General features: G+C 52.8%; 2 protein-coding genes and 1 long non-coding RNA gene across 6 annotated transcripts; 2 read left to right on the top strand and 1 right to left on the bottom strand.

Annotated features, from left to right (window-relative positions):
• Positions 1-49,194: 49,194 nt before the first annotated feature.
• On the top strand, positions 49,195-50,427 carry LOC144134670 (uncharacterized). The gene has a single exon (XM_077667526.1). The coding sequence runs from the start codon at positions 49,195-49,197 to the stop codon at positions 50,425-50,427; it is 1,233 nt and encodes a 410-aa protein (XP_077523652.1).
• Positions 50,428-71,373: 20,946 nt separating this feature from the next.
• On the top strand, positions 71,374-118,242 carry LOC144134672 (kunitz-type serine protease inhibitor 6-like). 3 transcript variants are annotated; one of them, XM_077667527.1, is made up of 5 exons: positions 71,374-71,493; positions 108,268-108,456; positions 109,099-109,149; positions 109,389-109,426; positions 117,872-118,242. In XM_077667527.1, the coding sequence occupies exons 1-5, from the start codon at positions 71,451-71,453 to the stop codon at positions 118,133-118,135; spliced, it is 585 nt and encodes a 194-aa protein (XP_077523653.1). In that variant the 5' UTR covers positions 71,374-71,450; the 3' UTR covers positions 118,136-118,242. The 3 variants fall into 3 exon arrangements, with proteins under 3 accessions (XP_077523653.1, XP_077523655.1, XP_077523654.1); XM_077667529.1 differs by having other exon boundaries at positions 109,389-109,452; positions 117,872-118,147; XM_077667528.1 differs by lacking the exon at positions 109,389-109,426 and having other exon boundaries at positions 117,872-118,217.
• On the bottom strand, positions 76,885-87,696 carry LOC144134671 (uncharacterized). Of its 2 annotated transcripts, XR_013315208.1 has the most exons (4): positions 87,414-87,696; positions 82,915-83,027; positions 80,906-81,018; positions 76,897-76,990 (listed from the first exon to the last, which is right to left on the bottom strand). It is a non-coding gene; the product is annotated as an uncharacterized LOC144134671 (long non-coding RNA). The 2 variants fall into 2 exon arrangements; XR_013315209.1 differs by lacking the exon at positions 80,906-81,018 and having other exon boundaries at positions 76,885-76,990.
• Positions 118,243-122,577: the final 4,335 nt, after the last annotated feature.

Consider the following 122,577-nt stretch of genomic DNA (forward strand, 5'->3'; position numbering starts at 1 on the left):
GCCAGCCAGCCTGCCAGCCAGCCTGCAGCCTGCCAGCCAGCCTGCCAGCCTGCCAGCCTGTCAGCCTGCCAGCCAGCCTGCCAGCCAGCCTGCCAGCCAGCCTGCCAGCCTGCCAGCCTGTCAGCCAGCCTGCCAGCCTGCCAGCCTGCCAACCTGCCTGCCTGCCTGCCAGCTTGCCTGCCAGCCTGCCTGCCAGCCTGCCTGCTATCCTGCCTGCCTGCCAGCCTGCCTGCCAGCCTGCCTGCCAGCCTGCCTGCCAGCATGCCTGCCAGCTTGCCAGCCTGCCTGCCTGCCTGCCAGCCTGCCTGCCAGCCTGCCTGCCAGCCTGCCTGCCAGCCTGCCTGCCAGCCTGCCTGCCAGCCAGCCAGCCAGCCAGCCAGCCAGCCTGCCAGCCAGCCAGCCAGCCAGCCAGCCTGCCAGCCAGCCTGCCAGCCAGCCTGCAGCCTGCCAGCCAGCCTGCCAGCCTGCCAGCCTGTCAGCCTGCCAGCCAGCCTGCCTGCCTGCCAGCCTGCCAGCCTGCCAGCCTGCCAGCCAGCCTGCCAGCCAGCCAGCCTGCCAGCCAGCCAGCCAGCCAGCCTGCCAGCCAGCCAGCCTGCCAGCCAGCCTGCCAGCCAGCCTGCCAGCCAGCCTGCCAGCCTGCCAGCCTGACAGCCAGCCTGCCAGCCAGCCAGCCAGCCTGCCAGCCAGCCTGCCTGCCTGCCTGCCAGCCTGCCAGCCTGCCTGCCAGCCTGCCTGCCAGCCTGCCTGCCTGCCTACCAGCCTGCCTGCCTGCCTGCCTGCCTGCCTGCCTGCCAGCCAGCCAGCCAGCCTGCCAGCCTGCCAGCCAGCCAGCCTGCCTGCCAGCCTGCCTGCCTGCCAGCCTGCCTGCCAGCCTGCCTGCCAGCCTGCCTGCCAGCCTGCCAGCCTTCCTGCCTGCCTGCCAGCCTGCCTGCCAGCCTGTCTGCCAGCCTGCCTGCCAGCCAGCCAGCCAGCAAGCCTGCCAGCCTGCCAGCCAGCCAGCCTGCCAGCCAGCCAGCCTGCCAGCCAGCCAGCCAGCCAGCCAGCCAGCCAGCCAGCCTGCCAGCCAGCCAGCCAGCCAGCCAGCCTGCCAGCCAGCCTGCCAGCCAGCCTGCCAGCCTGCCAGCCTGCCAACCTGCCTGCCTGCCTGCCAGCTTGCCTGCCAGCCTGCCTGCCAGCCTGCCTGCTATCCTGCCTGCCTGCCAGCCTGCCTGCCAGCCTGCCTGCCAGCCTGCCTGCCAGCATGCCTGCCAGCTTGCCAGCCTGCCTGCCTGCCTGCCAGCCTGCCTGCCAGCCTGCCTGCCAGCCTGCCTGCCAGCCTGCCTGCCAGCCAGCCAGCCTGCCAGCCAGCCTGCCAGCCAGCCAGCCAGCCAGCCAGCCTGCCAGCCAGCCAGCCAGCCAGCCTGCAAGCCAGCCTGCCAGCCAGCCTGCCAGCCTGCCAGCCTGTCAGCCAGCCTGCCAGCCTGCCAGCCTGCCAACCTGCCTGCCTGCCTGCCAGCTTGCCTGCCAGCCTGCCTGCCTGCTATCCTGCCTGCCTGCCAGCCTGCCTGCCAGCCTGCCTGCCAGCCTGCCTGCCAGCATGCCTGCCAGCTTGCCAGCCTGCCTGCCTGCCTGCGAGCCTGCCTGCCAGCCTGCCTGCCAGCCTGCCTGCCAGCCAGCCAGCCAGCCAGCCAGCCTGCCAGCCAGCCAGCCAGCCAGCCAGCCAGCCTGCCAGCCAGCCAGCCAGCCAGCCAGCCAGCCAGCCAGCCAGCCTGCCAGCCAGCCAGCCAGCCAGCCAGCCTGCCAGCCAGCCTGCCAGCCAGCCTGCCAGCCTGCCAGCCTGTCAGCCAGCCTGCCAGCCTGCCAGCCTGCCAACCTGCCTGCCTGCCTGCCAGCTTGCCTGCCAGCCTGCCTGCCAGCCTGCCTGCTATCCTGCCTGCCTGCCAGCCTGCCTGCCAGCCTGCCTGCCAGCCTGCCTGCCAGCATGCCTGCCAGCTTGCCAGCCTGCCTGCCTGCCTGCCAGCCTGCCTGCCAGCCTGCCTGCCAGCCTGCCTGCCAGCCTGCCAGCCTGCCTGCCAGCCAGCCAGCCAGCCAGCCAGCCAGCCTGCCAGCCAGCCAGCCAGCCAGCCAGCCTGCCAGCCAGCCAGCCAGCCAGCCAGCCTGCCAGCCAGCCTGCCAGCCAGCCTGCAGCCTGCCAGCCAGCCTGCCAGCCTGCCAGCCTGTCAGCCTGCCAGCCAGCCTGCCTGCCTGCCAGCCTGCCAGCCTGCCAGCCTGCCAGCCAGCCTGCCAGCCAGCCAGCCTGCCAGCCAGCCAGCCAGCCAGCCAGCCAGCCAGCCTGCCAGCCAGCCTGCCAGCCAGCCTGCCAGCCAGCCTGCCAGCCTGCCAGCCTGACAGCCAGCCTGCCAGCCAGCCAGCCAGCCTGCCAGCCAGCCTGCCTGCCTGCCTGCCAGCCTGCCAGCCTGCCTGCCAGCCTGCCTGCCAGCCTGCCTGCCAGCCTGCCTGCCTGCCTGCCTGCCTGCCTGCCTGCCTGCCAGCCAGCCAGCCAGCCTGCCAGCCTGCCAGCCTGCCTGCCTGCCAGCCTGCCTGCCAGCCTGCCTGCCAGCCTGCCTGCCAGCCTGCCAGCCTTCCTGCCTGCCTGCCAGCCTGCCTGCCAGCCAGCCAGCCAGCAAGCCTGCCAGCCTGCCTGCCAGCTTGCCTGCCAGCCAGCCTGTCAGCCTGCCAGCCAGCCTGCCTGCCTGCCAGCCTGCCAGCCTGCCAGCCTGCCAGCCAGCCTGCCAGCCTGCCAGCCAGCCTGCCAGCCAGCCTGCCAGCCTGCCAGCCTGCCAGCCAGCCAGCCTGCCAGCCAGCCAGCCTGCCAGCCAGCCTGCCAGCCAGCCAGCCAGCCAGCCTGCCAGCCAGCCAGCCTGCCAGCCAGCCTGCCAGCCAGCCTGCCAGCCTGCCAGCCTGACAGCCAGCCTGCCAGCCAGCCAGCCAGCCTGCCAGCCAGCCTGCCTGCCTGCCTGCCAGCCTGCCAGCCTGCCTGCCAGCCTGCCTGCCAGCCTGCCTGCCTGCCTACCAGCCTGCCTGCCTGCCTGCCTGCCTGCCAGCCAGCCAGCCAGCCTGCCAGCCTGCCAGCCAGCCAGCCTGCCTGCCAGCCTGCCTGCCTGCCAGCCTGCCTGCCAGCCTGCCTGCCAGCCTGCCTGCCAGCCTGCCAGCCTTCCTGCCTGCCTGCCAGCCTGCCTGCCAGCCTGCCTGCCAGCCAGCCAGCCAGCAAGCCTGCCAGCCTGCCAGCCAGCCTGCCATCCAGCCTGCCAGCCTTCCAGCCAGCCTGCCAGCCAGCCTGCCAGCCTGCCAGCCAGCCTGCCAGCCAGCCAGCCAGCCTGCCAGCCAGCCAGCCTGCCAGCCAGCCAGCCAGCCAGCCAGCCAGCCAGCCTGCCAGCCAGCCTGCCAGCCAGCCAGCCAGCCAGCCTGCCAGCCAGCCTGCCAGCCTGCCAGCCTGCCAGCCAGCCAGCCTGCCAGCCTGCCAGCCTGCCAGCCTGCCAGCCTGCCAGCCTGTCTGCCAGCCTGCCAGCCAGCCTGCCAGCCAGCCAGCCAGCCAGCCAGCCTGCCAGCCAGCCAGCGAGCTAGCGAGCCAGCCAGCGAGCCAGCCAGCGACCCAGCCAGCGAGCCAGCCTGCCTGCCTGCCTGCCAGCCTGCCTGCCAGCCTGCCTGCGAGCCTGCCTGCCAGCCTGCCTGCCAGCTTGCCAGCCTGCCTGCCAGCCTGCCAGGCTGCCTGCCTGCCAGCCAGCCTGCCTGCCAGCCAGCCAGCCAGCCAGCCTGCCAGCCTGCCAGCCAGCCTGCCAGCCAGCCTGCCAGCCTGCCAGCCAGCCTGCCAGCCAGCCTGCCAGCCAGCCAGCCTGCCAGCCAGCCAGCCTGCCAGCCAGCCTGCCAGCCAGCCAGCCTGCCAGCCAGCCTGCCAGCCAGCCTGCCAGCCAGCCCGCCAGCCTGCCAGCCAGCCTGCCAGCCTGCCAGGCAGCCAGGCAGCCTGCCAGCCAGCCTGCCTGCCTGCCAGCCTGCCTGCCAGCCTGCCAGCCAGCCTGCCAGCCTGCCAGCCTGCCAGCCTGCCAGCCTGCCAGCCAGCCTGCCAGCCAGCCAGCCTGCCAGCCAGCCTGCCAGCCAGCCAGCCTGCCAGCCAGCCTGCCAGCCAGCCTGCCTGCCAGCCAGCCTGCCAGCCAGCCAGCCAGCCAGCCTGCCAGCCTGCCAGCCTGCCAGCCTGCCAGCCTGCCAGCCTGCCAGCCTGCCTGCCAGCCTGCCTGCCAGCCAGCCAGCCAGCCAGCCTGCCAGCCAGCCAGCCAGCCAGCCAGCCTGCCAGCCTGCCAGCCAGCCTGCCAGCCAGCCTGCCAGCCTGCCAGCCAGCCTGCCAGCCTGCCAGCCTGTCAGCCTGCCAGCCAGCCAGCCAGCCTGCAGCCAGCCTGCCTGCCTGCCAGCCTGCCTGCCTGCCAGCCTGCCTGCCAGCCTGCCTGCCTGCCAGCCTGCCTGCCAGCCTGCCTGCCAGCCTGCCTGCCTGCCTGCCTGCCTGCCAGCCTGCCTGCCTGCCAGCCTGCCTGCCAGCCTGCCTGCTAGCCTGCCTGCCTGCCAGCCTGCCTGCCAGCTTGCCAGCCTGCCTGTCAGCTTGCCAGCCTGCCTGCCAGCCTGCGAGCCTGCCTGCCTGCCAGCCTGCCTGCCAGGCTGCCTGCCAGCCTGCCTGCCAGCCAGCCAGCCAGCCTGCCAGCCGGCCAGCCTGCCAGCCGACCAGCCTGCCAGCCTGCCTGCCTGCCAGCCTGCCTGCCTGCCTGTCTGCCAGCCTGCCTGCCAGCCAGCCAGCCTGCCAGCCAGCCTGCCATCCAGCCTGCCAGCCGGCCAGCCTGCCAGCCTGCCAGCCTGCCAGCCAGCCAGCCTGCCTGCCTGCCAGCCTGCCTGCCTACCAGCCTGCCTGTCAGCCTGTCTGCCAGTCTGCCTGCCAGCCTGCCTGCCAGCCTGCCAGCCTGCCTGCCAGCCTGCCAGCCTGCCAGCCTGCCTGCCTGTCAGCCTGCCAGCCTGCCTGCAGCCTGCCAGCCTGCCTGCCTGCCAGCCTGCCTGCCTGCCTGCCAGCCTGCCTGTCAGCCTGTCTGCCAGACTGCCTGCCAGCCTGCCTGCCTGCCTGCCAGCCTGCCTACCAGCCTCTCTGCCAGCCTGCCAGCCTGCCAGCCAGCCTGCCAGCCTGCCAGCCAGCCTGCCAGCCAGCCTGCCAGCCTGCCAGCCTGCCAGCCAGCCAGCCTGCCAGCCAGCCAGCCTGCCAGCCAGCCAGCCAGCCAGCCAGCCAGCCAGCCTGCCAGCCAGCCAGCCAGCCAGCCAGCCTGCCAGCCAGCCTGCCAGCCAGCCTGCCAGCCTGCCAGCCTGCCAGCCTGTCAGCCAGCCTGCCAGCCTGCCAGCCTGCCAACCTGCCTGCCTGCCTGCCAGCTTGCCTGCCAGCCTGCCTGCCAGCCTGCCTGCTATCCTGCCTGCCTGCCAGCCTGCCTGCCAGCCTGCCTGCCAGCCTGCCTGCCAGCATGCCTGCCAGCTTGCCAGCCTGCCTGCCTGCCTGCCAGCCTGCCTGCCAGCCTGCCTGCCAGCCAGCCAGCCTGCCAGCCAGCCTGCCAGCCAGCCAGCCTGCCAGCCAGCCTGCCAGCCAGCCTGCCTGCCAGCCAGCCTGCCAGCCAGCCAGCCAGCCAGCCTGCCAGCCTGCCAGCCTGCCAGCCTGCCAGCCTGCCAGCCTGCCAGCCTGCCTGCCAGCCTGCCTGCCAGCCAGCCAGCCAGCCAGCCTGCCAGCCAGCCAGCCAGCCAGCCAGCCTGCCAGCCTGCCAGCCAGCCTGCCAGCCTTCCTGCCTGCCTGCCAGCCTGCCTGCCAGCCAACCAGCCAGCAAGCCTGCCAGCCTGCCTGCCAGCTTGCCTGCCAGCCAGCCTGTCAGCCTGCCAGCCAGCCTGCCTGCCTGCCAGCCTGCCAGCCTGCCAGCCTGCCAGCCAGCCTGCCAGCCTGCCAGCCAGCCTGCCAGCCAGCCTGCCAGCCTGCCAGCCTGCCAGCCAGCCTGCCAGCCAGCCAGCCTGCCAGCCAGCCTGCCAGCCAGCCAGCCAGCCAGCCAGCCTGCCAGCCAGCCAGCCTGCCAGCCAGCCTGCCAGCCAGCCTGCCAGCCAGCCTGCCAGCCTGCCAGCCTGACAGCCAGCCTGCCAGCCAGCCAGCCAGCCTGCCAGCCAGCCTGCCTGCCTGCCTGCCAGCCTGCCAGCCTGCCTGCCAGCCTGCCTGCCAGCCTGCCTGCCTGCCTACCAGCCTGCCTGCCTGCCTGCCTGCCTGCCAGCCAGCCAGCCAGCCTGCCAGCCTGCCAGCCAGCCAGCCTGCCTGCCAGCCTGCCTGCCTGCCAGCCTGCCTGCCAGCCTGCCTGCCAGCCTGCCTGCCAGCCTGCCAGCCTTCCTGCCTGCCTGCCAGCCTGCCTGCCAGCCTGCCTGCCAGCCAGCCAGCCAGCAAGCCTGCCAGCCTGCCAGCCAGCCTGCCATCCAGCCTGCCAGCCTTCCAGCCAGCCTGCCAGCCAGCCTGCCAGCCTGCCAGCCAGCCTGCCAGCCAGCCAGCCAGCCTGCCAGCCAGCCAGCCTGCCAGCCAGCCAGCCAGCCAGCCAGCCAGCCAGCATGCCAGCCAGCCTGCCAGCCAGCCAGCCAGCCAGCCTGCCAGCCAGCCTGCCAGCCTGCCAGCCTGCCAGCCAGCCAGCCTGCCAGCCTGCCAGCCTGCCAGCCTGCCAGCCTGCCAGCCTGCCAGCCTGTCTGCCAGCCTGCCAGCCAGCCTGCCAGCCAGCCAGCCAGCCAGCCAGCCTGCCAGCCAGCCAGCGAGCTAGCGAGCCAGCCAGCGAGCCAGCCAGCGACCCAGCCAGCGAGCCAGCCTGCCTGCCTGCCTGCCAGCCTGCCTGCCAGCCTGCCTGCCAGCCTGCCTGCCAGCCTGCCTGCCAGCTTGCCAGCCTGCCTGCCAGCCTGCCAGGCTGCCTGCCTGCCAGCCAGCCTGCCTGCCAGCCAGCCAGCCAGCCAGCCTGCCAGCCTGCCAGCCAGCCTGCCAGCCAGCCTGCCAGCCTGCCAGCCAGCCTGCCAGCCAGCCTGCCAGCCAGCCAGCCTGCCAGCCAGCCAGCCTGCCAGCCAGCCTGCCAGCCAGCCAGCCTGCCAGCCAGCCTGCCAGCCAGCCTGCCAGCCAGCCCGCCAGCCTGCCAGCCAGCCTGCCAGCCTGCCAGGCAGCCAGGCAGCCTGCCAGCCAGCCTGCCTGCCTGCCAGCCTGCCTGCCAGCCTGCCAGCCAGCCTGCCAGCCTGCCAGCCTGCCAGCCTGCCAGCCTGCCAGCCAGCCTGCCAGCCAGCCAGCCTGCCAGCCAGCCTGCCAGCCAGCCAGCCTGCCAGCCAGCCTGCCAGCCAGCCTGCCTGCCAGCCAGCCTGCCAGCCAGCCAGCCAGCCAGCCTGCCAGCCTGCCAGCCTGCCAGCCTGCCAGCCTGCCAGCCTGCCAGCCTGCCTGCCAGCCTGCCTGCCAGCCAGCCAGCCAGCCAGCCTGCCAGCCAGCCAGCCAGCCAGCCAGCCTGCCAGCCTGCCAGCCAGCCTGCCAGCCAGCCTGCCAGCCTGCCAGCCAGCCTGCCAGCCTGCCAGCCTGTCAGCCTGCCAGCCAGCCAGCCAGCCTGCAGCCAGCCTGCCTGCCTGCCAGCCTGCCTGCCTGCCAGCCTGCCTGCCAGCCTGCCTGCCTGCCAGCCTGCCTGCCAGCCTGCCTGCCAGCCTGCCTGCCTGCCTGCCTGCCAGCCTGCCTGCCTGCCAGCCTGCCTGCCAGCCTGCCTGCTAGCCTGCCTGCCTGCCAGCCTGCCTGCCAGCTTGCCAGCCTGCCTGTCAGCTTGCCAGCCTGCCTGCCAGCCTGCGAGCCTGCCTGCCTGCCAGCCTGCCTGCCAGGCTGCCTGCCAGCCTGCCTGCCAGCCAGCCAGCCAGCCAGCCTGCCAGCCGGCCAGCCTGCCAGCCGACCAGCCTGCCAGCCTGCCTGCCTGCCAGCCTGCCTGCCTGCCTGTCTGCCAGCCTGCCTGCCAGCCAGCCAGCCTGCCAGCCAGCCTGCCATCCAGCCTGCCAGCCAGCCAGCCTGCCAGCCTGCCAGCCTGCCAGCCAGCCAGCCTGCCTGCCTGCCAGCCTGCCTGCCTACCAGCCTGCCTGTCAGCCTGTCTGCCAGTCTGCCTGCCAGCCTGCCTGCCAGTCTGCCAGCCTGCCTGCCAGCCTGCCAGCCTGCCAGCCTGCCTGCCTGTCAGCCTGCCAGCCTGCCTGCAGCCTGCCAGCCTGCCTGCCTGCCAGCCTGCCTGCCTGCCTGCCAGCCTGCCTGTCAGCCTGTCTGCCAGACTGCCTGCCAGCCTGCCTGCCTGCCTGCCAGCCTGCCTACCAGCCTCTCTGCCAGCCTGCCAGCCTGCCAGCCAGCCTGCCAGCCTGCCAGCCAGCCTGCCAGCCAGCCTGCCAGCCTGCCAGCCTGCCAGCCAGCCAGCCTGCCAGCCAGCCAGCCTGCCAGCCAGCCAGCCAGCCAGCCAGCCAGCCTGCCAGCCAGCCAGCCAGCCAGCCTGCCAGCCAGCCTGCCAGCCAGCCTGCCAGCCTGCCAGCCTGCCAGCCTGTCAGCCAGCCTGCCAGCCTGCCAGCCTGCCAACCTGCCTGCCTGCCTGCCAGCTTGCCTGCCAGCCTGCCTGCCAGCCTGCCTGCTATCCTGCCTGCCTGCCAGCCTGCCTGCCAGCCTGCCTGCCAGCCTGCCTGCCAGCATGCCTGCCAGCTTGCCAGCCTGCCTGCCTGCCTGCCAGCCTGCCTGCCAGCCTGCCTGCCAGCCTGCCTGCCAGCCTGCCTGCCAGCCAGCCAGCCAGCCAGCCAGCCTGCCAGCCAGCCAGCCAGCCAGCCAGCCTGCCAGCCAGCCAGCCAGCCAGCCAGCCTGCCAGCCAGCCTGCCAGCCAGCCTGCAGCCTGCCAGCCAGCCTGCCAGCCTGCCAGCCTGTCAGCCTGCCAGCCAGCCTGCCTGCCTGCCAGCCTGCCAGCCTGCCAGCCTGCCAGCCAGCCTGCCAGCCTGCCAGCCAGCCTGCCAGCCAGCCAGCCAGCCAGCCTGCCAGCCAGCCTGCCAGCCTGCCAGCCTGCCAGCCAGCCAGCCTGCCAGCCTGCCAGCCTTCCAGCCTGCCAGCCTGCCAGCCTGTCTGCCAGCCTGCCAGCCAGCCTGCCAGCCAGCCAGCCAGCCAGCCAGCCTGCCAGCCAGCCAGCGAGCTAGCGAGCCAGCCAGCGAGCCAGCCAGCGACCCAGCCAGCGAGCCAGCCTGCCTGCCTGCCTGCCAGCCTGCCTGCCAGCCTGCCTGCCAGCCTGCCTGCCAGCCTGCCTGCCAGCTTGCCAGCCTGCCTGCCAGCCAGCCTGCCTGCCAGCCAGCCAGCCAGCCAGCCTGCCAGCCTGCCAGCCTGCCAGGCTGCCTGCCTGCCAGCCAGCCTGCCAGCCGGCCAGCCTGCCAGCCTGCCAGCCAGCCAGCCAGCCAGCCAGCCTGCCAGCCAACCTGCCAGCCAGCCGGCCAGCCAGCCAGCCTGCCAGCCAGCCTGCCAGCCAGCCTGCCAGCCAGCCTGCCAGCCAGCCTGCCAGCCTGCCTGCCAGCCATCCCGCCAGCCAGCCAGCCAGCCAGCCAGCCAGCCTGCCAGCCAGCCAGCGAGCCAGCGAGCCAGCCAGCGAGCCAGCCAGCGAGCCAGCCTGCCTGCCTGCCTGCCTGCCAGCCAGCCTGCCAGCAAGCCTGCCAGCCAGCCTGCCTGCCAGCCAGCCAGCCTGTCAGACTGCCTGCCAGCCTGCCAGCCTGCCTGCCTGTCTGCCAGCCTGCCTGCCTGCCTGCCAGCCTGCCTACCAGCCTCCCTGCCAGCCTGTCAGCCAGCCTGTCAGCCAGCCTGCCAGCCAGCCAGCCTGCCAGCCAGCCTGCCAGCCTGCCAGCCTACCAGCCAGCCAGCCTGCCAGCCAGCCAGCCTGCCAGCCTGCCTGCCTGCCTGCCAGTTTGTCTGTCAGCCTGCCTGCCTGCCTGCCTGCCAGCCTGCCTGTCAGCCTGTCTGCCAGTCTGCCTGCCAGCCTGCCTGCCTGTCTGCCAGCCTGCCTGCCTGCCTGGCTGCAAGCCTGCCTGCCAGCCTACCTGCCAGCCTCCCTGCCAGCCTGCTAGCCAACCTGCCAGCCAGCCAGCCTGCCAGCCAGCCTGCCAGCCAGCCAGCCTGCCAGCCTGCCAGCCAGCCTGCCAGCCAGCCTGCCAGCCAGCCAGCCTGCCAGCCTGCCTGCCTGCCTGCCAGCCTGCCTGCCTGCCAGCCTGCCAGCCTGCCACCCAGCCAGCCAGCCAGCCTGCCTGCCTGCCAGCCTATCTGCCTGCCAGCCTGCCAGTCTGCCTGCCAGCCTGCCTGCCTGCCTGGAAGGAAGGAAGGAAGGCCTCAGACGTTGCTGGCACATACCCACTACGGGGAAGTGGCCAAGACACAGGCGGTTAATTACTGGATACAGGAACTTTTTTACGGGAAAAGCAGTGGAAATAGTATGTAGTCTGATAGATTGGAAGAGGGAAGGAAAGGGGTTCAGTTAACTTGGAGATCGAAGACGGGACAATTGCTTAATGTGCAGAATAGTACACAATGCCTGTAATGTTGCAATGTCTTACTGACAGAGATCAGGAAAAAGAAATTAGAATGGGAGTCGCTGCGTTTCTTGAAGAAAATTTTGCACAGCAGAGCGCACACTCCTGTCGCTTCGTCCAAGCAAAGAAGCGCCAATGGAAAGAACAACCGCGGAAGACACAGGCAAGCCCAGTTGATGAAATGAAATTTGCAAAAGACGCTTCCTCAAATGAGAAAAGCGGCGGCAGAACAGCAGGAAGTGATCTATTGTCTCAGGTTCGGCACAAAAAGGGCACAGTGGGGAAGCTGCCAGGCCAGATCTGTGAAGGTAGAAATTTAGAAGGGGAACCCGGCAACGCAAGCGCGTGAAAGAGACCTCTAGTCTGCGGGAGCGCCAGTCTTTGCTACTCCAAGGATGCAGAAGATGCTGATATTCGGGAGACGATGTAAGAGCCGAGGCAGCAAATTCCTGAAATATTGTGTAGCTGCGAAACCTCACCGCAGCTGTATATGCACACGATGGTAGGACAGCAACAATTGGGCCGCTGAGAGAGTCTCTTGCTAAGGAATCTGCAACCTCATTTAAGTGAAAGCCCATGTGACCTGGTACCCAAAGCAACCTTACCGAATTTAGATGCAGCGGAATCAGGAACTTAAAAAGGCGTAATGGCCGAGAGTCAGTGGGCGAGGATAAGGAAGAGCAAATGGACAGAGAGTCTGTCATAACCACGACCTGGGAAACGGTAGATTCTAATTTCCTGCCAGTCTGTCTGCCAGCCTGCCTGCCTGCCTGCCAGCCTGCCTGCCTGCCTGCCAGCCTGCCTGCCTGCCAGCCTGCCTGCCTGCCTGCCAGCCTGCCAGCCAGCCTGCCAGCCTGCCTGCCAGCCTGCCAGCCAGCCAGCCTGCCAGCCTGCCAGCCAGCCAGCCAGCCAGCCTGCCAGCCAGCCTGCCAGCCAACCTGCCAGCCAGCCAGCCAGCCAGCCTGCCAGCCAGCCTGCCAGCCTGCCAGCCAGCCTGCCAGCCAGCCAGCCAGCCAGCCAGCCTGCCAGCCAGCCAGCGAGCCAGCGAGCCAGCCAGCGAACAAGCCAGCGGGCCAGCCTGCCTGCCTGCCAGCCAGCCTGCCTGCAAGCCTGCCAGCAAGCCTGCCAGCAAGCCTGCCAGCCAGCCTGCCTGCTAGCCAGCCAGCCTATAAGACTGCCTGCCAGCCTGCCTGCCTGCCAGCCTGCCAGCCTGCCAGCCTGCCAGCCTGCCTGCCAGCCTGCCAGCCTGCCTGCCAGCCTGCCAGCCTGCCTGCAGCCTGCCAGCCTGCCTGCCAGCCTGCCTGCCTGCCTGCCAGCCTGCCTGTCAGCCTGTCTGCCAGTCTGCCTGCCAGCCTGCCTGCCTGCCTGCCTGCCAGCCTGCCTACCAGCCTCTCTGCCAGCCTGCCAGCCAGCCTGCCAGCCTGCCAGCCAGCCTGCCAGCCAGCCTGCCAGCCTGCCAGCCAGCCAGCCTGCCAGCCAGCCAGCCTGCCAGCCAGCCAGCCAGCCAGCCAGCCAGCCAGCCAGCCAGCCAGCCTGCCAGCCAGCCAGCCAGCCAGCCAGCCAGCCAGCCAGCCTGCCAGCCAGCCTGCCAGCCTGCCAGCCAGCCTGCCAGCCTGCCAGCCTGTCAGCCAGCCTGCCTGCCTGCCAGCCTGCCAACCTGCCTGCCAGCCTGCCTGCCTGCCAGCCTGCCTGCCAGCGTGCCTGCCAGCCTGCCTGCCAGCCTGCCTGCTAGCCTGCCTGCCTGCCTGCCAGCCTGCCTGCCAGCCTGCCTGCCAGCCTGCCTCCCAGCCTGCCTGCCAGCTTGCCAGCCTGCCTGCCAGCCTGCCAGCCAGCCTGCCTGCCAGCCTGCCTGCCTGCCAGCCAGCCAGCCAGACAGCCTGCCAGCCAGCCAGCCAGCCAGCCTGCCAGCCAGCCAGCCTGCCAGCCAGCCTGCAGCCTGCCAGCCAGCCTGCCTGCCAGCTTGCCAGCCTGCCTGTCAGCTTGCCAGCCTGCCTGCCAGCCTGCGAGCCTGCCTGCCTGCCAGCCTGCCAGGCTGCCAGGCTGCCTGCCAGCCTGCCTGCCAGCCAGCCAGCCAGCCAGCCTGCCAGCCGGCCAGCCTGCCAGCCGACCAGCCTGCCAGCCTGCCTGCCTGCCAGCCTGCCTGCCTGCCTGTCTGCCAGCCTGCCTGCCAGCCAGCCAGCCTGCCAGCCAGCCTGCCATCCAGCCTGCCAGCCAGCCAGCCTGCCAGCCTGCCAGCCTGCCAGCCAGCCAGCCTGCCTGCCTGCCAGCCTGCCTGCCTACCAGCCTGCCTGTCAGCCTGTCTGCCAGTCTGCCTGCCAGCCTGCCTGCCAGCCTGCCAGCCTGCCTGCCAGCCTGCCAGCCTGCCAGCCTGCCAGCCTGCCTGCCAGCCTGCCTGCCTGCCTGCCAGCCTGCCTGTCAGCCTGTCTGCCAGACTGCCTGCCAGCCTGCCTGCCTGCCTGCCTGCCAGCCTGCCTACCAGCCTCTCTGCCAGCCTGCCAGCCTGCCAGCCTGCCTGCCAGCCTGCCTGCTAGCCTGCCTGCCTGCCAGCCTGCCTGCCAGCTTGCCAGCCTGCCTGTCAGCTTGCCAGCCTGCCTGCCAGCCTGCGAGCCTGCCTGCCTGCCAGCCTGCCTGCCAGGCTGCCTGCCAGCCTGCCTGCCAGCCAGCCAGCCAGCCAGCCTGCCAGCCGGCCAGCCTGCCAGCCGACCAGCCTGCCAGCCTGCCAGCCTGCCAGCCAGCCAGCCTGCCTGCCTGCCAGCCTGCCTGCCTACCAGCCTGCCTGTCAGCCTGTCTGCCAGTCTGCCTGCCAGCCTGCCTGCCAGCCTGCCAGCCTGCCTGCCAGCCTGCCAGCCTGCCAGCCTGCCAGCCTGCCTGCCAGCCTGCCTGCCTGCCTGCCAGCCTGCCTGTCAGCCTGTCTGCCAGACTGCCTGCCAGCCTGCCTGCCTGCCTGCCTGCCAGCCTGCCTACCAGCCTCTCTGCCAGCCTGCCAGCCTGCCAGCCAGCCTGCCAGCCTGCCAGCCAGCCTGCCAGCCAGCCAGCCAGCCAGCCAGCCAGCCTGCCAGCCAGCCAGCCAGCCAGCCAGCCAGCCTGCCAGCCAGCCTGCCAGCCAGCCTGCCAGCCTGCCAGCCTGCCAGCCTGTCAGCCAGCCTGCCAGCCTGCCAGCCTGCCAACCTGCCTGCCTGCCTGCCAGCTTGCCTGCCAGCCTGCCTGCCAGCCTGCCTGCTATCCTGCCTGCCTGCCAGCCTGCCTGCCAGCCTGCCTGCCAGCCTGCCTGCCAGCATGCCTGCCAGCTTGCCAGCCTGCCTGCCTGCCTGCCAGCCTGCCTGCCAGCCTGCCTGCCAGCCTGCCTGCCAGCCTGCCTGCCAGCCAGCCAGCCAGCCAGCCAGCCAGCCTGCCAGCCAGCCAGCCAGCCAGCCAGCCTGCCAGCCAGCCAGCCAGCCAGCCAGCCTGCCAGCCAGCCTGCCAGCCAGCCTGCAGCCTGCCAGCCAGCCTGCCAGCCTGCCAGCCTGTCAGCCTGCCAGCCAGCCTGCCTGCCTGCCAGCCTGCCAGCCTGCCAGCCAGCCTGCCAGCCAGCCAGCCAGCCAGCCTGCCAGCCAGCCTGCCAGCCTGCCAGCCTGCCAGCCAGCCAGCCTGCCAGCCTGCCAGCCTTCCAGCCTGCCAGCCTGCCAGCCTGTCTGCCAGCCTGCCAGCCAGCCTGCCAGCCAGCCAGCCAGCCAGCCAGCCTGCCAGCCAGCCAGCGAGCTAGCGAGCCAGCCAGCGAGCCAGCCAGCGACCCAGCCAGCGAGCCAGCCTGCCTGCCTGCCTGCCAGCCTGCCTGCCAGCCTGCCTGCCAGCCTGCCTGCCAGCCTGCCTGCCAGCCTGCCTGCCAGCTTGCCAGCCTGCCTACCAGCCAGCCTGCCTGCCAGCCAGCCAGCCAGCCAGCCTGCCAGCCTGCCAGCCTGCCAGGCTGCCTGCCTGCCAGCCAGCCTGCCAGCCGGCCAGCCTGCCAGCCAACCTGCCAGCCAGCCGGCCAGCCAGCCAGCCTGCCAGCCAGCCTGCCAGCCAGCCTGCCAGCCAGCCTGCCAGCCAGCCTGCCAGCCTGCCTGCCAGCCATCCCGCCAGCCAGCCAGCCAGCCAGCCAGCCAGCCAGCCTGCCAGCCAGCCAGCGAGCCAGCGAGCCAGCCAGCGAGCCAGCCAGCGAGCCAGCCTGCCTGCCTGCCTGCCTGCCAGCCAGCCTGCCAGCAAGCCTGCCAGCCAGCCTGCCTGCCAGCCAGCCAGCCTGTCAGACTGCCTGCCAGCCTGCCAGCCTGCCTGCCTGTCTGCCAGCCTGCCTGCCTGCCTGCCAGCCTGCCTACCAGCCTCCCTGCCAGCCTGTCAGCCAGCCTGTCAGCCAGCCTGCCAGCCAGCCAGCCTGCCAGCCAGCCTGCCAGCCTGCCAGCCTGCCAGCCAGCCAGCCTGCCAGCCAGCCAGCCTGCCAGCCTGCCTGCCTGCCTGCCAGTTTGTCTGTCAGCCTGCCTGCCTGCCTGCCTGCCAGCCTGCCTGTCAGCCTGTCTGCCAGTCTGCCTGCCAGCCTGCCTGCCTGTCTGCCAGCCTGCCTGCCTGCCTGGCTGCAAGCCTGCCTGCCAGCCTACCTGCCAGCCTCCCTGCCAGCCTGCTAGCCAACCTGCCAGCCAGCCAGCCTGCCAGCCAGCCTGCCAGCCAGCCAGCCTGCCAGCCTGCCAGCCAGCCTGCCAGCCAGCCTGCCAGCCAGCCAGCCTGCCAGCCTGCCTGCCTGCCTGCCAGCCTGCCTGCCTGCCAGCCTGCCAGCCTGCCACCCAGCCAGCCAGCCAGCCTGCCTGCCTGCCAGCCTATCTGCCTGCCAGCCTGCCAGTCTGCCTGCCAGCCTGCCTGCCTGCCTGGAAGGAAGGAAGGAAGGCCTCAGACGTTGCTGGCACATACCCACTACGGGGAAGTGGCCAAGACACAGGCGGTTAATTACTGGATACAGGAACTTTTTTACGGGAAAAGCAGTGGAAATAGTATGTAGTCTGATAGATTGGAAGAGGGAAGGAAAGGGGTTCAGTTAACTTGGAGATCGAAGACGGGACAATTGCTTAATGTGCAGAATAGTACACAATGCCTGTAATGTTGCAATGTCTTACTGACAGAGATCAGGAAAAAGAAATTAGAATGGGAGTCGCTGCGTTTCTTGAAGAAAATTTTGCACAGCAGAGCGCACACTCCTGTCGCTTCGTCCAAGCAAAGAAGCGCCAATGGAAAGAACAACCGCGGAAGACACAGGCAAGCCCAGTTGATGAAATGGAATTTGCAAAAGACGCTTCCTCAAATGAGAAAAGCGGCGGCAGAACAGCAGGAAGTGATCTATTGTCTCAGGTTCGGCACAAAAAGGGCACAGTGGGGAAGCTGCCAGGCCAGATCTGTGAAGGTAGAAATTTAGAAGGGGAACCCGGCAACGCAAGCGCGTGAAAGAGACCTCTAGTCTGCGGGAGCGCCAGTCTGCTACTCCAAGGATGCAGAAGATGCTGATATTCGGGAGACGATGTAAGAGCCGAGGCAGCAAATTCCTGAAATATTGTGTAGCTGCGAAACCTCACCGCAGCTGTATATGCACACGATGGTAGGACAGCAACAATTGGGCCGCTGAGAGAGTCTCTTGCTAAGGAATCTGCAACCTCATTTAAGTGAAAGCCCATGTGACCTGGTACCCAAAGCAACCTTACCGAATTTAGATGCAGCGGAATCAGGAACTTAAAAAGGCGTAATGGCCGAGAGTCAGTGGGCGAGGATAAGGAAGAGCAAATGGACAGAGAGTCTGTCATAACCACGACCTGGGAAACGGTAGATTCTAATTTCCTGCCAGTCTGTCTGCCAGCCTGCCTGCCTGCCTGCCAGCCTGCCTGCCTGCCTGCCAGCCTGCCTGCCTGCCAGCCTGCCTGCCTGCCTGCCAGCCTGCCAGCCAGCCTCTCAGCCTGCCTGCCAGCCTGCCAGCCAGCCAGCCTGCCAGCCTGCCAGCCTGCCAGCCAGCCAGCCAGCCTGCCAGCCAGCCTGCCAGCCAACCTGCCAGCCAGCCAGCCAGCCAGCCTGCCAGCCAGCCTGCCAGCCTGCCAGCCAGCCTGCCAGCCAGCCAGCCAGCCAGCCAGCCTGCCAGCCAGCCAGCGAGCCAGCGAGCCAGCCAGCGAACAAGCCAGCGGGCCAGCCTGCCTGCCTGCCAGCCAGCCTGCCTGCAAGCCTGCCAGCAAGCCTGCCAGCCAGCCTGCCTGCTAGCCAGCCAGCCTATAAGACTGCCTGCCAGCCTGCCTGCCTGCCAGCCTGCCAGCCTGCCAGCCTGCCAGCCTGCCTGCCAGCCTGCCAGCCTGCCTGCAGCCTGCCAGCCTGCCTGCCAGCCTGCCTGCCTGCCTGCCAGCCTGCCTGTCAGCCTGTCTGCCAGTCTGCCTGCCAGCCTGCCTGCCTGCCTCTCTGCCAGCCTGCCAGCCTGCCAGCCAGCCTGCCAGCCTGCCAGCCAGCCTGCCAGCCAGCCTGCCAGCCTGCCAGCCTGCCAGCCTGCCAGCCAGCCAGCCTGCCAGCCAGCCAGCCTGCCAGCCAGCCAGCCAGCCAGCCAGCCAGCCTGCCAGCCAGCCAGCCAGCCAGCCAGCCAGCCTGCCAGCCAGCCTGCCAGCCAGCCTGCCAGCCTGCCAGCCTGCCAGCCAGCCTGCCAGCCTGCCAGCCTGTCAGCCAGCCTGCCTGCCTGCCAGCCTGCCAACCTGCCTGCCAGCCTGCCTGCCTGCCAGCCTGCCTGCCAGCGTGCCTGCCAGCCTGCCTGCCAGCCTCCCTGCTAGCCTGCCTGCCTGCCTGCCAGCCTGCCTGCCAGCCTGCCTGCCAGCCTGCCTCCCAGCCTGCCTGCCAGCTTGCCAGCCTGCCTGCCAGCCTGCCAGCCTGCCTGCCAGCCTGCCTGCCAGCCAGCCTGCCTGCCAGCCTGCCTGCCTGCCAGCCAGCCAGCCAGACAGCCTGCCAGCCAGCCAGCCAGCCAGCCTGCCAGCCAGCCAGCCTGCCAGCCAGCCTGCAGCCTGCCAGCCAGCCTGCCAGCCTGCCAGCCTGTCAGCCTGCCAGCCAGCCAGCCTTCCAGCCAGCCTGCCTGCCTGCCAGCCTGCCAGCCTGCCAGCCTGCCAGCCTGCCAGCCAGCCTGCCAGCCAGCCTGCCAGCCTGCCAGCCTGCCAGCCTGCCAGCCTGCCAGCCAGCCTGCCAGCCAGCCAGCCAGCCTGCCAGCCAGCCAGCCAGCCAGCCAGCCTGCCAGCCTGCCAGCCTGCCAGCCTGACAGCCAGCCTGCCAGCCAGCCAGCCAGCCTGCCAGCCAGCCTGCCTGCCTGCCTGCCAGCCTGCCAGCCTGCCAGCCTGCCTGCCAGCCTGCCAGCCTGCCTGCCTGCCTGCCAGCCTGCCTGCCAGCCTGCCTGCCAGCCTGCCTGCCAGCCAGCCAGCCTGCCAGCCAGCCAGCAAGCCAGCCTGCCAGCCAGCCAGCCAGCCAGCCAGCCAGCCTGCCAGCCAGCCAGCGAGCCTGCGAGCCAGCCGGCGAACAATCCAGCGAGCCAGCCTGCCTGCCTGCCTGCCTGCCAGCCAGCCTGCCAGCAAGCCTGCCAGCAAGCCTGCCAGCAAGACTGCCAGCCAGCCTGCCTGCTAGCCAGCCAGCCTATAAGACTGCCTGCCAGCCTGCCAGCCAGTCTGCCAGCCTGCCAGCCTGCCTACCTGTCAGCCTGCCAGCCTGCCAGCCTGCCTGCAGCCTGCCAGCCTGCCTGCCTGCATGTCTGCCAGCATGCCTGTCAGCCTGTCTGCCAGTCTGCCTGCCAGCCTGCCTGCCAGCCTTCCTTCCAGCCTGCCTTCCAGCCTCTCTGCCAGCCTGCCAGCCAGCCTGCCAGCCAGCCTGCCAGCCTGCCAGCCTGCCAGCCTGCCAGCCAGCCTGCCAGCCTGCCAGCCAGCCTGCCAGCCAGCCAGCCTGCCAGCCAGCCTGCCTGCCAGCCAGCCAGCCTGCCAGCCAGCCTGCCAGCCAGCCTGCCAGCCAGCCCGCCAGCCTGCCAGCCAGCCTGCCAGCCTGCCAGCCTGCCAGGCAGCCAGGCAGCCTGCCAGCCAGCCTGCCTGCCTCCCAGCCTGCCAGCCAGCCTGCCAGCCTGCCAGTCTGCCAGCCTGCCAGCCTGCCAGCCTGCCAGCCAGCCTGCCAGCCAGCCAGCCTGCCAGCCAGCCTGCCAGCCAGCCAGCCTGCCAGCCAGCCTGCCAGCTAGCCTGCCTGCCAGCCAGCCTGCCAGCCAGCCAGCCAGCCAGCCTGCCAGCCTGCCAGCCTGCCAGCCTGCCAGCCTGCCAGCCTGCCAGCCTGCCTGCCAGCCTGCCTGCCAGCCTGCCTGCCAGCCAGCCAGCCAGCCAGCCAGCCAGCCTGCCAGCCAGCCAGCCAGCCAGCCTGCCAGCCTGCCAGCCGGCCTGCCAGCCAGCCTGCCAGCCTGCCAGTCAGCCTGCCAGCCTGCCAGCCTGTCAGCCTGCCAGCCAGCCAGCCAGCCTGCAGCCAGCCTGCCTGCCTGCCAGCCTGCCAGCCTGCCTGCCAGCCTGCCTGCCTGCCAGCCTGCCTGCCTGCCTGCCTGCCAGCCTGCCTGCCAGCCTGCCAGCCTGCCTGCCAGCCTGCCAGCTAGCCTGCCTGCCTGCCAGCCTGCCTGCCAGCTTGCCAGCCTGCCTGCCAGCTTGCCAGCCTGCCTGCCAGCCTGCCTGCCTGCCAGCCTGCCTGCCAGCCTGCCTGCCAGGCTGCCTGCCAGCCAGCCAGCCAGCCAGCCTGCCAGCCGGCCAGCCTGCCAGCCGACCAGCCTGCCAGCCTGCCTGCCTGCCAGCCAGCCTGCCAGCCAGCCTGCCATCCAGCCTGCCAGCCAGCCAGCCTGCCAGCCTGCCAGCCTGCCAGCCAGCCAGCCTGCCAGCCTGCCAGCCTGCCTGCCAGCCTGCCTGTCAGCCTGTCTGCCAGTCTGCCTGCCAGCCTGCCTGCCAGCCTGCCAGCCTGCCTGCCAGCCTGCCAGCCTGCCAGCCTGCCTGCCTGTCAGCCTGCCAGCCTGCCTGCAGCCTGCCAGCCTGCCTGCCAGCCTGCCTGCCTGCCTGCCAGCCTGCCTGTCAGCCTGTCTGCCAGACTGCCTGCCAGCCTGCCAGCCAGCCAGCCTGCCAGCCAGCCAGCCTGCCAGCCAGCCTGCCAGCCAGCCAGCCAGCCTGCCAGCCAGCCTGCCAGCCAGCCAGCCAGCCAGCCTGCCAGCCAGCCTGCCAGCCAGCCTGCCAGCCTGCCAGCCTGTCAGCCAGCCTGCCAGCCTGCCAGCCTGCCAACCTGCCTGCCTGCCTGCCAGCTTGCCTGCCAGCCTGCCTGCCAGCCTGCCTGCTATCCTGCCTGCCTGCCAGCCTGCCTGCCAGCCTGCCTGCCAGCTTGCCAGCCTGCCTGCCAGCCTGCCTGCCAGCCTGCCAGCCTGCCTGCCAGCCTGCCTGCCAGCCTGCCTGCCAGCCAGCCAGCCAGCCAGCCTGCCAGCCAGCCAGCCAGCCAGCCAGCCTGCCAGCCAGCCAGCCAGCCAGCCAGCCAGCCTGCCAGCCAGCCTGCCAGCCAGCCTGCAGCCTGCCAGCCAGCCTGCCAGCCTGCCATCCTGTCAGCCTGCCAGCCAGCCAGCCTGCCAGCCAGCCTGCCTGCCTGCCAGCCTGCCAGCCTGCCAGCCAGCCTGCCAGCCAGCCTGCCAGCTTGCCAGCCAGCCTGCCAGCCTGCCAGCCAGCCAGCCTGCCAGCCAGCCAGCCAGCCAGCCTGCCAGCCAGCCAGCCTGCCAGCCAGCCTGCCAGCCAGCCTGCCAGCCTGCCAGCCTGACAGCCAGCCTGCCAGCCAGCCAGCCAGCCTGCCTGCCTGCCTGCCAGCCTGCCTGCCTGCCAGCCTGCCTGCCTGCTAGCCTGCCTGCCTGCCAGCCTGCCTGCCAGCCTGCCTGCCAGCCTGCCTGCCAGCTTGCCAGCCTGCCTGCCAGCCTGCCAGCCTGCCTGCCTGCCTGCCTGCCAGCCTGCCTGCCAGCCAGCCAGCCTGCCAGCCAGCCAGCCAGCCAGCCAGCCAGCCTGCCAGCCAGCCAGCCAGCCAGCCTGCCAGCCAGCCAGCGAGCCAGCGAGCCAGCCGGCGAACAAGCAAGCGAGCCAGCCTGCCTGCCTGCCTGCCTGCCAGCCAGCCTGCCAGCAAGCCTGCCAGCAAGCCTGCCAACAAGCCTGCCAGCCAGCCTGCCTGCTAGCCAGCCAGCCTATAAGACTGCCTGCCAGCCTGCCAGCCAGTCTGCCAGCCTGCCAGCCTGCCTGCCTGTCAGCCTGCCAGCCTGCCTGCAGCCTGCCAGCCTGCCTGCCTGCCTGCCTGCCAGCATGCCTGTCAGCCTGTCTGCCAGTCTGCCTGCCAGCCTGCCTGCCTGCCTGCCTGCCAGCCTGCCTTCCAGCCTCTCTGCCAGCCTGCCAGCCAGCCTGCCAGACAGCCTGCCAGCCTGCCAGCCTGCCTGCCAGCCTGCCAGCCAGCCTGCCAGCCAGCCTGCCAGCCAGCCAGCCAACCAGCCAACCTGCCAGCCAGCCAGCCAGCCAGCCTGCCAGCCAGCCTGCCAGCCAGCCTGCCAGCCAGCCTGCCAGCCAGCCTGCCAGCCTGCCAGCCAGCCAGCCAGCCAGCCAGCCTGCCAGCCAGCCAGCGAGCCAGCGAGCCAGCCAGCGAACAAGCCAGCGGGCCAGCCTGCCTGCCTGCCAGCCAGCCTGCCAGCAAGCCTGCCAGCAAGCCTGCCAGCCAGCCTGCCTGCTAGCCAGCCAGCCTATAAGACTGCCTGCCAGCCTGCCAGCCTGCCTGCCAGCCTGCCAGCCTGCCTGCCTGTCAGCCTGCCAGCCTGCCTGCAGCCTGCCAGCCTGCCTGCCAGCCTGCCTGCCTGCCTGCCAGCCGGCCTGCCTGCCTGCCAGCCTGCCTGTCAGCCTGTCTGCCAGTCTGCCTGCCAGCCTGCCTGCCTGCCTGCCTGCCAGCCTGCCTACCAGCCTCTCTGCCAGCCTGCCAGCCTGTTGTTGTTGTTGTTAGCCTATCAAAAGATGGCACATACCCACACTGGGGGATCGGCCAAGAATCGGGTGGCTATTCAACTGAACTCAGTTAACAAAAAGGAAAAGCACGTGGGAGCATAACACCGGTGAATTTTTCGTCATGAACAGAAAAGGGATGAGTGTTTTGATTTTAAAATTTTAAGAATAATAATAAAGAGAGTGATTAAATATTAATGATTTAGTCAAAATGTAATAATTGATAGAAAAGAAAAGGTTGAAACACTTAGCAAGGCAGTCGGTGAGATTCTATCAGGAAATTTTGAACAGCGGTGCAAACAGATCTGTGGCTGAACCCAAATGTGGTGGCGCCAAATGATAGCAAGAGCGGGCTGCTCAAACTAAGGCCAAGATGCTGCAAGGGCTCCTCCAGCAACCTTTTTCTCAGTGAGTTGAATCGGCGACAATACAGCCAAAAATGTTCAATGGATTCTGGCTCACGGCATAATGCACAAAGGGGAGAGAGCGCCAAACCCGACTTGTGTAAATAGAAATTTAGAGGGGGGATGCGGCAGCGTAGCCTCGTCAGTGATACTTCAAGCTGCCGAGAGCAACAAATTTTCCTGTTCCAATAATATTTAAGGTGCTCATAATCCGCCGATGTTAGAAGTGATGTGTTCTGCGTGCTTAAAAACGCACGTCGCCGAAATCTAGATGCTGCCTGCCAGCCAGCCTGCCAGCCTGCCAGCCAGCCTGCCAGCCTGCCAGCCAGCCTGCCAGCCAGCCTGCCAGCCTGCCAGCCAGCCTGCCAGCCTGCCAGCCTGTCAGCCAGCCTGCCTGCCTGCCAGCCTGCCAACCTGCCTGCCTGCCAGCCTGCCTGCCTGCCTGCCAGCGTGCCTGCCAGCCTGCCTGCCAGCCTGCCTGCTAGCCTGCCTGCCTGCCAGCCTGCCTGCCAGCCTGCCTGCCAGCCTGCCTCCCAGCCTGCCTGCCAGCTTGCCAGCCTGCCTGCCAGCCTGCCAGCCTGCCTGCCAGCCTGCCTGCCAGCCTGCCAGCCAGCCTGCCTGCCAGCCTGCCTGCCTGCCAGCCAGCCAGCCAGACAGCCTGCCAGCCAGCCAGCCAGCCAGCCTGCCAGCCAGCCAGCCTGCCAGCCAGCCTGCAGCCTGCCAGCCAGCCTGCCAGCCTGTCAGCCTGCCAGCCAGCCAGCCTTCCAGCCAGCCTGCCTGCCTGCCAGCCTGCCAGCCTGCCAGCCTGCCAGCCTGCCAGCCAGCCTGCCAGCCAGCCTGCCAGCCTGCCAGCCTGCCAGCCTGCCAGCCAGCCTGCCAGCCAGCCAGCCAGCCTGCCAGCCAGCCAGCCAGCCAGCCAGCCAGCCTGCCAGCCTGCCAGCCTGCCAGCCTGCCTGCCTGCCTGCCAGCCTGCCTGCCAGCCTGCCTGCCAGCCTGCCTGCCAGCCAGCCAGCCTGCCAGCCAGCCAGCAAGCCAGCCTGCCAGCCAGCCAGCCAGCCAGCCAGCCAGCCTGCCAGCCAGCCAGCGAGCCTGCGAGCCAGCCGGCGAACAATCCAGCGAGCCAGCCTGCCTGCCTGCCTGCCTCCCAGCCAGCCTGCCAGCAAGCCTGCCAGCAAGCCTGCCAGCAAGACTGCCAGCCAGCCTGCCTGCTAGCCAGCCAGCCTATAAGACTGCCTGCCAGCCTGCCAGCCAGTCTGCCAGCCTGCCAGCCTGCCTACCTGTCAGCCTGCCAGCCTGCCAGCCTGCCTGCAGCCTGCCAGCCTGCCTGCCTGCATGTCTGCCAGCATGCCTGTCAGCCTGTCTGCCAGTCTGCCTGCCAGCCTGCCTGCCAGCCTGCCTTCCAGCCTGCCTTCCAGCCTCTCTGCCAGCCTGCCAGCCAGCCTGCCAGCCAGCCTGCCAGCCAGCCTGCCAGCCAGCCTGCCAGCCTGCCAGCCTGCCAGCCTGCCAGCCAGCCTGCCAGCCTGCCAGCCAGCCTGCCAGCCAGCCAGCCTGCCAGCCAGCCTGCCTGCCAGCCAGCCAGCCTGCCAGCCAGCCTGCCAGCCAGCCTGCCAGCCAGCCCGCCAGCCTGCCAGCCAGCCTGCCAGCCTGCCAGCCTGCCAGGCAGCCAGGCAGCCTGCCAGCCAGCCTGCCTGCCTGCCAGCCTGCCAGCCAGCCTGCCAGCCTGCCAGCCTGCCAGCCTGCCAGCCTGCCAGCCTGCCAGCCAGCCTGCCAGCCAGCCAGCCTGCCAGCCAGCCTGCCAGCCAGCCAGCCTGCCAGCCAGCCTGCCAGCTAGCCTGCCTGCCAGCCAGCCTGCCAGCCAGCCAGCCAGCCAGCCTGCCAGCCTGCCAGCCTGCCAGCCTGCCAGCCTGCCTGCCAGCCTGCCTGCCAGCCTGCCTGCCAGCCAGCCAGCCAGCCAGCCAGCCTGCCAGCCAGCCAGCCAGCCAGCCTGCCAGCCTGCCAGCCGGCCTGCCAGCCAGCCTGCCAGCCTGCCAGTCAGCCTGCCAGCCTGCCAGCCTGTCAGCCTGCCAGCCAGCCAGCCAGCCTGCAGCCAGCCTGCCTGCCTGCCAGCCTGCCAGCCTGCCTGCCAGCCTGCCTGCCTGCCAGCCTGCCTGCCTGCCTGCCTGCCAGCCTGCCTGCCAGCCTGCCAGCCTGCCAGCCTGCCTGCCAGCCTGCCTGCCAGCTTGCCAGCCTGCCTGCCAGCTTGCCAGCCTGCCTGCCAGCCTGCCTGCCAGCTTGCCAGCCTGCCTGCCAGCTTGCCAGCCTGCCTGCCAGCCAGCCAGCCAGCCAGCCAGCCAGCCTGCCAGCCGGCCAGCCTGCCAGCCGACCAGCCTGCCAGCCTGCCTGCCTGCCAGCCAGCCTGCCAGCCAGCCTGCCATCCAGCCTGCCAGCCAGCCAGCCTGCCAGCCTGCCAGCCTGCCAGCCAGCCAGCCTGCCAGCCTGCCAGCCTGCCTGCCAGCCTGCCTGTCAGCCTGTCTGCCAGTCTGCCTGCCAGCCTGCCTGCCAGCCTGCCTGTCAGCCTGTCTGCCAGTCTGCCTGCCAGCCTGCCAGCCTGCCTGCCTGTCAGCCTGCCAGCCTGCCTGCAGCCTGCCAGCCTGCCTGCCAGCCTGCCAGCCTGCCTGCCAGCCTGTCTGTCAGCCTGTCTGCCAGACTGCCTGCCAGCCTGCCTGCCAGCCTGCCTGCCAGCCTGCCTACCAGCCTGCCTACCAGCCTCTCTGCCAGCCTGCCAGCCTGCCAGCCAGCCTGCCAGCCTGCCAGCCAGCCTGCCAGCCAGCCTGCCAGCCAGCCTGCCAGCCTGCCAGCCTGCCAGCCAGCCAGCCTGCCAGCCAGCCAGCCTGCCAGCCAGCCTGCCAGCCAGCCAGCCAGCCAGCCTGCCAGCCAGCCTGCCAGCCAGCCAGCCAGCCAGCCTGCCAGCCAGCCTGCCAGCCAGCCTGCCAGCCTGCCAGCCTGTCAGCCAGCCTGCCAGCCTGCCAGCCTGCCAACCTGCCTGCCTGCCTGCCAGCTTGCCTGCCAGCCTGCCTGCCAGCCTGCCTGCTATCCTGCCTGCCTGCCAGCCTGCCTGCCAGCCTGCCTGCCAGCCTGCCTGCCAGCCTGCCTGCCAGCTTGCCAGCCTGCCTGCCAGCCTGCCTGCCAGTCTGCCAGCCTGCCTGCCAGCCTGCCTGCCAGCCTGCCTGCCAGCCAGCCAGCCAGCCAGCCTGCCAGCCAGCCAGCCAGCCAGCCAGCCTGCCAGCCAGCCAGCCAGCCAGCCAGCCTGCCAGCCAGCCTGCCAGCCAGCCTGCAGCCTGCCAGCCAGCCTGCCAGCCTGCCAGCCTGCCAGCCAGCCAGCCTGCCAGCCAGCCTGCCTGCCTGCCAGCCTGCCAGCCAGCCTGCCAGCCAGCCTGCCAGCCTGCCAGCCTGCCAGCCAGCCTGCCAGCCTGCCAGCCAGCCTGCCAGCCAGCCAGCCAGCCAGCCAGCCTGCCAGCCAGCCTGCCAGCCTGCCAGCCAGCCAGCCAGCCTGCCAGCCAGCCTGCCTGCCTGCCTGCCAGCCTGCCAGCCTGCCTGCCAGCCTGCCTGCCTGCCAGCCTGCCTGCCAGCCTGCCTGCCAGCCTGCCTGCCTGCCTGCCAGCCTGCCTGCCTGCCAGCCTGCCTGCCAGCAAGCCAGCCTGCCAGCCAGCCAGCCAGCCAGCCAGCCAGCCTGCCAGCCAGCCAGCGAGCCTGCGAGCCAGCCGGCGAACAATCCAGCGAGCCAGCCTGCCTGCCTGCCTGCCTCCCAGCCAGCCTGCCAGCAAGCCTGCCAGCAAGCCTGCCAGCAAGACTGCCAGCCAGCCTGCCTGCTAGCCAGCCAGCCTATAAGACTGCCTGCCAGCCTGCCAGCCAGTCTGCCAGCCTGCCAGCCTGCCTACCTGTCAGCCTGCCAGCCTGCCAGCCTGCCTGCAGCCTGCCAGCCTGCCTGCCTGCATGTCTGCCAGCATGCCTGTCAGCCTGTCTGCCAGTCTGCCTGCCAGCCTGCCTGCCAGCCTGCCTTCCAGCCTGCCTTCCAGCCTCTCTGCCAGCCTGCCAGCCAGCCTGCCAGCCAGCCTGCCAGCCAGCCTGCCAGCCAGCCTGCCAGCCTGCCAGCCTGCCAGCCAGCCTGCCAGCCTGCCAGCCAGCCTGCCAGCCAGCCAGCCTGCCAGCCAGCCTGCCTGCCAGCCAGCCAGCCTGCCAGCCAGCCTGCCAGCCAGCCTGCCAGCCAGCCCGCCAGCCTGCCAGCCAGCCTGCCAGCCTGCCAGCCTGCCAGGCAGCCAGGCAGCCTGCCAGCCAGCCTGCCTGCCTGCCAGCCTGCCAGCCAGCCTGCCAGCCTGCCAGCCTGCCAGCCTGCCAGCCTGCCAGCCTGCCAGCCAGCCTGCCAGCCAGCCAGCCTGCCAGCCAGCCTGCCAGCCAGCCAGCCTGCCAGCCAGCCTGCCAGCTAGCCTGCCTGCCAGCCAGCCTGCCAGCCAGCCAGCCAGCCAGCCTGCCAGCCTGCCAGCCTGCCAGCCTGCCAGCCTGCCTGCCAGCCTGCCTGCCAGCCTGCCTGCCAGCCAGCCAGCCAGCCAGCCAGCCTGCCAGCCAGCCAGCCAGCCAGCCTGCCAGCCTGCCAGCCGGCCTGCCAGCCAGCCTGCCAGCCTGCCAGTCAGCCTGCCAGCCTGCCAGCCTGTCAGCCTGCCAGCCAGCCAGCCAGCCTGCAGCCAGCCTGCCTGCCTGCCAGCCTGCCAGCCTGCCTGCCAGCCTGCCTGCCTGCCAGCCTGCCTGCCTGCCTGCCTGCCAGCCTGCCTGCCAGCCTGCCAGCCTGCCAGCCTGCCTGCCAGCCTGCCTGCCAGCTTGCCAGCCTGCCTGCCAGCTTGCCAGCCTGTCTGCCAGCCTGCCTGCCAGCTTGCCAGCCTGCCTGCCAGCTTGCCAGCCTGCCTGCCAGCCAGCCAGCCAGCCAGCCAGCCAGCCTGCCAGCCGGCCAGCCTGCCAGCCGACCAGCCTGCCAGCCTGCCTGCCTGCCAGCCAGCCTGCCAGCCAGCCTGCCATCCAGCCTGCCAGCCAGCCAGCCTGCCAGCCTGCCAGCCTGCCAGCCAGCCAGCCTGCCAGCCTGCCAGCCTGCCTGCCAGCCTGCCTGTCAGCCTGTCTGCCAGTCTGCCTGCCAGCCTGCCTGCCAGCCTGCCTGTCAGCCTGTCTGCCAGTCTGCCTGCCAGCCTGCCAGCCTGCCTGCCTGTCAGCCTGCCAGCCTGCCTGCAGCCTGCCAGCCTGCCTGCCAGCCTGCCAGCCTGCCTGCCAGCCTGTCTGTCAGCCTGTCTGCCAGACTGCCTGCCAGCCTGCCTGCCAGCCTGCCTGCCAGCCTGCCTACCAGCCTGCCTACCAGCCTCTCTGCCAGCCTGCCAGCCTGCCAGCCAGCCTGCCAGCCTGCCAGCCAGCCTGCCAGCCAGCCTGCCAGCCAGCCTGCCAGCCTGCCAGCCTGCCAGCCAGCCAGCCTGCCAGCCAGCCAGCCTGCCAGCCAGCCTGCCAGCCAGCCAGCCAGCCAGCCAGCCTGCCAGCCAGCCTGCCAGCCAGCCAGCCAGCCAGCCTGCCAGCCAGCCTGCCAGCCAGCCTGCCAGCCTGCCAGCCTGTCAGCCAGCCTGCCAGCCTGCCAGCCTGCCAACCTGCCTGCCTGCCTGCCAGCTTGCCTGCCAGCCTGCCTGCCAGCCTGCCTGCTATCCTGCCTGCCTGCCAGCCTGCCTGCCAGCCTGCCTGCCAGCCTGCCTGCCAGCCTGCCTGCCAGCTTGCCAGCCTGCCTGCCAGCCTGCCTGCCAGTCTGCCAGCCTGCCTGCCAGCCTGCCTGCCAGCCTGCCTGCCAGCCAGCCAGCCAGCCAGCCTGCCAGCCAGCCAGCCAGCCAGCCAGCCTGCCAGCCAGCCAGCCAGCCAGCCAGCCTGCCAGCCAGCCTGCCAGCCAGCCTGCAGCCTGCCAGCCAGCCTGCCAGCCTGCCAGCCTGCCAGCCAGCCAGCCTGCCAGCCAGCCTGCCTGCCTGCCAGCCTGCCAGCCAGCCTGCCAGCCAGCCTGCCAGCCTGCCAGCCTGCCAGCCAGCCTGCCAGCCTGCCAGCCAGCCTGCCAGCCAGCCAGCCAGCCAGCCAGCCTGCCAGCCAGCCTGCCAGCCTGCCAGCCAGCCAGCCAGCCTGCCAGCCAGCCTGCCTGCCTGCCTGCCAGCCTGCCAGCCTGCCTGCCAGCCTGCCTGCCTGCCAGCCTGCCTGCCAGCCTGCCTGCCAGCCTGCCTGCCTGCCTGCCAGCCTGCCTGCCTGCCAGCCTGCCTGCCTGCTAGCCTGCCTGCCTGCCAGCCTGCCTGCCAGCCTGCCTGCCAGCTTGCCAGCCTGCCTGCCAGCCTGCCAGCCTGCCTGCCTGCCTGCCTGCCAGCCTGCCTGCCAGCCAGCCAGCCTGCCAGCCAGCCAGCCAGCCAGCCAGCCTGCCAGCCAGCCAGCCAGCCTGCCAGCCAGCCAGCGAGCCAGCGAGCCAGCCGGCGAACAAGCAAGCGAGCCAGCCTGCCTGCCTGCCTGCCTGCCAGCCAGCCTGCCAGCAAGCCTGCCAGCAAGCCTGCCAGCAAGCCTGCCAGCCAGCCTGCCTGCTAGCCAGCCAGCCTATAAGACTGCCTGCCAGCCTGCCAGCCAGTCTGCCAGCCTGCCAGCCTGCCTGCCTGTCAGCCTGCCAGCCTGCCTGCAGCCTGCCAGCCTGCCTGCCTGCCTGCCTGCCAGCATGCCTGTCAGCCTGTCTGCCAGTCTGCCTGCCAGCCTGCCTGCCTGCCTGCCTGCCAGCCTGCCTTCCAGCCTCTCTGCCAGCCTGCCAGCCAGCCTGCCAGACAGCCTGCCAGCCTGCCAGCCTGCCAGCCTGCCAGCCAGCCTGCCAGCCAGCCTGCCAGCCAGCCAGCCAACCAGCCAACCTGCCAGCCAGCCAGCCAGCCAGCCAGCCAGCCTGCCAGCCAGCCTGCCAGCCAGCCTGCCAGCCAGCCTGCCAACCAGCCTGCCAGCCTGCCAGCCAGCCTGCCAGCCTGCCAGCCAGCCTGCCAGCCAGCCAGCGAGCCAGCGAGCCAGCCAGCGAACAAGCCAGCGGGCCAGCCTGCCTGCCTGCCAGCCAGCCTGCCAGCAAGCCTGCCAGCAAGCCTGCCAGCAAGCCTGCCAGCCAGCCTGCCTGCTAGCCAGCCAGCCTATAAGACTGCCTGCCAGCCTGCCAGCCTGCCTGCCAGCCTGCCAGCCTGCCTGCCTGTCAGCCTGCCAGCCTGCCTGCAGCCTGCCAGCCTGCCTGCCAGCCTGCCTGCCTGCCTGCCAGCCGGCCTGCCTGCCTGCCAGCCTGCCTGTCAGCCTGTCTGCCAGTCTGCCTGCCAGCCTGCCTGCCTGCCTGCCTGCCAGCCTGCCTACCAGCCTCTCTGCCAGCCTGCCAGCCTGTTGTTGTTGTTGTTAGCCTATCAAAAGATGGCACATACCCACACTGGGGGATCGGCCAAGAATCGGGTGGCTATTCAACTGAACTCAGTTAACAAAAAGGAAAAGCACGTGGGAGCATAACACCGGTGAATTTTTCGTCATGAACAGAAAAGGGATGAGTGTTTTGATTTTAAAATTTTAAGAATAATAATAAAGAGAGTGATTAAATATTAATGATTTAGTCAAAATGTAATAATTGATAGAAAAGAAAAGGTTGAAACACTTAGCAAGGCAGTCGGTGAGATTCTATCAGGAAATTTTGAACAGCGGTGCAAACAGATCTGTGGCTGAACCCAAATGTGGTGGCGCCAAATGATAGCAAGAGCGGGCTGCTCAAACTAAGGCCAAGATGCTGCAAGGGCTCCTCCAGCAACCTTTTTCTCAGTGAGTTGAATCGGCGACAATACAGCCAAAAATGTTCAATGGATTCTGGCTCACGGCAAAATGCACAAAGGGGAGAGAGCGCCAAACCCGACTTGTGTAAATAGAAATTTAGAGGGGGGATGCGGCAGCGTAGCCTCGTCAGTGATACTTCAAGCTGCCGAGAGCAACAAATTTTCCTGTTCCAATAATATTTAGGGTGCTCATAATCCGCCGATGTTAGAAGTGATGTGTTCTGCGTGCTTAAAAACGCACGTCGCCGAAATCTAGATGCTGCCTGCCAGCCAGCCTGCCAGCCTGCCAGCCAGCCTGCCAGCCAGCCTGCCAGCCTGCCAGCCTGCCAGCCAGCCAGCCTGCCAGACAGCCAGCCTGCCAGCCAGCCTGCCTGCCTGTCAGCCTGCCAGCCTGCCAGCCAGCCAGCCAGCCTGCCAGCCAGCCTGCCAGCCAGCCTGCCAGCCTGCCAGCCAGCCTGCCAGCCTGCCAGCCTGTCAGCCAGCCTGCCTGCCTGCCAGCCTGCCAACCTGCCTGCCAGCCTGCCTGCCTGCCAGCCTCCCTGCCAGCCTACCTGCCTGCCGACTGCCTGCCAGCCTGCCTGCCTGCCGACTGCCTGCCAGCCTGCCTGCCTGCCAGGCTGCCTGCCTGCCAGCCTGCCTGTCAGCCTGTCTGCCAGTCTGCCTGCCAGCCTGCCTGCCTGTCTGCCAGCCTGCCTGCCTGCCAGCCTGCCTGCCAGCCTCCCTGCCAGCCTGCCTGCATGCCAGCCTGCCAGCCTGCCTGCCTGCCTGCCTGCCAGCCTGCCTGCCTGCCTACCTGCCAGCCTGCCTGTCAGCCTTTCTGCCAGTCTGCCTGCCAGCCTGCCTGCCTGCCTGTCTGCCAGCCTGCCAGCCTGCCTGCCTGCCAGCCTGCCAGCCAGCCTGCCAGCCAGCCAGCCTGCCAGCCAGCCAGCCAGCCTGCCAGCCTGCCAGCCAGCCTGCCAGCCAGCCAGCCTGCCTGCCTGCCTGCCAGCCAGCCTGCCAGCCTGCCTTCCTGCCTGCCAGCCTGCCTGCCTGCCAGCCTGCCAGCCTGCCTTCCTGCCTGCCAGCCTGCCTGCCTGCCAGCCTGCCAGTCTGTCTGCCAGCCTGCCTGCCAGCCAGCCTGCCTGCCAGTCTGTCTGCCAGCCTGCCTGCCTGCCTGCCTGCCTCCCTGCCAGCCTACCTGCCTACCTGCCTGCCAGCCTGCCTGCCTGCCGACTGCCTGCCTGCCAGCCTGCCTGTCAGCCTGTCTTACAGCCTGCCTGCCAGCCTGCCTGCCTGTCTGCCAGCCTTCCTGCCTGCCTGCCTGCCTGCCAGCCTGCCTGCCAGCCTCCCTGCCAGCCTGCCTGCATGCCAGCCTGCCTGCCTACCTGCCAGCCTGCCTGCCGCCTGCCTGCCAGCCTGCCTGCCTGCCTGCCAGCCTGCCTGCCTGCCAGCCTGCCTGCCAGCCAGCCTGCCAGCCTGCCAGCCAGCCAGCCTGCCAGCCTGCCTGCCAGCCAGCCTGCCAGCCAGCCTGCCAGCCAGCCTGCCAGCCAGCCAGCCTGCCAGCCAGCCAGCCAGCCAGCCTGCCAGCCAGCCAGCGAGCCAGCCAGCGTGTCAGCCAGCCTGCCTGCCTGCCTGCCAGACAGCCTGCCAGCAAGCCTGCCAGCCCGCCTGTCTGCCGGCCAGCCAGCCTGTCAGACTGCCTGCCAGCCTACCAGCTTGCCTGCCAGCCTGCCAGCCTGCCTGCCAGCCTGCCTGCCAGCAGCCTGCCAGCCTGCCTGCCTGCCTTCCTGCCTGCCTGCCAGCCTGCCTGCCTGCCTGCCTGCCAGCCTGCCTGTCAGCCTGTCAGCCTGTCTGCCAGTCTGCCTGCCAGCCTGCCTGCCTGTCTGTTGTTGTTGTTGACCTCACACAATGGCACATACCCACAAGGGGGATTGGCCATAACCAGGCGGTGACTATTTAAATGACCAGTTGCACGTGGCAAGCATGGGATGACCTACCAAAATTTGGATCGCACAGTTTTCGTAGCCGAGGAGGTTGCAGGAGGTTAGGGGGGCATACAAACTAAAATTTAGGTAAAGAAGGGCCAGCCTGCCTGCCGGCCTGCCTGCCAGCCTGCCTGCCAGCCTCCCTGCCAGCCTGCCAGCCAGCCTGCCAGCCAGCCAGCCTGCCAGCCTGCCAGCCTGCCAGCCAGCCAGGCTTCCAGCCAGCCAGCCAGCCAGCCTGCCAGCCTGCCTTCCTGCCAGCCTGCCAGTCTGTCTGCCAGCCTGCCTGCCTGCCAGTCTGTCTGCCAGCCTGCTTGCCTGCCTGCCTGTCTGCCAGCCTGCCAGCCTGCCTGCCTGCCAGCCTGCCTGGCAGCCTCCCTGCCAGCCTGCCAGCCAGCCTGCCAGCCAGCCAGCCAGCCTGCCAGCCTGCCTGCCTGCTTGCCTGCCAGCCTGCCTGCCTGCCTGCCTGCCTGCCTGCCTCCCTGCCAGCCTACCTGCCTGCCTGCCTGCCAGCTTGCCTGCCTGCCGACTGCCTGCCAGCCTGCCTGCCTGCCAGCCTGCCTGTCAGCCTGTCTGCCAGTCTGCCTGCCAGCCTGCCTGCCTGTCTGCCAGCCTTCCTGCCTGCCTGCCTGCCTGCCAGCCTGCCTGCCAGCCTCCCTGCCAGCCTGCCTGCATGCCAGCCTGCCTGCCTACCTGCCAGCCTGCCTGCCGCCTGCCTGCCAGCCTGCCAGCCTGCCAGCCAGCCAGCCAGCCTGCCAGCCTGCCAGCCTGCCAGCCAGCCTGCCAGCCTGCCTGCCAGCCAGCCTGCCAGCCAGCCTGCCAGCCAGCCAGCCTGCCAGCCAGCCAGCCAGCCTGCCAGCCAGCCAGCGAGCCAGCCAGCGTGCCAGCCAGCCTGCCTGCCTGCCTGCCTGCCAGACAGCCTGACAGCAAGCCTGCCAGCAAGCCTACCAGCCAGCCTGCCTGCCAGCCAGCCAGCCTGTCAGACTGCCTGCCAGCCTGCCAGCTTGCCTGCCAGCCTGCCAGCCTGCCTGCCAGCCTGCCTGCAGCCTGCCAGCCTGCCTGCCTGCCTGCCAGCCTGTCTGCCTGCCTGCCAGCCTGCCTGTCAGCCTGTCTGCCTGCCTGTCTGCCAGCCAGCCTGCCAGCCAGCCAGCCTGCCAGCCTGCCAGCCTGCCAGCCAGCCAGGCTGCCAGCCAGCCAGCCTGCCAGCCTGCCTGCCTGCCAGCCTGCCAGCCTGCCAGCCAGCCAGCCAGCCTGCCAGCCTGCCTGCCTGCCTGCCAGCCTGCCTGCCTGCCTGCCAGCCAGCCAGCCAGCCTGCCAGCCAGCCTGCCTGCCTGCCAGCCTGCCAGTCTGTTTGCCAGCCTGCCTGCCTGCCTGCCAGTCTGTCTGCCAGCCTGCGTGCCTGCCTGCCAGCCTCCCTGCCAGCCTGCCTGCCTGCCTGCCTGCCAGCCTGCCTGCCTGCCGACTGCCTGCCAGCCTGCCTGCCTGCCAGCCTGCCTGTCAGCCTGTCTGCCAGTCTGCCTGCCAGCCTGCCTGCCTGCCTGCCTGTCTGCCAGCCTGCCTGCCTGCCTGCCTGCCAGCCTGCCTGCCAGCCTCCCTGCCAGCCTGCCTGCATGCCAGCCTGCCTGCCTGCCTGCCTGCCAGCCTGCCTGCCTGCCTGCCTGCCAGCCTGCCTGTCAGCCTGTCTGCCAGTCTGCCTGCCAGCCTGCCTGCCTGCCTGTCTGCCAGCCTGCCTGTCTGCCTGCCTGCCAGCCTGCCTGCCAGCCTCCCTGCCAGCCTGCCAGCCAGCCAGCCAGCCTGCCAGCCAGCCAGCCTGCCAGCCAGCCAGCCTGCCAGCCTGCCTGCCTGCCAGCCTGCCTGCCTGCCAGCCTTCCAGCCAGCCTGCCTGCCTGCCAGCCTGCCTGCCTGCCAGCCTGCCAGTCTGTCTGCCAGCCTGCGTGCCTGCCTGCCTGCCAGTCTGTCTGCCAGCCTGCCTGCCTGCCTGCCTGCCTGCCAGCCTGCCTTCCTGTCAGCCTCCCTGCCAGCCTACCTGCCTGCCTGCCTGCCAGCCTGCCTGCCTGCCGACTGCCTGCCAGCCTGCGTGCCTGCCAGCCTGCCTGCCTGCCAGCCTCCCTGCCAGCCTGCCTGCATGCCAGCCTCTCTGCCTACCTGCCTGCCTGTCTGCCTGCCGCCTGCCTGCCAGCCTGCCTGCCTGCCTGCCAGCCTGCCTGCCTGCCAGCCTGCCTGCCAGCCAGCCTGCCTGCCTGCCAGCCAGCCAGCCTGCCAGCCTGCCAGCCTGCCAGCCTGCCTGCCTGCCAGCCTGCCAGCCTGCCTGCCAGCCTGCCAGTCTGCCAGCCTGCCAGCCTGCCAGTCTGCCTGCCTGCCAGCCTGCCTGCCTGCCTTCCAGCCTGCCTGCCAGCCTGCCTTCCAGCTTGCCTGCCAGCCTGCCTGCCAGCCTGCCTGTCAGCCTGCCAGCCTGCCAGCCTGCCTGCCTGCCTGCCAGCCTGCCTGCCAGCCTGCTTGCCTGCCAGCCTGCCTGCCTGCCTGCCTGCCAGCCTGCCTGCCAGCCTGCCTTCCTGCCTGCCTGCCTGCCAGCCTGCCTGCCTGCCTGCCTGCCTGCCAGCCTGCCTGCCTGCCTGCCTGCCTGCCAGCCTGCCAGCCTGCCTGCCTGCCTGCCTGCCTACCAGCCTGCTAGCCTGCCAGCCTGCCTGCCGGCGAGCCTGGGTTGAAATGAGTGGTTGTAAACTACCGGTGGGATTAGCCTTGCAGTTGCTGCCGGCAATTACTCCACCGTAGTGACACTTAAATAGAAATCACAGAAACACTGTCCGCAAAAACCCAAATAGACACTCCTGAGGTCACCATGTGGAGGCCAAATCTGTGTCCTGCAGGTAAAGTAGAAGAAGGCGAGAAGCATCCCTTCTAGTCGACTGGCTCCCGCGCGGGAAAACAATGTCCTGAAGAGAACTGTGAGCCTGCCAGCCTGCCTGCCTGCCTGCCTGCGTGCTTTAGGCGTCCAGTGATATCTATTTCCTGACAACAAAACTGCAGTACCCTTTCGCTTCTGATCATGGCGTGATGAGATCTTTTTACCTTGCACAGTTGGCCTAAAGAGATACTTCATACATTCACAGGATATAGGAAGTGAAATTTTCACAGCTGATTCTAGCTTTTCTTTTTGAGCTAAAAATAAAGGATTGCATTACATGCGACAACCAGCCCAATTGGTGCCGCGTTTAGTCACGAAATCTGAAATTCTTAATAGTATATGCGCCGCAGGGCCGACCCGGAATCGACTGCCGAAAGAACTGAGTAGGGCAGAATATTAAAAAAAAGAAAAGTAGAAGAGATGACCTACTCTTCCGGGTCCGCCATCTAAAGAACATAAGCATTTGTGATCCTTGCGAAGGTACTCCATGCACCATTCACTCACTGCACATTCCCCTCCACCTCAGGTAACAAACGCATTGCGCTTATGTACACTGGACTACACTTTCCGGTAAGCTCGTCATACTGAAGGGGCTCCTCCTTTAATGCGATTGCGGTAAGTAGCTCGTGTTGCAGAAAATCCAGCCTCGCAGTAGGCGCCATAGACTGTAAGAGAAGAATCCACAAAAAAATTTCTACAAAAGCAGTCTAGGATGCAGGTGGGTCACCTACGTCACCTTAAGTTTCGACGTCATCACACCTGCTACCAGGTTCTGAGCAAACTGAGAACCGCGGAAAGTGGCAGATAAATTAGTGGTTGGCTGCGAGAGGTTCCTCTGGAAGAGCAATCTGAGTCGCGCAAGCCCCTCTTTTGGCAGCACATGCCATCGCAGCGCAGCGGCGCATCACTTAACCGCTGCGCCACAGCACCAGGAGTGGTACGAGGACTCCCAGGAATGTATGAAGTATCATTCGCGAACAGTTAATCTGAACATCGTAACCGAAGAGAAAAACTAAGTGTAACGCAAGTAACTCACATTTCGCGTAAATAAACAAATGGATCATCAGTTTGCTTTAGCTTCGCTTTCTTCAAATCATGATTGCGCTTAAAAGATTTGACAGACGCTTCTTCCATCCTGATTTGCTTTTTTCATTTCCTATACAACTCTAAAGTCTGCTTTCTTTTTTTCGATTGAAATGACCGTTTTGTTGCCATCTTAATTTTTATCCTCATTTAATGCTCTTGATTTTCCAGTCATGGTTTCCTGCATTTTTACTAGTTAATTTTTTATGCCTCCCTGTCTCCTTGGACAAAAAGTGCCATCGCTCGAAATACCTTAGTCACACATGGCGAGGTAAAACACCCATTTCTAACCATTTCTTCCCTCATAAGCCGCGCACTAGGCCAGAGGCAAGCTTTTTTTACCCATTATATCACAAGTGGGCTTTGTGGCCTTGTTCTGTAAAAGAGGCATTATTCGATATAGCACCTCACTTAATTCATTGGTTTAGTATGTTGACAAGGGTTCAATGTCACAAAACGACTCAGGCTATGAGGGCCGCCGTACTGAAAGACTCCGGGTAAAACGAGCACCTGAGGTTCTTTAAAGTGCACTTACATCACCCAGTACACGGGTCTCTAGCATGTAGCCTCCATATAAATCCGACCACCGCAGCCGGGATCGAACCCGCGTCTTTGTGGTGCGCAGCCAAAAAGCATAACCCTTTAGCCGCCGCAGCAGCTCACTTTATTTCTTTAGCACGGTGCTCTCTGTAGACCGTTTTTCCGTATACTGAAGATACGAAACCCGCTAACGCACTATTTTTATTTGTTCATTTATTTATTTACCACCAAAATTTACGTCTGACAGGGTGCCCATAGTAAAAGCGGGCCTCTTGGCCCGCTTGACTTGGCCATGAACACCCTACTGCGAATTTTGGCAACAATACAGTGGCACACTTTCAAAATACAATGTAAAACAATTATAATACAATGTTGAAAATCATCGCGACAAATACTTCTCGTAAAGAAAACAAAATGGCAAAGCTATGAGTACAATACAGCCAATTTGTTTCAGAAATTCAATGCAGTGTCTGTAAATAAAAAAATATTCTGGAAGCTTTTTGTGTGAGGTGGTTTTTAGGTGAATGTTACTGAGATAAAAGTCATTTATTAGACGCAATAATATGTTTTCAAGTGTTTGGTAGCCATATGTTGTTCTGCATGTTTTAATACGCTATAGCTTGTGTCAAAGTGAGCCTAGGATGTACGCATGAAAACTTCATAGCTCTTTATTCTATCAGTATGCACATGTGGTTTTCTGTGCACTAATAGATAAGCGACTACTGTAATCATATGTAAGTTTCAAGAGCAAGTTAAAACTACAAGAAAATATCTGCCTGTGCAGCTGGTTCTCCAACTTGCATCTGAGCTTGTTGAGTACCCACACATGTCATTTTATCTTTAGTTATCACTTCGGAGGACTTCGCGTTATTGTTCCCTTGGCAGTCGTACTCACCTTCGTTATCGCTCACATCATCTTACCACTCAACCTGGCTCCTAGCTCAGATGTTGCTCTTTCCGACCTATACAAGCTAGATACCTGCAGCGAAACTATTTGTACGCTCAGATATCTGCTTTAAATTCACTAGGTCTTATGTAGCTGAATATCTTCATCATCAGCCTGACTAAGCCCACTGCAGAGCAAAGGCCTCCCCATGTCTCTCCAATTAACCACCTCGTTTGCCTGCTGCGTATCGTATCCTCGCAGACTTCTTAATCTCATACGCCCACCTAACTTTCTGCCGCCCCCTGCTATGTTTGCCTTTCCTTGCAATCCACTCCGTTACCCTTAAGGACAAGCGGTTATCTAGACTTCGCATTAAATGCCCTGCCCAAGCCTATTTCTTACTCTTTATTTCGACTAGGTTGTTCCGTCACCCACTCTGTCGGTTTTCTATCTCTTAACGTTACACCTATCATTTTTCTTTTCATAGCCCGCTGTCTTCTCCTAACTTAAGCTGAACCCTTTCCTTAGCCTCCACGTTTCTGCCCCATAGGTGAGTACTCTAAGAGACAGCTGTTGTATACTTTTATCTTGAGGGATATTGATAAACTGCCATGCATGATCTGAGAGAATCTTTTGTATGCTCTCCAACCCATTCTTATCCTTATAGTTATTTCCCTCTAATGATCCGGATCAGGTGTAAGTACCTGCCGAATGTAGACGTGTTCCTTTGCCACATCCAACACCTTGCAAACAATTGTGAATTGCGATTCCCTTGCGAGACTGTTGGACATTGGCTTTCTGCATGTTCATTTTTAGACTCATCTTTCTGGTCGGCCTTTCTAACTCATTGATCATGGTGTGCGGTTCATATCCTGAGTGACTTAGCAAAGTAATGTTATCAGCGAATCGCAGATTACTTAAGTATTCTATGTGAACTCTTATCCCCAATTGTTTTCAATCAAGGCCTCGAAAAAGTCCTGTAAAGAGACGGTAAATATTATTGGCAACACCGTGTCTGCCTGCCTGACAAATTTCTCTATTTTAATTTTAATGCTGTCTTTATTGAGGAATATGGTAGCTGTGGAGTTGTTATAGATATTGCGGCGTCTACAACAGTAGCCGCTTTGCGGCTGTTCGGCACGCAGCTCGTGGGCCATGCTGTTCGCTTCTGTAGAAGAAACTGACGTTCCGCTCTGGCCGTCTTGGTGTGCTGTCGCATCTCGCATAGCATCTCAGTGTTGGTGTTTCTCTCCCGTCTAGATGCGAGCTTTCAGCACACCAACTGCTACGGGACAATATCTTCAAGTATTTTCAAATAATACTCTTCTAATCTCTGATTCCACCGTGCCTGCATGACTGCTGATGCTTCCACTGAGCCCAAGCCTAGCTTTCGTGTAACTGTAAAGACAGGGGTTGATTACATTATGCACATTTCTTTAACACCTGATTACTAGTGTGAACACGGTGTATTCTCGAGTATACGTTACGAACCCCTGCCTGGTGATTTGGCTGATTGAAATCTTAGGTTGTCCTCGCTCAATTAGCGATTACATGGCAATTACCCTGTAGACGACGGACACTAAGCACAATGGTCTGTAATTTTTCAAGTTCCTGACATCGTCTTTCTCACCAATTAAATATATGTTAGCGTTCTACCAAGCATATATTACGCTAGACGTCATAAGCTATTGCTTATTTAGGAAGGCTAGTTTTTCTAGCGCAATCTCTCCTCCGTCCTTCAACAGACCTGCTGTTACCTGATCCTCCCAGCTGCCTTCCTCGTTCAGCGTTGCTCCTAAGGCTTTATTTACTTTCTCTCTCGTAACTGGTGAGATGTCTCCTTGCAAGGCATCCTATACTTTCTCTTCCGTAACTTGCGGGATGCCCCCTTGCTGTTCTTTATTGTATCTCTCATTATCGTTCTGATTAGATTTGCTACTTTATAGATTTGTTCAGAGCTCTTTGTTTACTTTAGCTAGTTCATCCATATTGCTGATTGCATTACCCTCTTTGTCTCTTAGCGCATACATCTGGTTTTACATAAGCCTTGTTTTCTCTTCGCCCCTTTCAGGTAACATCCGTTCTTTAGAGCATGCTCCATCCTCTCCATACTGAACCTCTATTTGTCAGGTATCTAGCGCTTATGTATTAACTTCGATAGCTCAGGCAGTTCTATTCTGTGTGTAGAGTTATACGCTTTCATGCTTTGGCGTTTCTCAATCAGGTCTTTTGTCTCCTAAGATAGCTTGTCGGTATCCTGTCGAGCCATCCTACCGCCTCCTTCTACTGTGCACTCTGTTATGATAACAATGAGAGGATCGTTCATTGTTTCAACATTAAGATCGTGTTCCTTCGTTAAAGACAAATATATTTTCTGCATATGTATCCTAAATTCCTCGCGTTTGTTCTTACTGCTCACTCGTTAATGGGCTTTGGCTTCGCTAGTTTCTTCCGTTCCCTCTTCAGCTCTACGTTAATTCGAGAACTTACCATTACGTGGTCGCTACAACGCACCCTTGCTAGAACCTTCAAATCCTGCACAGTGCCGGTTGAGCGCATAGTAGGAAGTCTATTTTATTTTTAGTCTCACACCACTGAGGCTCTTCCACGTCCACTTCCTCTTCTCTTGTTTCCGCAAGAAGGTATTCATGATCCGTAAATTATTTCTCGCTGCGAACGCTAGTAATAACTTCCTAGTGCTATTCCCGGAATCTATTCCATAGTCGCTTCCCGCCTGGTCTCCGGCCTGCTTCTTCCATGACTTCGAATTGAAGTCTCCTATCAGTACATTGCACTTTGACTTTACCTTATCCATTGCCGACTTCACGTTTTCATAAAAACTTTCAACTATCTGGTCATCATGGCTGGATTTTGGCGCGTAGGCCTGCACCTCTTACTAAGCCTAATTACAATAACTGCCACGCTTTGGTTAGTACTATAGAACTCTTGTATGTTGCCAGCTATATCCTGAATGATGTGGAAGCCCACAACTAATTCTCGTCTGTCCGCTTATATAGGGCTGTTGTAAATTTTGGCAAATGTAATTAAACCTCAATAAATCAGCATGTATGACTATACCACACAAACGCCCACCGCTCGAGTTTAGGTATTTCGTACATGCAAACAATCTCCGACGCACAAATTAATTTCGGCAACTAGGGGTGACTCTGCCGCCGAACATTAATTGAAGGCCACACATCATGCCCATTGATAGTACAGCTAATAATAAATTGGGCAACATCAGGACAACACTAAAGCTTACCTCAAGTGAAACAAAAATAACTGCATATAAAACGTTGGTGCACCCACTGCTGGAGCACGCATGCGAGGTGTGGGACCCGAAAAGCAATGTACCTGTAGGAATTGGAGCATGTTCAGAGACGCGCATTAAGTCGAATATTTTGCTGCTTCAGGGGGAAAAATTCAGTAGCTCCTTCATACAGTAGAGCGATTTTACAGCTCCTTTCTGTTCGACTGAACAAAAAACGTCGGCGTCTTTTTTTTAACATTGTGAACGAAAGTTTTGGGATTGATAAGCAAGGTTACATAAAGGAGTGCACATCTCGCATAACTCGTGACAAACACACTCGGCATGTCAAAGAATTCATTGCTGCTAAAGATTGTTTATGTAGTCCTTCTTTCCGCTGGCCGCACATGACAGAGAGAGAGAGAGAGAAGTGGTAGAGGAAAGCCAGGGAGGTTAACAAGGAGAATGTTTCGGTTGGCTACCCTGCACTGGGGGAGAGGAATAGGGGCGTATAAAATTAAGAAAAAGAGCAATGTGGTCTGTATCTGCCACGACAATGACAAACGCACTGAAAGTCAGAGGTCGCCGCAGCTGTAGCCTGCACATCTAGAACGCTGCCGAACTGTTCGACCCGAGTAGAACACATCTTCAGTCCTCCATTACTAATACGAGGCAGACAGGCAGCGCAGACGTTCCAGTGTGTAGAAAGGCTGCTTGCCGTTGCGGCTAATAATTTTGATGACAACTTAAGCATCGGACTTCTCGGAAAGATGTGGCTGGAGGATGCGTTGTGCCAGCTATTGGACAGCTGCAAGCCCTTGATTGCACAAATACAGCATCTGCAGTGCATTATGTGTGCAGCTGGGATATGGAAGCTGGAAAGCAGCACAAGCATGGAATTCACGATTGGCTTCAGTATTGAAATTACTTGCTCCTCTGCGACTTGGGTCGGTTCCTCAACTACTACCCGACCAGCATTAATTAGGCTCAACACAGTACGTGCGCGGTGACTGTGGTGCGGGCATTGAGGTTGTGCAGTGCATCGGGAGCAATGGCCAAGTAACTTGCCGGTCCCGGTCTTGGACCGGAGTTTGGACTTTTGCTAGCAATAGGCTCAGGACTCTGGGTACGCAATACCTGCTTGGTAACCGCGGGTGTGTGTAGCTCAGGCAGGGATGACCGAGACCCGTCTGCGACAACCGTCCCTACCTCGCCAGTCATATGGCTCCGGTTCCTTAAAGCAGTATGCGGAGGGGGAGGAAAATTAGCGGAAATTCTTGGACGATCCTTTCCAATGCTCGGTACACTTTTAGAAGGCCTGTGACGAGGGCGACGATGTCGTCGCACCTTAGCGACAGCTTCTCTGTGTGTGGAATTGTCTCTTGTCATTAGTTTGAGTATCGCCGGTTCCCTTTTCAGGCGAGGACAATCTTTTGAGGCAGCGTCATGAGGGCCGTGGCCATTGGCACACTTAAGGACTGTTGCCCGGCAATAATCTTCGCTGTGTGCCTGAGTACACCGTGGGCACACGATGAGGAAATTGCACACACTACTGACGTGTCCTATCTTCATGCATTTCCGGCACTGGAGTGGCTTCGGGACGAAACGCCTAACTACATGCCGAAAGTGCCCAACCTTCAACCTTCGTATATCTTGTAATGCAGTCCCCTTGGAAGGTCAACAGACGCACTTTCGTCCTCCCAAGACGCTGAGCTTGCAGTATGGCTACCCCGTCGGTAGCTGGTTGAGTCAAAATGGGCAGGTCAGAGTCGTGGATGGCTACGTCGACGTCGTAAATGACGCCTGCCGGAGTGCCACTCCCTAGACGGACATGGAAACGAACGATGATGCCATCGAGCGTTCTGATGTTGCTCAAACTTTCAAGCTTGTTCCGATCCATGACATCAATGGTGACAACATTCCTAAAACAATTCACCCTCACATCTTTAATTGCTCCCGGGACGGGAGCCTCCGGGAGAACAGACATGGTTGAGATTGTCGGTGCGACTCTCTGGCACAAACAGAACAGTGCCTGCCGATGGTCCTTGCTCTGTAGTGATCGTGGACGCACTCGACGACGACCAGTCCTCATCTTTGCGCAGTCTCCATTTGGCCTTCTTGCTTAGGACTCTGATGAAGCCATCGTCAGCCGAAGAGTCATTATTGGTGGCCGAGTACACCACGGTGGCCTGGCTGCTTGCGTCATTCGGGAGGCCAAGACGCGTCCTCTGGGTGGGTGCGGCTGACCCACCGGACTGAAGTCCAACAGCGTCCACTTCCATCACCGTCACGAAAAAAGCAACAGTGGTTTCATTATAATGTCGTAAATGAGGAAAAAAACTGAAGCTGCGAAAGGACGGCGTTCTGGTATAGAGCCACTTCATCGTCTTCTCCAACGCATACGAAATGAATGAGCTATCTGCTGACGTGGTGTCTGTGGTACCTCGTTATTAGTTGTCTCTGCTTTATGATCGTTTGTGTAGCACTTAGAAAGCATATTTGTTACCGGTTTGTATCAGGTTCTCAGTTTCTCTTGGTATTTTTGTCAATATGCATGGATTAACATCACTCCTGCCCTGGTCCTGGAAAGGGCTGGTAGTATGTATTACATAAATTAATTAAATAATTAATTATATCTAATTTAAGACACCGTAGTTCCTCCAATAGTATTGTAAGGCTAGCCTCGTTGGATAAGGTTCTAGAGTTAAACGTTCTCTGGTTAATTTTCGAATAACGGCCTGTCCAGAGCCAGAGATTCTACCCCCCTCCTGTGTGGTATTTGTCTGACAGCCGCCTTGCTCAGCTGCTCCGCAGCCACTGCGGACTTAGGGCCGGGGGTTAATTGGTTTGTTTGTTTGTTGATAGATTGTTACAGCGGTTGATTTTTCTAAACCTTCACAAATTTGCATTTCAAAAACTACGACAGATATACCCGTAAAGTCCACGCAGGTCGTTTGTATAGCAAGGTTGACGCCATATATGTGACAGAGCGTTATGATTAAGCGTTTAAATAAATGTAATTACCTAGTCAACTTTTTATTCTTGACTTTAAGCAGCAAAACTACATGTTAATATTGAAGGCTGTCAGCATGAAACGTGCACCCTCTTTTTAAATTTTCTCAATGTGATTGGAAATATGGAACGCGAAACATACGCATTTGAAAGCTCGATGAATTGCCTTTCGCGCATTTCATATTTCAAAAATGGCGTCGCTGCACGCGGTATTTCCGCTTTGTTATAACTCATGGCATGCGAAAGGGTACAGGGGTCACCGAGAACCTACGCCTAAAGGCTCAACGATGGTCCGCTGGCTTGACAGATCTCAGCGACTGCGAATCGTCGAGAAGCAACGCTGACGGCCTCGTCCCCTAAATGGTAGCCAGACCGCCTAGAAATGTGGCAATGGAACGGTTACTCCCTAAGTCATTTGCCTCCAAGAAACGAGAAGCGCCCCGTATGCTAAGGGATACCTCATATACACCTACCATACGGCGCCTAGAGTAGCTACACTAGTGGAAGCTACACTAGCAGTCTTATCGCATTAATCTCCCCTTCCGGGAAATAGATCGAGCAGTAATCGAGATTATCTTTCCACAAAGAAAAAGCAGAGTGTCTTCATCCAAAACCTCTACAGTCCTCCGAGGAACACACAAGATTTCAAGCCAATTCTATAAGAATGCACACGCATAGCAGGAAAGAACCCCCGAATTAGTTGGGGGGATTAAGCGCTGTTCACACGGCATGGGGCAACCAGTAGGACATCCCGAAGTCAACCAACCTGTTGGAAGCGGCTGAGCACCTGGACCTCTGCCTAATGATGGACATCATGCCCCCCACTAGAATAAAGAGCAGTGTGAGCAGAGACCCCTGCCCAGGCCTAGCTTTCACGGAAAGCATCAGACATTACAAATGGGCCAATTTAGAAGAGACTCTGGGCAGCGATCACAAAATTCTTAGCTTATTCTTAACAATAGCCCGCATAAGGCGGAGTACTGCCTCTACAAAAGTAACGAACTGGGATAAATTGAGAAATATACTGCCCGAAGGGGCATCACAACCATCGAAGATTGGGTATAAACATAAACTATGAGCACAAAAATTTGACCCAAGTCATCCAAACTGCAGCAGAAATACCCGGGGAAGACGGACATCTACATTTATTGGAAGCCCGGAAAGGTCTGGTAAAACGGCGGAAAAAGCGAAGAATAAATAGGAAACTACCAACAAAAATAACGAAGGCTACGGCAGAAACCCAGGCGTATGCTATAAATCTCAGCAAGCAAAACTGGGCAGAGTTTGTGACTCGCTGAAAGGAACCCTAAGGTCGATCTTACGGTGCCTGATAAACCCCTCCAAAGTCAAATCGGGCTCAAACTGAACACTCCAGTCAATAGCACATAAATATCCGGGTGTAGACTCAGACTTAATAAAGCCAGGCACAAAAACGCAATAGGGACTCCTCTTTGGCTTGACAAACTCCATATGAGGGCCAGCCAAACCCCACCCTTGACTCCTCCCTAACATTGGCAGAGGTCTACGCAGCAGCCCGTATGTCCACAAGAAGCACTTGCATGGAGGTGACAGGGTTAAAAAAGGCATACTCAGGAATCTCAGCACCGACTACCTGACGAACATAACAAAAGCTGTAGTACAAATACGCTGAGTTTTACAATCTGAACACGATACACGACTGGGCGACGAAGCGCACCTAACCAAGTACACAAACGAAGAACTGTTGGAAAAAGGCCAGCTTCCGTCGACCTGGAAACACGAGGACATCACCACTTTAGCTATGGCAGTAAAGGCTCCAGCTGTAGAGGGTACTCCCTCCAATCTCCCTCACTTCTTGCCTGGGAAAGCTATGAACGAGTAATCCACCTGAGGCTTCAAATTTACATGGACGACAACAGCCTAATTCCTTCCGTCATTATGGGCTTCCGCAAGGGATTCTGTATGTAAAATGCCTTCCTCCGTATTAAAGAAGAAGTAATAAATACTATCCGCCAACACGGTTAAAACCTCCTCTTCACAATAGACATGAAAGCAGCATTCGATAATGTTGGCCACCAAACCATATTACAAGAAATCAACAATGTCAACTGCGGGGGGGGGTCCTGCCTTTCGGATCGCACAGCCACCACAGGAATTGAAGACATCCGGTCACCCACGGCACCCATGCCTAACAAAGGCACGTCGCAGGCTTTGTAGTCTCTCTAGTGCTGTTCAACCTACGAATGCTCAACTCTCACAAACTGGGAAGATCCCCATCCCTACACCACCCTCCAAGGACCGTATGGTCACAGACTAAACACCGTAGTCTAGAAAGAAATTTTTCAATGCCACAAAAACAACTATCCGCCTTGGATGCCATTTGCTGGAGGAGAATAGAAACACATATCCAAGTCTTCACAATTTACACAAGATCAGACTCACACGATACCCAAGTTACTGTCCTTGGTGCGCAGCAAGCCCCAGGCTCTACCATACATATACCATATCATACCATTCGTGCGGTTTGTTAAAGAAATAAGCCGCAAATAGCAGCTAAGTTTAAAAAGTTCACAAGTTATTGAGAGAACCAATCAGGCATTCGGTCCCTTCATCACTCGTTACTTCCTCAGCTACTTTTCTTCATGACACGCTTGCAGGTTGCTTTTGAAGGATGCCAGTCGCAACGTGATGTGAGCGCACTCACGGCATAGCCTTCCGTTGGAGGGCGCTTTTTCACGTACTAGACAGGTTTTCTCTCCAACGTGCTGGCACCAAGCGGAAACGCAGACACATTTTTACCTCTAACTGATTTAGAACAAAAGAGTAGGTGCGGTGTCTGTTCACTATATTTCGCGAACTAAAGAAGCAGTTGTTTGACTCAGCAAATGCGCACTCGCACCTTTTTCCCTCCAAGAAAATATCCACTTCGTGTTTCACAGTTCCACGCACTGAAAATTGATTTTTTCATAAATTCCGGCCAAATTAAGCTCACGACTGTCCAGCAGAACGAACCCGCTGTTTGGATTCGGGTTCGGGCTCATTTGAAGTCATTGAAATAGTGATTTAGGCAGCAATAATAAACCAAGTTCGGGTCGCCTTGCAACGTAAAAGATGTCATCTCTGGTGGAAATTCCCCACATTGATATATCTGTACTTCATCCTGCCATATCATAAATAGTGCTTTCACAACATGTTTTTCGGCTGAAGCTTCCATCTATCGTTATCCGTGTTAATTTGCAAAAGGGTGGAAACACTAGGCCTGCTGGATGGCCATATGGTAAAATTCATCCTACAAAAAGGCGATGACCGTTTATTCGTTATAGCAAAGTTAGGTGGCTATAAATAATGCTACAGCTACAACCGCATTCTAGACCAAACCTGGGAAGGCATTTGCAAGCAAATCCGCTTTTAGCACCATCGCCAATCACTCGTATTTTCCATTAAGCTAAGACGCTCTAGTATTTATGTCCATCATGCGGGGTTTCACACTGTGTCCTGGACATCAAGCAGCAGGCGCCATGTTGCTGCTCTAGCACACAATATCAGTGCAATGGCCTTTGTGTGAATGGGTGCTTAGCAGAATAAAGGCTGCAAGGTGCGCATGCGCGGAACGCTAATGAAGGGCTTTAGCTTGCGCACGCAACTTTCCCAACTTATTCCTGTGGCTCTCGCGCACTTCTCGCGAAAACATGGCGGTATTTTTCCCAGTGAGAGCCGTCCTCTCAACCCAAATAAGAAGTTGTTGCGGTTTTTATCGGCATGTTTATCGCCAACTGCAGGCGTGATCGCCTTTCACTGTTATTGATCTTGTTTCAAAGACAAATTTCAAGATGTAAATAAGTCCAGTTTTCAACCGATACTCTCAATTCTGGCACACCTCGACCTAATGAAGCCTTCAGCTGCGCTGCAATCTTCTACAAACTGCTAAAAACTTAGCAGGAGTTGATTTCAAACTGTCACAGCGTTTCGTGTATACGTTAATTAGCATGAAATTTTATATACAGTTTACAGAAGTCTTTCAAGAATTACATAATATAAAACGAAAAGTATCCTTAATTGATCAATTTATACTTACAATTTTCTTAACTAGATGGCCTCACAGGGTTTATGTTTCTGATTTTACCTACTTTTATTTCTCCAGGCTCTGCTTGGGAATTTTGCTGACAGAAATATTTAATCTATTAATTGGCACCAAAAGACATCGGTATGTATTACTTTGAAAAGTTAGTGAAAGTGGCAAGGATTTTCAATGGGTGCTCACCTTCAGCAAGAGCATATCCCATTTAACGTTTTAGGAACGTTATAGTATAGCTTGCTGCAGGGAGAAGTTGCTCCGGAACGCCAACGCAACCTCCCTCGGGGCCGTTATCAAGCTAAACATATACTAACACTCCAATGTATTGCCACCTATTACAAATATAACATAAAAGTAATTTTGCATATAAACTTTAGATTTTGATCAGCTCATTTTTTACCTGAAAATTAAGATCTGATTCGTATGTTGCAACTGTTTACTACTGACATTAATGGCACGTTTTGCTTGTTATATTTTAACTTTACAGGTCATGCTCGGAAGTAATTAAAACGCGTGCAGTTTGTGAACGAACATGAGAGGCGCAGCTACTATGTTAATGCAGATTTTGCACTGATTAGTTGATGTAGAAATGTGGGTGGTGTCGAGATTTTGTCGAGAAATATTGCCTCATTTTTTCTACAGAACAGCGTCATGTTATCATTGTCCTCATGAACAGAGTTCCTTTTGGTTAAAAAAAATGTGAAAAAATTTGTGTGGGGTACGGTAATGAATTTCAGGTCAGTCTTTGATGGAACAAATAAGCCTTGGCTAAGACCAATTTGTCGTCTCCTCGGGGTAGTTTTGGCTTTATTTTTACACTACTGTTGAGCGTTGAAAGTATAGCCTTCTATCAAAGAATGAATATGCATTTCTGACTGCAAGAAGAGACTTCACCAAAGCAGTTCGCAGTTCCGCTGAAGGAGGACAATTTTTCAGTAAGGGACAATGTGCATCCTTTGAAAGCCATTTTGTCTCCGCACTCACTATTGACGCTTTCAAGAGCGTTAGCTCTTACTCATAACGTTTCTCCAGTTCTTGGGTTCTATTACCACCTCCCTTCGGCGTGAAATTTTCAAGTTATTGGGAATTGAAGATGGCGGCGTCCATAGTAACTCGACATAGCAACCGAATTGGTGATTGACTAGGGGACGTCATTACTACATCGAATTGGATATTGATTGGTGACGTCACAATATTGCCACGTGTCATTTATCCTTGTCGGGCGACCTCGTTTCGCCGCTTAATAAGTGTTATCGCACAGCGCGGGACGCGCCTGCATCTATCCGAAGTTTCTGACAAGTCATCGATGCTTCTCTTCGCTGTCTGTTGTAGACGAACCTTATGTTATCTGATTTCATCGCCTGACGCGAATGGTGTAGAACTTTGTGGAAGGCAGGCGGGTCCCAAAGATTAGTCTGGAACATTCGACGACTGCTATATAACAGCCGACGCGCTTGACCCGCGGATCAGATTCTCGACGATCGTCGACAGTGCTCGCCGCTACCGTTGTGCTGTAAGTGTAGCCTCTTTTGTGGGCACAGGTTCGCCCAATAAAAGTTAGTTTTGTTTTTCACAGTATTGCTACTGTGTTCTTCAACGTCACCACCACGTGACATTTGGTGGAGGTGCTTCTTTTTTGTTTTGTTCATGTACCGGACGCCCCCGACAAGCCTTGATCCAAGCCCGGACCGCAAAGAGAACACCAACGTAGTCCCGGACAATCGAGCAAGCCGCCGTCTTCAACAGCTGCCGCCGGAGCACGGACTTCTACCTAAGAAGACCAAGAAGATTGTGGCCGAGGCAACCCCAATGGCAGCCCCAGCGTCCCCCATCGTGCTGCAGCAGCCCAGGGAACCACCGACGTTCCGCGGTTCCACATTTGAGGACCCGGAAAGCTGGCTGGAAGCGTATGAGAGGGTTGCTACGTTTAACAGCTGGGCAAGCGACGACAAGCTGCGACTTGTCTATATCGCATTGGAGGACGCCGCCAGGACGTGGTTCGAGAATCGAGAAGCCACCTTGACGACGTGGGACCTGTTCCGAAGCAGCTTCCTGCAAACATTTACAAGCGTCCTGCGTAAAGAGCGAGCCAAAGTTCTACTGGAGACCAGAGCGCAGCTGCCGAATGAGACGATCGCAATCTTCACTGAGGAAATGAGCCGTCTGTTCCGGCACGCCGACCCGGAAATGTCCGAAGAGAAGAAAGTCCGCCTACTGATGCGTTGTGTAAAGGAGGAACTTTTCGGCGCAATGACACGAAGCCCACCGACGACCGTAGAAGAGTTCCTTCGCGAGGCCACCAGCATTGGGAAGACACTCGAAATGCGGAACCGACAATACAACCGCCGCACGAACTCGACAAACTACGCCGGAGTTCAGTCACTGGCCACCGACGACCTGCGCGAGACCATCAGGGCAGTCGTACGAGAGGAGCTTCAAAGGATCTTCCCTTCATCGCAATCTCAAGTGGACTCAGTCGCCGAAATTGTCAAAGAAGTCCAGCGATCGCTGGGAGTTCGCGAGGTACAACCACAATCATCGCAGCCCCAGCCAGAAGCGATGACCTACGCCGCCGTCGCCCGCCGTCAAGGTCCCCCTCCACGACCGCGCCAGGACCCTGTAACGCCGCAACTCCGTCGACCACCGCCGCCGCCACCAACATGCCCACCCGTCGACCAGCGCAGCTACCCGAGGAAGATAGACGTTTGGCGCGCTCCTGACCACCGCCCGTTCTGCTACCACTGCGGGGAAGCCGGCCATGTGTACCGCCGATGCCCATACCGCGACCTGGGATTGCGAGGGTTCGCCTTCGACGCACCGCGCCCTCGGGGAGGCGAACGCCCTCGTGACATCGCCGACTACCTCGCCGCTACTCAGTGAAGCCCTCGACGGCCATCCCGGTCGCCGTCACCAGGCCGCTACCTGTCGCCGCAGCGCCGTCCATACACTGGCCCAGCACGGGGCCGCTCTGCGAGCCCATATCCGGAAAACTAAAAGCAGCAACCGATGGAGGTGCGGTTGCTGTTCGTCGAACTGACGAATATCCTCCGCCGCCGACGAAGACGGCGCAGAGACCACCTCGACGACATAATAACGACACGCCGCCGTCCCGACGAAGTCAGGAAGCCACGAATACACCGACGAAAGACGACTTGACGACGCGACGTTCCAACTTCAGTTCAACACGACGCAGCCGTGATCCGGCGCAAAAGACCTAACTGCAGCGCCAGGCAAAGAACCACCGACATCGACGTGCTTCTCGACGGCCACGCAGTTACCGCCCTAGTGGACACAGGGGCTGATTACTCCGTAACGAGTGGACACATCGCTGCCCAGTTGAAGAAAGTTAAGACCGCATGGGAAGGCCCTCAAATTCGGACCGCTGGAGGACACCTCATCACGCCGACTGGAATCTGCACGGCAAGAATAACCATTCATGACCGCACTTACCCTGCCCCTTCGCTATCCTCCGACAGTGTTCACGAGACGTCATTCTCGTTATGGACTTCCTGAACCAACACGGCGCAATCATCGACCTGAAGCCGAAGTCAATAACGCTGTCGGAAGATAAAGCAATACCGCCGGAGAGCCCTCGTAGTCACCACGCCTTGAGTGTGCTCGAAGATCAAATGAGCATCCCGCCTTGCTCCAGCATTGTTATTTCGCTCGGTACCGAAATACCCGCTGACGTAGAAGGTGTCATCGAAGGCGACAAACGTCTACTGCTAGACCATGAAATTTGCGTCGCAAGAGGGATCGCTCGACTGCATGGAGGGAAAACTGAAGTGTTGCTGACAAACTTCAGCAAGGAGTTCATGCACATCAACAAGGGCACAACGATCGCATACATCGAGAAAATTCTGGAAATCAGTAATGCGTTTGTCCTCTCGGATTCCGCCGCATCTACCACGACGACCGTGGTTCCCGAACCGGACTACAACATTAATCCAAGTCTCCCCGTGATTAAGCAACAGCAGCTCAGAAGCCTGCTCCGACGACACAAAGGCTGCTTTTCGACGTCATCGAGGATTCGACAAACACCAGTCGCCAAGCATCGCATAATCGCCGAGGAGTGCGCTCGACCGCTCCGGCAGAGCCCTTACCGAATTTCGCCGCGAGAACGTGAAGCGATAAGAGAGCAAGTCGACGAAATGCTGCGCGACGACATCATCCAGCCGTCGAAAAGCCCGTGGGCATCCCCTGTTGTCCTGGTGAAGATAAAGGACGGAACCCTCCGTTTCTGCGTCGATTATCGTCGTCTGAACAAGATCACTAAGAAGGACATATACCCCCTCCCACGGATAGACGACGCATTGGATCGGCTCTGCAACGCAAAATACTTCTCGTCGATGGACCTCAAGTCTGGCTATTGGCAAATCGACGAAAAAGATCGCGAAAAGACCGCCGTCATCACTCCAGACGGCCTCTACGAGTTCAAGGTAATGCCATTTGGACTGTGCTCGGCGCCTGCAATGTTCCAGCGCGCCATGGACACGGTTTTAGCAGGATTGAAGTGGCACACCTGTCTCGTTTACTTGGATGACGTCGTTGTCTTCGCCGCAAATTTCGACGATCACCTTAGGCGACTTGCCACAGTACTAGAGGCCATCAAGTCATCAGGGCTCACTCTGAAGCCAGAAAAGTGCCGCTTCGCTTACGATGAGTTTCTGTTCCTAGGCCACATCATCAGCAAGTCTGGAGTCCACCCTGACCCACAGAAGACAGCTGCCATCGCACAGTTCCCGCAGCCCATCGACAAGAAGGCAGTGCGTAGATTTCTTGGCATGTGTGCCTACTACAGGCGATTTGTCAAGCACTTTTCACGCATCGCTGAGCCGCTGACACAGCTCACTAAATGTGACGTCGAGTTCAAGTGGGAAACGCTGCAGGCCGACGCATTTCAAGAACTCAAACGATGCATGCAGTCGCCGCCCGTACTTGCGCACTTCGACGAGCACGCCGATACCGAAATCCACACTGACGCCAGTAGCCTAGGCCTCGGTGCCGTCCTAGTCCAGAGAAAAGATGGGCATGAACACGTGATAGCTTACGCTAGCCGGTCGTTATCAAAAGCGGAAGGCAATTTTTCTACAACCGAAAAGGCTCGCCATCGTTTGGGCCACAGCGAAATTTCGCCCCTACCTATATGGCAGGCCATTCAAAGTGGTCAGCGACCATCACGCATTGTGTTGGCTAGCTAACTTAAAGGACCCTTCAGGACGGCTGGCACGGTGGAGCCTCAGACTACAAGAATACGACATCACTGTAACCTACAAGTCCGGACGAAAACACTCAGATGCCGACTGCCTATCACGCGCCCCCATTGACCCGCCACCGCAAGATGACGAGGATTACGACGCCTACCTTGGAATAATAAGCGCGGAAGACTTCGCCAAATAGCAAAGAGGAGACCCGGAGCTAAAAGCCGTAGTCGATTATTTGGAAGGGCACACCGACGTTTTCCCTAGGGCATTTAAGCGTGGATTGTCTTCGTTCACGCTTCAAAACAACCTACTCGTGAAGAAGAACTTCTCACCAGTCCGCGACAACTATCTTCTTGTTGTTCCGTCGGCGCTGCGTCCAGAAGTACTGCACGCCCTACATGACGATCCGACCGCTGCGCACCTCGGTTTCTCCCGGACGCTATCAAGGATACAAGAGAGATATTACTGGCCGCACCTAACCGCCGATGTCGCCCGTTACGTCAAGACAAGCCGAGACTGTCAGCGACGCAAGACACTACCAACAAGGCCAGCGGGATTACTACAGCCGGTCAAGCCTCCTTACCGACCTTTTCAGCAGATCGGGATAGACTTGTTGGGACCGTTTCCGACATCAACTTCCGGAATTAAGTGGATCGTCGTGGCGACGGACTATCTCACCCGCTTCGCTGAAACAAAAGCTCTGCCGAAAGGCAGCGCAGGCGAAGTGGCGAAATTTTTCGTCGCGAACATCCTGCTGCGACATGGTGCTCCAGAAGTCCTCATCACCGACAGAGGAACGGCTTTTACAGCAGAGCTCACGCAACCCATTCTGCAATACAGCCAGATAAATCACAGGAAGGCAACTGCCTACCATCCGCAGACGAATGGTCTCACGGAGCGCCTGAACAAGACCCTCGCCGACATGCTAGCAATGTACGTCGACGTCGAGCACAATACATGGGATGCGGTCCTGCCGTACGTAACATTCGCTTACAACACGGCGGTGCAAGAAACAACACAGATCACGCCATTTAAGTTGGTTTACGGCAGGAACCCAACGACGACGCTCGACGCCATGCTGCCGCACGTCACTGACGAGGAAAATCTTGACGTCGCTATCTACCTCCAGCGCGCCGAAGAAGCTCGACAGCTCGCCCGCCTACGGATTCAGAACCAGCAGCGTACCGACATCCGACACTACAACCTGCGACGACGCTTCGTCAAGTACCAGCCCGGCGACCGTGTTTGGGTATGGACCCCGATACGCCGACGAGGACTCAGTGAGAAACTATTGCGACGCTATTTCGGACCTTACAAGGTCATTCGACGTATTGGCTCACTGGACTATGAGGTCGTGCCAGACGGCATTTCGCATTCACAGCGGCGCCGCGCACGATCTGAAGTGGTCCACGTGGTGCGCCTTAAACCCTTTTACGGACGCTGACGAACTTCCTTATTTTTGTTGTTTTTTTTGCTACGAGTGCTTTGCTTTATTTCGTTTGTTTGCAGCATCGGGTCGATGCTTTTCAAGAGAGGGGGTAATGCCACGTGTCATTTATCTTTATCGGGCGACCACGTTTCGCCGCCTAACAATTGTTATCGCACAGCGCGGGACGCGCCTGCATCTATCCGAAGTTTCTGGCAAGTCATCGATGCTTCTGTTCGCTGTCTGTTGTAGACGAACCTTATGTTATCTGATTTCATCGCCTGACGCGAATGGTGTAGAACTTTGTGGAAGGCACGCGGGTCCCAACGATTAGTCTGGAACATTCGACGACTGCTATATAACAGCCGACGCGCTTGACCCGAGGATCAGATTTTCGACGATCGCCGACCATGCTCGCCGACGATCGCCGACAATCCTGTGTGGCCGCCCGTTACGCTGCCCATCGCCTTCTGAGGCCCTGCTGCGCATGCCCCGGCGCCCGGCCTGCTGCCGCGGTGTCCAGGGCTTGGTGAAGATGGACCTTTCACCGCCTGCGACGCGCCCCACAAAGGCGCAATGCTTCTACTTTAACGTACCGGTACCTGTGCCGGCGGACGACCTGATCGATGCCATCGAGAAGGTCGTCGGTGTCGGGGGGGCTCCAGTATTTGCAGCACCTCGGCGGAACTAAGTTCCTGGCAGCTGTCAGTTCGATGGCGCAAGCCACGAAAATGTTGGCCGCGGGCTCTCTGCTCGTGGCCGGTCATCAAGTGCCGCTGGTTCAGCTTGCTGCGCCAGTGGTGTTCGTAACGGTCCGGCGACTTCCCCCAAGCGTGAGCGACGACGCGCTCGCAGCCGCCCTGAGCCCCTTTGGCAAGGTCAGGGCAGTCACGGAACCCGTTTTCAAGTCAAGGAGCCACATTCGCAGCGGCGCTCGTCTGGTGAAGCTCGACATGCAGCGGGCGCCACCGAATTTCATCACCGTCGCGGGTCACCGCGCCATGTTGGAATACCGTGGAATGAGGAAGGTGTGCGCCCGTTGCGGCGTGGAAGGTCACCTCGGTGCCGCCTGAACCGCCCCGCGCTGCGGCCGGTGTGCTGCGTACGGTCACGAGGCGGACTCGTGCCAAGCAGCCTGCAAGCGGTGTGGCGGGAATCACGTCACGTCAGACTGCATCGCGCCGCGTTCCTACGCGGCCGCCCTCGCAGCTCCGGGGAGTACGCCGCAAGTCCCGCTCGGGGCAACCCCGGCTCCACGCCGGGCCGAAGTGGACGACACCAGGTCCACAACCACCCTCGCTGAGGACTCGGGAGAGCCCAGGTCGCCTGGCACTCCATTGACTGACGAGACAGACCAAAATTCTACCGAAGAGGGTTCGAAGGACTCTACGTCGTCAGATGGCCTGTCTGACCTGGAAAAACTGGAAGCTGCCTTGTTGCACGCGCAGCCAACTCCATCTGAGAGACAGCAGAGCGCTACGGAGTCCGAGTTGGAGGCTCCTGAGGTAGCGGACATACCGAGGGTAACCAATGAGCCCCAGAGCGCTAGCCCCGAAGCCCTGGCTCAGGTAAGCACCAGTGTCCCAAAGACGCAACGCCCGAGCCCCCGAAAGACTAGCGCCTGCCTGTCTCATAAGGGGCAAGAGCCCGATGAACCGAAGCGTCAGCGCTCCTCGTCGGACAGCGGTCCCTCTGCGACAGTTACCGCTGCCCCATAGAAAAAAGTAGAAAAGACGGCAGAGGATGCAGCGGAGATGGATTTCTCCGATTTCGACGATTAGCGGCCATGGCTTCACCGAAGAATTTCCCCGGCCGCCTCGGCCGCCCTACCTTCCTCGGCCCCGCCCTTATCGCGGCGGCCGAATTAGCGCCGCGCACCCGGCCAGCGCCGATAGCGACCTGCTCCCGTCCACACCAGCAGAAATTACACGCGCCTTCGACGATGGACGTGATAAGGTGCCGGTGCTGTGTCACGCGGCGGGCCATAGACGACTGTGTCGATGTGTCCCTGCTGCATGTGTTTTCGCCACAAGTTCATCGGTTGGTGCAAGCACTGTGGGTGGCGGCAAGCCCAGGTATGAATGGTATGTGTTGTGTGTTCACCATGAACCAGAGCACCCTGCGCTCCACACGAACCATGCGTGCCACGGACGCCTTTTACGGCAGAGTCAGGGAATGACACTTCGCGGACCACAACCACGTAGCCTGTGCTATAGCGTCTACAGGGACTTACCTACTATGGCAGCATCCTCGAGCCACCCAGGTCCATCGCCCGTTCTGCGACCACCGCCACACCACACGACTTGTGAGTCGGTCAACGCTGCTCTTTTGTTTGTTGTACTATTTCCCAAGTTTTAATGGTTTTGTTCATTTGGCAAAATATGGCTGAGGTTCATTTCATTACCTTCAATGTCAGAGGTTTTCGAACTCTAGCCAAGCAGCTAGAAGTTATGCACCTCGCTCGCTCAGTAGGCGCAGATTTACTTTTCTTGCAAGAATGCAATTTTTGTACCCCAGCAGATGTGTCAGCATTTCGTAGGCGATTCCATGTCGACGCTTTTTTTTTCGTTGACCACCTCTCAACCATGTGGGGTTGGTGTGGTTTTTATTACAAACACCTACAGGACGAGCGCACATTGCACTTTCGGTCTTGATGGTCGTGCCATAATTACTGATATATTCATGGACAATCAGAAAACTCGTTTCATTAACGTATACGCGCCGGCCAGACGCAGTCTCACGAATGATTTTTTTTAAAACAATTGGTACCTATATCGACCAGAACGTGCAGTGTGTGCTCATCGGCGACTTTAATTGTGTACTAGACTCTTGGCGAGATCTACGTGGCCCAGGCCAAGGTTCCTCAAACTACAATGCCAGGGAACTCGAGGGTTTAGTGAGACGCTTTAATCTAACAGATGCGTGGGTTGCCCTTAATGACGATGACTTTGTGGCCACGTGGAAGCGAGGCCGCTCTGCTAGCCGTCTTGATCGAGTTTATCTCCCTCCTGCCCTCGTACCACTTCTCCGCGCATGCGAGACTGTAAGCCCGCCGCCAGGCGTCCAGGGCATAAGCGACCACGCATTTGTGTCAGTACGCGTGAACGCATCACCCGGAAGGTCGGCCGACCAGAGTAGGTGGAGAATGGACCCCGCGCTTCTGCACGATGTAGTTAGTTTGGCCTCGATTCGCCAAGCACTAGCAGAGACCCTCCCAAAGGTCGAAGACCTGACTACGGACGAGTGGGACGAACTAAAAACCAGTTGGCGTGAGATTCTAGTAAGGGAAGGCAAAGCCAGGCGCGTTAGAACAACTGCCGAACTTAACGACTTGATGCGGCGCATTCGCATCGTTGAGGCCGGAGGCACTCTGACGCTCTTCATGAGCGAGTACCATGAATCGCAGCGCCCGACCCAACAACGTCCCCTCGAGTAGCGGCAGAAGAACTCCGTCGCGCCCGAGAGGGGGAACACGACAACAAAGGATTTACACAAATTGAAGGCGTGATCTTGCCAGACGGCCGGCACTCCAGTGCCCATTCAGATATTGATCAAGTGTTCACGGCCCACTACGCCTCGTTGTTCTGCTCTGAGCACGCCAGCAGAAATGCGGATTTAAGGAGCAGGGTTCGGGACTTGTGTGGGCGATACACGTGCCCGGAAATAAATGAAGCAGCGCTTGCGGCCCAGCCAGTATGGAAGAAGTGCGAGCGGCGCTACCCCGTATGAGGGCGTCCGCAGCTCCCAGCCCAGACGGAATTCTTGCCGGGTTCTACTCGACAGTTTTCGAGATTCTCGGCGAGCACTTGACAGCCATAGTGAATTCAGTGCTTCTGGATGGTGTGAAGCCGTCGTCCTTTTCATTGGGGCACGTGTTTCTCATCCCCAAGCCAGATAAGCCCCTCTCAGACCCAAGTTCGTGGAGACCAATAACGCTCATCAACACAGACTACAAAGTTGTCGCTACGGTTTTAACAGACCGCTTGAATCCGTGCTTAGGCGATGTGGTCAGCCCTCTCCAGAGCTCGTCAGTCTTGGGTAGATCAATCTTCACTTCACTGGCTCTCACACGGGACCTTTTTGCGTACGCTCAGGCAAAAAAACTGAACGGTTGTTTCATCTACCTCGATCAAAGCAAAGCCTTCGATAGAGTCGAGCATGACTACTTGTTGACAGTCTTGTCATGTCTGGGCCTTCCGGACAAATTTACTAACTTAGTAGGTGCTCTATATTTGGGCTGTCTAGTCAGCTGGTTTTAAATGGGGCGTTGAGCGGGGAAATTTGTGTGATGCGAGGAGTTCGACAAGGTTGTCCCCTCTCTCCCGCTCTCTTCGTGCTCTCGCTGGACCCTCTGCTCCGTGCAGTTGAAGGCCACCCAGCTATCCGAGGTTTTCCCCTTCCGGGGCAGGAAAGAGTTTCTGTGTCTGCTTATGCGGACGACATCTCGCTTTTCTTGCGAGATGCGGACAGTTTCCTTGCTTTCTGGCAAGTTTTCAACGAGTATGCAGCCCTCTCAGGGGCGCAATTGAACACCACAAAGAGCCAAGCCCTGAGCTTTGGCAGGTTTCAGGACCCCTTGCCCGGTGGAATCCAGTTCGTCGATGGTGTGCGTGTTTTAGGAATCGTGTTCACGCCAGCAGGTGTGTCACCGAGAACTTGGGACGACGCTATCACTCGAGCGCGACGGGCCATAGTTTCGATTGCACACCTAGAACTAACTTTGAACCCCAAGGCACTATTCTTCCGTACGTGCGCAGCTGCGTACGCTTGCTTCGTTGCGCGTGTTGCTCCACTGCCGCGTCGCGTGGCAGGGAAGCTGAACTCGCTCGCAGGACAAGTCCTGTGGAACGGAAAGCCGGCCCCAGTGTCCCGTCAAATGTTGGCCGCGGAACGCGATAGAGGAGGTTTGAACCTTCCCTCCTGGCAGGCAACAGCGCGACCTTTCGCCACCAAAGCAGTTCTCGACCTACTAGCGGCCCAAATGTACAGAGGTCGATCACTAGTCCCGTATTGGTTGGGTACTGGGAGTCAACTGTTCCTAACGCGGCGACACACGGGGCCTCAAGCAGAGCAACCTATGCCCATTTACAAAGTGGCAACTGACTTTTTCCGGTTCTGGCTAAGCCAGTTCCCGGACACGGATATACGCCAAACATCAGTGGCACGTGTTAGTGCGGCGGTTGCTGTTTTGGATTTCAGTATTGATCAGGCAGAAAAACTTCTCCTAGAAAATGGCAGGCCTTTGCATCCAGCCTGTTGCCAAAAGAAGTACAAGACTTCGAATGGCGTCGCCGTTGGCAAGCACTGTCGACGAGAGAGCGTCTCGAAAGATGGGGCATCGTGCCAAACGCGCGCTGCACCAACTGCGGCGCTGTTGAGACACAGCGGCACGCCCTGGTAGACTGCGTCGTAGCGCGTACTTTGTGGCTCCTGGTCTACAGGATGTTTAGGGTGCGCCCGCGTCAGCGCAACTCGCGAAGGCGCTCATCCTTTAGCGCCTTGTGATAGCAGTGGTTTTTTACGCGCTTTGGAAGCAGCGAGGCTTGGCAGAAGTGCGCGGAAGACGGCAATGCGCCATATGTTTCCGCTCTTGAAGAGGGTGCGCCTCATTGTGTGGCAATTTCTATAGGAAGAACTAACAGTCGGCGGCGAAGCGCTGTTCTTGCGGCGCTGGTCGACCCGCTTTATTTCTGTACATTCTAACAAAGTGGTGCTCCCAATCATGCAATACTAGTCAATACTCGCCGAGTTTGCCCTGGGTTGGTCGTGGTAACGGGTATCATCCCCTTACCCAGTTATGTACACATCTGGGAACAAGTGTTGTACGCGCATGGTAACTTTCCCCCTCCCTTTACCCCCCCCCAACCTTCCCCTCTTTTAAACCATCGCGTACTGAGATGTATGTTTAATTTGGAAACATGCCGCGCCATGGTATTTGTTGTATATAGATTGTTGGCCTGTTCCGTTTCTGTTTGTATCTGTGCATATTGGTGACTCGTTTGCGCATATTTTGCTTCTTTTTGAAATTACATTATGTACTGTTCGTGGCTGCCAGTGTTCTTATGTAAATGTGGTCTGGTGTACCAATAAATTCTCTTTATACCGTTGTGCTGTAAGTGTAGCCTCTTTTATGGGCACAGGTTTGCCCAATAAAAGTTAGTTTTGTCTTTCATAGTATTGCTACTGTGCTCTTCAACGTCACCACCACGAGACAATATCCAATTGGTGGTTGACGGGTGACATCTCATAAATCTAAAATCACTATCAATAAAGGTAATTCATCGATGACGTCATGAATAATTTAGGATGGCGGCAGACGGTCGTCGCCACGTGACTATGACGTCAAAACCGATTGTTGCGGACAGATATGAAACCACGTGATTATGACGCCATATTCAAAGATAACCCCATAGATTCGCAATTTCAAGTCGAAGATTACAGCCAAATTCGTCTGCCAATGATAACGCCACGGTCCAGTGTGGCGGACAGAAGAGGAACCACGTGATTATCACGTCAGAGAACGAAATGGAGGCAGAGTTTCAGGTTATCAAATGCAAGATGCCGCCTCTCGATGTGGCGTCATAGCCAAGTTGGCGGCCACTAAAATTACTTGTGGCAGTACGCCCTCCCCATTACCCCCCCCCCCCCCCCGTGCTAAACGGTAGTGTATTCAGAGGAAATGCAGGCACAGGGCTTTACGTCAAGTACCATCTACCTACTGAGTTTGATTTGAAGTGCCTTGAAATTGTTTTGTTGCGTTGGGACCTCTTCGCCCAGAGGTACACTGCCAGAGTGCGTGTAATAATTATTCTGGATATAAACTTTCATGGCGACAAAGTCTAGACCTCACGCTTCGGTAGCGTTTCATTTCAGGAGAGCTCGTGCTCGCTGTCTGGCTTAATTCTTTCTTTTAAGGTCGTCGTATTTCCCCACATTCGATGTTTTCCGCGTTCCACTGCTGGCTTTAGAGGAGCTAGCCGAGAAACTAGGGACGACTACGTGTTCTCTCCTTCTTCAGCAAAGAACGCTCGGGAAGATATTGCTGAATAAACATTTAGAATGAGTTGGTTTATAGGCCAGAACAAGACCAGAATTTTTATTTAGGGAAGCCGAAAACAATAGGCATCATTTCAAAAACGCAACACAAACCGAATGATAGCGTCTTCTAGTCAGAAACTCCAAAGAAAAGCGCGATTGAAGTGCCACCTTTGGGTAAGCTTTGCGAGTCTTTAACGAAGTAACAAACGCCGTAGATTCAGAGTTGTTATTTATTTATTTAGAAATACTGTCAATTCGTGGCGGGATTTTTACAGGAAACGCAGACACATTCATAATTTCAGGCAGTATTTGAAGTGTTTTAAAGCAAGAAGAGTAATTTGTAAATGAAAGAAAATTGTAGTAAGAAATGAATGAGGTAAAATGTTCAGTGTATATTAATAACCATATTAAAGCGCTGTTAGAAAAGAAATTACATCAATAATTACTCAGAGAAACTGCTGATACATATCAATAAGAGGATTTAGTGAAAAGATATCTGAATAAAAATAGATATTGTGCATAACACAGAAACATTTAGTGGAATTGCCAAGTCAATAATGCATACTGATTAGGCATATGGAATATAAAATTCAGGATTTAGAGTGCGAAAAGTCCTTCAATAATTTAACAAATACATAGAGTGATGAACTGTGTGCAATTGACAGTTTAAGCTGTTCCACTCCCTAATTGAAAGGGTAAAAATGAGTGTTTAAAACAGTCAGAATGACGTAATTCATTTAAGTTCAAAGAATGTTTATGGCGCGTGAGTCTTCCATCTTCGATGGTGATGTACTTTGATGTATCTAAATTGTAACGGTGATGCAGGAGTTGGTACAATCATTTCGTGCGTGCAAGTACAGCGAGTTTTTCCAGGCTCAGTAATACCGGCTTTCCTAAGTAGGTGAGTTGGTGAGTCAGTCTTTCTATATTTGTTAAAAAGGTATCTAATTACCTTTCTTTGTATCCCTTGTAGTTCGTTTATGTTTTGTTTGGTTGCCGAAAATCATGCAACGGTTGCATATGCTAGTGTTGATCGTATGAAGGCATTGTAAGCTAGCAATTTTATATGCAATTTGAGTGCAGTTTAAATGTGTGAGCTGTTCGGCATGCCGTGCTACTACGTTCGATAGCTCAAACTATAAGATTTCACACGAGCTCATAGAGGACGATAACTTTAATAGCCTAGAGAGCACAAAACGAACATAGCTCAAGTGGCAAGTTAAGCCGTAAAGCTTCAACAAGAAACATTTATTCTCGCTGAGCAATCGAGCCAGTTGCCTGCAGGAGCTGGTTGTGTAGACAATATAGATCCGGGTCAAGGCGCCAGCAAACACAATGGAAGCGACACGAACGCAGACTGATTAGTTGCTGGCGCGTCAGGTGCACTCCACAAAACGGTGATCGCTGCAAGTCAGTCGCCCCCAGAAGGGGTTGAACGGTTCTGTTTTTGCTTGTCAAAATTTGCCGAGCTTTTTTCGGTGTTTAGTCCAGAGAGCAATGCTTGGCTTTATCCATCGTATATCATTTTGCTAGGCATGAGCTAGTTCTTTTTCGATAATATAATGTGGTAATTTTTTGCGGTCACAAATCACTAAGAGTACATCTTGGCCCTTTCGTGAGCGCGAAAGTACAAATATTTTCGATGTAAGGCTGACAGCTGAGGGCATGTTGATCTGCAGAGAAAAAAAAATGATCTGTGTTTTCTCAATAGCCCGTCAGCTAGTACACCGCTTACAGCGAGTGGAGCACACGCCTCCCCACTCAATTCCATGCTTTGTCACGACCTACTTTGCGTAACCACGCGGACATATTGTTTTTTTTTTTCACGAACCCGCACCTTGCTTCACGGCATTACGAACAGCTGTTCTTGTCGAACGAAATTTCGGCATTAAAAAAAACCAACGGAAGTGAACAGATGTAACCATCAGGTGATAACAAAAGTAGAATTTAAGTTCTAAAATCCTGGGTTTTTGCTTTAGAGTAAGCTAAAGGGCGACGTGCTTCCAGTGTTGTCTACGGCTGCTGTACCCAGACCACAGCAGTTTTTCTTTTGGATTATGCATTATTTCGCCTGCGTGTGCTTGCGTGCTCTGGAGAAAGCTACCTAGCCAAGTAGCTGCCCTAAGAGGGTGATGATTGTTAATCAACAGCGCAAGCTAGCAAACGATGCTTGACGAGGGAATTTTTTTGCGTAATTCATAATAATACAGGGTAAAAATGGTTCAACCCGGAGAGAGAAAACACATGGCATTGACGCTATTTCTTGGTAGAAAAAATCAAAAACTAAACACAGCCTACATTCAGCAACTAAACATGATACATCCCAACAAAAACATTAATTCTCCACCGCCTTGTTAAGGCTAGAAGCTTTAAAAAGCAATTCAGAGAGCAAATTGAAATCGGAGACGGATTCAGGAAAAAACTGTACTTTAACAAGTGTCTTCGCTCGAAAATGGGCGGCAACTTGTCTCCCCACCGTGTCGTGCTCGTCTAGCAATTACTTGAATAAAGTTTGGTTTAAGAATATTTTCTTGTTGTGAAACAGTCTTATGGAGAAAAAAAATCCGGTCCATTTTACGCAATGCTGAAACAAGCGCCACTATATTTTAAACCATTTACCTTCTAGGGGAATCACGCCTACTGTAGATGTGCAAAATAAACCAAACTACTTTGCACCGAAAAAGTTGAAGAGAGTTTGTGCATTTTTGCACGGTCCAAATAATAGATGAACTCTCGAGCGTAGCTTGGATGACAGTATTATTGCCAAAACATTGTTATTAGTGGTGGAGCGACTAATTTATCATTTTAAAAACACATTTGAAACTGTGGCAGAAGAAATTTCAGAGGTCTGTGCGGTGCATTTCAATTGCACATGGAACCTCCCAGCTTGCACAGGCCTACTGTAGGTGGCTGATTTCCTCAAAACTAACACCGCGGAATATTCCAGCGGTACCAATACCTGCATAATTTTCTGCTTGAACTGAGGAACTCCTACTCACCCTCCAACTAAGAGTGGCATGCATGTCAACAGTACTGACGTTTTCGGTTGAAAACAAATTTATAAAATCAAATTCGGCGTACTTATTGCAGTTTTCGTTTGCTGATTTAACCTAAAAACCCAACCGCTACGTATAAGCAGAGATATTGCTATTATTCGCGTCCTTCTAGCTTCATAAAGAAATGCAGGCACAGTCCCAGTCTATAGCATTTCATTCATCACCGCTCTGATTACTCGACTGCAAGAAAAAGGCGTCTCTCCTATCCGTCAATTTACCCGGTCTCGTTTCAATTGCGTTCACCCTACGGAAAAAGGTTACTAATCCGAACCGCCTCTCTGCGTCGCTCCCGCCTCCTATTTGCGCTTGCCTTCTCTTATAAACAGACCTGTCACCCGAAGGGATCAACAGTTTTCCTGTCTTCGTATGATATACCTGGCCCTTTCCCATTTCTTCCTGATCTTCCCTAAGATGTAGCTAACTCGCGTTTGTTCCCTCACCCACTCTGTTCTCTTCCTGTCTCTTGAACCTACACATATCATTTTCGTTTCCATGCCTAGCTTTGTTCTCAGCTGAATTTAAATGCATTGCGTAGGCCTCAAGATGTCTTCCCCATAGACTAGTAGTGGTGTGAGACAGCTATTAGGGACTACAATCATTTTGAGGTATATTGATAAACTGCTATTCGCGACCACAGAGTACCTGCCAAATGCTATTCACCCCAGGGTTAATCTCCTCGTTACTTTATTTTGATGGTTAGAATCTGCGGCCGCAAACTGCCCTAAGTCGATGTGTTAACTTGCCATTTCGAATGTATCACTGCCTATCATAAAGCATTGTTCTCCTCGGACGCCGGTTAACATTCCTTTAGTTTTCCGCGTATTAATTTTGAAACCCGTCATTCTGCTTGCGATACCAAGGAGCTCAATCATCATCGGCAGTTCACACTCTGAGTTACCTGAGCATGGCAACGTAATAAGCGAATTGAAGATTACCAAGGCATTATCCATTAATATTTATCGCCCACTCTCCAGAATACAGTTTTTGTAGTCCTCACTTTAAAGAGGCAGTGAATGCTAGTGGATAGACTGTCTTCTTGCCCGGCGCTACACCCAATTGCCATTTCATCACTCTCCCTTTGCGCTGCTATGGTCACTGCGCAACACATGCAAATAATTTCGAATACCTTTATATGTGCTTCTTTCACAGCGTCGCTAAGGAATGTCAGCACGACTCCTGACATTTCGACTGAGACAAATTTTGCGTCGTAATCAATAAAGGCTATATATTGAAGTTTTGCACAGTTTGCGCATTTCTGTGTCACCTGATTGCCGACAGACCGGTCCGCCAACCAGCCTGGCCCTTTGTGTCACTGCAGTTCAAGCTTCACCTAGTTCCATGAACCATTAGCTTAGTAAATTTCTAGTAAAGAACAGAAACCAAGATGATCGGTCTGTAAATTTTAAGCCCGTGTCATCCCTTTTCATGTGTATTTGGATAAAATTAGCGCTCTTCCAAGTTCCAGGTGAGCAAATGAGAATGAGACACTGCTTATAAATGGTGACATATTTTTCTAACAGAATGCTTACACCGTGCTTGAACAAATCTGCAGGTACTGGATCCTCGCTTGCAGTATTTCTCCTCTGCATCGCTTGTGAGGCTTTCTTGACTTCCTTTTTTGTTGCGTGCGGGATGTCCAATTCTCCCACATCGTTTGATACGTCTTTCAGATCCGGTTTAAATACTTTACTGCACAGACTGGTGTGCAGTTCCTTCTTTAACTATCGCAACTATAATGCTAATGAAATTTCGCTCCCTGTCCCTTGGCTTAGCGATCTTTTTTCATGCATTTTGCTCTTGACCGCTTTGATGCGAACTTTTTTCTTTAAACGCGATCGTTCCTCATCATACTGCGTCTTTTTATGTGGCTTATCTCACGGTTATTTAATAGCTTTCGCACTTTAGTCGTTTATATACTCGGTAATTAGACGCTTGAATGATTTGCCGCTTCATAATGGAATCTCGGAGCAGCATGCATCCGAGTTGATCTTCCTAGGGCAGCGAGCGGAGTTCATGGGTGTCGGATGGCCTCGCCTTCAAACTCCCCAAATCTGTTTCGTTGAATCTTTGCTGGGCCCACTCAACGTGCGCATGCCTGAAATTGTTCCGGTGCGGTCCATCCCCGCAACTGTGTCTATCATCTACGATGACATTTATCCATGGAATGCAAAATTACTGCCTTTCTCATGGTTAAATGGTATATTGCAGGGTTATTTGTCGACCTTCAGCTCACATGTTGCAATTGCGACTGATGGCTCGGTGTGTGCAGAAATAGCAGGTGTAGGTATTTACTCCCAGTCCCTTGACTGGTCTTTTTCTCTCCGTCTCCAAGATTTCACTCCTATGTATCTGGCTGAGTTTCTAGCAGTGGTTCTCGCTCTGCGCAAGGTACCAATTTCTTTATCAGCAGTAATAATAATTACGGACTCGTTATCTTTATGCACTTCCCTGTCGGCGTCCACTGAATCGCAGCTCTTTCGGATACTAAAATTCCTGATCCCTCCACACATCACATCAATTCGATTTCTTTGGGTTCCTGGGCACAGGGGTCTTCTATTAAATGAATCAGCTGATGCTTTAGCGAAGGCAGCCTTGAGTGGACCGATTGTTGACCCGCTTCCAACAACTGCTTACATCACGGCGGCACGCTTTAGACGGTACACTGTAATGAACGAATTGGGCGCATCAGCGCTTACTTCCTTGGACGACTTCCAGCACCTACTGTTCCCTTGGAGAAGCTCAGTCTGGCGATCGCGCAATCTTGAAGTTTCCTTCACGAGGCTTCGTTGCCGGGTGCCGCAACTAAATTTTTACCTCTACAGGCCTGGTCTGGCGATCTCCCCATTGTGTCCGTATTGTGAGGAGCCGGAAACAATAGAGAACTTTCTTCTTTTTTGCCGTCGCTACTCATCGATTAGGAGGCGACTATTAGAAGTTCCAATACAGAATCTCAGTTTGCGCCTGTCTTCTACGGTTGTTCTGTCTCTTGGCGCTTCTATGCTTGGCCATACCAATGGGAATGTTTGCTTTGCCGTTCAAAATTATCTCCTAGAATCAAAACGTCTACCATCATGAGCTTTCGTCCTGCCCATCCCATTATCAGCTTCTGTATTTCGGTTTTTACAACCACTTATAGTAATCCCTACGCCTTCTTTGCCTAAATTTTAGTTTGTATGACCCCCCTAACCTCCTGCAACCACCTCGGCTACGGAAACTGTGCGTTCCAAATTTTGGTAGGTCATCCCATGCTTGCCACATGCAACTGGTCATTTAAATAGTCACCGCCTGGTTATGGCCAATCCCCCTTGTGGGTATGTGCCATTGTGTGAGGTCAACAACAACAACAACAATATTACCAAGGTAACCGGCCTCTTGCTTCCCTTTCGCGCTCAGTAATTATATTTCAAAAGTTATCGTTGATTGCTCGAATACAAACGTTGTCCTCAGTTAAAGCTTAATATCTGTTCTCCAGGGAGATCCTGATTTCGTCAGTATTTGCTCTAAACACCTTTTGGTCTCTGTGGTTGTTACTAGTCTCCTCCGCTCCCTATTCATGTCTAATCTTCTGCAACCTCCCTTTTCTATGTTCTCTGCACCTGATGTTGCCTACCACTTCCACATCCAACACGATGTTGGGATGGAGGTACAATATGGAGTCTGTTTCACTTTTAGTTTCATCGCTCGCGTTCTTCCAAGTACACTTCATGTTTTTCCCCTTGTGGGAGAAGCTATTCATGATTTGTAAGCTATTTCTTTCCGGCAGTTCTAATAGTGGGTGCCTGCAGCCATTCCTAGTACCTCGAAAGCCAAGTCGATTTCATTGTATGTTATCGAAGTACGTTCAGCTTGCATACTACATGTACACACAAGGTGTTCCAAAAGTCATTTGTCATAGTTCCCTGCAGCCCGGTCGCTCGTCGGCTTCACGCCTAACCTCGCACAAAAGTCAGCGAACAGCGCTGTGTACAGCGTTTTTGCATGACTTATTATTGATTTGACGCCTTCATAGAACCTTTCGACCAGCGCTTTCGGCTTGCATGTGCATTGGCCTTTGCAACCTTCACCTAGTACCCTTTATAAGGCCGAAATACGATAATTTTGAGCCACTTTTTTGTGGTCAAGAATTCGTCGTGCTGAAGTCAGAATGGTGCACATGAACCGGAATGAGAGAAGCCAAAGTGAAGGACCTTAGGTTTATTTTGAGCTCATGGAATATTTTAAGATCATCTACAATTGCACACCACAAGGGCGTTTTTTTCCTTCCACTATTTTCAAAATTGGACAGTTGTCGTTGGTGTTCGATCCCCCTTCTTAGGCTAAGAACCCGAAAGTCAAAGGTACTAAGTAACCGCGGCAAAAAAATTCGTTTTTAGAGATCCTCTGAACGCCAAAACGCGCCACCGGTGATAAAATATATATGCAGCGTCTGCTGTTCAGCAAATTACTTCATTTATAAACCTATCGAACCGAAACGATATAAAGTTGTGAATAAAGATTTCCTCCGACCACATGCCCAAATTAAAACTAACACTGGTCGCTAAAACTTCTTCACTATGGCACCTATGGCCGTGCTGTGGCTCCGCCAGTGAGTTGGCGAAACTGCTCTATTAGTTAATCCTTACTAGGTCCTGAACTCTGGCGCATTCAGGATCGCCTGAAACCAAACTAACGAGTTCACTGCAACGCGTTAGGCGCGCGCCGCTTCGTTAGCCTGTGTCTTCCCTTTACAGATTTCAGTGAAGATAAAACAGCAATGGTTAAAAGTAGTCGTATAATGCACCCAATAATTTGATAATAAATGTCTTATTCAGTCCTCTGCATCACATGAAAATACCCTATTTCACAAAAATTGAAATTGATTTTCAATTTGGTTGAATACGGCTGCCGGTGCGTATTTCATTTGTTTATTTATTTTTCATACAGGCCTCCTTTCTACAAAGAACCTAATCTGTGGTCACCATAACTACAATCTGTGGTCACCATAACATCAATAACTACTTTGTTTCTTGCTCCGAATGCGCCGACCTTAACACAAAACAAAAAATAACTCTGTTACTAGTTGTGCTGACTTTGCAAATTCGATCATGTTAACTCCCGTGACACTTTCCGCAGTGAAACGAATAATTAATACGTTAAAAAACAATACATCTGCTGGCTAAGATGAAATTTCATGTGGACCGATAAAATATGTCGCTGATTTAATATCTATTCCTTTGACTCATATCATGAATGCTACGTTCGAGATAGGTGTGTTTCCAGACCGCTTAAAGATAGCACGCGTACATCCGATTTTTAAGGGTGGGAACAGCTCTGCTTTGATAACTGCCGACCAATTTCAATACTGCCGATCCTGTCCAAGCTTTTTGAACATGCCATTAACGTCAGGATACAAAACTTTTTCGAAAAATATCATGTAATCAGTAATATGCAGTACGGATTCTAAAAAAAAAACAAATCTACAGAATTAGCCCTGCTTAACATAAAAAATGAGATAATAACAAATTTTGAACATAGAGAGTATACGCTTGGACTATTTCTAGATCTGCGTAAAGCATTTGATTCTGTCTGTCATGATGTCCTCCTAGTTAAACTGAATAGGTATGGGATCCGCGGAGTACCACTAGAATTAATAAATAGCTATCTGTCAAACCGCTATCAATTTGTCAGTTTTATTAAATATTCATCTCCAGTTCTGCCAGTTAAAAAAGGCGTTCCACAGGGATCTATTCTCGTGCCTTTGCTGTTCATAACATACGTAAATGATTTATGCTCTATTCCTAATACCCCGAAACTAATCATGTATACAGATGACACAAACGTATTTTTCTCTAGCCATTCACTCCTGGATATTGAACATGCTGTCAATAACTATTCGTTCCACCTGTCTACTTGGTTAAACACAAATAAATTATGCTTGAACATTGAGAAAACGAAATACATATTGTTTGCACCGCTAAGCAAGCCTAGGAAATCTCCCATAAAAATTCTGTTTGATGGCAAAGAAATAGCACATGTCAAGGCTCAAAAATTTTTAGGCGTGTGGTTTGAAGAAAGTTTATCGTGGAATTCTCATGTTAACAGCCTCATAGCTGACCTAAGTGAAACAATTGGCTGCCTTTTTAAGATTTGTCCACTCATCCCTCAATGGTTACGAACTGTACTTCATTACTCACTCTTTTACTCCAAGCTTTCCTACTGTGTTTTAGTCTGGGGTACCACTACAAGTCAGAGTTACAAAAGATTAATTACCCTACAAAAAAGTGTTAAGAATATTTGAGCAATATCACGGCCCTCCGGAACTACTGCGGAGAAGGCCACTTTTCCTGAACTACAAAATGTTAAAAGCCAATCAAATTTATTATTTCAAATTGCTGCAGTACATAAAAAAGCGAAGATTTACAGTGTAAAAAAATCCAGTGCAGCTCCAGCATACCCACTCCGTAAGGAAACTTTACGGCCGCCAAAAATAAGAACAAATTATAGACGACAACATATTGAATATCAAACAGCTAACCTTCTAAATAAAATACAAGGATTAACAGATCTGAGTGCTAATGTCTCCAAAAACAGGCTTAGAGCTCTGCTCCTGGAAAATAACTTAGAACTCACATAATCTGCCATGTTTCTGTCCCTAATTGCTATTTTTTTAGGAGTGCATTTTCATTTGTATCTTGCTGTTGTTTTGTTATTATGATGTTGCAATATTTGTTGTTCCAAAGCTTGCAACTACCATGTTCAGAATTTTGTTATGTTTGCAATCTTTGCACCAAGTACTTTGTGCCGGCATGTAAGAATTATTGTTCATCTTATACTGTTATTTTTTGCGTTACATGATATATTTACCTTTTTTCCCCTTATTTCCTCCAGAAGATTTTGGTGTGAAACTTGTTTTAAAGCTATGTTTAACGTTTGTGCCAAACTGTATGCGGGGCAAGAGCCATCGTCAGGCGTTTCGCCTTGCCTTTTGCTCTTGCTCCTCTTTCTGCATCAGAAAGGAACAAATAAATAAAAAAATCAAGTTGCGCACTCACTCTGTAAGTCTTTTTGACCAGCTTCTAGATAAGGACTGTGGAACCTAGATAAGGACTGTGGAAACATCCACGGCGCATTGTTCTCCTCCATATAAAGCGCTGAGCTGGCGAGCAAACCTATGTTCGGTTAAGGACATCAACGTTCATCATGAAGCTGTACCTCATCCTAGCTTTCATTGGAGCCGCACTTGGTAAGTCTGACGAGCAATGTTTGTGCCCGATACAATGCTTCTTAGTTCCTGTTGTTAGCAAAAGCACATCGGAAGAATTTATTTTGAAGGGTGTAGAATATGGTTTCTTTAGTATCTACCCCGAAAGGCCAACGGCAGCGATTAACACTTTTTGCTTGTTCACCTTAAAAACGAAGGATAGAAATCTGGGTAAAGATTTCTTGACAGTGCCTCATACGGCGAAAAATTAAGCACTATAATAGTCTGCTAACGCGAGGGTCAATGCAATACACAACATTTTTGAAGATTTCCTTCACGTGCAAGCAAAGCCATCGCTCCATTCGAACATCTCCGCGCAACGTACATAACCAGGAATGGAAACACAACCTTTCGCTGTTTGCTACATTACCTTTGAAATGCTTAACGCTACTTAGAAACCAAGCAGCAACGCTTAGAAATATTACCGGCTGCGCTAGGTCGCTCTTATCTTGTCGCGCTATTGAGACACTTAGTAACCTAACTCTACCAAGTGATACTGTGAGCTGTGGCGTTATGCTGTAACGACCAGTTTCCTTTCTGTTCCATTTCTTGATCCCAGTGCCAAAGGATAGCCGACACTGTGGCTCAGTCGTTCTGATGCACGGCTTCTGGCCGGAAAGTCGGGCGTTCGATTCCTTCCGCGGCGGTTGAATTTCGATGAAGGCGAAATTCTAGAGGCCCATGCAGTGTGCTATGTCAGCGGATGTGAAGGAACCCTAGGCGTTCGAAATTTTCGGAGCCCTTAACTATAGCGTCCCTCATTGCCTGAGATGGTTTAGGACGTTGAAACCCAATTAAACAATAAACATTGCTATATGATGTTCATGGAGGCATGACGCAAGTATCGGGAAAAGCATGCCCATGATACCACTTGCTGGCATGAACGCCTGTAGAGCCCACGTCACACTGGGGGAACGGCGCCGACGCCCACGAGTGCAGCAGACAGACGACACCCTTGACACGTCGCGCGAACTTTACGTCGGTAATTCTGCGTCGGCAAAAAAAAAAAAACAGAGCGCTGTTTGTTCTGCGAATTGGCCAGCGCTGTCCGTGACGCTCAGCTAGACTGAATGCGGCGGCAGAAGACTGGCAAGTGGTGGCGCCGCGACCATAAAGGGTGTATTTGATAGATCGTCTGCATTCCCACCAGCTGTTGCACCATCAAACTGACGTCGCGACCAAATGAAATGGATAGTTAAATATCATACGGCTTTGGTTTGTTTTTACTTTGAAAGAGCGCAAAACAAGGGTAGAGAACGATTTCAAATCTTAAGGGAAGCAGACTGGATAGAGAATACTGGAGCAAGCATGTTGAGAAAGGCAGGCAAGCATTACTAATGCGAAAGCATTACGAGGCTATGTCGGCAGCCGACGTGTCCGCGAAAAGTGGACGCAAAGTGTGGAAGCAAAATGTGTCGCACGATATGACGACATTAGCTAGTGCATTGTAGTCGTGAATGAATGTGTACTACAACTGGTATATAACTACAGTGTCAGATGATTGTCATAATCATGTGTGTCACTGTACTTGAGCCATGAGGGCGAAGTCATGAATCATGACCGTGATTATAATCAATGTGTTCATGACCGAAGTCACTGTGTTAGGAAGAAATTGAGTTGTGGTCATCAAAATAATCAGTCATATCATAAGTGGTTGACACAAAAGTGCCGAGTCATGGGTCACAAGAAGTGCTCACTCATCTCGTGTATAGTAGTCATTATTTAATGTGTATGACAGCTGGGATATAAATAGAGTTCTGGTCATGATGAAGAATGATCTCGTCACATGGTTAATTAGTAAAAGCTATTGAGAAATTAATTTGTATTATTAAGAAAAAATGAGTTAGGAAAGTTTAAAATAATGAAATGAGAAACGATGACGTCATCACTAACTAATGATTTGAAAGGCATGCGCTGCACAAAACCGCGTCTGCCGAAACGACGACTCTGATTTGAGCAACAGATATCGCAGGTACAGGCGAAATCCCAGCTATGTCATGCCTGGTTAACCTCAATGAGGTGGCAGCATTCCAGGACAAATTCACCAAAATTTTGAGCAACCGTTCGTCGTACAGCATTCCCGGTAGCGTCATACTTTTCTCTTTGTATACCGCTTACATGTTTTAGTCGAGTTGGAGGCTAGCTTGCGGCAGGGGTTAGGAGCGATGACATATGCATTTTCAATGGCATGCTTTTTGAGACTTGTGACAGGGGTTCGGACTAATGACATATGCAGTGTCAGTTGCATGCTTTAAGGCGCGGTTGAGCTGTCCACCGAGATGTCGAGATCTGAGAGCTACTGCGTCTTTTCCTCAAAACACATGCTTTCGCGTTCCTCCAGGTAAGATGACTTAATTGCCCTCAGAAATGTTTATTTTAATCCCTATCAGAGCGCCATACGCGCTGATGAGCCCGCGACTAAATTTCTCTGCTTTTGAAGGCATTTTCTTTCAATCCAGAAAAAAATAAGATGTCTGCAATGATAGATATGGGCTTGAATTAGCGCATTAGGAGCCCATGTGTCGATGAAAGCACCTAGGAGCAATGGCGTTATGTCACCGTCGAAAGTGGTGGAGAATATAGCGTTGCTAAATCACGAGTGACCGTGATCGCCGCCTCCTGCATCGGTTCCTTCCACACAGCTCGGGTTTTGGCTCGGGTTTCGCTGGCTTTTTCCACGTTGTTGTATGTCGCATTCCTGGGTCAAATTACGTCCTCCCTTCGTCCCCTCTTTTCAAAAGATGCAGTTAAGTAGAGCCTTCCGTATTTTTAATGACGTCGCGTAACCATCGCCCGCGCCGCGTGATAGCCCCTTGTAATGTTCTGCGATATGACGGCAAGTCGGCGATAGTTCGCGTATACACACTACTTCTGTGCAGTTCGAGCATCGTCTACTAGGCTGCGGCCTTCACAACGAAACACACTCTGCCACACTATGTTTGCAAATATCGAAAGTGAAGTGGAAAAAGGGTATGACCAAGACTTGGGGCTGCGACTCGCGCTCCCCGTTACTTTCGCAATACTGGAGCCCGAGCTGGCAAAACGGTGTCAAGATCAAAGCAGAAACAAAGAAACAAGTTCACTGCTACACACGAATGATTGCCGCTGCCTGCGACAGGTGCGAACATACTGAAGGGTGTGATCGTACAATGGTGCCTATTTTAGAGCGCAGCTCTCAGGGAACGTTCTCACTTCTCCAAAAAACCTGCGAGCGAAGCGGAATTGGCCTCTTTTGACGCGCACCAGGGCGCAAATGGGCACGGCGATGACCATTTTCCGCCACTGGAATAATTCAGCGGTGACAAACGTGGCGGCTCCTTTCGAAGCGCGACTCCAGATTCGGGCTGAATATGTCATAGTTGCTGCCTCTTCAGGTGCGTTCACTGGCCGTAAATAGGGCACCGGTCTTTCGCCTCGTCTCACCTCATCTATCCGAAAACGAATAAGTGATAAATTTGCTTTATTTTTATTTAAAGTAACGATTATGCCGCTGCTAGGCTTAAGAGTGTCTGTGCGTTCTGAGTAAAGATTCCCATCCTGACAAGTAGATGGCGCCATTAGGCCGGGCTCATCTTTGATCTCTAATTGCATACGCAGTACTAAACATGATAATGTTCCCGCGTTTAACGTACGTAAGTGGGCATACGGTTATGATGCACAGAAAGCATCAATTAATGCTCTTTTCTAACCATAGAGAGTTTAGTTTCACATACGTAGAGGCTTCACGTACGTAGAGCTTTTACGGGTAACCAGTGCGCATGCTCAGAACGCAAAGGGTTTGCGCGAGTCTCGCGTACGTACGTGAGATTCGGATTTTTACGTTGCGGTCTTTGCGTTGCTTGCGTATGTAGCGTTGACAAACATGACGGCACCCTGCACGCCGCTTCACAGCGATAACAGCTTCGTCGCTAACCCCTCGACACGATATTGTGTTCTAAACTTTTGTATTCGCCTTCGATTTGCTCATTCTTACACTCGCATAAAGTTTCAAGCGACAAATAGCTTTTGTCTTTCAGATATAAAGGCTACTTCGAAGCTGTTAAGCCCAATGAAGCAACGCTCTGACGCAGTTCGACTGGCTTGAATTTGACTCGTCTTGTCTTATAGTGGCTACAGCAGTGTCTGAATCTCTCAGAAGATGGCCCTAGGAAAAAAACGCGCGGTTACGCGCGACGTCTGTCGCGTACGTGCAACTAAAAGGGTTTGAAGCGACATGCGCGTATGCTGCGTAGACTTCTCACGTTTACGTACGTGAACTCGGTACGTACGTGAAACTAAAACGCTCTCATATCTCTGCACGCCGCGAGCGGTGAAGTGGTGGCTGGGAAATGTGTGGAAAAGTGAGAAACAGCTGAGGTGCGGTGGTTCCGCCTGGCCCAGGAGTCAACAGACGAGAACAGGTCCTAGTTTTTTTCCGGCGAAGCGAATCCGCTTTTTTTTTTGACAAGTGTGAATGCCCCTCAAGCTCTCGTTCGTGGGTTAAACCGCGTCGCCGTGGCCGCTGCCGCCGTCGGTGTAACCGAGAAAAGGAGAGCACCGCGGCTCGCTAAGAGATGGCGCCAAAGTGGCGAGTGCCGTTCAGAGCGCCGTTGCCCATTCCCACTCAATGTGCGGCGGTAGGGTGGCTTGGGGAGGGGATGTCTGTCTGCGGCGGCACATGCGCATCTATGCACTGCACTCTAAAAAAAAAAAGAGTGCGATTTTAGTCTTTTTGGAGGGTAAACTACTTGTCGCTGAGCTAACACCTTTAGGAGGGTAATGTTACGCTATTTGCTCCAGACTAAAGTTTTAGTTCACGATAAACAATATAAACGTTACACTCTCTCTAGCTAAAGTTACACTTTGAAAGGCAGTGCAAGTTTACACTGCCGAAGACTATAGTTGCACCTTTTCAGGAAGACTATGTTTTAGTCTACGACAGTATAAACGTTACACTCTCTCCAGCCTAAAGTTACACTTTGAAAGGCAGTGCAAGTTTACGCTGCCGAAGACTATAGTTGCACCTTTTCAGGAAGACTACGTTTTAGTCTACGACAGTTACACGTTACACTCTCTCTAGTGTAAAGTTACGTCTTCAAAGGCAGTGTAAGTTTATGCTGCCCAAGATTATAGTTACATCTTTTCAGGAAGATTATATTTTAGTCCAAAGGGGCTAACTCCTACTCCCACAGCAGCGTAAATTTATGCCATCAATACCAGTGCAATGTTAGGCTGTCTAGGAGTATTGATACATTTTTGAGAACGAGTATGTTTTATTCCAGACAGCATAACTTACTTCCACAGCAGCATAAAGCTTTGGCATGTATAATGTGTAGTAGTTGCGTGTTCTGGTTTAGGCACAGTGCAATAACTGAACAAGATTTTTCACAACTGAAAAGAAAACATACCACATATGGGCTTTATTTTAAATAAGGTTACAGCCAAACAGCTCACAAGTCCACCTATTTCTTATCCTGGAGGACCAGACAGCAGGAGAGACCTGGGCAGCAGATAATACACACGCACTTAATACACTTAGACAACACATAAAGAGGCATAGAAGGACGAGAGATTTTGTAGTGCAGTAACTGAAATGTACTGAAGTTTTTCAGTTGCAAAATTCATGAAACAATCTGTGCTCAAGTGTTTACATAAAAACAAGAAAGAAATAAACCAGCGCAAAAAAAATTTAGTTCTCACAATTCCTTGTTTCCAGAAAAAGTAAGGCAGATAGGTCCATGTGCCACAGCATTGTGCCAAATTCAGGTTCCATCACAAAATGGCACCAACCGCTACAAGTAGGTGAAAACCATTTCATGCTCTGAGGCTATTAGATGTGCAAACTAAAACCTTAACTAGGGCTATATAATGTAGCAATGGCACTGTCTCAAGAAGAGCATTTTCCGATGCCTCTATGTACCATAACCTCCTTGCAATAGCTACACAGAATTTAATTTAATTATTTAAGATGACAGCTAAATGGGAGCTTCTGCACTGCAAATATAATATGGTGCATGAGCATGTGTGCCATGAAAACACAAAAGTGATATGAGTTCCATCAGAGCATGCTACAGTCAGAAACAACTTAATCATGAGGTGAGCGCTGTTTGAACAATTAGAAAACGTGTGAAACCGGTATCGCTCTATGATCGACCGAAAATCCAGATTTTTAGAAGATACACAACAAATGTTTTAATGAGCTTTGCAAAGATTCTGGCTTTTGATATGATTCAGATCTTGTATTTTTGAACGGTATAATTAGTTTTTAAATTTAAATAAGATGTAAAAATTCCACTATGACATTTATAAAAATATCAACTCCTTTTTGGAAATTAAGAAAAAGCCATCTTGCTTCCTCAGATGTCTATTACCCATGAGAAATGTTACAGCTCATGCAACTGAATGAGTCGAAGTGAAATAAAATGCTGAATTTGCAGAAAAGTGCGTTTGGGACCATAAAAACTCGTTCATTTCACTCTGAGGATGTCAAAATAAAAATACTACCAGCGATGGCATGTTTAGTAGAAAATGTATTGCATTTCATTTCTGAAGTTTTCATCGGGGTGATTTTTGTTTAAAGCGAGAATAAAATTTTTGAAGTAGAGCTCGTCTGCTGTGAGCTGCGTCGTCTCTTTGCGCCTCTTCAACACAAAGCACAGCACAGCCCTCAGAACATTGTGTACACGAACTGATAATTGTGGGAAAAGATTTTCTTTGTGCTGCCGGGGTGGCACTTGCACCAGTGAGATTGTTATTCAGTTTGTTCACGCCACACTAAGTCACTGTTGTCAGAGACATGACAGACATAACAGGCAACGCTGCGGGTGTAGTGTGTTCGCAAAACCATTTTACTCCACCACATATCATCTGTTCTTCTCAAAGCCTCGCTGAGTGTTTGAATGAAAACAAAGCGGTATAAAATGAACTGGCATCACTGAAAACCGCGATAAAAGCAGTGAGGTGCTTAGTGTTCTGTACTTCTGGATATAATTTTCACTGAGTGAGGACTACTTTTTAGGCACAGATGGTGTATATGCGATTCGCCCTATGAGATGCATATCATATCAGCACATGTCACTTTTACTTCTCGAAGTCTCGAGCCGCAGGACAAAAATGTGGCAAGAGGTAAAACTAAGGGCAGGAGGCAGTAACTCACGGTAATTGAGATTTAATGCACAAAATATGCATGGTGTCACACTGTGCTTGTATGGTGAACTACATTTTGGGCACGGACTTAACATTTGCAAAAAGACGTGCTAGCTTTGGCAGCATTGCTTGCTATGCAAGAAAAAGAGTATACAGAATTCAAGGAGGAGGCGACTGCATGCCGATGCCACGGTTGCAGTATGTTTGACCACTCGAGAGCAAGGCAGCTCTACTCGATCGGACCGTGCCAGCGCCAGCGTGTCTCGCGTTACCAGAAGCCATGGTGAGGACTTCGTACCGTCACGTGCGCTCCGGGGCACTTGCTTTCCATGATCTTATTTGGACATAAAAAGTTCTGGTGTTAAAATAGTGCCAGGTGGTCGTTCCTTCCTTGTGGCTCAAGCGAGACAGCACACTGAAAGCCATAGTTTTGCTGCTCTTGGCTGCCTTATTCCATAGCGGGTTTGTTTGAGCTTCAAAAGCTAAAAAAAACTCGCATATTGTATACTACCCGCCGAATGTCATGCGATACCTGCTTTCGCTCCAGCCCTAAACATGCACTACAGTGAGTGAGGGTAAACTGAAGTGGCTAGTGGATATAAATGTGTCATGACAGGTGCTGTGTTACTCGATGAAGCGTTAAGAGATGACGCAACTTGCAGCACGAGAGCTCGACTTTAAAAATCTTTTTCTCGCTTTGAACAAAAACCACCTCAATTAAAACTTCCGAAATGAAAGCCAATAAATTGTTCTACTAAACCCGCCATCGTCTGTATTTTGACTTCGACCACCTCAAAGTGAAATAAAAAAAGTGTTTACTTATGTTCCGAAACACATTTCTCCAACTTCAGTACTTTAATTCACTTCGACGCATTCAGTTTCATCAGCTGTAACAACTTTTATTAGTAATAGAAATCTAGGTAGGCAAGAAGGCCATTCTGAGGAAGTTGATATTTTTTAAATGTCAAAATAGTAAATTTTTAAATTTTATTTAAACTTAAAACTACTTATACCGTACAAAAATACACGATCTGAATCATATCAATAACCAGATTATGTGCAAATGTCATTACAAAATTTGTGCAGTGTTTTCTAAAATTTTGGTTTTTCATCATTATTGAGCAGTGTCTGGTTTCACGCCTTTCAGAAATGTTCAAACTGACATCACCTCACAATCTTTTTTGGCAAAATTATTTTAGCTTAGATAACGCACATTGGGACCAGCTTGAATGAATTTTCATCAACAAACTGGAGATGGTAGAGCACAACATGTGGGGCATTTGGAGTGCAGTGACAGATTCATAAACCTCACTCCTACCCAGTCATGCTAATTAGAATCTAATTAGTGTTCTTGGTACACTCTCTGGCTCTTTCTTGATGCATAATTGTTTGTATGGCAGCCAGAACCAATTTAGGACTGAGGTAATTGAATTTTGATATTTCCTAATGCTTGATTCAAACTCGTGATCCAAATACTCGATTCAAGCTCCTGACATACACACCCAAAGACTGGATGTCACCATTCTCAAGTGAATAACAGTGTAGCAAAGCCTCTGCTATCCCTGCCAAAAATTAACTGTAGACACGCGCAATTGCTAACCTGTCTGGCCATGGTAACACTTGTATTTTGTTGTTTGGTCATCGCTAGTTTACAAAAGCTTCACTTTTGGTGAGAGTGGTCTCATTGTGTTTAGAATTACATATATTTGATACAGGTAAACTTCAGTCCATTGTAAGTGTCCCTGTAATGCTTAAGTGAACATTTTCACAATCACAAAGGCATAAAAAGCTGCAGAATCCAATATTCATAAACCGTGAGTGACAGAACACAAACAGTTTTTAGTCTCAATGTGCAGAAATTAGTTCACACTGCTAGGAGTTGATATCCTCCATCAGACCACAGTATTATGGGCGTACATTACAGTACCGCAAAAATTACAGGGAATAAGTAACTGGTACTGCTACTGTGAACTTTCCATCAGCTGTTACAAGCTGGTAATGCAAGACCATGCTCTAATGCTTATTCTGCTGACACAGCGACAACAGAAACAATAGTTTTTCAGTCACTCTGACCAAAGGGAAGCAGGAGTGCTGGGTTGTGTAGTCCAATGAGCATTTCACAGAGGCATCTTCTACAATAAATGTGCAAGCACAAGTCTTCGCATACAAATATCTCAACATTGCACATTTCAAAAGCAAACTGTTGAATGTGTTAATGACATCTTACATGTTCAGAAATCTGTAAGAAAGTTCTAAATGATGCACTCACTGAAGAAATTCCAGCTTTCTCAGCTTTTCAAAGCGCAAAAAAGGGCAGGGCCTGGACCAGTGGTGGCAGTGGCACTGCTTGTAGGGCAAGCAGCAAAACCAGCAGCTGGCGACCTGCATTAAATAACAGCATGATGATGTAGGTAACCCTCTGAAAAATGCATACCATCTTTTTATCACGAAAAGTGCCTTATACCATAGCGGGTTCGTTTGAACTTCAGAAGCGAAAATAAACTCGCTTATCGCATACCACTCGCCGAATGCCATGCGATACCTGCCTTCGCTCCAGCCGTGAACATGCACTACAGTGAGTGAGGGTGAACGAAAGTGGTTATGTGACCATAAATGAGTCATGAGAGGTGCTGTGTTACTCGAAGCGTTAAGAGATGCACAACTTGCAGCACGAGAACTCGATTTTTAAAAATCTTTTTCTCGCTTTGAACAAAAACCACCTCAATTAAAACTTACCAAGTGAAAGCCAATAAATTGCTCTACTAAACCCGCCATTGTCTGTGTTTTGTCTTGGGCCACCTCAGAATGAAATAAGAAAAGTTTTTACTTATGTTCCGAAACACTTCTCTGCAACTTCAGTATTTTAATTCACTTCTATGCATTCAGTTTCATCAGCTGTAACATTTTTCATTGGTAATAGAAATCTATGTAGGCAAGCACTCCATTCTGAGAGGAAGTTGATATTTTTTTTAAATGTCGAAATAGTAAAATTTTTCATTTTATTTAAACTTAAAACTACTTATACCGTCCAAAAATACACGATCTGAATCATCAAAAACCAGAGTATGTGCAAATGTCATTAATACATTTGTGCAGCGTTTTTAACAATTTAGATTTTTGATCATTATTGAGGAGTGGCTGGTTTCACACCTTTCAGAAATGTTGAAAATGACATCACCTCACAAATTTTTTGGGGCAAAATTATTTAGCTTAGATAATGCACGCTGGGACCAGCTTGAATGAATTTTCATCAACAAACTGGACATGGTTCAGAGCAATATGTGGGGCATTTGGAGTGGAGTGACGAATTCATAAATTGCACTTCTACCCAATCATGCTAATTATAATCTAATTAGTGTTGTTGGTACACTCTCTGGCTCTTTCTTGGCACATTAATGTTTGTATGCCAGCCAGAACCAATTTAGGACTGAGGTAATTGAATTTTAATATTTCCTAATGCTTGATTCAAACTCGTGATCCAAATACTCGATTCAAACTCCTGACATACACACCCAAAGACTGGATGCCACCATACTCAAGTGAATAACAGTGTAGAAAAGCCTCTGCTATCCCTGCCAAAAATTAACTGCAGACACGCGCAGCTGCTAACCCGGCTGGCCATGGTAACACTTGTATTTTGTTGTTTGGTCATCGCTAGTTTACAAAAATTCAACTTTTGGTGAGAGTGGTCTCATTGTGTTTAGAATTACATAGACTTGATACACGTAAACTTCAATCCATTGTAAGTGTCCCTATAATGCTTAAGTGAACATTTTCACAACCACAAAGGCATAAAAAGCAGAAGAATCCAATATTCATAAACTGTGAATGATAGAACACAAACAGTTTTTAGTCTCTATGTGCAGAATATTAGTTCACACTGCTATGATTTCATATCCTCCATCAGACCACGGTATTATGGGAGTACATTACAGGACCGAAAAAAATTACAGGGAATAAGTAACTGGTACTGCTGCTGCAAACTTTCCATTAGGTGTTTCAAGCTGGCAATGCAAGCCTGTGCTCTAATGCATATTCTGCTGACATAGCAACAACAGTAACAATAGTTTTTCAGTCCCTATGACCAAAGGGAAGGACTGCTGGGCTGTGTAGTCCAATGAGCATTTCATAAAGGCACCTTCTACAATAAATCGGCAAGCAGAAGTCTTCACATACAAACATCCAAACATTGCTAATTTCAAAAGCAAAGTGTTGAATGTGTTAATGACATCTAATAAGTTCAAAAATCTGTAAGAAAGTTCCAAATGATGCACTCACTGAAGAAATCCCAGCTTTCCCAGCTTTTCAAAGCGCAAAAAAGGGCAGGGCCTGGACCAGTGGTGGCAGTGGCACTGCTTGTAGGGCAAGCAGCAAAACCAGCAGCTGGCGACCTGCATTAAATATGAACACGATGATGTAGGTAATCCTCTGAAAAATGCATACCATCTTTTTATCACCATAAATATGTAACAATTCAATGCAAACAGGCCTGCTCATATAAATTTACTGCACAGAAGTGCTGTCTAGGAAGCCACAGCATTTTATTTCACAGGCAGCATTGTAACAGTTAGAATGATATCATTATAGTGAACTAGAATATATTACAGTGGCTCGACCGGGAGGGCGCATCTACCTTTCCGGCAGCCCGTTACGCTCTGGAAGGCCACCAGAAGCGCTGCTGCTTTCTTTCATGCTACATCGCGGCAGCTGAGCGTAATAGGCATCACAGAGCGAAGATAGGCAATAGTCTTTAATGAATGCTTTCGCCTGTTGGAAATTCGTTCTAACAGTGTACTTCATATCCTGGGCCACATTAAAAAAGAGTAGAAGATAGAGCCCGGATGCCAAGAACACTGCAAGCAAGTTGCAGCTGGGGTTGCAGCATTTAATGTCACAGCACGCTTGTATTTTTTTACGAAAAGCATAAGCCACGCTAGCACCCAAAGTCGTGAAGATGCATAGCTTAAATTTTGCCAGTGTTAAACACTGCTTAGTGCACTTATAATAAACCAGAATTCAGCCCTTTCTTTATTTCCCTGATTTCTTTACGTACCACGTGTAGAGCACTGCATTTAAATTGAACTGCATGTGAAAAATTATGGTACAATCAGACATCTGAATCAACAATTAAGCGAAAGCAGTTGGATTTACCCTCGATGATTACTTAGAAGCTCTTAATCTAATGAATGGTTTTACTACATGCTGAGGCATCACACACAACAAATAATTGCCACGGGGGGAGGAGTGATGCTAGCACTGCTTTAGCAACAAAAGGTGCTAAATTTACCTAATGCCCCACATTTGGAAAGACAGACTGTGCATCATCAGGCATAAATTTTAATATGCAGAGTGTTCAGAATTTAGTTTCACAGAGTTCTAAAAATGTATATGCACTCAATGCTGAGTGGTGTGTGCGCGTACTGTGTGATGTCCGTGCACGTTAAAGAACCCGAGGTGGCCGAAAATTTCCAGAGCCTTCCTCTACGGTGTCCCTCATAGCCCGAGTCACTTTGGAACATCAAGCCCCATGAAGCATAAACCATAAGGTTCAAATAAAAGAAAAATGTTTCCGCTAGTGAAACTAACAGTACAAAACAAAGAACAAACTTTTAACTTCACAAAAAAACATGGCTGATTGCAAGTGTACATGATGCCAAATAAACATGAGGCAGTAATCACGCTTTCTCAGTTCCAGGTTATGGCAACGAGTACAGTTGATGCTTAATCACTGCACTGTAAGGGTTATATATTTATAACTTTAGATGCACATCTTATCGCTTCTGACAGCTGGGTGATTCCATGAGATCAAACTGCCTAAATATTTCGTTTTTAATTTTCTCAATTATTTTACTTATTATGCGCACATTATTCAGTAGGCCAACTGTGAATTTTGCGTTGTGAAAATGTTAATCTTCGAGAGAAAAAAGTTATAAACGACATCAAGGCAGAGACAGCATTTTCACGCAGAGCTCAATTTCGCTAATTTGCCATGACGTAATTATCTAGATATGAAAGCGTTATATGTAAGATATTTGTGCTAAATGTGCAGGTGAGAAGGAATAAGTGGGCTTATTTCCGCTATTTTGAGGAAGTTGTCGCTTGCTGGAAAAAAATTTCGAAAACGACCCAAGTCTGAAACGATGTTATTTTCATTTTTTTCTCCACAAATACATAACACGTAAATTTCAAATTTGCACAATTAATAACCATTCAGGTGTTAAAAAAGTACACCAGCTTTCATCATTACATAAAATTTGGAAGTGCAAGAAGTATTGCCGTAAATCTGGCATTTTTGAATACAGTAGTGTTTTTCAAAAATCAAAGGAAAAAACACCCAATCTCTAATTTTTCTAAAAACTCATGAAACAAGCCTCTAGAAGGAAAAAAAAAGTGTATGAAAGAATGTGTTGCATTATTTTGTTTCCAACAATGTTATCCAAGCTCAAAATTGTAGTTTTTTGAGCATCACCCAGAGCGCCTAAATGAGGGGGACGGAAGCAGCAAACGCTCTTCGCTGCTCTAAATTCTCCCCATATCCCAAGACATACCTTTTCCATCAAGAGAGAGCGTACCTAATACTTTTTGTGGATTGACACCGATCTGTAACATAAACAGATTTCAGTAGCACTGCTATCACTGAGTGCAGGTAAACAGAAGTTCTAAATGTAATTTTCTGACTGCACAGTGCCCCTATAAGGTTGTCTTTCATTAAAAAAAAGCCAACTAAACAGTAGAAATGAATGCGGAAGTAAACAGCATCATTTCAAAGTCAATGTTTTTTTTTAAAAAACATCCCATTATGTGCTTGCCAGAGGTGCATACAAATCCACATTCTGTACCATAGCTTTTACCATAGGCATTTTGGAGGCTCTGTGATAAGCAAAAGCTTAAAGAAAATTGTACATAAGTTGAACGAATGCCTACTGCAGCATAGCTATCACCAATCTAGTATATACCAGCATAGCCAATCCAAATAAATTAACAGCGGCTTAAAAAGAAACCAAAATGTATTTTTAAATCAAACTCGAATTAAAAAAGAAAATTAGCCACAGTATGCCTGCAGTCAAACGACAAAGTGAGGGCCTGGGGACACACACAGCTTCATAGGTGCACTGTGCAGCAATAGAATTACATACAAAACGTTTCTTTAGATGCATTCCTATAGGGTGCACTCCAAGTTGTTACCTGCACCCGGACATAACGGCACTACCGAATCCTTCTTACATCACAGATCAGTGTCTGTCCTCAAAAAGTATTAGGTATGCTCTCTCTTGATGGAAAAGGTCTCAGTGTTGGGATCTGGAGAAAATTTAGAGCAGCGGAGGGCGTGTTTGCAGCTTCCATCCCCTTATTTGGGCACTCCTGCTGACGCTAAAAAAATTACAAGTTTGAGCTAGGATAACATTGTTGGAAACAAAAAAATGCAACATGTTCTTTCATGCATTTTTTTTCACCTCCTTCTCCAGACTTGTTTCCAGAGTTTTAAGAAAAATTGGGGATGCAGTTTTTTGTTGAAAACATTTTTGAAAAACACTACTATGTTCAGAAATGCCAAATTTAGGGCAATATTTCTTGCACTTCCCTATATTATATAACAATGAAAGCCAGTACACCGTTTTAGCACCTCAATTTTTATCTATTGTACAAATTTGAAGGAAACGTGCTTAATATTTGTGCCGAAAAAAATTCCTGAAAATAGTCTCGTTTTCGAAATATTTTCCAGCAAACAACTTCCTCAAAAATGCGGAAATAAGCCTGACATATTCCTTCTCACCTGTAAATTTAGCACGAGAAATATATCCACCATAGCTTTCACATCTAGATTCTTACGTCTTAACAATATTGCGAAAATGAGCTGTGCTTGAAAACGCTGCCTCTGCCACGGCGTCATTTATAATTTTTTTCTTCTGAAATATTAGCACTTTCACAAAACGAAATTCACTGTTGGCCTACCGAATCAGGAAAACTTAAAATATGAAATATTTAGGCAGATTGGTCTTGCGTGGAATCCCCCAGCTTCGTCTTGATAACTGCGGGTAAGACGGGATGAGAAATATTCATCATTTTTGCTCGCAGCACAACAAGAACGAGGCACGAGACGAAAGACAAACACAAACAAGCGCTGACTATTCACTGGTTTTTTATTGAAGAACAAAAGGCGTACATATATACATTATCCGAGAGGGAATTGAGTTATCTGACCTCCCACGTGCCTTCCAGATAACTTTTGTTGTCTTGGTAAATCTTTCATTGTCTGTATATATACGCATTTCATGGTTTGGTTTACGGGGGTTTAACGTCCCAAAGCGACTCAAGCTATGAGAAACGCCGTAGTTGAAGGCCTCCGGGAATTTCGACCACCTGGGATCCTTTAACGTGCACTCACATCGCACAGTACACGGGCCTCTAGAATTTCGCCTCCACCGAAATTCGACCGCCGCGGCCGGGATCGAACCCGCGTCTTTTGGGCCAGCGGCCGAGCGCCATAACCACTCAGCCACCGCGGCGGCTTTATACGCATTTCGTTCAATTAAAAAAAAAAAAAAACTTGATAGTCAGCGCTTGTTTGTGTTTGTCTTTAGCCCCGTGTCCCGTTCTTGTTGCGCTGTGAGCTAAAATGATGAATACTTACCAACTCGCTCAAATTTCCGCCTTGCTGAACGGGACGAGAAAGACGGAGGCGCTCGTGTTGTCCACCTTAAGCGCTGTTTTCAAGACGAACTCACGTCAACAAGCCCAACTTCCTACGCTTGTGCATGCACTGCTTGATGACTTACATGTATCGACGCAGTCAAGATGGAAGCAACTCTCCACTCTTCTCGCGTGCTCGATCCGCCCTCGCTGGTGGCCTCACGAAGTCGCACACGCCAAGTCGTTGCAACCCAAATCCGTCTCCGTAGCAAGCATCCTGAACTGAACACGTTCGCGACAGAGGGAACAGTGGAAAAAGACACGATAGGACTCGAAGCAGCTACAGGCAGCAGACAAACGTCCGTGCAAACGCCGAATTGTGCCCAACATCCTAACGTACCGCGGCTACCGCGGCCATGCAGGCCATGCCGCCGGCAAAGATTGCCTTCGGCTTCGGCTTCCAATGCCGTCAAAATCCAACTTCTTCGGTCACGTGACGAGAAAAATTTTTATTTTCTACCTTTTTTTTCTAGCAGTGCCCGCAGCTGTCCGCGCGCACGTGGCGAAAGAAAAAGAGAGGAGAAGGAAACGCGGTTCGGGCCGGCATGCCGGGTTGTTTTCAAGGCCATGTCGGCACGTCGGTGCTCGCTCCCCGCAGTCTTTGCACAGGGGTAGAAAGGAACGGCGCCAAATATGCCTGCTTATTTTGTGTGTGTGATTTAGTAAATTCCGCCATCAACTGAGCACAGGCCCTTGGCTGCCTTCGCGTCAGATGTCGACATTTTTTTGCCACGACGGCTAGCTTTTTTAAATTGTCCCTAATTCGAGTCGTCCATATCAACGGGCGTCGTATAAACCAAGCACGACTTTTCTTCGCATGTTTGGGCTGAATTGTATTTTTCAGGTAAACGCAGGTTTACTCAAACCACGTGGCTGACTTAACCATGCTTACGTGTTTCGAAGAGACTCAAGCAGCTCCGGTCTTGTTTTTTTTTTTTTGTGGGTGTGGGGTGGGGGGTGGGGGGAGGGGGAGGGTGTTAAGGGTCAGTGTGCGTGTGCTGTGTGTGTGCCTGAAAAAAAAACGCTTGCAAGCCCCCTTCGAACCGAAATACTGGCACCGAGGTTGCTCCGAAAGAAAAGGTTGCACTTCCGTTGCGCAACACCCACAGGGCAAGAATAGGGAGTCCGCGTTTGGTTTGCGACACAGGCGGAGGCATAGTCCCGAGACAATGTTCAGACCGAGGCGCACGCGGCTAAGCATGTGGATGCGCCTCAAGCAGAGCTGTCAAATGGGTCCTAGCACTAAACCCCAAAGGGAGAGAAAAAATAGCCGAAATGTAGCCAAATGTGAAAATGACATGTATCACGAAAATAGCCCAAAATAATTTTTTTAATGAGCACAACAAAATAATCACAAACAGGAGGGCTCCCATTACTGGTTCCTAGAGCTTCTAGCGCTCATTTTGTATTTCCGTTTTCTTCTGAAAATCGCAGTCTCCATAATTCTCTTCATCTCGGTGCTGAAAGCGGGCCATTTCGGTCCTAGCGCTTCGCCGCTGCGATGGGCTTACCTCCTCTATTAATTAATCACTCTTCCTCCGACTCCTACCTTTCTTTGCTTCAAACTTTGCCTCTGTGCAACGGTGCGCTGCTTATGTTGTTTTTGAATAATTGAGCGACACTGGTGGCTCGGTACTACTAGGAAAGCGCCGGCTCGATGTCATATCAGGAATTACAGTGAAACAAAATTTAAGCGACAATTTTATTCGTATTGCAAAACGCATGCATACCCCCCCCCCCCCCCCCCGCCCTCGAAACACATATGTACAGAACATGCAGCCGGGGATAAAAGTCTGGAGACCACGTGTGCCTGAAACGAAGCCTATAGTTCTATTATTAGCCAGCGGCTGGAGACCGTGCTTATTTTTTGTGGAGATGAAAGAACAAAATTTTGACATTCACCTCCACAAGTGTGGTCTCCAGCCGCCGGCTAATAGCAGAGCTATTGGCTTCGTTTGAGGAACATGTGGTCTCCAGACTTTTGTCCCCAACTGAACATCCACAAAATGAACATGGACCAGAAAACGAGAAACACAGGTAAAACGCAATTACAACAACTGCAGTTGAATTGCAGAGCCATAGGGGCCCGAGGTTCTAATGCAAATAACGCAACGCTTATATGCACTGATCACGTGGGCGAGTGAAACTGCGTGGAAGCTAGCTAGCTTCTAAGTCCTTTCTAAATAGCTCGAGTCTAAATTATGTTAGTTTTTCAGTTTATTTCGCATATTAGCCTGCCATATGCTTGAATAATCTAACACGGCTTAGGCTATCTGCCACCGTTCTGTTTTGTGACAAAAGTAGCAGATTTATTTGGTGTATTTGCGATCGTCTCAGTAAATGAAGTTCGGTTCGATATCCGAATTCTATGATATATATGTGATTCGACGAAACGATGTCCAAGGTATACTTCCGGAATTTACTGGCGCCACAAAGCCACGGTCGGAACTGGCTTTTAACGCTCCACCACGAGAAAACTACCAATCTGCGCTATTAACAGCTTCAGCTTTGCACCATTAACCAACGATTTTCACAGCGTGCTCCGGCCAATAAGGATAGCAGCCCCAGGGAAATGGCCTAAATATTGCCATTTTCGGACATTATACTGTATGGCTGCGTAATAAAAATACGTGTAGAAAAGTGCTCATCATTTTTAAGTACCCTGAAATATATCATCTAAAATAGTACTACGTGACGGTCTGGCTCATCGTTGCTGAAAAAGGTTTCCGATTTATTTTTATGTGAAATTAGTTATCGCCCAGCATATTGCAGAGGGCGCCTAGAAGCTGGTTGCGTGTGCCGAAGTTGGGAGAGGTGCTTATGCGTTAAAGTTGATTCCATGTTATTTCATGGCTTGTGCTTCAGCTGGGAAAATGCATGTGGGGATTCGAGAACTGGTGTTTAAAACACTGTTTTAAATACAAAGACATCAGCCCGAAATTTTATGCAGTTAAAAAACGCACCCGGGGGCTTGCACGTAATAACACTGCCATTACTGGAAACGGTCCGTGCGTATTTGAACGTGATATAATAGTGCCTAGGGAGCCAGTCTCGATTCCGGCTGCCTTGCTTCAGAAGAGTGCACCAATGTTACGCGTGACGAACCACAAAGCAATCTCAGAGTGAAGGTTTGACGCAGCTGTGCTAAAAAAAAATGCGTGGCTGTTCTAACCAGCTGCATGCCATTGTGCAGAACCTGAAAGTATGCATAGCGGATACTGTATGTCTGGTAAAGGTGTCCAGATTGCCGCGTTATTTAAAACACTCAAATGGACATCTTTGTTTTCCACATTTCAATTTGAAGCCTTTTCGTTAACGTTGAAGTTTTTGATCGATGTGTGGCAAGATTTGTTTCAGGTCTGGACATAACCTTAGAGTGCCTGTCAGTGCTCTCCATCTCCCTCATTCATATTCTCCTAGCGATTTCATGCCTGTGGTCCGGACCTGCGGCCGTGCAACTATTTTGCGATTCCCGGCCAGTTGATAATAACTTTTATTCTCATCTAGTTTTGCTCCAAACCTTCTGTGCTCAGTGCTTATACTGGCGTTACACCATGGCCCATTCATCCCTAGACCCTGAGTTATGTCCTCAGCAAATCGGAGGCTACTCAATGTCACGATTGAGCTCTATCTCCGGCCCTTATCCGAATCCATCCCTCTGAAGGCATCTCGCAAACGCGATGGACAGCAACGAAAAAAAAATGCTTCGCGTCGATCTACTATTAATTCGTGTTCACCACTTTTATAAAAATAAAGCAGTTTCTGCAACGAGAGCCAGTTTTGTTGAACTAAGTTTTGATACTCTTGAACAGCGACTCAATGTGTTGGGGACGCTCTCGTGATGTAGTTCCTTGTAAAGTTGTTTCCACTGAAATCAGCTTGGACGAGATTATGAAAAGCAAGAAACTATGCCTCAATATTAGTAGAAATAATCGTTAAAAGACTACAGGCGTTAACAAGACGGAAAGCAGTCAATTACACGAGAAAAAAGTGCCTCATTTTGTTTTTCTAAGAAGCCGTGACGTCACGGGTGTCATTTTTGGTCGCACAGGCTACCTTCCGCTGCGTACGCGGAAAAAGGTTGGCGATAAGCGGATTACGGAAAACGGATTGCCTTTCACCGCCGTAATCTAGCCACAGAGGTGGCAGCCGCTAGGACGTTGGTTAAAACTGTATTGTGAAGAATAATAGGGATGTAAGAACTGGAAGCTAATGAAACATGCAGCGAGACACAGGACAAAGCCACTAAGCAGGTACCAACTCGTCTGTTACCGCCCGGAGAGGAGTGCAGTGTGAAAAGATCGGGAAAGGAGCTTCCATAAAAGCAACACATTTCAAAAGGGCTGCATTCTCAAGGGGATTCCAAGTCAGCATGTCAGCAACAGGAGCGGTGTTTTTCAGAGGCAAGGAAGGATGCACTTCTCATTCATGATTTTTCTCTCCTCCTAAAGCCCTTCTTTCTCTTTTCCTTCTTGCTATACACGTTTCCACGTACCGCCATATTGCTGGCTGGACTGCTTTTTGTACCTGGCGCTAAAATTCATCGCGCCTGCGCTTTAACTTCCGGCGCTCTAACTGCCTCTATTCACCCCTCTGCACCTGTAGCCCGAACAATGAACAACCCACACACCACGGAACGGCGACGAAGGCATTTTCCTCTCCCTGTCTAGCCTCGGCCGCAGACAGCGCGCGACCATCCGGAGTTTTACTTCTCAAGAAGAATGTGAGTGTGTCGTTTGGGTTCGAGACCTTTTAGTTGGAAAACAAGCTTTCCGGAAAAGATTTACTGGTATCCGCAAGTGGTCAGTTGACAACTTGCAGAATTTATAGTAACACCCTCTGCAATATAGCACATATTTTTCAAACGAAAACCCTTGTTCACATTTCCACATTCTTGTTCGAAAAGGAAGAGGGAAGATGCTTTTTTATTTGTATGAGAGGGGAGTTGACACAATGAGTAGCCAAATATTCCAGTGAATCCTAAATTTCCACTGACTCTATAGGGCGACAAGTTCCGTTCCTGTACCAGCACTAGTCTCTAGCTTATCCACAATAAATACTCGCTCTCTCTTCTTTTGTGTGCAAAGCATGGCTACGAATGCGAGGAGCAGGTCGAAACAGGTACAACGGTGCAACAGAATACCCTTCGGCGACTGCCCTTTTCACATGTAAGCGAACCGCTCGCGAATCCCGCCGCCGCGGCGCATACACCCTCTCTCAAGTGGCGAAGGAAGCTCCAGCGGCTGAAGCGGCGAGGTTCGGGCAAGTTGGAAATTTTCGCGGCGGCGACGCGGCAGCACCGCATCTCAACCAATGACGGCTCGGCGTTGCCACGTGACCAGTAAAGGCATCGTGCAAGAAAGCATGCGCATAGGCCAGTGTTTGTGCTATTTAAAAAAATAAATTATATAAAGTGCTGTTGAATGCTTAAAACGAAAGATTTATATTTATTCAAATAAACAATGAAAATAAACAATAAAATTGTGCTGATATATAATGATTTTTTGTGTTTGCAGGGCACCAAAACCGGTTGCAAGCGCATATCTTTTGCCAGCAACTTTGGTTTTAGCAGCGGTTGTACAACAGTTAAACTTCTAGTTTACTATAGGTGTGCTGTGGCTGGAATTCTAGCCACTGCAGCGGTGGGAAACGCGCAGTGGCGACGAATGTGAACCGAAAGCTCGCGAAACGCTTCGTAGCGCCGCGCCGCTGTTCGCTCTATTCGCCGAATCGCTTGCATGTTGTGACATTCCGTGTGTGCTACGAGGATCCACGTTCGACGGCGCGGCATAGACGGAGACCCGTGACAGCGGCATCATCAATTACCCAGCCATGCTCTTTGAGTGACGACCAGAAAAACCGGTCCCGCTGCCGCCCCGGGGAAACAGGCTTTATCCTCCCCAATTTCCGGTTACATTCCAGGACAAGGGAGCTGTCAGCGGGCCAGAGCGCGCCGTACCACAGCCGACGCTATGCGAAACCGCGAAGACGACATTCTTTCCCTCCCCCCCTTTGTCGTGGGCTATCGCCGGGAAGGCACCCACAGCTTCCCAGAAGGGCCGCGACGGACACCTGTCATGGCGGACAGGCAGTACTCGCCAAGAATGTGGAAAGACAGGCGCTAGTGAATTAGCTCCGAAGAGAGAGCCTGTGTATACTCTCACTTGAGAGAGAGTGGTGGCGTTTTTGTTGTTTATTTAGTCTGTATTGTTAACAGACTCTGGGGTCGAGGCTAAGCCCAGCCCAAGGGGTGGTCCCCATCTCGCATGTTATTTTGGATTGGAGAATTGATGCTTTGGGCGGGCCACTGGAAATGACCGCCCTTAGTCCTTTGTTAATCAAGTGCTTAAAAGCGCATGTAAACGGATGCAGTTCAGTCTGAGCTGGGGCTCCATGCTTAGTATGAAATGTGATGCTACTTAGGCACTAACCTGCCCGGTCGATGAGTAAAGTAGTGCAAAGTTTGTTCTGTTGTAAAATTATGCTCTGCTGTCATCATCTACAAGCTCGCCTCCTGTTCATCTTCCAAGCCGAACGACACTAGAGGAAGGGTTTGGGAACCATCCTCGAAGAAACGGACGACTATTGAAATTCTACTGCATACACGCTCAGGACGACATCATTCGCCAAGAGGGCCTTCAGCGCCGAAGCCCCGACGGCGTGCAGCTTCTGCCAGCAACCGCTCGAGCCCAACTCCGGAGCCACTCCATCGCCCCCATGAAGTCGTCGGCACGTAAGCTCGGACGCCCCAGCCTCTGATGTATAATCTTCATCATGTGTAATTATTGAATATACCTGTTTGTTTAAACTGAGCCATACGGTGTCTCTTTGCCTCTCCGTCCCGTGTGGACCTGCGCATTATGGGGGTCATCACACTGGTGTCAGAAGTGGGGTCTCAAAAGCAAATGTCCTCTGAATGCTGTGACATTCATGACTTCAAAATTGTAATCAAAAGGGAATCACGGGACTGATTGTGGGACTTTTACCCCCATTTGAGAGGCTTGAGGCACTGGAGGGCTTGAAAAAAAAAAAATGACTGTATCTGAGGGAGCTCCCACTCCACAGCCGTCGCTCGGAGCAAGCATGCTGGCATTAGGAAGCGTCATTCCGACGTTTACGGGAGATAAGACAGGGGTTCCAATCTGCGATTTCGCACAGCCGTCGCTCGGAGCAAGCATGCTGGCATTAGGAAGCGTCATTCCGACGTTTACGGGAGATAAGACAGGGGTTCCAATCTGCGATTTCTTTTACATGCTAGAAGAGATTGGGAAAATGGGGGGATGGTCCGATGCTCAAATGCTGGGAATGGCGAGGTGTAAGATGGCAGGCGCTGCTCATGATTTTGCATGGCGAGACGAAAAAGTAAAATCCACAAAATCATTTGCGGAATTTAAGAAGCTCGCGTTTGAGCATTTCGACACTGAACCACGTCACGTGCGGGTACAGAGGTTCCGTGACGCCGGACAGATGGTAGGGGAGGACGTGCGAACATTTGCGTCGCGGCTTCAGCGCCTAGCACGCGATACGTTAAGCAGGGAGGAGGAAGGAGACCAGCTAAGGAAGAAATACGCGGAGGATATACTTAAAGAGGAAATGACCGCTTTGTTCGTGGCTGGTCTGCAAGACCCCGTGCGCCGGTTCGTGCTCTCGCGCAAGCCGAGCAATTTCGACCAAGCCGTGGAGGCCGCATTGGATGAGGAACGAAATGAGGCGTTAACGACAGCCGCAGCGAGAGTACGCGTCATAGAGAGAGCGGTGCTCAACCCTGAGGTTGCTCTCTTGACAGAGCGATTAGATCGCTTAGAACAGCTGCTATCTCAGCAGGTAGAACACCAGGTTGAAGCGCGCGCTCAACAGCGCTCATTCGCTGGAAACCGGAGACCGCCACAAAGCTACAGGCGCGGTATGCGAGATTTTGAAGAAATCGTATGCTTCGCTTGCCAGGGTCGCGGACACATCGCCAGGTTCTGCCAAAACGTGCGCCGTGGGGAGCCACAAAGAGAAGCAGGCGAGACATGCCCTAAGCAAGCCTACAGCGGGGCTCCAGATACCGAGTCAAAAAACTAGTTAGTCCTCCCCAGCCTGAGGAGCGTGGGGAGGGAGCAGTAGATGATGAGGTGGTGGTAGTTTGTGTGGCCGACGAGGCATGCCCTGTTGTGCGTTGCAAGTTAAATGGTTGTTGTATGGAATTGTTGATAGATACGGGGTCAAAGGTGACATTGCTTAAGGAGAGCAGTTTTAACACGCTTCGAAGGAAGGGGGACCGCGAAGTGTTGGAAGCGTCTGGTGGTATGGCAACCAAATTTGTAGGCATAACGGGGGATCCTCTTGGCATAAGTGGACTCTACCGGTTACACTTCTCTCTCGGCGGAATTGCATTGGAGCACCCCTGCTACGTATGCCCGGACACGGTGTCTCTGCCAAACGGAGTGTCAGGTATATTAGGGCAGGATTTTTTGAGAAAAGGGAAGGTAGTAGTCTCATTCTCTGAGGAAGAGGTTAATGCGGGCGGCTCAAAAGTTCCGTTTTTGAACAGGAGAGGGGCTGAGATTCGCCTTACCGATATTGACACCCGTCAAACAGTGGGATCATTGGAGAAGGTATATTCGCGGGTTGCCGTCCGGCTGGTCGAGGAGGCGGTCGTCCTTCCTTGGTCGGAGCACATTTTGTACGCGTTTGTGCCTTCAGATGTAGAGAGCGGCGCCGTGGGAGTGCTTGAGCCGGTCGACTCTCTCAGCAATGGCCTGAAGGCAGCCGCGTGCCTCGTGACAGTTAATGACGCCCACAGAGTGCCCCTACGGGTGGTTAACTGTAGCCAGCAGCCACTGAGCCTTCCCAAGAACAAAACATTGGCTTTCTTCACCTCTGCGATAGAGCAACGTGAGCCCACCGATACGGTACTCGCAACTGTAGAGCATGCTAGTCCTTCGGCTGCTCCAAAGGTGTCGTTCGATCTTTCTCAAGTAAAATCCAGGGAGAGGGAGGCTCTGGCTGGTTTGCTGAACGACTACTCGGAGGTATTCGCCGCGTCTAACCTGGAATTGGGCTGCTGTGGCGTTATAAAGCACAGGATAGAAACCGGCACTTCATCGCCCGTTTACCAGCGTGCGTACAGGATTCCTTACTCCCAACGTGAGGAGATGGAGCGGCAGGTGCAGGACCTGATTGATCGCGGCATTGTCGAACACTCAAAGTCACCCTGGGGAGCACCAGCATTATTAGTGGAAAAGCCAGATGGCTCGTATCTATTGGTAGTGGACTACCGCAAACTAAATGCCGTAACTCGCATCGATCCATACCCCATCCCCAATATACAGGAGACGCTTTCTCAGCTGGGCTCTGCCAGGTACTTCACGGTAGTGGACATGGCGGCGGGATTCTGGCAGATAGCAATGGATCCGGCAGATGCCGAGAAAACGGCATTCAACACGCCCTCAGGGCACTATGAATGGAAAAGAATGCCGATGGGTCTGGCCAACAGCCCTGCTGTCTGGCAGAGAACCGCTGATGTTATCTTGGCAGGTCTTCTGGGGAGGCTGTGCTTCGTGTATATGGATGACATTATCATATACAGTGACAGTTTTGATAACCATTTGCGCGATATTGAGCAGGTTTTGGTGCGACTAAGAGCAGCGGGTCTCAAGCTGAAGCCCTCTAAGTGCCAATTCCTCAAAAACGAGGTGAAATACCTCGGGCACGTTGTTTCAGCTGACGGCGTGCGACCGGACCCTGAGAAACTAAGGTGTGTCTCGGATTTTCCATCCCCGACTAGCGTCCGCCAGGTCCGGCAGTTTCTCGGCCTGATCGGTTACTACCGAAGGCACATAAAGGAGTTCGCCAAGCTCGCTAAGCCGCTCACCGCCTTAACAGCCAAAAATGTCGCCTTTCGCTGGGACGAAAACGCGGAGAATGCTTTTGGGGCCCTGAAAAGGAAGCTAATGAGTGCACCGCTGTTGCGCCACCCGGATTTTAGTTTGCCCTTCGTTATGGCCACAGATGCGTCAAAGTTCGCAGTTGGTGCCGTGCTATCTCAGGTTATCGAGGGCAAAGAACATCCCGTTGCTTTTGCTAGCCGACAGCTGAGCCCCACAGAACAAAAGTACGGAGCTACGGAAAGGGAGTGCCTCGCCGTTGTCTGGGCAGTAAAGCACTTCAGATGCTACCTTTACGGCCGCAAATTCAAGCTAGTCACAGACTGCCATCCTCTGAAATGGGTGATGAGTGTCAGGGACCCTAGCTCGCGACTCGCTAGATGGAATCTACACCTGCAGGAATACTGCTTTGAAGTTGAGCACAAGTCAGGAAAGACACATCTGAATGCTGATGCACTCAGCCGCACAGCTGCCGTGGCAGCTATAGATGAGTTTGTCCCCGTAGTCGACCCCGCCGAATTACGCACAGAGCAGTGCAAAGATCCTGACCTGAAGCGAATAATCGAAAGCTTAGAGGGCGCACCGTCTCACCCCGAACAGCTAGGTTATTTCATTGACAAAGACGGCACCCTGTGTCGGCGCACGAGGCCAACCAGGAAAGGGAGACCAGAGAAAACCGCTTGGGAGAGAGTCGTCATACCTCGGTCGTGGACAGAAAGGGTTCTTCGCGAGTTTCACGATGCGCCATGCGCCGGTCATTTTGGCGTAGCAAAGACACGCAGGCGTGTGGAGCGTTTGTACTTTTGGAGTGGCATGCGACAGGATGTTAGAGACTACTGTGCGAAGTGTCATTCCTGTCTCGAAAGAAAAACACCCAAGGGACGAAGACCAGCTCCAATTCAGCCGTTCCCTGAGGTTTCGGCTCCCTTCGAGCGGACAGGTATGGACATAATGGGCCCATTGCCCACGACCACTTCCGGAAACAAGTACATTTTAGTATTTGTCGACCACCTTTCAAAATACGCGGAAGCGGTAGCACTCCCAGATCAGAAGGCAGACACGGTTGCAAGAGCATTTGTCGAACAGATCGTGCTCCGACATGGACCCCCGAGGCAACTCTTGACAGATCGGGGAACGAACTTCGTGTCGCAGCTAATGAGGAGAGTTTGCGAGCTGCTTAAGATCGCTAAGAAGCAGACAACACCGTACCATCCGGCTTGCAACGGCGCGGTGAAGCGACTGAACCAAACCGTGGCCGGGTTCCTGTCGCATTTTGTTTCGCGCGACCAGCGAGACTGGGACTTGTGGCTCCCGTATGCAATGTTTGCCTACAATTCCGCAGCACAAGAGAGCACGGGCGAATCGCCATTCTTTCTTCTCTACGGCCGAGACCCGGACCAGCCTAGTGAAGTGCCAGAGGGCCCCCGTCGTGTCCCATACGCTTCACTGGACGACTATAAGGTTGAGCTAGAATCGCGCTTGCAAGTGGCGAGGGACATCGCAAAGGAGTCCTTAAAGAAAGCGGCGAAGCGCAGGAAGGAGGTGCACGATCGCAGTGCTAGAGACGCGCCGTTTGATGTGGGGGACAGCGTGTACATTGAAAACTGCCAAAGGCAGATTGGGCTAGCTCGTAAGTTCCAGACGAAGTGGAGAGGACCGTGCGAGGTTGTCGAGAAGCTTTCTCCGGTAAACTTCAGAGTCCGAGACGTGAACCGGCGTTTGATAAGGATACACGCAAATCGCCTCAAGTCGGCACCGGTTCAGTATTCACGAAATGAGGAAAGGGAAAGCGCGGATTTTGATGGGGACAGAAGTGAAGCGAAGCGCGCAGATAGTTCGCAAGAAACGCCCTCTCCTGCATTTGTTCGGCAGGCGCCCGAGGTGACGGCCGGAATGCCACCGGATTTACTTCATGCATTGCTAGAAGAAGAAGCGCGCGAGGTTGCCGCGCAGATAACGCCAGGAGAGGCTCCTGCCACGAGCCCTCGCGAGTCCCAAAGCAGACAAAGGGGCACAGACTTACTTAGTATGACTCATGAAGGCCGATATCCGCTGCGAAATCGGAAAGCTAAGTCGGACTAATGGCGTAAACAGAGCGGAGTTGTGAACTGGTTAGAATTGTGTAATGCCGCAGCTCATAACATTGCTATGTGCTTATGTGTTAAGTTATCGGAGTTGGTAGTTAAACCTTTCTGTCATTAAGTAACACCTGCACAGGAGAGCATGCGGAGCGCATGCAGAACCTGCCCTACTTCCTTTCGTTATCTATATTTTTGTCTGTGCCGTGATCGTGCTAGAAGTGGGAGCTCCTTTGTAACTGTGGTAAATTTATTTCGTCCAGTTTGGACTAGAAAGGAGAGGCTTGGGTGCTGAGTTTCATGTTTATCTGTAAAAGAAGATCAGTGCTGCCCCTGGAGACGCCAGTATTGACAGCGGAGGCATATGGTGTTGTGCAGTGGTGTTGAGTGCAGCGAAAAGTGTTTTGTCGGACGCACTGTGCGAGGCGATTGAGAAAGACAAGGGGAGCTGCTTGGACTCAAATGTTCGGAGAACATTCTTCTGGAGGGTGAGCGAGTGTGACATTCCGTGTGTGCTACGAGGATCCACGTTCGACGGCGCGGCATAGACGGAGACCCGTGACAGCGGCATCATCAATTACCCAGCCATGCTCTTTGAGTGACGACCAGAAAAACCGGTCCCGCCGCCGCCCCGGGGAAACAGGCTTTATCCTCCCCAATTTCCGGTTACATTCCAGGACAAGGGAGCTGTCAGCGGGCCAGAGCGCGCCGTACCACAGCCGACGCTATGCGAAACCGCGAAGACGACATTCTTTCCCTCCCCCCCCTTTGTCGTGGGCTATCGCCGGGAAGGCACCCACAGCTTCCCAGAAGGGCCGCGACGGACACCTGTCATGGCGGACAGGCAGTACTCGCCAAGAATGTGGAAAGACAGGCGCTAGTGAATTAGCTCCGAAGAGAGAGCCTGTGTATACTCTCACTTGAGAGAGAGTGGTGGCGTTTTTGTTGTTTATTTAGTCTGTATTGTTAACAGACTCTGGGGTCGAGGCTAAGCCCAGCCCAAGGGGTGGTCCCCATCTCGCATGTTATTTTGGATTGGAGAATTGATGCTTTGGGCGGGCCACTGGAAATGACCGCCCTTAGTCCTTTGTTAATCAAGTGCTTAAAAGCGCATGTAAACGGATGCAGTTCAGTCTGAGCTGGGGCTCCATGCTTAGTATGAAATGTGATGCTACTTAGGCACTAACCTGCCCGGTCGATGAGTAAAGTAGTGCAAAGTTTGTTCTGTTGTAAAATTATGCTCTGCTGTCATCATCTACAAGCTCGCCTCCTGTTCATCTTCCAAGCCGAACGACACTAGAGGAAGGGTTTGGGAACCATCCTCGAAGAAACGGACGACTATTGAAATTCTACTGCATACACGCTCAGGACGACATCATTCGCCAAGAGGGCCTTCAGCGCCGAAGCCCCGACGGCGTGCAGCTTCTGCCAGCAACCGCTCGAGCCCAACTCCGGAGCCACTCCATCGCCCCCATGAAGTCGTCGGCACGTAAGCTCGGACGCCCCAGCCTCTGATGTATAATCTTCATCATGTGTAATTATTGAATATACCTGTTTGTTTAAACTGAGCCATACGGTGTCTCTTTGCCTCTCCGTCCCGTGTGGACCTGCGCATTATGGGGGTCATCACAATGTGAACCACCCTTTACACTCGATCTCGATATTTGATGGTAACCTGTGGGGCTTCAGGTTCACTGAGATTAAGGGCCGTCACTCTCTCTCCTTTTATAAAAAGAATAAAATGGAAGGCGATTGACTCACATTCCCTCTGTTGGCAGAGCAGGAAATTAAAAGCATGTATTCAGGTGAAGAAAAATTTTCGGTTTCAACTTTCAAAATTCCAGAAAAACTGACTTAAAACAAGTTGCTTTCCGACAGACACCCTCGTTCACAGACTGGTTTTCACTTCTTACTCTACCCAGAACCGGGGTAGTGTGAAGAGAGATGAGTCAGTCGCCCTCCATTGTAACTTTTCAGAAATGGAGTGGGGTATTCTCCTTAATCTGTGCAAACCTGAACTCCAGACGGTTCCCATCATTTTTGGAAAACGGGAAAATGCCGCCTCGACGAGAGGCGGAACCGGTCTGGCCGGGCCGGCGGAGACTGACGTGCTCGGAGCGAAATCGAAACACACTCCAAGTTGCCGCTGGTGTGGTCGAGGTGCACCGAACCCGCCGAACGCGTCGGCGGTCAAACGCCGTTGGAGTGTAGAGGGTCTCGCTGTGGCCAGCGTGACGTCGCCGTGCCGCGCGCGCTTACGTCGGAGTACAAACGCGTCGCGCGTACTACCACGAGGGTCCAACTTTACATCGCTGAGGGTGCTCACCGCTTAAGAACAACTTGCTTCAAGGACGTGTTCATGCAACTGCCCTCATCCGACGTGCTTTAACAAAACAACGTTGGTCACGGCACCGTCTTAAAGCTATAAGTAAAACAATGTGCTACCTCGTATTTGAGAAATGAAGAATTACAAAAACCTTGATCCATGCAAGTTTAAAAAACGAAGGTGCGGAAATCAATCCTGACATCACATACATGCATTTCTTCTGGCTGCCTCTTTGAGCATTGCACCATAAAAAAATATTCATCATTGTCATTGTTTTCAGTTTTGTTGCTAAAGAGAAAATTACACCTAGAGTGATAAGTTATGATCAGCAACTCTCGGAGGATAAAAAACAGCAAAGCTTCTATACAAAGCTTTTTCTTCTTATAAGACATTTTGCTCTAACTTCAACATAGATAAAAGATGTCTTTTTGATCAACTAGAACTGCCGTGCTTCAAAGTTTACTTCTTAAGAAAAAAGAAAACTGCGCTTTTCAGTAAAAAGGACCCGCTAGCATGGATATACTGCGCAAGTGCAAAGTTCTCAACACTGACAAAAAGGGATAAGAAAGGTGCAACTTTCACGAAACAGACTAAACGTCTCGCAGCAGGTATTTCAAGGGTGCAAAGTTATTCCATGCCTGCCGAGAAGGGGTAAAATTCGAAGTTACCCCCTTGTTACCCTTTTTTTACACCTCTTTTTTTTAGAGTGTGCTCCTCACACTCGCGCCACGCTCCGCTCCGATGGCGGGCGGTGCTGGAAAATGTGCTGCATGCGATAGACTAACGCCACTTACAGTATTGTCTTCCTAGTATAAACCGTCTGCTTATATAATGCAATACAAAATAATCTCAGCCAGTTATTTCTGAGGATTGAGCGGCGCAAACGTGGAAATGCTTCGCCTTCCGCTGCTGCTAAACGAGCTGCCCGAGCAGAGGATCAGAACCGCCGACCTCAGAGAATGCAGAGGTTCGCGCCGCTGAAGCACAAGCTTATCGCCGCCGCCGAGTGGACGCATGAGTTCGCGGTGCCAAGTAGAGGCAAGGCGTTGCCTTCGAGAGGACCCTGCTGTTTGCGCAGCCGAAAGACAAGGTCATCCCCACCAATGAAGCAGGGAGAGCTACGCTCTAAATTTGCATTAGGGAGTATCGTAATCGTTTTAACAATTTGTTGCAGACCGATAGTTTTGCGGGGCGTGTGTCCTCCTGAAGTGAACAGCGAGGCTAGTGACGCCCGTACTGGAGAGGACTTATTGGTGCCAATTATCCGGCTTATCGCTTATACGGAGCTGAAATGCCGGAGATCGTTGGTCGGACTACAATGTTAAAAGTCCGCAAGGCCGTCCATAGCTTCAAATCAGGATAAGAAATAAATATTCGTTGGCACATGGACTTCTGGTGCATGAAACTTGGGTTGGCGTTCGTGGCTGCTTTGCGCCACAAAAAGCACGGAGCTTTCTAAAAATCAGCGCATAATTCAGATTGCTGTATTATTAGCCTGCACTGTGATTCTTACAGCTGTTATGACGCTATCAAAGAACTGTACCGGCATGGTACTTCGGGTTGCACGCCCGAAGCAACACACTTGAGGGGCGGTATACAGAACTGCTGTGGAACAATTACGGCTAAGTGCAGCTATTTAACGCGCATACGCCACAGACACCTTTTAATCCGCCTCCATGCATAAGCAGCTGCCGCGGCTGGCTTTGAATCTGTGTTGTCGGGCTCTGCTGCCGAGCGCCTACTACTCAACAAAGCGGCAGGTCAAATACGTTCCTGGAAAATTGAGACGATGCCCTTTTCGCGAGTGCCGAGTACCTTGGGCGAGGCATAACTGAATGAATACGCTATTTTAGCTCGTTTTTCCTTTACACACTTTAGTTGCTAATATGAGCTCAGGGTTGATGACCATGTTTATTAACATGTTATACGCGCTGCGCTGACTAGCTTGCTGGCCCGCTTACAAGTACACAATTGCCAGTTGCTTAAGTGGCCCATCAGTGTATGTATTTGGCATGCTGATTGAACACCCGCAACAACATAATGTCATTTCAACAGCATAGTCCATAGGAACAAAATTTATGTCCGTCGTCATAGCGTTTTGGAACCATAAGTGCAAGTATAGTATCACGTACTTCATAGGCGCACCATGCACCGAGCATATCTCGCACCAAGCAGCAGGATATATGAGGATGGCCGTTACGTAATAAGGCGAGCATTTGGTTAACTTCTACGCCTAGGTAACCTATGTACCACCTGGAACCATGAGGAGAGTATTTCGAAATTTTAATTTCTCTACACTCAACAAACAAGTTTCAGTAACGGAACATTTCCAGCAACCAACGAAACTAGGATCCTTTTTTTTTAGCTGACCAAGGTACTGTAAGAAGCGAACATGGTTTGACCGACTAGGCATTCAAGGTGCTGCTGGTTAGGTCTATGCAAGTAAGACTTTTCATTGATATCCGCGACGAAGTAGCGGAAGCCAATATTGATGTCTGGAGCTGCTTTCACTTTGTCATCGTGGCAAAGCAAATGAAACTTGCTGCGCCTTTGCGTGAAATTTAAACCTTGTTTCGCTCATTAATTAAAAGGAAGCACAAGAAACAAGAATTTAGATGGTCAGCAAACGCAGTTGATCTTTGCCTCCTGCACTCAGCAAGCAGCAATATTCTCGATGCCCACTCCTAAGTCACTAGTTGCCAAGAGATTATAGAAACTTCGAACTTTCCACTATCAATACCAAAATTTATGCCTAGCCAAACTGAAGCAGACGTGAGTCTTTACTCAAATCTGATACAGTCGACAGCATACATATCTTGCGTGTAATACAGGTTCAAGGCTGCGCAGAATCGAACTCTGTGACCTCATTTCGTTCGTTTGTAATAATAACGCCATATATAAAGCAAACCTTCAACGCCATATTTAATAATGAAGCAAATCGGGGCTGCCATTTTTGACCGTCTTAAAAGAGCCTTGCATTGACATCTTTGGAATTGGAATTTTTCCCTAAGGAATAATTACGAACCTGATTTTCTCTTTCGCGAATCTTTAAAATGTGCACTAAATATCAACGAGTTGTCAATGAGATTGAAACGAAGGTAAAGGGGTCAATATGTGGGCTCCGATTTCTTGAGTGAATTATGTTGCCGAACTGAATTAATTCGCAGGAACGATACTTTAGTTTTCCTTTTGCGTTTGCCCAAGGTTGGGTGTTTAACCCCACCATGAGCAAACGAAAATACCTCGTTCCATGGCACCCACTGCCCGCTGATATCCGTGCTCCATGAGATGTCAGTATCATTATCATTATGATCATCGCCATCAATTTCTTTGAAAAATTGTTCTGCTTAGTTTCCTATTTTGAGACAGCAATTCCAATCCTTGCAATTCTATTTGCAGTTCCATTTGCAATTCTAATTTTGATATCGGTTCTGGCCACAAATCCAACTGCATTACTTTCATTTTCAAAAATTTTAATTGCACTTCCAATTTTTTCAATTTTATGGTGGTTATTTAAATTTTCCTTCCCTCAGCTGCGCTTCCTCCTTCATGACGTCACAAATCTCTTCTCACTGCACTTCTCTGCACTCAGCTGCACACTTGAAATTGACGCCACGTTTTCTTTTAATAGGCATTCTAATTAATACTCCCGCATTAACCACCAAGCTTTCCCGATTCCATCGTAAATACAGCTTTCTTAGGCCATAAGACAGCTCAAGTAATAACCACAGTCTGCGTGAAATGTTCCGCGGCCAGAAGGTCTACTATTTAGGAGCACAATTTGGCACCTCATGAACACACCTATGAAGCTACCAGGGTTCTGAAATGTGAGAATGACAAATTTTTGTACACCCCACAAAGTTTTTAAGTTTACAGATTGCATAAATTCTATACTTTACGGCGTAAAAGTCGACAGTGTGGCCTCGAAAATTGTCGGAGAGCCTGTATTTTTGTAAGTGGCAGTTGGTTCTTAAGCTACCGGGTATAGCCGATTACGAGCCGATCGATTGCCTTGCTTTCAGCTAGTCAATATCCTCAACGGATGAGCATTCCAACGGTTATCCGACTGCGGTAAAGCGTAATACACAACGCTTAAACCGACTGCTTGGCAGCGCTCAGGGTGTGTGTTGTCTTTCTGCCATCGTGGCTTATTTCCCCGCTCTTAACGCTAAAAACATGCAGACGTCTGACAGTCTGGGTTTACCCCCCTTAATTCATCTTAAACACAACAATGTAGACGCAGGCTTGGCACAGCCAAGGAGACGGCAGTCGTCCGGTAGTTAAGCGGGGTATAGACTAGCGCGACTGGTTACAGTAATGTAGCAAACTGCAAAAATCTCGCGCATCACTAGATCAGTTTATTTTATTGTCGTAGTCCGTGAGGTATCCCTCTGGTGTGAGTATTTGGAGGCATAGCGTTGCAGGGAGAAGCGTGACGCTATGGAAAATAATCCACATGGTGTGACGACTGGCCCAACCAAAGGGATGTTGTCATGGATTCATGCAGCCCTTCCTGGAAAGGTCCCCTGGCCCCGGCGGTCGTCTTCATGTAGGGGCGCGATGCTCGACCTACTCTGTATTGAGATGTCGGAGCATACTGCAGTGGCCACTAACATAGCGTTATTTCGAACTGGTCTACTGCAGAGTCTTCTACACTAAAGGTGCAGCCTCGACATATAAAGCTGATCAGCGTATGCGTGGCGCTTCAACAGAAGTAAAAGTGAATAAATTGAGACGAAAAAAAGTGTTTTCCTGTGTTGTGCAGCCCAGATTGGGCTACGTACGCCACAGTTTGTGCCGGGTGACGGGGGGCGTGTGAAAGTAGAGTTAAATTTGATATACTCTGTTCATTGTAGCCACCACTGCGCTCATTGTTTGCTAAAACTTGGATAACTCCTCGAGACACGAGCCATGCTTCTTCGACGACGCTAGCTATTTTGGTGAAGCTTCCTGGCTAACGCGTCTTCTGTCGTTGTCGATGCCGTCAAGAAAGTGTCCGCATCGCACATCGGAGTGCGTGTGAACGTAGGAAACGGCGATGGTTGAGGTGATGTACAACATTTTGCACGACAGCGTTATGCTCGCGTTCAACGCAGAAATCGCCGTAGTTTTAATTGGATTGTCCACAAAATCCCCATTGGTCCAGAGGGTCGTGCGTTAAATGTTTATCTGCGAAATGAAAATTATTGGAACTTGCTTCCAAGTTGCAGCATCGCACAAAAAAAAAACACTAACAAAAATGAACCAAGAAATTCCTCTATTTATAGTTTCGATAACTACTGGTTTACTTTATACCGTATGTATCCAGTAACGAGTCACTCGTTTACCTACCCTTGTCTGCTCAATAGCTTAACTACGGCCACAGATTTGGCAGCCTAGATGCCATCGATTGCATAAGAGGGTTCTCGCAGAGCTTTCGCCCTCATTGTCCGATGAAGTTCCAGGCGACTTCTGCGGTGATACAGGGCCTTCTAGATGCGCCGCTATGGCCGACAGTGGCACTAGCCAAGCCTGTGACAATGAGCTTACAGGAACATAAACCCCTGAGAATGTAGAAGATTCTACAGGCGCCGCCATAGCTCAGTTGGTAGAGCGCAGTACGCAGAATTAGCAGGTCGTGGGTTTGGATCCCACCAGCGACATGTTGTTCTCAATCCACTTTCTAATGAACTGTCTTTCTGCAATAAATAAATTACACCATTCATATCCTATTCGTGAAAACAACAATTTATGTTTAAAGACTAATAGAAATAAATGGAAAATTTTCTTACGCTTTCGTTGGTTTCAGCGATTGTGGACTCCCTTCACACATCGCCAATAACGGCAGAATTACTATGACATCGCGAAGGCATATTTCTGCGCGTATTAACGACGATATACTTGCTACCACTGATTCTTTGCATTACCAGTTGTGGAATCGCGGTCCAAATTTTTATCCAATCATTCCGCAATTTCTCCCAATTTCAGCAGTTTTTAGACACCGTTTGTGTGAAACATGTGTGTGGTTCTTTCATATACCAAATATGAACTACTCCTTTGCCGCTGATTGTTAACCCGAAGTTCCTTCCTTAAAACATTCCTATAAATAAAGGGAATATTTCAATTTAACGATCAATTTTAGTTGGAGTGAGAAGATGACTCTACCACATTTCAATTCTCTTAGCGATTAATGCCGGTAATCGCCGTTGTGCAAAACTAATTTCTTGCATAGATATATTATGAGACTGATACTTGCCTTAAGCGTTACGTATTGGAGTATGCCGCTACGTCTAAATTTAAGGTGATGTTTGTGTCCACAATTATAAGTAAGCCTGAGCTTTACACAACATCCTGTCATATTACAGGCTAGAATTCTTGTCTAAGTCATTTAGGCAGCCGATGACATCTATAACCCAAAAAACTCTGGTTTTCTGGTATCTTAGGACATATTATAGAAAGCGCGACCTCGAAACGCCTAAATATCTCACCCACAGCGGTGCTTAACATTAGGCATTGGCAAGAAGGGGCACACTGTTCAGAAAATGTGCCCATTGTCTTTTGGAATTCAAAAACACGTGGAAATTGGAAAAAAAGTCGCTTAGTTAAGCCGACTGCAAAAGCGGCTAGGCTATTCATTGGCGACATCGTAAATGTTTTCAGCTGTACGCGACTTTTTATTTTCCAGCGGATGCAAAGTTTGAAAGCCAGTGCGCCCAGAAGCCGGATCCTGGATTCTGCAAAGCTCGGCTGCCCAGGTGGTTTTTAAACACGACGACTGGCAAGTGCGAGAAGTTCTCCTACAGTGGTTGCGGGGGCAACCAGAACCGATTCCTGATCAAGGAAAAATGTGAACTGACCTGTATCACTGAAATGCGTGAGTTTATGTCAGCGTCAGCGAAGGTTTACTTTGATAACGATGTATAACACCTATTACCTTTTTAAAAGTTCAAGTAAGATGCAAATACAGCCTCCACCGGATATATAACACCGGAATATATAGGATGATTGGTTAGATCGAGCAGAAACCCCCGCGCCCCCGAGAAAAATCTAAAGCAGAAGTTTAGCAGCGTGATAGGCGCTTATCGATGTTCCTTTCCTCGCCCGCGGTGTATTTGCGGCGTGGAACCGAGTAGGCTCTACGGTTTCACACAGCTGCTTCCTTATTTCAGTTTGGGCCTTTAAAATGTTCTTGAGAGCTTTTGGCAACATTACAAAATTTTCGTCCTACCGTTAGTTCTTTTTACTGAGACAAAATACAGAAATCTCAGGAGCCGGAATGAATGTCTTGCAGATTTCGCGCAGTAAATTTTGCGTGTCTGTTTTTGTTACACAACCCGTACACGCATTAGCACCGCTCTGCTCACGCTTGCGCGCATAATTGTGTTCCCATGAAATGTGAGCTTGTTCCGAATGACGTATCTTGTATACCTACTTCCACCATCTTTGTTTCTAGTGAACGGTTTAGAACGGAAAATACCTTCAACGAGCCTTGCCTCCACAATTTTTTTTTTTTCAGAAAACCACCTGCTGCTCAGTACGTTCGGAGAAAAGAAAGCTAGGAAACCGGGTAAGCCACACATTGCTCTTGTCAGCAAAGGAACCTGAAATTACGTTTCATCTGTACCTGTGAGGTCTTCCATTTGCTCACTAAGCATTTAAAATTCTCCTACCTGTAAAGTATTGGGATTCATTTATTGATCCAGAATTCTGAAGTAATTCACTAGGCGTTGACACCGGAGCTAAGGCTCTGCGTGGCAAACTGGCTTTGAAGATAAGAAAGGAGCTGAAACTCTCTCTCATTTCTAGGTGGACACCTCAACCGCGCTGTGGATGAAGTGTCGAAGGTGGGAATGAAAGAAGAGAGAAAGAGGTGACGTAGCGTAGGAATCCACAGTAATTTCGACCACCTGCAAATCTTTAACGTCCACTGACATCGTTAAGCACAGAGGCGCCTTTTGCGTTTAGCCTTCATTGCAACGCGGTGGCCGCGACCGGGTTCGCATCCGGCTACTGCGGCTTTGCAGACAGAATGCTCCGATGCGGTCTTTTTAGGAGGCGGAAAGAACAAATAAGTTTTGATAAGATGCGTAGAAGAGGCAAGGTAAAAAAAACTACAAACTAGGGGACACTTAGGCTCTGCCTTAGGGTCTTAACATAATAGAGTTAATCGGTCCCTTCATAGGACTTTCCGCACAACAGACATGGACACTTAACGATGACACGCACGTTATGCTGCTCGCGTGCCGTCTGTTACGGCTGCGGGGTACACCAGACCACAGAGGTTTTCTGGCGCCACTACGTCATCACCAACCGCGCGACGGAGTTTTATGCGTCGCTAGTGTCCGTGATGTTCAGGAAGTTTCCACATGCATGCAGAATGTCTGACAATCATTACCAAACTGCTAGTAATGCCACTTATTAGACTGGAAATGACGTGAGACAACTTGGAAATGGAAACCGGTAGTGACATGCCTCTCTGTTAAACACGCACCTGACTCCCCAAATTGTACAAGTACGAGGCTGGTTCAGTTCGAATGGGCGTGGGGTGAAGCATAGAACAGTTAGCGGCCAGCGGTCACCTGGGGCGGTTAGGCACTGAGACACCGAACGAAGACGCGCAGTTTATACTGCGAAGACCGCCTCCAAACAGGAGGGCTGAATGCACAAAGGAACATTTCGCCCGGACGCAGTGTCCGCACTGAGAAATGAAATGAGGACGACGAGCACTAGTATGCCATCTATTGGGGCGCCGTACATTATTAGATCGCGTCGGTTTTCAGCTGGCCACGAGCCAACTTGTAGCTTTCTAGCCACTTAATTCCTAATTTCGTAATTTTAGCCTCTCTAATTACACATATACTCATTAGAATACAGTCCTAAGATACCACTTTAAGTAAAAGACTACGCGACATATATATAAACCCGCGCTTGTACTCAACCTGTATATAGGAACGTGCATTTGTGTCTGGTGTGACTATTCGTGACGGGCTCGCGCTATGCGGCCTTGTTAAGTAATGCAAGATGCCTGTTAGTATTATTGTAGTAATAACGAAAGCAAGAAGGTGGGAATCTCGACTAAAAGTCTGGATATTTTTCTTGAAGAAGAAATCATTTACTTAATAAGGTTTCGTCATTTGAGACAGGACAGCACCTTCATTTCAAATTATATGGCTCCTTTTTTAACCAATTTCATTGCACAGATCCACGTTTGACGTCATGTTTCGCGCGCCGTCAAGTGTGACCGGGCTTCTACCGCGTGGCGCTTTTCCCCCTGAACGGGAGCGTGCACGGCTTGAGTGATTAAGATTTATGCCGTTCACGCTCAAGTTTTATTCGGCGCTGTGTCCTCCTGGGTTAGTGTGATTCCTTCAGGGGTATTTTTCTCGGCGCCTTATTGTCAACAATAACAAGACAACCTGCTTTTAGGGAAGAACTCGTTTTTCTCCAGTTACAAACTGGTTGGAAGACAGCGCCGCGACTAATTTAGGATGTATTGGATGATAAGCCCGGCACATCGGAAAAACAACGCCCGAGCACCCTCGATGTGCAACTGTTTGCAGTCGCGCTCAGTCGTCTCGATGTAAGCAAATGAATGCTTTTGTTTTGAGACTACAAAGAGGTGATGCTCACGGGAACACTACCGCGTTTAAAAAATGACCAAATGACACGCTGACGGCAAACTAAAGTCATTTTGGGCTCCTCCCGATGCAGAAAATGATGCTAAAAGGAGAATGACGTCAGTTAGACAAAAAGCTGTTCGATGTTTAGTGGATGAGAAACAGTAGACAGCACCTTTGGTTTTTTATTGCTGCGCCGAATTGTAACATAAGGGTTGCTCGTCAAAACGCAGTGAACAAAGCTCTAACGCGTTGCGGTTGAAAAACCAAGGAAGCATTTTTAGGTGTGGTTGCCCCAAAGAGGAGTACTGTACACATCGTTGTAACGTAATACTTTGTTTCACTATAGAGTTTTGTATACCAAGAGAACGCTGAGCCACTAAAATACGCAAAGAGGCTCAAAGGGAACCTCAGGTAAAAGAAAATTTTGTACATATAGCTGTTAAACAGACCGTTTTAAAAACTTGGATGCGCTTATTGCTAAATCTGTCCACGAAGTGGCCGTTTTTTATCCTCAAGTGTTGCACGGCAACCCTGCCGTGAGGCACGTTGCCATTAGGGCAGGCTCATGGTGGAAATGCAGCATTTGTTCTTATAGTCATCATCAGCCTGAATACGCGCACTGCAGGACAAAGCCATTTTCCACGTCTCTTCAATTAACCGTGTCCAGTGCCAGCTGCGACCACAGTATGCTGCAAACTACTTACTCTAATCCGCCAACCTAGCTTACTGCCGCCCCTGCTACGCTTCCTTTCCCTTGAAATCCTGTCTGTTACCCTTAAAGACCATACACAAGCGAACCTATTGGTTATACACAGGCAAAAACACGTGTGGACTTTCGCTCCTCACGCGCATCGCATAGTAGTAGACGGAGGGGGAGGGGGGAAGAAAATCATATTGTGCGCAGGGTTTGTACGCTGCAAGCAGAAACGCCAAGGAGAAGGCAGTCATTCCAGAATGTTTTTAACGCACCGAACGTTTCATTACTAAACTTCCGATGGTGTCGCATCCTCCAACTGTAAAGAGACGTCGGGTTTCATTTGAAAGGAATCGAAACCCTGAGGCCCTTAGAGAAGAGGCCCAGGAAAGGCACACTTGGTTTCACGGTTTTGTGCCGCCGCCATTGTGTCTTCGGCTCATGGAGCGGCTGTTTCTCAGTCTTTCCTTTCACCTCAGTTTCAATGAACTCTTGCGTTCACACATGGCAGTGGCCCTGCAGTTGCTGCGGCTTCCGCGTTTCGATGGAGGCAACACGCAAAAGACGCCCTTGTGCTGTGCGATGTCAGCGCCCGTTAAAGATCCCCAGGTGGTCGAAATTATTCCGGAGCCCTACACTACGGCGCCTGTTTCTTCCTTTCTTCTTTCACTTCCGCCTTACTCCCTCCCACCTCCATGGTGTGGTTGGGGTGTTTAGCGAGAAGTGAGGAATTTATTGCGCCATTTCCTTAACCGAAAGGCAACTAATCGTGTTTTTTGATCGCCAACAGCCCCGTGCATTTCACGTAATTCCTGCGCACAACCACTCAACCACTCATCCGCAAACTACTTAGGAACCGTGGCGGCTGCAATGAGATAATCTATAACAGCTGGTAGTTCAAACATTCTCATTACGGCACGCTCTGGTAACGCCGGATTCGCTCGCACTAGCTCTTTTCCTGTCGCCTAGTGCCTCTTATCGGCACTTGCTGCAGTTCCGATAAGTAGGATAATGAAGCCGCCCAAAAACAGAGAGGAAAATTCGAGATGAAATTAAGGGGAAAAAGTCCAATATATACACACCTAAATGCCCTACGCGCATTTCTCAGGTCGCGTTCTGCTGCCGGTTTAATTTTCTTTTTCCGGGACGGCATAACTCGCGTGACACCTCAATGTCTCCAAGGGCGTATTAATTGTTATTTGAATGTATTTCTTCCTACAATGTTCCTCAAATCAAAAACAGTGTGGAATGAACATTACAAGGTCAAACTTACTCTCAGCATTGCTTTCGGTCTATAATATGCTACGTGAAGCAGAAAATTTGCTATTCTATTTCTTCAGATTCAGTCATTATTCTTTCTGAATATGCTACATTTCACAGCACCTGCTTCGTTTTGCTAAGTTCGCAGATCAACTACATTTATTCCTTATTACTGACAGCGGTACAAACTTTCATTGGCGTCAGGCCGTTAAATGCGCCCAAACAGGTATGCAGGACCAGCGTCAAATTAAGCCAAATTAAATTCGTGTCAACTTAATGAAGATCGCGATCGAGTGCCGCCGACACCTGCACACACGCCACAAAGTCCTTCCGCAAGTAAAAAACCTTAAAAAGAGCCCCTTAAGTGTTCTGGCCTCACCAGCGTTGCCATATATAAATTTCTGACATTGGTACCTCTCCAAAAACAGGCTCGCAGTCCAGAAGCAGGAGTCATTCGCACACATTTTAAATGAATTCTCATAAAGCGCTACTATTATTGAGGCTACCAATTTACAGATGGCGCTGAGTTTGATGGGTTTTTTTCTTTTTAGATAATGTGGTTCATGTTTGTGTTGTCTCGTTAACTTCTTTGACATGTCCTGAGGGCTCGAATGCGGTATGTGTAGAATGCAAAAGACTTGCCCAATCTATGCGTTGCTTAGAATGCACCCTCAATAGTGGTACATCGCGTGCTTCTGATACTAGATATACTTCAATATGTAAGCTTGGAAACGACCCAGTATATACTTCAGAGAAACCCGTAGCTGCTGTAGTGTAATCTGATTTTCAACCGGACCTTAAAGGGAATGCTGGAAGGTGCGGTCTATTTGGCTCAAAAAAGACAGTTACTAAACTAAAAAATACAGGTTCCGGGCTACACCGCATTCCTGCTACCAAGATTGAACTTATAGCAGACGCCATTTCCGCTGTACTGGCTCCCACATTATAATTATGTTTAAAACTGGAAGTTTCCCTAATCAGCTTAAAAGAGAAAAAGTGATACCAGTCTCCGACAAATGTGATCGAAAGTATTATGTCCAAATCTCATCCCATTATTATGCTACCTTTTCTCAACAAATTAATTGACATTCGTCTAACATTTATCTTTTGAAATTCAACCTCTTAACACCCAATCAGTTCGAGTTTAGACCTAACTAAGCCAGAGAAGTTGCGCTAATAGAATTCACTGATCAAATAAGCGTTCTCCTGATCATAGTTTTCTGTTCGCGCCCTCTTTATTGATTTACAAAAGCTTTCGACAGAATTAATTACCACACTCTCTTTAAAAAAATCAGTCTGTCTCAGCCTCTGTGGTCCTGCACTTAACCTCATCCGTAGCTACCTAACCGAGAAGCGGCAAGTTCTTAAATTCGGTGGCATATTTTCTGACACAACATTAATAGTCATTGGCGTCCCACAGGGAACCACTTTAGGCACCTCTGTGATTCCTTATTTTCCTTAATGATTTTCCAGAATTTCCATAAATACTCTCGTTCAATTCCTTATGCAGACACTACCATTTTTGCCTCGGCTTAAGATGTATCTACGCTGACTGCCAATTTAAATACCAAGCTCCTGGATATTCATGATTCGGCCAAAACAACCATATGCAAATTAACCGAAAAAGAACACTTTTATGGTTTTCTTTCTCGCAACAAAGAACCAATTCTAGCTCCTGATTTCCAGAAATGCGCGAACTTAATGCACCCTTCAGAGTCCACAACATTTCTTGGTGTGTTTTAACTTTTGAAATTTCACCATCATACAAAACTTAATAAATCTAAAACAAATTGTGGTATTCACGTGTCAACTAAAGCCTGGCAATACCTTGACTTACCTACTCCTAGAAAATTGTATTGTGCTTCATACACACGCCACCTTACGTATTGCATATTATCTTGCATATCAGCTTGGGGCAACACATACAAAACACAACTTTCATGTATTCCCCATCCTCAAAACGAAGCCCTCCATATATACCGCGCACCTAATCTTACTTTTTATTACTCTTAATATTCTCCCTTTGTCTATGCAGCTTCGTGTTAGGAATTGACATCAATTAACTTTAAAACACGTAATAATCATATTTTTCTTAGTAGTTCTGAGTGCTGAAAGCTGCTTAACAATAATAGCATAATATTAGCTGAACAGCAATACATGCTGTTATCGAAGTCCAAGACTAACTAGGGAAAGCAAACTGCATTCTTCTCAGGCATTTCAGTATGGAATTCACTACAATTAGAAATCAAATCGCAGCATAATTTGCACTCATTCACCACTAATGAAGGACATTCATTTTATTACATGTTTTGCTCCACCGAAAAATAATTTTTTTACCTTTCTTTTTTCGTTTTTACAGTTTTGTGTATTTTGAATTTTTAATATATTCTTTCTTCTTGTTGTCATTGTGTTATAAGTATCCTGTTTTCCCCATCGATTGCTCCTCTGTAATTTAACTCCCTTGTAAGTTTACATCCCAGTTATACATTTTATCATAGGAAGTCCCGCGGAATATGTTTACTTAGAGCCCTCCTCCTGTGAAACCGTTATCCATTTATGTTCTTTTATCCCACGATGAAAACAAATGTAAAGATGCTGAAATATGTTGACGGTCCTCGAGCAAGAAGGGAAACACCGGAAAACGCTCCTGATTTTTGAAGCGATCGCTTTCGCCCAAATGTGGGTTTATGTCTTTCACAACTGATGCCCTTTTTAAATAGCGTTGATTTTACGTAGCTGTCGTTCGTCAGCACATCTCATCGTTTTAAAAACAATAGCTGAATAAGGCTCTGTGGTATGCAGTCTTGCTTTATCTATCGTCACAACTGGGGCTTGATTTCATTGGCAGCCCTGATGGCCTCAAGTCCAGATTATTAATTTTCTTGCCTGATCACTGATGAAGAGTCTCGGAATTTTGTTGGATAGCGGAAAGATTCCCTCTACCAAGTAGCTTTCACTGGCCCTTTGCGAGTCTGTGAGTATGCATTTAGACATTGGGACTTCAGCCACCAAGGCGATAGCGACCTCCCCTGCTTGGTTCGGATTCGTGGGTCTAAATGATGTTCCGTCCACCCGAGTTCCCTGATCTATAACCCCATCTGTGTAATATCCCCTGGGTGATGGTCCGGCTACATCCGCATAGTAAACAACATAACAGGAGCCAAGCTGTCTCTTGCCCTTTGGCAAGCGCCTGTCTTCCTACTTCATGATGTGTTTCCTGAGTCGTATCACGAGGTAGCTGGACCGTCCAGAGCTTGGTGCACAAAATCTCTGGGATGCGCTATGTGTGTTCACGTTCGCAGCTGTGTTGAATGCACAGCCGGTCCAGCAGGCGGCACCCCGTATTTGCATAAGCCGTGTGTACTGATTTATGAGGTGCGCCTCCCTGAGCTTTTGAATATAGTCGAGGATACCCCAAGGCAGAGAGTATCTGACTGGAAGTTCTGATGGGAAGGGCTAAGGCGCATTTGGACACTTTGTTGAGCATTGCATCCGCCCTGTTCTCCTCTTTAGCCGTTCTTGAATGAGGAGTAGAGTAAAGAATGCTCCTAGTTACAAAGCCATGGGCGAGCGAAAGGGCGTCCGTATACCTCGTAAACGCCCGTTTGTTTGAGAATCGGCGGATCATACGCCCTGCCTGTCCCTAAGCTTTGCGTAACTTGTCCAATGTAGTTCTGTTTTTGGCTCTCTTATGTATCGGAAGGCCCACGATCCGGAGGTCAGTGACCTCCTGTATGTAGCCCTCCTTGTTTGCGCGCTTTGTACTCATATCTATTGAAAAAAGTGTAAAAAAATTAGTACTTTGCAATGTAGGAATAAATCACACTGGTGGAAGCATAAATGACATGAAATAATGTCATTAAAGCAATATCTTAATGTCCAAGTATGTATTGCTTTATGACTGCTTGAAATTGTTTGACAAAAAGCGGCAAAAGTCACACGTTCAGATCCTGCAAGAAGAGTGCCAGCTAGGTATATTGCAGCAAATCATAAATTCAGGTTGCTGCTTATGAACCAAATTTTTCCGCTAACATTTCGTACGGCTTTTGTGCAACTGAACGCCCACTGAAATTCTATTAAAAATTAAAAAATATTAAAAATATAACAGGCACCCAATTTCGGTAGTAATAGATGCCTTGACGCGGCAAACTTTTATATTCTTCTCGATTGATGCTTTGTTGTTTACAAAAAACAATTATTATGCAGCAGTATTTGACGGGCTCCACTCATATATTCATGTTAAAGGCTCATTTTGCTGAAAAAAACAAATCATAGTAGCTTGATATAAGGCGGTGAAACGACAGCGGCTTTGTTAGCATGAAGAAAACTTGCTTGTGTTGCCCAAGCTTTCAATCGGCGTTTCTTGTAACGCCTCTAAAATTTGGATTGCCGGAACCCTATCATGGCATACGCCTTTTCTCTGGAATCTTAGAAAGTGTTTTAACCGCGGAAATGTCCCTCCAGAACCTTCTTTTTTACGTAACTTAACATATTCTATACTAGACTCACGATGAAAGTCATGTATATCAATGAAAGCAAATATACCATAATTGAAGATGTTTACTTTTCAACCAGGCAATGACTTTTCATTAATCTGTTTATGGAGGTGATTTGGGTCGTACAGTTTTAATAACTTATGGTCCCCAGTGATCAGTATGCACATTCACCAGCTCGTCTGGACATTGTCATTGCGCAAAAATCATTTTGCTTTCCAGCCTTCGTCGGATTCGTATGCAGCAGGCCGCCATACACCGGTCTTTGCAAGGCGCTTGTCCCTCGTTTCTACTTCGACTCAAGAAGCAAGTCCTGCCGCCCGTTCATCTACGGCGGGTGCGATAGCAACGGGAACAATTTCGCTACAATACGTGACTGCATGGATACATGCGGGGCAGGCGCGTTTGGTCACACCAGACCGCGTTAGACGAAGACGACTACGTTCTACATTGTATTTCGTATCAATCACTGGGGAGATTGCGTGACAAGAGTCAGTCAATAAATTCACTTTGAGCCATTGTTCCACTTTGAGGAGGTACGGGACTGATTCAATTTTATAATATCTGGGATTTTTTCAGGTCTACTTGTTGCAAATAAATTCTGCTTCTTGAAGATAGGGTTCTGTTTTCTTTCCTGCAGTAATAGTTCTTGCAGCCCACCGAGTTACCTGTGCACAAGTTCTAAGAAAACCAACAAAACCTTTTTTGAAATGAACCTACACGTTATCATTGTTACGCTGGCACGTTGCTGGTTGAAATTAGAGCTCCGCATTAAATTATCACGCGAATATTCGGCATTTACAAAACTTTTTCTCCAAACAGAAAAACGCAAACACCTTTCCTGCAGCTCAGCAGCATGTCTTTCATGAAAGTAGTTTCCAGCTCCTTGTGTGACAAATGAGTGGCCATTAGACAGAAAAAAATTAGCTGCGGTTTTACTGCTGAACCCGGTTAGAGAGGGAAAGCTGAGGCTTATTGGGCAACAAGACGTAGCTGGGCCTCTGTAACGTTGAGTACATTCCGCACAATGGATAGGCAGCGCACCCAGCCTGCCACCCTGGCAGGTGGCTTTTATATTAATGATTTATCGCGAGAGGTTCATCAGACAATGAACGCTGCGGCCCATTCTACCGCCCTCAACCGGCGAATCAAAAAATCAAAGATCAAGAGGTGCGACACCATGGTTGACCACATATGGTAAAGCATGTAGCCACACTTGACATCTGGCTGACTTGAAGGTGAACCGGCAACGCATGGCGAAATCGGATTTACACAGCTTAGTGAAGCTGTAGCTTCGAAATTTTAGTGAACACACAAAAAATTTAATGGAAAGGCTGTCCCTCTCGCCGGTGATGTGCGGAGTCATTTTCTGGCGTCCTCATAAGTGCAAAACTTGACCGTCCACTGCTTTCAGTGCCTCATTTACACACACACACACACACACACACACACACACACACACACACACACACACACACACACACACACACACACACACACACACACACACACACAACATATATATATATATATATATATATATATATATATATATATATATATATATATATATATATATATATATATATATATATATATATATATATATATATATATATATATATATACAAGACGCCAACAGTCACCGAAACTAAGGTGCATAGGGGAATGTTTCTTTTTCTACATATATATATTTTTCCCTGGTGCCTTACGAGTCTCGAAAGATCAAGAGAAAAAGCCTCTAAAGCGCTCGTCTCCCAAGAAGCCAAGCGAAAGCACATACCTAGCCTATCTCGAGGACGCGCAGGCGTCGTTTTTGTGAAAACTTGTGTGCGTTAATTTTGCAGCACTTGCTTTCAACGCTCAGAAAAATTACTAACAGAGCTGTTCGCGGACATCCCATCCTGTCATCAGCCAAGCTGGGGGGCAAACTACTAGTCGCATGAGAAAATAGAGACGCTCTGATCGGATTTCAAAAGGCCTATATTTTGTGGCACATATCTCCAAGATAAGCACAATCAAGAAGCTAAAGGTTCCGTTTTTATTGTTAACTTTTACATACTCAAAACAACCTCATATTTAAATGCATCCTCATCATTATCATGTTGTCATCCCCATCATCAGCCGTTAACGGCGAATGGAGTGACTGCGCGAGTGAGTGAGTGAGTCAACGTTTATTAGGGATGGCAGCAGCAGCGCATGTGGGTGGGCCCACAGCTCAGGGCTCCGAAGGGTTGGGCGTCTTCCACTGGCTTCAATATAACAGTGCCTTCAGCCAGTTGCTCCCACGTGCTTCCGCAAACCATCCATTCGAATCCGCACGGTACTCTCTTCCTGTTTCTTACCTGCCAATTGCAATTTATTCTTATCTTCCTAGATAATTCACTGCCGTGGTGTGGACCAACAATTATTAAATAGCAAAAGGACATATATTCTAAAAGAACTTGCAATGCTTCGCTGCCTATCGTAAACTGTTGCCTCTTTCCGAGTGTAGTGGAAATACTTTAATATATCGCCATATTGTTTTTAGAGCAAACATTGCGCTTTCCCTCTGTATGTCTTCGATACTGCTTTGCTATTCGTCCCCATGTTTGTTTACCAAGGTAATTTCATCAAGAAATATAAATATTACCAAGGTGTATCCCTAACTCTTCCTAATCCAGTTCTACTAATATTTTTAAACTCGTTGTGAACAGTATTGCCGAGGCATTGTATCCTTATATGGTTCAAAAATATGAATGAATGTACATACAAGAGGTGCTATGGTTGGTAAACTTTGAAAGTTTTTGACCCTTATAAATATTGCTGTAAACTTATCTTTAATAGTGTGTAGGAGTATCTAAAGCAACCACGCAATAAGAGCTTTATTCTCAGGTAATAAAAAGAATTTGTGTTTTAACGCAGCTGAAAAAACGCTTTTGGTCTCTTTACGCACCTTCCGAATAATTCTTCAATACGTACACATTTCATGTCTACAGATTTTCGCTAAACGTTTCATGAAACATGAACCATTTCCCCTCTTTTGTTATAAACGTAGAGTCCAATTAAAAGGTTAGTGATATGCTCCAACTCAAAAACAAGTAGAGTAGCAAGGAGAAACGTCTTGCCATCTTGTTTCTACATTAATAACGACCGCATTACATACTATGCCGGTAGAACATTCAGCAGGTTGCTGCCTTTTACACCTTGTGTTCAGTGCGGTATTTTAATGTAGGCAGAATATAACTCCCATTTCAGTTTTTAAAGCGAAAGCTTTACTGGCCGCAAACTTGCGATTTCACCGTGGCCGCACTCCGAGAAGGCACATGACGTCACAACGCCCGCCTCACATACCTCGGTAGACACCCGAACCACGCGTTCTTCTTGCCGTCCCTGCTTTAACTCTTTTTTACGACGCGGTTCGGGCGTCCACCGAGATATGTGAGACGGTTACTGTGTTTTGCACGCTGGCCGCGCCATCTGGCATGAAGTCACATTGCGCGGTTTGCCGCTGGCGCCGTTTGCTATGACGTCACACCGCATTCCTCGTCGTTGCGCTCGCCTTCGCTCGCTTCGCTAGCTGCGTCGCATGCCTGATAACATGTCGGAGGATTGAAATGGAGAGCTCGCGTGCGCCGCAACCACAATTGTGTCGTCTTTAATGCGACAACATAACTTGACGTAAAATATGTTGGGGCAACATATAAAGAATGCAAAAAAGGAGCCGCAGCCTGTGCCGGTAAGTATAACAGGCTAACATAGCTAGACAACCAGACAAACCTGGACTTGCAATAAAGATTAACTAAGACTAACCATGCTATGCTTTAGCATTTGCTGCGTATATCCTGGCATAGTCTAGCTAAGCCACTGCTAATTTTTTATGTTAAACGCCCGAAATGTACAGAAAGGAAACTGCAAGGAAGATCAGTGCATTTATTAAAAATAAGGTGAAACCTGCCTGTTACAAGAGCAGATCTAGTGATGTGTGAAGTCATAGCGCCATTTAAATATTGCAATGATAAAATATTGTATCATGATTTCAAGTCAAAACCGCGCGTTTTGTTCGTTAGGAAGATGTTACAAATCCAGTGAGCCGCGACCATAGTTTGCTGTTCTATCGCCAAAACAAAAAGTCCACTACATTCGGATCAGTGTGGAAGCGCGGAATTGTGCACGGCAATGAGCGGGCATTGTCCCGCGATGGAGCAGGTGGAAGTATATGAAGATGGCGCTCAGAAATGCACAGCGCAAGAATGTGGAGCAGTTTAACGCGAGACGTGTCGCCGCCTGTGTCTTGGCCAATCCCCCGCAATGGGTATATGCCTATCCTCTTGAGGACAACAGCACGATGCATACTCGGCTGCGGCGGTAGCCTCCTGGCCTTGCACAGCGACCCTGTCTCGTGGCACCGCGATGGGTTCGACTCCCAGTCGTAGATATTGATGTAAATTCTTTTGACTAGGCTCTGAGTCTCCATACATAAATCGGCAAGGAATAATTTTGCACGGCTCTGAACCTCCAGATTAGTGCTTTCTCATTAAAATGAGCAGTATCAGCAAAGCTAGTAAGAAGTCGCACCTTGAAAACACTTGTTTATACCGTTCATTTTTTCTACTGTCTTCAACAGCTACAAATCAAATGTGGCATATTTAAAAAAACTTTGCGCAGAATAACACAGGAGGGGAGGGAGAAACACGCACACACAGACGAGCACGAACATGCAACTGTATTTTCTGAAATGGTACACCGCCTTAAGAAGCAGAGAGGGCGCAAGCGTACAAAATCCAGAACATCACGTGTTTGAAGAAACGAGCACGCACATAGACACAGTAAAAATTGCATCAAGGATAGGCACATGCAAAATCTCATCAGAATTAATCGGAATTGAACAACAAAAGCAGGCTATCCATTGCGGAGAAAGGCGAGTTCTTTTTTGAGAAGGGCCACCG

Source organism: Amblyomma americanum, chromosome 5, assembly GCF_052857255.1.
Source record: "Amblyomma americanum isolate KBUSLIRL-KWMA chromosome 5, ASM5285725v1, whole genome shotgun sequence".
Taxonomy (NCBI): domain Eukaryota; kingdom Metazoa; phylum Arthropoda; class Arachnida; order Ixodida; family Ixodidae; genus Amblyomma; species Amblyomma americanum.

Excerpts from the sequence above, each read along its gene's own strand:
- LOC144134670 (XM_077667526.1), top strand. The coding sequence starts at position 49,195 with ATGTACCGGACGCCCCCGACAAGCCTTGATCCAAGCCCGGACCGCAAA.
- LOC144134672 (XM_077667527.1), top strand. The coding sequence starts at position 71,451 with ATGAAGCTGTACCTCATCCTAGCTTTCATTGGAGCCGCACTTG. Across the intron at positions 109,150-109,388 it reads AAAGAAAGCTAGGAAACCGG|GTGGACACCTCAACCGCGCT; the intron begins GTAAGCCACACA and ends TCTCATTTCTAG. Across the intron at positions 109,427-117,871 it reads CTGTGGATGAAGTGTCGAAG|CCTTCGTCGGATTCGTATGC; the intron begins GTGGGAATGAAA and ends TTTGCTTTCCAG.